This window comes from Cannabis sativa, chromosome 8 (genome assembly GCF_029168945.1).
Source record: "Cannabis sativa cultivar Pink pepper isolate KNU-18-1 chromosome 8, ASM2916894v1, whole genome shotgun sequence".
Classification (NCBI taxonomy): Eukaryota; Viridiplantae; Streptophyta; class Magnoliopsida; order Rosales; family Cannabaceae; genus Cannabis; species Cannabis sativa.
Genome location: NC_083608.1, coordinates 50,878,280 through 51,018,427, shown reverse-complemented (window position 1 = coordinate 51,018,427; position 140,148 = coordinate 50,878,280). Strand labels below are relative to the sequence as shown.

The window sequence follows — 140,148 nt, the reverse complement described above, 5'->3', positions numbered from 1 at the left end:
AAAAGTGATGCACAACGGTCTTGGCTACGCCCCCGTGAAATTTCATGATCTTTGGAGATTTGTAGGTTGAGATTTTAACAGATAACTAACGAGTGTAAGAGTAAGGAAAAAACTTGTTAAAATTTCCCCTGAAAAGAAGAATATTTTCAATTAGGGGGCCATTTCAACAAATTTTAACCCAAAACCATTCTTCATATTCATTTCTTAGTAGTACAAATTGATTGTGACTAGTGGCAAAAAATATTCCGAGATTGGTCCGGGCCACATTTCACAAAGGGGTACCACTATCAGAAATGTGAGATTTTCACTATTTCGATTAAAACGATCGTTAGTGCAAGAAAACTAATTTTTCTCTCAACGTGTCCAAGAGAAAATTGATGCACAACGGTCTTGGCTAGGCCCCCGTGAAAATTCATGATCTTTGGAGATGTGAAGGTTGAGATTTTAACAGATAACTAACGAGTGTAAGAGTAAGGAAAAAACTTGTAAAAATTTCCCCTGAAAAGAAGAATATTTTCAATTAGGGGGCCATTTCAACAAATTTTAACCCAAAACCATTCTTCATATTCATTTCTTAGTAGTAAAAATTGATTGTGACTAGTGGCAAAAAATATTCCGAGATTGGTCCGGGCCACATTTCACAAAGGGGTACCACTATCAGAAATGTGAGATTTTCACTATTTCGATTAAAACGATCGTTAGTGCAAGAAAACTAATTTTTCTCTCAACGTGTCCAAGAGAAAAGTGATGCACAACGGTCTTGGCTACGCCCCCGTGAAATTTCATGATCTTTGGAGATGTGTAGGTTGAGATTTTAACAGATAACTAACGAGTGTAAGAGTAAGGAAAAAACTTGTTAAAATTTCTCCTAAAAAGAAGAATATTTTCAATTAGGGGGCCATTTCAACAAATTTTAACCCAAAACCAATCTTCATATTCATTTCTTAGTAGTACAAATAGATTGTGACTAGTGGCAAAAAATATTCCGAGATTGGTCCGGGCCACATTTCACAAAGGGGTACCACAATCAGAAATGTGAGATTTTCACTATTTCGATTAAAACGATCGTTAGGGCAAGAAAACTAATTTTTCTCTCAAGGTGTCCAAGAGAAAAGTGATGCACAACAGTCTTGGCTAGGCCCCCGTGAAATTTCATGATCTTTGGAGATGTGTAGGTTGAGATTTTAACAGATAACTAAGGAGTGTAAGAGTAAGGAAAAAACTTGTTAAAATTTCCCCTAAAAAGAAGAATTACCACTATCAGAAATGTGAGATTTTCACTATTTCGATTAAAACGATCATTAGTGCAAGAAAACTAATTTTTCTCTCAACGTGTCCAAGAGAAAAGTGATGCACAACGGTCTTGGCTAGGCCCCCGTGAAATTTCATGATCTTTGGAAATGTGTAAGTTGAGATTTTAACAGATAACTAGCGAGTGTAAGAGTAAGGAAAAAACTTGTTAAAATTTCCCCTGAAAAGAAGAATATTTTCAATTAGAGGGCCATTTCAAAAAATTTTAACCCAAAAACCAATCTTTATATTCATTTCTTAGTAGTACAAATTCATTGTGACTAGTGGCAAAAAATATTCCGAGATTGGTTCGGGCCACATTTCACAAAGGGGTACCACTATCAGAAATGTGAGATTTTAACTATTTCGATTAAAATGATCGTTAGTGCAAGAAAACTAATTTTTCTCTCAACGTGTCCAAGAGAAAAGTGATGCACAACGGTCTTGGCTAGGCCCCCGTGGAATTTCATGATCTTTGGATATGTGTAGGTTGAGATTTTAACAGATAACTAACGTGTGTAAGAGTAAGGAAAAAACTTGTTAAAATTTCCCCTGAAAAGAAGAATATTTTCCATTAGGGGGCCATTTCAACAAATTTTAACCCAAAACCAATCTTCATATTCATTTCTTAGAAGTACAAATTGATTGTGACTAGTGGTAAAAAATATTCCAAGATTGGTCCGGGCCACATTTCACAAAGGGGTACCACTATCAGAAATGTGAGATTTTCACTATTTTGATTAAAATGATCGTTAGTGCAAGAAAACTAATTTTTCTCTCAACGTGTCCAAGAGAAAAGTGATGCACAACGGTCTTGGCTAGGCCCCCGTGAAATTTCATGATCTTTGGATATGTGTAGGTTGAGATTTTAACAGATAACTAACGTGTGTAAGAGTAAGGAAAAAACTTGTTAAAATTTCCCCTGAAAAGAAGAATATTTTCAATTAGGGGGCCATTTCAACAAATTTTAACCCAAAACTAATCTTCATATTCATTTCTTAGAAGTACAAATTGATTGTGACTAGTGGTAAAAAATATTCCAAGATTGGTCCGGGCCACACTTCACAAAGGGGTACCACTATCAGAAATGTGAGATTTTCACTATTTCGATTAAAACGATCGTTAGTGTAAGAAAACTAATTTTTCTCTAAACGTGTCCAAGAGAAAAGTGATGCACAACGGTCTTGGCTAGGCCCCCGTGAAATTTCATGATCTTTGGAGATGTGTAGGTCAAGATTTTAACAGATAACTAACGAGTGTAAGAGTAAGGAAAAAACTTGTTAAAATTTTCCCTAAAAAGAAGAATATTTTCAATTAGGGGGCCATTTCAACAAATTTTAACCCAAAATCAATCTTCATATTCATTTCTTAGTATTACAAATTGATTGTGACTAGTGGCAAAAAATATTCCGAGATTGGTCCGGGCCACATTTGACAAAGGGGTACCACTATCAGAAATGTGAGATTTTCACTATTTCGATTAAAACGATCGTTAGTGCAAGAAAACTAATTTTTCTTTTAACGTGTCCAAGAGAAAAGTGATGCACAACGGTCTTGGCTAGGCCCCCGTGAAATTTCATGATCTTTGGAGATGTGTCGGTTGAGATTTTAACAGATAACTAACGAGTGTAATAGTAAGGAAAAAACTTGTTAAAATTTCCCCTAAAAAGAAGAATATTTTCAATTAGGGGGCCATTTCAACAAATTTTAACCCAAAACCAATCTTCATATTCATTTCTTAGTAGTACAAATTAATTGTGACTAGTGGCAAAAAATATTCCGAGATTGGTCCGGGCCAAATTTCAACAAGGGGTACCACTATCAGAAATGTGAGATTTTCACTATTTCGATTAAAACGATTGTTAGGGCAAGAAAACTAATTTTTCTCTCAAGGAGTCCAAGAGAAAAGTGATGCCCAACGGTCTTGGCTAGGCCCCCGTGAAATTTCATGATCTTTGGAGATGTGTAGGTTGAGATTTTAACAGATAACTAAGGAGTGTAAGAGTAAGGAAAAAACTTGTTAAAATTTCCCCTAAAAAGAAGAATATTTTCAATTAGGGGGCCATTTCAACAAATTTTAACCCAAAATAAATCTTCATATTCATTTCTTAGTATTACAAATTGATTGTGACTAGTGGCAAAAAATATTCCGAGATTGGTCCGGGCCACATTTGACAAAGGGGTACCACTATCAGAAATGTGAGATTTTCACTATTTCGATTAAAACGATCGTTAGTGCAAGAAAACTAATTTTTCTCTCAAGGTGTCCAAGAGAAAAGTGATGCACAACGGTCTTGGCTAGGCCCCCGTGAAATTTCATGATCTTTGGAGATGTGTAGGTTGAGATTTTAACAGCTTACTAACGAGTGTAAGAGTAAGGAAAAAACTTGTTAAAATTTCCCCTAAAAAGAAGAATATTTTCAATTAGGGGGCCATTTCAACAAATTTTAACCCAAAATCAATCTTCATATTCATTTCTTAGTATTACAAATTGATTGTGACTAGTGGGAAAAAATATTCCGAGATTGGTCCGGGCCACATTTGACAAAGGGGTACCACTATCAGAAATGTGAGATTTTCACTATTTCGATTAAAACGATCGTTAGTGCAAGAAAACTAATTTTTCTCTCAACGTGTCCAAGAGAAAAGTGATGCACAACGGTCTTGGCTAGGCCCCCGTGAAATTTCATTATCTTTGGAGATGTGTAGGTTGAGATTTTAACAGATAACTAAGGAGTGTAAGAGTAAGGAAAAAACTTGTTAAAATTTCCCCTAAAAAGAAGAATATTTTCAATTAGGGGGGCATTTCAACAAATTTTAACCCAAAATCAATCTTCATATTCATTTCTTAGTAGTACAAATTGATTGTGACTAGTGGCAAAAAATATTCCGAGATTGGTCCGGGCCACATTTCACAAAGGGTATCAGAAATGTGAGATTTTCACAATTTCGATTAAAACGATCGTTAGGGCAAGAAAACTAATTTTTCTCTCAAGGTTTCCAAGAGAAAAGTGATGCCCAATGGTCTTGGCTAGGCCCCCGTGAAATTTCATGATCTTTGGAGATGTGTAGGTTGAGATTTTAACAGATAACTAAGGAGTGTAAGAGTAAGGAAAAAACTTGTTAAAATTTCCCCTAAAAAGAAGAATATTTTCAATTAGGGGGCCATTTCAACAAATTTTAACCCAAAACCAATCTTCATATTCATTTCATAGTAGTAAAAATTCATTGTGACTAGTGGAAAAAAATATTCCGAGATTGGTCCGAGCCACATTTCACAAAGGGGTACCACTATCAGAAATGTGAGATATTCACTATTTCGATTAAAACGATCGTTAGGGCAAGAAAACTAATTTTTCTGTCAATGTGTCCAAGAGAAAAGTGATTCACAACGGTCTTGGCTAGGCCCCCGTGAAATTTCATGATCTTTGGAGATGTGTAGGTTGAGATTTTAACAGATAACTAACGAGTGTAAGAGTAAGGAAAAAACTTGTTAAAATTTCCCCTAAAAAGAAGAATATTTTCAATTAGGGGGCCATTTCAAAAAATTTTAACCCAAAACCAATCTTCATATTCATTTCTTAGTAGTACAAATTGATTGTGACTAGTGGCAAAAAATATTCCAAGATTGGTCCGGGCCACATTTCACAAAGGGGTACCACTATCAGAAATGTGAGATTTTCACTATTTCGATTAAAACAATCGTTAGCGCAAGAAAACTAATTTTTCTCTCAACGTGTCCAAGAGAAAAGTGATGCACAACGGTCTTGGCTAGGCCCCCGTGAAATTTCATGATCTTTGGAGATGTGTAGGTTGAGATTTCAACAGATAACTAACGAGTATAAGAGTAAGGAAAAAACTTGTTAAAATTTCCCCTAAAAAGAAGAATATTTTCAATTAGGGGGCCATTTCAACAAATTTTAACCCAAATAAAATCTTCATATTCATTTCTTAGTAGTACAAATTGATTGTGACTAGTGGCAAAAAATATTCCGAGATTGGTCCGGGCCACATTTCTCAAAGGGGTACCACTATCAGAAATGTGAGATTTTCACTATTTCGATTAAAATGATCGTTAGGGCAAGAAAACTAATTTTTCTCTCAAGGTGTCCAAGAGAAAAGTGATGCACAACGGTCTTGGCTAGGCCCCCGTGAAATTTCATGATCTTTGGAGATGTGTAGGTTGAGATTTTAACAGATAACTAAGGAGTGTAAGAGTAAGGAAAAAACTTGTTAAAATTTCCCCTAAAAAGAAGAATATTTTCAATTAGGGGGCCATTTCAACAAATTTTAACCCAAAACCAATCTTCATATTCATTTCTTAGTATTACAAATTGATTGTGACTAGTGGAAAAAAATATTCCGAGATTGGTCCGGGCCACATTTGACAAAGGGGTACCACTATCAGAAATGTGAGATTTCACTATTTCGATTAAAACGATCGTTAGTGCAAGAAAACTAATTTTTCTGTCAACGTGTCCAAGAGAAAAGTGATGCACAACGGTCTTGGCTAGGCCCCCGTGAAATTTCATGATCTTTGGAAATGTGTCGGTTGAGATTTTAACAGATAACTAACGAGTGTAATAGTAAGGAAAAAACTTGTTAAAATTTCTCCTAAAAAGAAGAATATTTTCAATTAGGGGGCCATTTCAACAAATTTTAACCCAAAACCAATCTTCATATTCATTTCTTAGTAGTACAAATAGATTGTGACTAGTGGCAAAAAATATTCCGAGATTGGTCCGGGCCACATTTCACAAAGGGGTACCACAATCAGAAATGTGAGATTTTCACTATTTCGATTAAAACGATCGTTAGGGCAAGAAAACTAATTTTTCTCTCAAGGTGTCCAAGAGAAAAGTGATGCACAACAGTCTTGGCTAGGCCCCCGTGAAATTTCATGATCTTTGGAGATGTGTAGGTTGAGATTTTAACAGATAACTAAGGAGTGTAAGAGTAAGGAAAAAACTTGTTAAAATTTCCCCTAAAAAGAAGAATTACCACTATCAGAAATGTGAGATTTTCACTATTTCGATTAAAACGATCATTAGTGCAAGAAAACTAATTTTTCTCTCAACGTGTCCAAGAGAAAAGTGATGCACAACGGTCTTGGCTAGGCCCCCGTGAAATTTCATGATCTTTGGAAATGTGTAAGTTGAGATTTTAACAGATAACTAGCGAGTGTAAGAGTAAGGAAAAAACTTGTTAAAATTTCCCCTGAAAAGAAGAATATTTTCAATTAGAGGGCCATTTCAAAAAATTTTAACCCAAAAACCAATCTTTATATTCATTTCTTAGTAGTACAAATTCATTGTGACTAGTGGCAAAAAATATTCCGAGATTGGTTCGGGCCACATTTCACAAAGGGGTACCACTATCAGAAATGTGAGATTTTCACTATTTCGATTAAAATGATCGTTAGTGCAAGAAAACTAATTTTTCTCTCAACGTGTCCAAGAGAAAAGTGATGCACAACGGTCTTGGCTAGGCCCCCGTGGAATTTCATGATCTTTGGATATGTGTAGGTTGAGATTTTAACAGATAACTAACGTGTGTAAGAGTAAGGAAAAAACTTGTTAAATTTTCCCCTGAAAAGAAGAATATTTTCCATTAGGGGGCCATTTCAACAAATTTTAACCCAAAACCAATCTTCATATTCATTTCTTAGAAGTACAAATTGATTGTGACTAGTGGTAAAAAATATTCCAAGATTGGTCTGGGCCACATTTCACAAAGGGGTACCACTATCAGAAATGTGAGATTTTCACTATTTTGATTAAAATGATCGTTAGTGCAAGAAAACTAATTTTTCTCTCAACGTGTCCAAGAGAAAAGTGATGCACAACGGTCTTGGCTAGGCCCCCGTGAAATTTCATGATCTTTGGATATGTGTAGGTTGAGATTTTAACAGATAACTAACGTGTGTAAGAGTAAGGAAAAAACTTGTTAAAATTTCCCCTGAAAAGAAGAATATTTTCAATTAGGGGGCCATTTCAACAAATTTTAACCCAAAACTAATCTTCATATTCATTTCTTAGAAGTACAAATTGATTGTGACTAGTGGTAAAAAATATTCCAAGATTGGTCCGGGCCACATTTCACAAAGGGGTACCACTATCAGAAATGTGAGATTTTCACTATTTCGATTAAAACGATCGTTAGTGTAAGAAAACTAATTTTTCTCTAAACGTGTCCAAGAGAAAAGTGATGCACAACGGTCTTGGCTAGGCCCCCGTGAAATTTCATGATCTTTGGAGATGTGTAGGTCAAGATTTTAACAGATAACTAACGAGTGTAAGAGTAAGGAAAAAACTTGTTAAAATTTTCCCTGAAAAGAAGAATATTTTCAATTAGCGGGCCATTTCAACAAATTTTAACCCAAAACCAATCTTCATATTCATTTCTTAGTAGTACAAATTGATTGTGACTAGTGGTAAAAAATATTCCAAGATTGGTCCGGGCCACATTTCACAAAGGGGTACCACTATCAGAAATGTGAGATTTTCACTATTTTGATTATAACGATTGTTAGTGCAAGAAAACTAATTTTTCTCTTAAGGTGTCCAAGAGAAAAGTGATGCACAACAGTCTTGGCTAAGCCCCCGTGAAATTTCATGATCTTTGGATGAAAAGAAGAATAATTTAAATTTTTGAATTAGAGAATATTTTAACCAAATTTTACGTGAATCCAATCTTCATATTCACTACCTAATCTAATATTTTCTTCCCAATAAATTCTATCAAAGAAATGCTTCTTTTAGAGAAGGAATGAATCATTTTTAAAAAAATTAAAAAAAAAATTGCAAATTTCATGACGTGATTCATGAGATTTTTTAGTTGTAGTCAACTACCAGAATAACATTGTTCTGTCTAGTAGTCTCCTTCAACACGTCTCGAAATTGGACGAATATTTATTATTTAGGTGCTTTCAGAGAATCTTAAGATACAAACATATTTGGTCAAAATGATAAAAAGCAACTCATCATTTAAAAATAATTTGCAGGTAATAACCTTCTTTAATACCCAATTATGTAATAAATCAATTTCAGAAGTCCTAAACCTTATTTTCTTTTTTTAATAAAAGTTAAATTCAAGAACAAACTATCTTCATTCATTGATAGCACAATAGATTATAAACGTACAAACAATCATATCATCTGCAAGCTTTACTAATTTTGTCTTTCCTGTACAATTAAATTAATACTGAAAATCAATCAGCCCAAGAGATTAGAATAGAAAGGGAGAAAAAGGAAAAAAGAGAGAACATTTTACTCAACAAATAATAAAGAGTTAGCTTCATAAGCAACTGGCGACTAAAGCTTATCAGATGCTTAAAAAATGGCACTTGGCCAGCCGGTCTTTCTGTTCTTCGTCAGATTCATTTACGGACTGTGCATGCTTTGTAGGTTGTCAACCATGTCTTTCAAGTGGTCGACCACGTCATAGGAACTACTAAGATGTTGCAAATCCGATCGGTGGAGGACTGTTCCTTGGAGTTTTTTGGATTCGGTCTCGTGTCCGTTTTGTTGCTTTCGTGATGAAAAGCAGTGACGCACACGAACCTGGTGATCTCTTGACTCAGTCGTGTAACTCCCCCTAATCTTAACCACCAATATAACTTCCTTGTCTCTGGCATCTTCACACCAACTGTTCTGATGGACGCCATCCACGAACTCTTCCTGTGTTTGGAAGTCTTCATGGTGAACAGAGACCTCTGCAATATGATCAGGTTTGATAATGCCGGTAGCAGGCATAACCTGAATCCCACGCAAAATAAATAACATATTAGCAAATTTGTGGCAAGCATATTCCTCCAGTAGTGATATACACTACAGCTTCAAATTTAAAACATTTACATTTTATGTATATGTATTATTATGTTCAAGGCATAAACAGAAAGAAAGTTGTAATTTACTATCGGCCATCTTAGTATTGCATTAAAAATTACACAAATCCTCAATCTCTTCCTCTCTAATGTTAGTTAAATTAAAAATTTACCCCTTTCTAAACTTTTTTTACAAATATTTCTCAGCCCCAGTGGTGTGGATGGATTTGAAAGAAATTTCAAATATGGACATTATGTTGACCTCCCAACAAAATAAGATAAGAACCTGTAAAAATATAACCAATGTTCTTTTTTAAAATCAAAACAAGCTATACCTCAAGCCATCGGGGAAAGCCGAAGGAACCTCTAGGACAATGATCTGATGCAAGCCCATCCTCACTAACAGTAGACTGCCCTTCACAAAGTATTACAAATAATGCATCTCTTTCTCCACATTTATTGGTAATACGCAAGATGGATGTGTCCTTGTTTTGAAGAATTATGTTGTTTGTGCTGATGATCGTTTCGGGGATCTTGCACAGTTTATCAAGCATAACTTTGACTTTCTTATTTGCTCCAAGAATCTCTCCAAGTTCCTGTCTCCTAACTGATTCATCGACTCTTGCGATATCAACAGCAAATATGCAGCGGACAGGCTTATGATCACTGTCGGTCACATCCATGCAACCATCATACCTATCAATCAGGCAACGGCAGGTATTTAATTATAAAACCATGGTGTCAGTGTATCATAGACAGGACTAGAAAAGACATACGTGTTAGTCCAGTACACGTGAGATTTTAACAAAATTATTGAGCATTCTTTTTTCTCAACTATATTATTCCCTCCCTTCATATGTGATGTGTAATGATTTAAAGTTTGAAAATCAAAAAGTGAGCAGATTAAATGTGAATTAAACAGCTAGAGACTTAGCCAGAATGAAAACTGATGACCTTTAAGAAAAGTACATGCAACCAATAAATATGTCCTTGACAATGACAATTCTAATAAATACAGAATAAGGAAATGCATCCTCGTAAACCAGAAAAAAAAAATTATATAGGAGGATCTAAGGCGCCCCTGGATGCCCTTAGACCCAAATAAAGAATTATAAGATAACATACCCCTTTCTTTTTTTCCTTTTTTTGGAAAAAAAAAAAAGACAAAAACCATTTGTGTTTAAACTTTATTGTTTGTAATTGAGAAAAAAAAAATCATGTTTCATATTCGAATCACTTACTGCAGTATTGAGGAAACTACAGGGCACTTCAAACTGCATTCTGAGGCAGAGGATGAACGGCTATCACGGTATATTATTCTATCACACCAAGCTGGGATTCGCTTCTTTTCACCTGAATCATACCCTACAAAAATACACAAACAAGTCCATTATTTCAGGAAGCCTTTTATCAGCCTCAGTGAAAAGCTCTACAGCAGGAACCGACCTACCCACTCTTTCGAACAGTTCAATTGGCATTTAATTCGATTCAAACACAATACAACTCACGTAGAAAAAGTTACCTGCTAAACCAACTTGGTGTCTTTCAAACTTGTATGTGGGAGGAAACCTAATAACTGCCTCACGCATTCCTTGAAAGACATTTCCAGCTTCCATTTCTGCTCGAAGTTGATCTCTTTCTCTAAGCCAATCAAAACATCTTTGTGACACAAAATCTCTAGCTTCGTCATAAGATATACCATCTAATCGATAATTAAGATCACCAAGAAATATGACCATGTCTGCCTCAGATAATTCAGGCATCCCTTCAGCAGAGTAGGCAACACCAATCTGAAGACAGCAATGCTTCATCAAATGAACCGAAACTATTTAACTTTGAAAAATAATAATAATAACAACTCAGACCGATTTAGCATACTACAGCGATGATATACATACAGTTGTACTGCGAAGAACCTGAGCAGCCGATGAAGCACTAGCTGCAACAGAAAGGACCAATGGCAATCCAGATCTATAAACAAGCCAAAATAAATACATTGAGAAGGCAAGTGAACAAAACAGGAATAGGTACAGTATTGTACCAGAAGCAGCATTGAAGAGATTCGTTGGTCGACTGAAGGACATTGTCCGGTATACATGATCAAAGTCTGCATTGCGACGATTAACCGCTTCAAGATGTGCAGCAAAGTGACAGTTAACAAAACACATTATTCGGTCATACACTCTAATCCTCAAACCAACAGCTCCCTAAAACAAGAGTCATCAATTTCTATTTAGACAAAAGGTAATTTGAGTGATGAGTGTATGCATCAGCATACATGAACATATATAGATCTATAAGCCAATCAGAAACCATAGATAGAGCAACCTTTTAGGAAACCATCAAGTCTTTAGATGAATAAATGTTATAACAACATATGTATCACAATCATCTCATTCAAATGAACAGACAGATCCTACCTTATTACCGATAGCACGCCCGAAACCACATGGAACTGCTGCTGCATCAACATCTCCAACATAAGCTCTAATATCAATTCTTACCCTAAAAGATGAAATTCAATAATCATTGATGAAAATCTTAACAGGCAAACAGACCATAAAAACATAAAGTAGGCTAAATGCAAAAGCATTGAAAGAGGATAACAAAAAAAAATCTTAAATATAAGGTTTCTATTGGCATTTTTTTTTCTCTTTCTCTCATCTTTTCATTTATCCACACACTTAATTGTTTCACAACTCTAATCAATTTTGCTTCTTTTGTTTTTTCTCTTTTTTTAACCCAAAACAGATTTTAGATCTTTGTCTCATCTTTTCATTTATCCAGTTAAAGAGAAACTAACTAAAACTCACCACAGTTCACTAGACATACAGTAATTAAGAAGTTGAAGATCATTACAGAGTTAATGAGACATGACGCAAAATTAAGTCTGCATCTGAGACATTGAAAAACATAATAACAATAACAATTTACAGAAGATTTTTTGATAGAAAATACCAACCATGCAGCAATAAGCAAGCCTGCCAACTGCCTAGAACCAACACGTTCAAATGTTGATCCTTCATCCAATGTTTTGCCAATCATATCCAGCCACCACTGCCCGACAGAACTCCCCTCAAGACCCACCTACAATCAAGAAACAAGAAAATTGACTATAAAGAGAAACATATATTTGTTCACCAAAAAATACAAAAAAGAATATATAATCATGTTACAATTTCATATTTTTATTCCTTTAATTAATTCTATGAAAAAGAACACGTGATTAGTCGAGCATTCACCTCTCAATTTAATTGCATAAAATCAAAATATATATTCTTTACCCAAGATTCAGGAATCAAATTATTCGTGATTTTTTATATTAAATTATAAGGGCAAGAGGTGCTTGATGGAAGCATTAAAGTAACAAAGTTTCATAACATTTGTTTTTTTACATACAACAACTTACAGTCTCTTTAGCTGCAGACATGGCAAGAAAGCCAGCTCCCATCTCAACTTCTTGCAACCCAACAACAACAATGCTGACATCAGAGGTGACAGAACCTAGCCATGATATGAGTGAGTCACGAGATGCTCTTCCTTGTCCAACATTCCATGTACCGGTCAATATTTTCAAACTTTCAATCCTCGTATATAAAAATTCTTTGTCAGTCAACTCCGAACGCACTATATTGTCAAGGGGTCCAGGTAATGTGACACTCCATCCCCGTATGCCGCCATGATTTGCCAAAGTGAATATATAACCTGCCCCAGCAGTCATATTTATCACAGGACAGCTATGAGCCACCCATCCTCCAAGCAGATTACCCTCAAGGTCCAATACTTGAACAGTGCCACTTAGATAACCCACCCATAATCGCATACCAAAGGTACAAAGGCACTGAACCGGAGAGGAATGGTAAAGAAAATCTTGTAAGCGGTTGCCATTTCCATCCCATTGCACAAGCGAACCACTTGTACATCCTGTCCACACCATACCGTCAACAGCTATCGCCATTGCTTCTGTTCTTCGATTGTCATCTCCAAAGGCACCCTTCGCTGCAACACGACGAACAGCATCTGCTGCGCCCATTATAGCATTGCGGGAGCGCTGAAAGAACCCAAAGGAGTTTTGTGTTTTCTCTTTCTTCGACCCAGAGGCAAAGTCTATAGAAATGTCCTGCACAGATGATATGTCCACTCGATTTTCAAGCTGACCATCTGTATTGTAAACTTTCAGTAACTCCCTAGTACGTGCATCCCTGCAACATAAAAACTAGTATACTATATTAAATTCAGTGTCTAAGTTTGGCTTTTTAATCGTGTTCATCCAAAAATCATCAGGAACATATTCTTTGTGTGTACTATAAAATTCATAGTCCCATAATATAAATCCTGTTTGTCAAGAACTTCCCAGACATTTATTTGATGAAAAAGGAAACTGACATTCATAGAGATGCAGGAATGTAGGCGTACCATAATGCAAAGGATAAATAACCGGCAGTCCAGACTTTGGCTCTGGAATTATCAGACAAGAGGTACTTGACATCGGAATTAAAGACATTGACAAAACCATTTGCAGCAAGTTGGCCCCTTGGGTCAATGAAGGACCTCTCCACGAGTAGTGCTGCCATGGGCCTTTCTTCAACAGTTAAAGACAAAGATCTTTCAATAGCTTCCCAAGGCCATATCTTAATAACACCAGCCTCTGAACCCGACCACAGGTCTCCTGGAATGGAAGGAACACCAAAATCAAGGTCACAATTTTCATATTAAGCAAAGAAACAAAATTAGGGATCCAGATGAATTACCATAAGCTGTGATAACGAGAGAGAGAACGGGGCCTCTATGAGCCTGCCACGACAAGCTTTCCTTGAAATAGGTCTGATGATTCTGGTCCATTCTCCAACACCTAATCTTACCGTCCCTATGGCCGCTCCAGACAACCCGGGACCCCTGATCGGCGACCAAGCATAGAGTGGGAGAAGTACCCACGGACTCCAGAAATGGCAGCGCATCCTCGGGACCACCGGAAGCGTAGAGATTGTTCAATTTCCAAAGGCGAAGGCCGCACTCGGTTGCTGCCCACAGTTGAGAGGGAGTGGCAACAATGGAGCGAAGGAAGCGGCCAATCTGAGTTTCCCGAAGCGGGTGAGGCCTGAGTTCGAGGCTGAAAGGGCGGTTGGGGTGTACTGCGGCGCGAAGAGGAAGGCGGAAGATGCCAGAGGCTCCGCCGTTGGCAACGAACTCAGGGAGCGGAGGAGAGTGGTTTTGAGTTTGAGTTTGAGTTTGATTTTGAGTTGGAGGAGTGGGCGAATCGGAAATAATATTGGAATGATGAGAATGGAGCTTTCGGTCTAGGAATTGGAGCATGTAATTGAGGCGCTTGGAGGCAGACTCGAGGGAATCGGCATGGTTTTCTTCTTCGTCGGATGAGTCGAGGAAGAAGCGGTTGTCGGGGTTGGTGGAAGGAGCGGAGTAAGACCGAAAGTTGGACTGAGGCTGAGAGTCAGCAGAGGCAGAGGCTGAGGCTGAGACTGAGGCGGTGTTGGGGGTGGTGGTGGTGGTGAAGAGACCGAAAACGTCGTCGTTTGGATCGATGTCCATATTTTTCGGGTGAAGGAGAAAATCTAGCCAAATCAATAGAGGCTTTTACTACAGTGCCAGTGCCTCTGGACATATAAATAATTTTTTATTTTTGAGAATAACGTATAATCTTTTTTGCAATAATAAATTTTATAATATTAAGTTTTTTCAAAAATAAATATAAGTTTACATTACAATATTACATCACAAATTTTCCAAAATTAACAAATCAACTTTTATGACTTTACATTTGCTTCGTATATTATTTGTTTTGTAATATATAAAATAATAATATTTGAGCAAAAGAAAACGTAAAGTTGAAGATTAGAAAGGCAACGTGGAGAGTACTAGTGAGTTTGTTTTGTTGGTAATTGGAATAGAAAAGAAAAGAAGAAAGGGTATAGAAGAGAGAGTGTGCCACGTCAACTTGAACTTTTCCTTCTTCTCTTTGGATTTTAGTAAACACCCATACCCTCATATCCATTCCATACCCATACTATACCATATATATATATATATATGATTAATTGGACTAATTAATGGTAGATGAAAGTTAGCTCCCTCCACTAGTCTCCATTTACATTTATCAAATACAAACTTATTTAAATACAATTCATCTTTTGTAGATTTTGTCCATTATTAATTGATGAATAATTTTGATTACATATATAATTATAATCTTCTCTATTATTCATCCATAACATTATTATACTCAAATCTATTTTCCTGATTTGGAGCATTTGTTGATGTTATATGATTATGCACATGGAAATAGATTATATTTTGATCATAACATTCACATCTCAATATAATTAATTCTATAAAAACATTATACCATTAATCAATTAATTATAGAACATTAAAAGATTAAAAAAATGGAGGATATATTGGGGTGGTCTCCTTCACGTTTAGATCTATGACTATATTTTCTAATATTTGTATTGTGGTTTTTTTCTTTTGGCTTGATGTCTTAATTTTCAGAGCACTTCCAAAGTTCCAATAGCACTTTTAAAATAGAGATTCTCCACACAAAGAAGTAAATAATGATATAAACTCTTTCTTTATTTCTTTAAATGTTTCTCGATATGTAAAGATATTTAAATTATATATTCTCTATGAATTATATATTTTAAATATATTATTTAAATGATATATAAGGAGAAGATATAAAAAATAGAGAAAGAAATGGATTGTTGTTTGATGTGAAATAGAGAAAGTATGGAAAAAAGTTATTGGGTGCTCTTACATATCTTACAAAAACAAATTAACTGAATTTAGGATGTGTGTTATTCTATTTTGGTAAATGGTTGGCTTTGTTGTTGTTGTTGTTGTTGTTGTTGTTGTTGTATTAATATTATTCTTGACTTTGAGTTTATTGCTCTATTATATAATATATTATAGTAATAAGTTGGTTGGCTTTTCTTTTATAGTTGTGAGATGCAGGCAGTCAAATAACAAATGAAAAAGTTTTTGTATTATTATTAGTTTAGGTTTAGGTTGTGTCAATTATTTTTGAGAAAATTATTAGAGATCATTATATATTTAGAGTCAAATAAAATAGACTACGTCCGTAACGTATAGGATTAGGGAGAGAGACAGAGACACATGTTGAATGTTTTGTGTTTGATTAGGTGGTTGGGTTGGGTTGGGTTTTGGTGGGTAGATAGTTGAGTTGAGTTGGTTTATACAATAATAATAATAATAATAATAATAATAATAATAATAATAATATAGTAAATAGATAAAGAAAATGAAAACAAAAGATTCGTTGGTATATAGAAAAGAAACAAAGAAAGAGTAAGAAGAAGATTATGATTTAATGGTCATAATGGAGAAGTGAGTGATCAAAGCACCTTACTTTAGGAGGACTTCTTACATATACATATATATAATTAAATATATTGGTTCACGTGATCACAGGACAAACATAAAGTGAAGAGAAAAGAAGAAACAAACAAAAAACGAAAGAAAAGAAAAGACCAAGAAGACAAGTGAAGTGAACCACCCACACCCACACCCACTCTTTAATTAACCTTTTTTCTATTTTTAATGTTACCAAACTCCTTCTTCTTATTGTTCAATGAAACATAACAGAAGAAGAGGAAGAAGCAGAAAGTAATTGATGGTGAAAATGAATGTGATGGTGGTTTTGCTGGTAATGGGATTGGTCATCCAACCTTGTCATTCTCTTGAAAAGGAAAAGGAAAAGGAAAAGGAAAAGGAAATGATGATTAAGTTATGGCCAATGCCTAAGGATGTGAAGTTCAACTCCACATCCACTACAACTCTGTTGGTTGCCTCTCATTTCCACCTCATTACCCAATATAAAGACTCCTCCTCCATTCTCAAGGATGCTTTCCACAACCTCATCAATCTCATCAATCTCCCATCTTCTTCTCTTTCTACTCTTAATTCCCAATATTACCTTCTTCATGGCTTAAACGTCGTCCTCTCATCCACCCATGACAACCTTCAATACGGAGTCGACGAGTCTTACAACCTATCCATTCCTCATCCACACTCCACTTCCATTTCCAACAAACCTCTTTATGCATATCTTAAGGTAATTAATTAACTAATTAACATTAATCTCATTCATATTCATATTCATTTTTCTTTTTCCTTTTTTCTTCTTATTCAGGCAAACACCATCTACGGTGCTTTACACGGACTACAGGTTATGTTATATCTGTTGTATACATACTCATTGATTCATTCATGAGATCACTTAAGACTTGAGAATATGGACTATTATTGCAGAGCAGACCTTCAGCCAACTATGCCGTTTTAATTATATAACCAAAACAGTGGAAGTCAACAGAGTTCCCTGGACCATTATTGATGAACCCAGATTCTCTTATAGAGGCCTCTTGATTGGTAACTCACTCACTCACTCATTCTCACTTTACTCTATAAAGATATGTAAATCTAAAGTTTATTATTCATCAGATACATCTCGACATTATCTGCCTCTGCCGGTGATAAAGAGTGTCATTGATTCCATGGCCTATGCAAAGCTGGTATGTAATATGTAATTTTGATTTGATGTCATTTTGATTTTATTAACTGATTTGATTTGATTTGATTTGATATGGTGAATTAGAATGTGTTGCATTGGCACATTGTGGACACACAGTCTTTTCCTTTGGAGATACCTTCGTATCCCAAACTGTGGAATGGTGCTTATTCTAATGCAGAAAGATATAGCATAGCAGATGCCACACAAATTGTCAGCTATGCTCAAAGACAAGGCATTCACGTAATGGCTGAAATTGATGTTCCAGGACATGCTAAGTCATGGTACAATGTAATTCTAAACTTTACTAAATCAATCAATCAATCAATCTATCTAACCATATAACGTAATGAGAGTTTTCATTTTTTTAGGGGAAATGGGTACCCATCTCTATGGCCATCTAAGGACTGTCAGGAGCCCCTTGATGTTAGCAATGACTTCACCTTCAAGCTAATTGATGGAATTCTTTCAGGTATTTATCATACTCATACTCTCATCTAATATATTCTTGCTGTGTGTGCTAATTCACTTTCACTTGTTCCAGACTTCAAGAAGGTCTTTAAATTTAAATTTGTACACTTGGGAGGTGATGAAGTTAACACAAGTAACTACACTAACTAATAATCTATATATGCTTGTTATTATTTCAGTTTTCTTTTTTCAGAAAAGAATAATAATAACAATAATGTTGTGTTTCAGGTTGCTGGACAACCACTCCTCATATAAGAAAATGGTAATTAACTTTTATCTTAAGAAGAAACATATATCCTTAATTAAGAGATATCCAGTTATTTAATAATCTTGTGTGCAGGTTAAGAAGGCATGGTATGAATGGATATGGAGCTTATCAGTACTTTGTATTGAGAGCACAAAGTATAGCACTATCTCATGGATACGAAATTGTTAACTGGTACAGTATATGCTTGCTTTTATATATCTCCAATCTAATTTAATCTAACTATTATATATGAAATTGTTACTTAAGAATCTCTACATCATCCCCTTGTTTGAAAATTTTTACAGGGAAGAGACATTTAATAACTTTGGCAAAAAATTGAGCCCAAAGACTGTGGTACACAACTGGTATGCAAATTGAATAGACCTTATATTTACATGGGATTTGGTATAGAGTATTTTTGTTGAGAGGGTAATAATGATTATAATATTGTGAGGGTGAGCAGGCTTGGAGGTGGTGTTGCAGAGAAGGCAGTTGCAGCTGGGCTAAGGTGCATTGTGAGCAACCAGGACAAGTGGTACTTGGATCATTTGGATGCTCTATGGCAAGATTTCTATTCAAACGAACCGCTCGCAAATATCAGAGACCCCAACCAACAAAAACTAGTTATGGGTGGTGAGGTATGTATGTGGGGAGAACACATTGATGCCTCGGATATTCAACAAACCATATGGCCCAGAGCTGCTGCTGCTGCAGGTATGTAAGCTTACATTGCAATGCATTAATGAATTTCCATCATTGATTATGATGAGGGGGCATTTTCACTCATGGTTTTTCCTGCTTTGAAATGTCATGTGATGTGATGAAGAGCGGTTATGGACGCCTTATGATAAGCTGGCAAAGGATCCGAGGGAGGTTACTGGAAGGCTTGCACACTTCAGATGTTTGCTGAATGAAAGAGGGATTGCAGCTGCTCCATTAGCTGGACCAGGTAGGGTTGCTCCTGAGGAACCTGGTTCTTGCTACCACCAGTAAAATCATCTTTATATTTATAACATTCACATTCATTTGATGTCATGTTACTAATGTGAGTATAAATATTTTCCCATTAGATGAGTTTTGCTTTGTGGCTGGGACACAACATTATAAAAACCATCTCTTTTTACTTGTGCATAGCAATTAGGAACAGAGAAAGCATCTCTTTTATAATATAACAGTGAATAAATTGAAAGGCCTCTGTTTGCACCAGATAGATAAATGGAATGTAAGTATGATAAGATCCTTGCTGTAGAATAATAAAGCAGTAGCCAAATCAAACAAAAATTGAAAAGCCAATTACAAGCTATTGGAGCTCTCAGGCCCCTTTGATGCAAAGAGTGAACACTCATAGGAGTCAAGTCATGGGTGGATTACACGAACGACCTGCTTGCCAATATTCTTGCCAGAAAATAAGCCAACAAGAGCAGATGGTGCACTTTCCAAGCCTTCACTCATGTCTTCAATGTACACAATCTTTCCTTGCTTATAGTAAGTGGAAACATGTTCAAAGAAACGAGGGAATGAATCCAAGTAATCGCTTTGTAGGAATCCTTGTATCTTGATACGCTTGGGTATGACATTGAACAAGTTGTGCATTGTTTGAGGATCAGAGAGACTGTTGAGGGACACCATTCCACAGGCGGCAACCCTACCGAAAACTCTCATGTTCCCAAGTGCTGCATCAAGCATCTCTTTTCCCACATTGTCAAAGTAGATGTCAATGCCTTCTGGGAAGTACCTGCTCCATCCATAACAATTAAACTAAGCTAACTCTAACATCAACATGTTTTAACTCAAATAATGCTATATCTGTCTCACTATACTAAGGTTGTTCATGAACATGAGTATTGGTCCCCCTTACCTACCTAATTAACCTAATTAACTTTATGGTCACCATCACCAGCTGGACCAACCAATCAGATTATAAGTGGTCAATTTCATGGTACCAAGATTGAAAAAAGATAAATGCTAAAAGGTACAAGTGGCCCCTCTTAATTGTTATATCGTTATTGGTACAATATTGTTAATCAATAGCAACACTTAGGTGTCCAATAGCAATGCTCTTCAAAAAAATAAAGGAGAAAAGGGAAAGAGTGAGTAACCTCTTCAAAGCTGCAACCAAGTTAGGCTCATCCTTGTAGTTAAAAGCATCATCAAAGCCAAGCTTATTCTTCAATAAATCAACCTACATTATTATAGTTAATAAATATGTATGAATGTATGTATGTATGTATGGGTATAGTAGTTGTTGGTTAAAGTAATTACTTTGTGGCTTGAACCAACACTTCCAACAACATAGCAACCATGTAACTTAGCAAGCTGACCAACAAGCTGACCAACAGCACCTGAAGCTGCAGAAACAAAAACAAACTCTCCTTTCTTGGGGCAACACACCTCAAACAATCCTACGTAAGCAGTAAAACCCGGCATTCCAAGAAGTCCCAAATGGTATGAAAGAGGAATTTGATTTTGATGATCATCATCAATTTTCCTAAGTTGTTGGGCTTGCTGGGGTGAAGAGGTTAGTGTGTATTGCTCCCATCCAGTCATCCCACTCACATAATCACCAGCTTTGAAATCTGGGTGATCAGATTTCACAACTTGGGACACACCAAAACCTTCAAGCGGCTGTATATAAATATATTACAATACAATAAGTTATTATTACGTTAAGAAATTAAGGAGAAGGATAATATATAAGATATATATATATATATATATATATATATATACCTGGGCAGGAAGAAATGGGGGTAGATAGGAGTCATGAAAATCTCTCATACGACCTCTCATGTAAGGGTCACAAGAGAGATAGAGATTCTTTAGGAGAAGAATATGTTTATTTGGATTTGGAAGGTAATTGAGGTGAGTTGTGTTGAGTTCCATGTCTGATTCCTTTGGAATTGTGTCTACGTAGCCTTTCAGCAACACTTGTTTGTTCTCTATTGACATTGCCATTTTGAGTAACACAGAAGAGAGAATGGATTTCAATATTGTTTGTGTTTTTCTAGTCTAAGACGTAACTCATATTAAATACCCATTTCTTCTTCCACTTACCTAACAGTTCTACTATTACTAACAGTTATTTAACACTGTTACACACACACTCACACTCAAACACAATGAAACGTGACGTGGCACCATTTTGTTTACAAATCCTACCTACTTAGTTACTTTCCAATTTCCATCCACATTTCTCACATTGCAACATTATTCTACTTAATATTTATATACTATAGCAACACTTTCTGATAAAAATATAGGAGGCAGGAGTCCCGAGCACAATGCTCTTATTATTAAGTGTAGAATTTTGGGGTAAGTTGAAAAATACCATTTTTATTTATCAATTAATTAAATTTACATCTAGTTTTATATTTAATTGAAATATATATACCTCTTTTTATATGTATTGTACCCAAAATACTCTGACATAAGAGAGTCACATGGAGAGTATCTTGAAGTGACAGGGGCAAAATTGGTGCAATATTTAAAAAAAAGAGTTAAAAATGGTATACTTTTTTTTTAAAAAAAAAAAACAATATAAAAAAGGTATAGAGTGTAATTTTCTCTAGAAATTTTAGTGCAACTATTTTGGGCTATTTTCAAAAATATGGGAAAAACTATTAAGGTTATGATAAATATGGCATAAAAAGTAAATGTCACTAAATATAACATTATCTAACCAATCAAACTAAAAATATGGTTTTTTTTACCATATAAAACATTAAAAAGAAATCTGACTTTAAAATTCTTAAAAAATAAAAACTTAATTAAATTACCATAAAAATATTAAAATTCTCTTCATATTTATTTTTTAAAAAAATAAAACAAATAGAAATATAGTGATCGCCGAAGTTGTCACTCGTGCCGGAAAAGTCACCGGAGTTTACTGTTGGCACCGAAAAAGTCGTCGGAGTAGCCACCGGTGCTGGAAAAGTCGTCGGAATTGCTGTCGACACCGAATAAGTTGTCAGAATTAGCATTGTTGCTGGAAAAATCACCAAGAAACTAGTTTCTTGATGAAGAAACAGGTTTCTTGGTGATTTTTCTGGTAATTTTCTGGTGATTTTTCTTGGCCGTCTATGTCAAGTCCGATGACTATTCTGGAGTTTGATATCGGTGCCGGAAAAGTCGCCAGTTGCCGGTGTCGGAAAAATTGCTGGAGTTATTGCCGTCGTCAAAAAAGTTGTTAGATTTGGTATTGTCGCCAGCAAAATCACTAGAAAAATCACCAAGAAAGTAGTTTTTTCATTAAGAAACCGGTTTCTTCACCAAAAAAGTGGTTTCTTCATCAAGGAACTAATTTTATTACACAACAATAATAAAGATTATGAAAACAAAACAAAAATGATATACACTAAAAATAAGTAAAACTAGATTCATCAATCAACCAAATAGAGAAAAAAATACTAAAAAAATTACCAAGAAACTGGTTTCTTCATCAAGAAATTGGTTTCTTGATGAAGAAAAAAAACCAGTTTCTTGGTGATTTTTTTTCGGTTACTAAATCATCTACAATGCCAATTCCGACGAATTTCCCAGAATTTACTGTAGGTACTGAAAAAGTCACCGGAGTAGCTGTCGGTGTATTAGTCGTCAGAGTTGCTAGCAACGCCAGAAAAATCGTCAGAATTGCCATTGTCGTCAGAGAAATCAATGAAAAAATCACCAAAAAACTGGTTTCTTCATCAAGAAACCAGAAACCAGTTTCTTGGTAAATTTTCCGACGACTATGCCAATTCTGATGACTTTTCCAAAGTTTGCTATCGGTGTCGGAAAAGTCGTCGGAGTAGCTGCTAATGTCAGAAAAGTCGTCAAAATTGGCTAAACCCTAAACCCTTAGAAACCGGTTTCTTGGTGATTTTTTCAGTGATTTTTCCGGCGACAATACCATTTCTGACGAATTTTCCGACGCTGGTAGCAACTCTGCGTGACTTTCCCGGCACCGACCGCTACTCTAGCGACTTTTCCGGCACCGACAGCAAACTCTAGTGACTTTCCGGCATCAATGACAAATAAAACTTCCTAAACAAATAAAAACATTAAATATAGGATTTGAAAACCTAATTACATATATATATATATCATATCAAAATACCATAAAAATACCTAAAAACAAAAAAATACTATATAAATTGGTCAAATTTAAATGTGCCATATTTATCATAAAAACTTTTAAAATCCCATATTAAGTATAATATCCTTTTTGTTATATCGGGCTTGTAATCAAACTTCAAACATTTGGGCTTCTAATTAGATCATGAATAAAAAGCCCATCTAGAGCCCATTTCTACCCTATGAGCTATAATACAAGCACTTTCAGTTTCAGATCCGAGTTGGTTATTGTTTTCATATTGGGCTATTTAAAAAAAATATGGAAAAAAAAAGTAAAATTTTGATATGGCATACAATCTTAATTGCACTAAATATGGCGTTTTTAAAAAAACTTAAAAATATAAAATAAATCATCCTAAATAAAAAGAAGTACTATAAAAAAATTTAAATTTTGTACGTAAATTTTACTTCTATATAATCAAAACCAATTTTTAGTTTCTTGAAAAATAAATTAGTTTTTTGAATAAATAAACTAATTTCTTGATGAAAGATCTTTGGTGAGTTGCTCTGACCGATCGTCACCGGATGGGTAAAAAAAATTAAAAACTCGTGTATTAATTTTACTTCTATATAATTAAAACTAGTTTTCTGGTGAAGAAACTAATTTTTTAATGAAAATTATTTTCTGGATGAAGAAATCAATTTATTGATAAAAAAACCAATTTCTTGATAAAAGATCTTTGGTGAGCAATTTATCTAAAAATTAAATTTACATATACATGGCATAACAAATACCATAAAATAGTTTAAAATAAAAAAAAAATGTCATAAACAATGACTAAACTTTAAAACTGTCATATTTAAGTAAGAAAAAAATTAAAAGTCATATTAAGTGCAAATTCTTCTTGTAGATTTCTTTCTCTTCTTTTTTCTTCTGCCACTATATCACACTTTTATAGTTTTTTTCTTTTTAACATTGACATTAGTATATGGAAAGTGATTTTTTCTTTCTTTTTTCTTTCTTTTTTTTAGCAAAGGAAGAAACATTTTATTCAAACAACCACTGACAATACACATGCTTAAGCAGTAACCAAATAACTTAGAAATTGTCGATTACATCTAGAACATATTTTTCTCTTTTCGTAAGCTTTTTACCTTTACAAAACAAAGCTCTAGCTTTCAAACTCTGCTCTTGGTCACTAATCATCTTGATTGAGCTACAAACTTCATCAATGACACGCATATTTCGATTACATCAAATGTGGTACACAAGTGCAGCTACAACAGCATCAAACACAAAGGTAATCAAACCTCTTTGCTGCAAGTTGGACTTGTTATGCCAGTCAAAAAGATTAGAAGGCCAAGCATATTGGTTGAACCACTTAGACACCTCCTAGATCTAATTCTTAGAATAACAGAAGACGAAGAACATATGTAAGTGAGATTTAATCTCAAGATCACAAATCAAACAGATTATAGAACTCACATTGAGAATTTTATCAAGAAGATCTCAAGTTAGAAAATGATTGTTCAAAGCTTGCCACAAAATAAATTTGTGTTTTGAATATCTCTATTAATAAGAGAAAGGTTGAAATGTTTCAGTTTCACCTTAAATCTCCAATGAACTACATGTTGCCAACAAAGCATGTTTATCAATTTTCTCTCTTATTTGGATCAATTTTGAGAAGTACCAACTCCCTACGCATCAGTGTTAGGAACAAAATTCCAAAAAATCTCTGTTCTTCATATAAATTTCATTAACCCAATAATCCCAAAGGTTGTCTTGTTTAGTAGAAATAGTCTAAATATGCTTTCTATAAGAGCTAAATTTCACTTCTTCCCCTCTCTAAAACTAACCTCACCGTAATGTTTGGGTAAGCAAACTTGCTCCTAAGAGGTAAAGTGAAGCTTATGGCGATTACCCGAGCTACTCCACAAAAAATCTTTGCAAAGTTTATCAATAGCAGTAGTAACTTTTTGCGATTGTATAAAAATACTCATCTAGTAGTTACGAATTTCCAATAAGATAGAGTGAGTTAATTGAGCCCTATTTGCAAAGGAAAGAGGACGGTTGGCCCAACCATGCATCTTTTTTTGGATCTTATCTAGAATACCCCCACACTCTAAAGCCTTCCACTTGGTAGGATGAAGATTGACCCCAAAATATTTCAAAGGTAAAGAACTCTCATCCATCTTTGAGATTTATAAAAGGCGTTTTTTATAATCCAAATCAACACCTCCAAAACAAATGAGATATTTTGAGGTGTTAATAGCTAACCCCGTCACCTCACAAAAGTTGGAGAAATCCTCATGTATAATGTTGTAGGCATAAATATTACCTTTGCAAAAAATAACTAAATCATCTACAAAGCAAAGATTTATTAGCGGCAAAAACTTACAGAAAGGATGGTAACCAAAGCCTTTAGAAAGAGATGCATGAGTGAGCACCCTCGTATAATAGAGGAGATATTGGATCTTTTTGTCACAACCCCTTCTCATCTTTGAAAGCACCATAAAGTCTACCATTTAATATAAGAGTGTAAGAGGTACTGCACAAATACTTCAAGATCCAGTTGATCAATTTTGAAGGGAAGCATAACCCTTTGAGAAAATTCGCAATAAATCACTACAACAAAAGAGACTTTTTATTCCACTTTTTACACTTGAAAAAATAAAAAATTAGATAAACACTGTTACATTTGGAGCCTTAAATAAAAATTTAGAACAAGTGTCTTGTTTAGAAAACGGACAAAAAACAATGTTTGAAATGCTATTTTTATGCACTTGCCACTTAGCATTTTAAGTGGGACTTTTTATCCCGATTTTTACAAAATAATCGGGATAAAAGGTCCCTATATATTTGGGCCTTTTAATTGTTGGGCCCATCGGACCCGACCATAAAAATCCAAAAAAAAATTGGTCTTTGTGCGCGGCATCGGACCTTCTTCTTCTCCAGTAGTCTTTGTGTGTCGATGTTGTTTACGGTGTTGTGGACGGTGGTGAGGAGCCGGCGTTTTGGGCGGTGGTGAGAGGCCGGCGCTTTGGGTGGTGGTGAGGGGGATTGGAAGTTGTGATGCGGTCGGTTGTGAGAGAGAGAGAGAGAGAGAGAGAGAGAGAGAGAGAGAGATAGACGAAGAGAGAGATGAGAAAGAGAGAGAGATGGGGTTGAGTTATGAGAGGGGTAGTATTGGGTTTTAGGTAAAATTGTCACATATTTTCAGTTTTCATATGTATTCAATTTGAGAAAAAATTATCCCTCAATTAATGCATAGATATTCAAATTTTCCTCTTAAAATTAAATCACATAGAGTATATGTGACAATACGTCCAATAAAAAACCTCCATTATGCTCTTAGGATGGATTCTATTATATTGGGAGAATTGACTCACGGAAAGTACTTGTTTAGTTATATAATATATATCAATTAATTAATAAGATAGGGAATAAAATAAGGTGTTGTTTTCAAGCACTAGTGGAGACAACTCAGCCTAACCCCATTAGTCAAATTCAAGTCTTTTTTTTATAGGGGTGGCAAAACGTGTCATCGTGTCGTGTTCGTGTCATATTTTATGTGACCCACTTTATATTTCGTGTCAAGCGTGTCGACCCATTTTTTGACTCATGTCTAATTATCTCAACTCTAACCCGACCCGTAAAAAATCGTGTCGTGTTCGTGTCGACCCACTATGACCCGTTTTGATATTATTAAAACTAAAATTATAGAGAAAATTAATAAATTTAAGCTCCATTAAAAAACTTATATACATTTATGTATATATAGTTTGTTATATATATAATAAAAATTAAAAAAAAAATAAAATATTTTTAATTTCATATTAAAGAAAATTAAATTTAAAATTTTTTAACTTAACATTGAATCACTAAATATATATTTTTATATAATTATACTATTATTATTGATTTTTTATTTTATTATATTTAAAAAAATTGTGTCAAACGTGTCACATTCGTGTTAAGCGGGTCGTGTCGACCCATTTTCGACTCGCATCTAATTTTCCCGATCCTAACCCGTAAAATTCGTGTCGTATTCGTGTTCGTGTGCCGTGTCGAAACCCGTTTTGCCATCCCTATTTTTCTATATTAGCCACTACCGTCACAGTTCACACTCACACATGCACCGATCCAAACACAATTTTTACTTAAATTATTGATGACTTAAACAAAAATAAATAAATAAATAAATAATAGTAATATTATTGTAATTAATAATGTTATTCTTTATCTTCAAAAAAAAAAAGTTATTCTTTATTGTTAAATGTATTTGATTGAATCAACTTAATTTTTAGCATATATTAAATTATTTAATACAATTTTTATGGTATCATTAATTAGACAACTATTTAGATAAAGGCTTCTTATGAAGTCTCTCATTTGCAAATGAGGTTTTAGATTCCTCAAATAGGACAAAATATATTATAATGTAGCAGCGTTTACTTTTTGAATATGATACTGCTTACAAGTTACAATTGTGTTTCTACCGGCTACTGTCAAAAAAATTGTTGTTTAATGTGTCCTTTTTTTTTTTCTAAAAACAATATGTTTCTCAAGATATTACTGTAATTTTTTTTTTTTGTTTAGATGCATTTTTAATGAAACAATATGTATTCAGATAGAGAACATATGTATGAGTATGAGTGTATTTGAATTTAAATATCATTGACTTGGCAATGAATAAAGTCCATATGACATGATGATCTTTCCTCCATTATTTCTTTTCTAAATCTTCATTTTAGTTCAAATTTTCGTATCCAGTTTTATTTATAAAAGAAAGTAATTTTGACATCTATTCAATATATTAAATTTGTTCAATTGAGATTGAATGTTAATAGTTTTATTTGTACCTTATAAAATTATAAGTACACTTTAATATAAAAAAATTAGAAAATTACTCTTAAATTTTTTTAAATTTTATCTTAAAATTTAAAATATATTTTATAAGCATATCTTATAGGAATATGAGAATGGATTTTTTTAGGAAACAAAACTACAATAAATAAAAAACATATATTCTATTGTTAACTTAAAAATTCGTTAAGATTAATCAGGACTTGATAATTAATACTTTGAATATAATATTGTTAAACAAATGCATCGAATTTAAATACTTGATAATAAAGAAAAAGACAGAAATTTTTACGTGATTTTCAGTTAATTCTATATACTCTACGAGTATATATTTTTTAGGAGATTATAAACGAGGATACAATTTCGCAAAATTTTTCTAAATTAGAAATTTGGTCGTCCTTTGTACATTGTTTTTTTTTTGACAATAAAATAAGCTGCAAAGAGGATCAATACAAATCAAAGAGAGCAGCAAACAGAGGAGACTAAACCGAATCCTCAATGGCATCCCCTCGCAACCTAATATCCCCCCTCGCAAGAAAGTGAGCAGTTGTGTTGAACTGACGCGGTAAGTGCAGAAGGGAAACATCAGGGAAATTGGAAAAGGAGTGTCTGATCTGATCGACAAGGAGTGAAAGGGTCGAGTTATCCTGCTATTTATAAGAATGTAGCAGTTATGTTTTTTTAGTATATATCAAATTATTTAATACAACTTTTATGATGTCATTAATTAGAGAACTATTTACATAAAAAGTGTTGTTGCCAACAACCTAGCCTTTGTTTTTCTTTTGGTCTTCCATTCAATATTATATAGACTACACTTTGAATTGGTCTGACAACGACAATTATTTAAAAGAAAAAGAAAAACAATAAAATGAGAAAAGAAAAATGCAAAAGAACAATACTTGTGAAAAACTAAGACTGAGCATAAAATTTAAAATACCGAAAAAACTGTTCAAACTAACTTACAGAATATCATTGGAACCGAAATTGACGGAATCGAAAGCCGAAAAAAAGTAATAATACTTTAGTTCATATTTGATTACTTTAATATTTATAATTTACATTTGTCAAATATAATTTAACTTTATAAAATAATAAAAAAAGTAATAATACTTTTAATTAAAATATATTAAAAAATATTAGCAAAAAAATAAAGACCTCTCTATTTATTAATTTTCTGTTATATAGAGTCAGTTTTTATATGGTCGGAGCTCATTTTTTAAGTTTCACTCTTTATTTTAGCTAAAGAGTATGGTTGGAAATACTCTAACTTACTACTTGTTTAGGGTGTTATTAGGCATTAAATGATCATATTAGCATTGGTAAAGATATGTATTAATGATACATAATAGGACATGTACATCCATACCTAACTGATAACAAAGTTCTCATACCAAAAGAAAATGTTTTATTTAGTAGCCCACAAGTTGTAAACGGTAAAGACCCAAATCATGCAACCATATCCTTTTAGGCTAAAAGAAAGAAAATATATATAGGTGCATTTTTAATGAATATTACCCATTAATGAGTAATATTAGAAAAAATTGAGTTTTCATGATTAATTTTTTAATTTAATTAGAAAAATTTCTTATTTTTACTATTATACATGGTGGGGTTGTTTCATCAGCTGAAAACAAATAATAAAAATAAAAAAATATAATAAAAAAATAATAAAAATAGTTGAGTTTGACTTAAATATTTTTCATATAAAAATATTTTTGATATAATATAAAAACAAGTATTTTTTGATATATTTTTTTAAATTAAATAGTTAAATAAAGTATAAAAATTTAAATTTCTTTTTTATTATTGGTTATCGGATTAAAATCTAATGGTTTAATATTTTTAAAACTAATATTTATAGTTATATTTGTTTAGTACCATCAATGAGTAATACACATTGAGAAATATTCCATATATATATATTTTAATTGAGAAATATAATTTTCAAAATAAAATGCTTAATAAGTTAAGCCATATATATTATTAGAATTTGTATGCCTTTGATTCACTAATTATTGTGCCACTTAATTAAATTTAAAAGACTATTAATCATGACGACACACACAAAGAGTAGTAAATAACAGTACTCATAGAGATGAAGGAATGAGGTGAGTAGTGTTGATGAGTGGGGCTTTAGGTTTCAAGAGGGAATCCAACTCAGTGACAAAGGTGTCCATGGCCTGGGCAGGCAAACAAAGAGGGACCACAATCCCTTGCTCACCCCTCACCATGTTCTTGAAAGGAATGTAGAAACTGGCAACCCCTGGAACAGCCCCAACACCACCCTTGGCAGCCCCACCGTACACAGCCTTCCCCCACCCCACGTCCACATCCCCAAACCCTGCATGTGTCAAGTCTGACACAAGGTACGACCTCACCACAGTGAAGTGAGGTCGTCCCTTGCTCACCATCAGATCTGCCACAGACCTCATATACTCATCCGTCACCGCATCCTTCGCCCTCTTCACAAGCTCCAATGCATACCCAATTGGATTCTTGCAAAGCTTCCCCGCTGTAGTCACCGCTACAGGGAACGCAAACCCGTTACCGTAGTACCCCCGAGGTAGAGGAGGGTTAAACCTTGACCGCGCGTTCACTATGCAGATTATGCGCACCTCTTCCTCTGCGTCCATCTTCAAAGCTGCTGTGCGGCATTTCCACAAGCATGCAGTCAGCAACTCGAAGGTGGAAGCCTTGTGGAACTGAGGAGGAACTAACTTCCTTAGCGCCGTCACCTCGGTGGGTCCGAAAAAAAAAGAGCGGTGAGCCATGTCATCCAAGGGTATGATGGTACCCTTGGTGTCAGCTACTTGGTCATACTCGCGGTGTTCGCAAGTGACACGAGGTGGGTTCCTGGCATTCAGGAGCTCCCTCTGCCACACCGGCGGAATAGAAGGGGAGTCAGCGCCCCGCGCTATCTCCCCTAACGCGGTCATGAATTGAACCAAACCTGCAGCGTCGCTCATGGTGTGGTTCAAACGGAGAGCGAATATGAAGCCGCCACAAGCAAGGCGAGTGACTTGGATAAGAATCAAGGGAGAGTTAAGGACACCAGCGGAGCCAGGAACATCGAAAATAAGATCTTCCAAGCAAGGAAAGGGGGGTTGAAGAGCATCCCCAAAGTCCTTCAAGGTGACATCTGCATCGGCTTCGACGAAGAGGACCCCCTCGGCGGTGCAGTCCACTGCAAGCTTACGTTGTGTTCCGGGTAGCTCCCTGAGCCTGCCAGCAAAAGGATAGTAAAAGATGAGGGTTTTAGCGAGTGCTTGTGTGATGACTTTGGCGGGGTCTATTCCCTTCATGGATGGATCGTACTTGTAAAATTGTATAACAGGAATATGAAAGCGAAGACCTTCTTGGTCGTCTATGTCAGAAAGTAGTTTGAGCTCTTTGGGTGTTGGCTTAGCCGGAGCCACCAGTTGGGGTTCTGACCTTCGGACCTTGAACACTAAGGCCATCTATAATTATTTGATATTGGATAGGTAACAAATTCAAATACAACTTAATTAATTAGTACTCTTAAATTATGTATATGTATATATATATATATATAGAAGAAGTGAGAAGAGCAGAGAAGAGAAGAGATTGCATAATAATTATATAATAGTTATAGTGGCAGACATTAACATTATATTATTGGTTTTGCTTTTTGTTAGTGGAAGTGGAAAGAGGAGAGTGATAGCGATATGATTACTGATGAAGTTGAATCAACTTAAAGAAAGTTCCTTTCTGGTAAATTTCTTGGCTATGGTGTGGCTGCTCCAATTTGGATTAGAGCCACAATAAAAAAAAAAATTATTTATATTAAACAACACTGCTCTTACGATGTGACAAGACGTCCAATAAAAATCCTCCATTATGGTCTTAGGATGGATTATATTGTATTAATATATATCCATTGATAAGATCGGGAATAAGGTGTTGTTTCCAAGCACTAGTGGAGACGACTCACACACCCTTTGAGTCAAGTCAACCATTCAAATTCAAGTCTTTTTCTATATTAGCCATAGCCACCACCTTCACACTTTACACTCTCCGAAAATTATCGTGCTCTTATAGAAATATCAAACTAATAAAATTACAATTCAATGACAAATAAGAACAAAATCACAAATTAAATAATGTTACAACACTAAATAATATATACACATAAAATAGAAAATATAGATGAAAAAGAAGGATTACAACTTAACCAATAAACTACACATGAAACACAATATATAAATAGCATAAATATTAAAGAAATATGAGAGCAATCAATACCACATACTAGGGGTGTTCATTGGATCACATCCAATGGATTTGGACCCATCCAATCCAATCCAATTATTTATTGGATATTAGATTTTTTCATCCGATCCAATCCAATTGAATTGAGTCATCCGATCCGATCCGATCCAATGGATGTATTGGATTGGATCGGTTCCATCCATTGGATGCTTTAACTAGTTTTTTATTAGATTGGATTGGATCCATCCAATAGATCCCATGGATGAATCTAATCCATTTTAACCACTATTTAGACTAATTTTATTAAAAATATATATATATATATGAAAAAACATAATTTAGAACCTAATAATCTAACATAGATAATAAAATAATATATAAAATATTAAATAAAATAATTAAATATATAAAATTATAACTATTAAATATGATTGGATGGACATTGGATGATATTGGATTGGATTGGATCAGTTATCCATTGGATCGGATGTCTCATCCAACATCCGATCCGATCCAATTAGATTTTTAAAATTTGCATCTGATTCGATCCAATTATGATTGGATATTCGATTCTATTGGATCGATTGGGATTGGATTGGTCGGTTGGAATTGGATTGGATGACTTTCTGCACACCCCTACCACATACACCACAAGTGTATCATAGGAAAATTACAAAACTTGAACAAGGTCTTACACCTTTGTTCAAAAACTTATTTTCCCATACCACAAGCACTAAGAGAAAAAAAAAAGAATGGAAATAGTTTCCGGAATTTATCAAGCCTAAAGTGTTTCTAGCAATGTGCTCTCTTGATAGAAACTTGTTCACCTCAAAGTAAACTCAAGACCTCTATTTATAGTATTTTGAGGATCACATTTGAAAATCAAATCCTTTCATTATATGTCTGTTACCAACACTTTAATTAGTGTTTAATGGGATAAAAACGTTAGACAAGAAAGCTGGAAACATCCTCAATTAATTTATGTCTGTTTATGAACGTTTTCAAAAACTGATTCCAGGTATTTGTAAAACACCCATAAAACAACATAAAAACAACCATTAAACAACTGTTTCCAGAAAACTCAAAATTTAGTTTTTATAACTCCTCTTCGAATTAAATCTTCCTCCAACGTCTCAATATTCATTAAAATGGTATAATTGAGTATTGTAACAGTTTTTAACAACTAGAAACTTATTTCATTGATTCCATAACTTTTATATAATTATCCTTAAGTTACAATTAATTTTCAGATTTGTAATTCCTTAATTATATGTTACAACTTTTATGTGTATTTATTATACTATATATATATATGATATAATACAACATTCAACAAATCATATATATTAATCTCATATTAATATATGTCAGACTTAAATATTTTAATCTATATTATATTATAACAAATAATATAACACACACTCCCACATGCACCAATCCAAAAACAATTTTTACTTAAATTATTGGTGACTTAAAAAAAATAGTAATATTATTGTAATTAACAATGTTATTCTTTATTGTTAAACTGTGACGGTATGTATTTGATTAAATCAATTTTTATAGCATATATCAAATTATTTAATATAACTTTTATGATATCATTAATTAGAGAACTATTTACTTATAAAAAGTGTTGTTGCCAACAACCTAGCCTTTGTTTTTCTTTTGGTCTTCCATTCAATATTATATATATACAGTTATACACTACACTTTGAATTAGTCTGACAACGACAATTATTTGAAAGAAAAAGAAAAAGAAAAAGAAAAACAATAAAATGAGAAGAAAAATGAAAAAGGACATGTGAAAAACGATAGCTAGTCGTAATTAAAACGTCAAATATTTTTAAAAAACGACAATGGCAGATTCTAAAAAACGACAATAATCAACACTATATATTTGTTGAAGAAAAAGTAAAATAGATCAAAAGGAATTTTAATAGTGGAAGTGTAAGGTAAATGATTAAAGCACAACAACGTGTATGTCATTGGATGTACTACATCAGGATTAAATTCTTGGGGGCCAATTATTAAAAGATAAGTATCGATAAAAAAAAATTAACATTTGTTACAACAATAAAAGTTGATACTTTAGAAAAAAGACATATTCACATAAATAAGAAAGAGTTTTGAAAGCAGTACAATCAACACATAATCAAAATTTTAAGAGAAGAACTAGGAAAATTTAGCGAGTGTTTGTGTGATGACTTTGGCGGGGTCTATTCTCTTCATGGATGGATCATACTTGTAAAATTGTATAACAAGAATATGAAAGCGAAGGCCTTCTTGGTCGTCTATGTCAGAAAGTAATTTGAGCTCTTTGGGTGTGGGTTTAGCCGGAGCCACCAGTTGGGGTTCTAACCTTTAGACATTGAACACTAAGGCCATCTATAATTATTTAATATTGGGTATGTAAAAAGTTCAAATACAACTTAATTAGTATTTTTAAACTATGTATATGTATATATAGAAGAAGTGAGAAGAGCAGAGAAGAGAGAAGATTGCATAATAATTATATAATCGTTATAGTGAAAATACTCACGCGTAATTTCATGAAAATTGATAAAAATTGTAAAAAAAAATGTTATAATTAGCACTCGTAATAGAAGAACAATCACTTAAAGGATTTTAGAAAAGACTGGTGCTCTCTCTATAGATTTTCTCTGGCCATCTTTTCCTCTCTTTTAATTTGTCTCTGTTTTTTCGGGGCTGCTGTTTATCCCTGTCACAACTCAGCCTTTTTTTTCTCATTTTTTTGGTCTTTTAAATCAATTAATGGCTCAAGTAAGCGTCTTCTTCTTCTTTTAATTACTTTTTCTTTTTTAAAATTTCATCATTCAAAAATATTTCAATTGATTTGGGCTTTGGGCCGCTGCACTCCTTTAGGGAAATTTACATGGTATACTAACTTTTACCATTTTTTTACAAAAATACTGTCAGGCGGTATTTTTTACTTTTTTACTGTGTTTTTTTATAAGTTTCATACTACAGTATACTGTGTTAAGTTTTCACTGGTGTTCTACTGGTGTTTTACTGGTGTTCTGCTGTTGTTTTGAGTTGTTCTGCTTTGTGTTTTATTAGTGTTTTATAAAAACACAGTATTTTTGTAAAAATTTCTGTGTGACAGTATTTTTGTAAAAATTAACCCAAATTCCAGTATTTTTGTAAGTTTCCCCTCCTTTATTAGGCCAAAGGCCCACTTGGCGAACCCCACTATGTCTGCACCAAACACCTTTCACATACATGTGAATGTGATTACTTAATGCTAATAATGTGTTTCTAAAATACATAAATTGCAGTAGTAGACTAGTTAATATCTGATTTTAACTTAAGTATTCTTAGTAACCTCTTTGTTTTATATATAATAACCAATTAGAGAAAGAAAGTTGGAAGAAATGAAGGAAAAGAATTCATTGAATTGGGTGAGTGTTTGGTAAGATGCATGTCAGAGATATCATCTGAAAATTATTTGGTAATGAGAGAAATAGTTGATGCAACTTATATATAGTATTTAGTTTTCACATATTATCAATGTGAGGCTCCCTAACTATTATAAAAAAATTATTTTTATGAATAAAATCTAACACAACTCGTATAATAATAGAGTTATTTAATTTCTCTCTTCTTCTCGTGCTCTCTTCTCTCATTGCCCTAAATTTAGTTCGCTGGGACGGTCTTTGTTGACGAAATAACCCAAAACATTTCTTGTGGCAGAGCTTTGATTTTCCCACGGATACTTTGTTACCAGGTATGATGCTAGGATGGGACTTAAGAACCGATGTGAATAGATACATAACCTCGTGGAGGAGCTCGACAGACCCTTCCATCGAAGATTACTCTTTCAATTTGGATTACCAAGGATTCCCAGAAATTTTCTTGCGAAACCAACAGAAGATAGTGTATTGCAGCGGGCCTTGGAATGGAGAAAGATTCAGTGGGGTACCGAAATCCGGCAAACGGTCTTGAATTCGACTTTGTCACGACTCAAAAACAGGTGTACTACTCGTTTTTTACCACAGAAGGAAGCTGAATAATCTCTCGTTTGTCGGTGAACTCAACTGGGTATCTCGAGCGATACACGTGGATCGAAAGTAGTCAAAGTTGGAGTCGGTTCTGGTACGCCCCAAAAGATCATTGCGACAGTTACAAAGAGTGTGGTGTTTACGGAATCTGTGACTTGAACGCCTCCCCTATTTTGTCAGTGCCTGAAGGGTTTTGGTCCCAGGAATCCACAGGCCTGAAATCTAAGAGATGGCTCCAACGGTTGCTTTAGGAGCTTTGGTCGTCGTCTCCGGCAACCGAAACCTCCACATGTCGACTTTGAGCTCGTCCAAGGGCAACTCTGTTGACCCACTTCCTCTAACCACTTCCTCCACATTTCAACTGTGTGAGCCCTCACATCGACAGTGAAACCCGTCATCTCGGACATGGGGGAGACGCTGGAGTTTCTTGTGGGTCAGAATGGTGGTGGACGGATAGATTTAGGGTAATGAGAGAAGATAGCACAGGAAGAAGAGAAATTTAGGGGAATTAGGGTTTTTTTTCTTTTTATTATTCTTTAATTTTATGATTTATATTTTTTTATTTTAGATAAATTTTTATTTTAAATTATTTTTTTTTATTTTTTATTTTTAAAATAATTAATTTTTTATTTTTTTTAAATATTTATTTACGTGGACCAATAATATAATGTCATGTGTACATATTGTCCACGTAGACAATATAATGTGGCACTTAACACCTAAAAATAGATGGAAAGGGCTAAGTGTTAACAGAACGTGAGTTTAGGGGGTTTTACCACCAAAATTTTAGAATTGGGGATTAGTTGCAAAAACCTGACTACTTAAGGAGGTTATGCCGTAAATAACTCATAATAATATGGGCTAACCTAAGTCTGACCCATATTTTTTGTGTCGTCAGAAATAATTTATTTTTTATTTTTGTATTTCTTTCCCAGCAAATCAATAATTTCACTTTGGTTGCAAAGACTTTCTCCTTAAGCGCATATCATAGCAACACAAAACAAATATCTCACAATACAAGCCAACGATATTATGCAGCACTGTGCAACTCCACTTACTCCAAAATAAATAAATAAATAAATAAATGTAAAAATGTAAAAAATTTACTAAATGGGAATTACTCCACTTACTCCAAAAATTTACTAAAAAAATAAATGTAAATTTTTTAAATCATATATATCATGATACTTTATCATGTATTCATGTCATGTTATAATAAATTATTAATTTGTTAATTTATTAATATATTAATTTATTGTAATTTTTTAGGTAAATATTTTAAATACAAGTATATTCCTACATTATTGAAGATATTAATTCATAATTGTTAAATAAATATCTTTATAAGATAAAATTATTAACACAATGGGAATTACATATATCTTTTGGGCTAAATGTTCAGTACAAACTACTTACCAAAAAAAAAAAAAAAAATGTTCAGTACAAACTCTCTACCAAGACTCTTAACAAAAACCAGCTACAATTTAAAACAAGAAAAACAGTTACAACAAACCCAAGAACTAACCAGAAAATTTTGCTCAACCAGAATTTGGACCAAGTTTTCAATCCAAATTGTAGCATAGCACCTAGTACTATAGAAAGACCTACTGCTAAGAGAAGAAGAGTACTTGAAGCCTTATTCATGTGAGAGCCATCGTTGTAGAGAGAAGCTCTCGAATTGTATTCATACACCAAAAGAAAGAGAGAGTTAGTAAGTAAAGAGAGAAAATATAGAAAGAAAACTAAGAGAGAAATCAAGATAGATTATCAATCGTGTTGTGATTTGAAATCTGGTCATGGACGGATCAATCCACATAGAGGCAACTGCCCCCTAAAAAAAATTAAAAAATATATATGTATTTTGATTATTTACAACATATATTTATTATCAAAGGTAATAAATATAAACACAATAATAGTTTTGACATGTTTCTTAAGCTATCTTATATATGTTATAGAGGTTAAGAGTTCAAATCCTGGTAAAAGTATCTTTATTAATTTTAATATTTACCATACAAAAGAAAATATATCCCCTCAACTTTAATTCTAGGGTTTGGATTAATGAAGTTCAAGCACTCTGAGAGACGTAACCCATCTTTCTAGGGTGAACTCTAAGATCAAATGTGGTATTCTTCTTCTTCTGTGCGCTATTTGTTTTCTCTCAAACTCAAACCATATCTTCTATTGTGTTCATGAAGATCAAGCACTCTGAGGTAGCTTGACAGAGACGTAGGCCATCTTTCTAGGGTGAACTATGAGATCAAATTGTTGTATTATTCTTCTTCTGTGCGTTATTTGTTTTCTCTCAGACTCAAACATTATCTTCTATTGTGTTATGTGTATGTTTGTGCTCTTCATACTGTGTGTTGTGATTTCTGTGTTGTGTGTGTTTGATCTAAGAGATTGCAGACGATTTCTGAAATCTTGAAACCCTAGTTTTTCTCTCTTTTGGAAGAGACATAGTCTTGAGGTGTTTCTCGAATCTTTAGACTGAGTGATCAATTTGTTTTTGTTAGGGTTTGCCTGTGTAAGGCTTGGCTTGTTCTGGCTTGGGCCTTTTTGGGCCATTGAGTTTTTAATTTTACTATTTTAGTTGTGGATACATAACTAAATTGAAAAATACCATAGAACCATTTTGTGTGTTAATTTTGTATCCTGAGTGTGTAGGAGCTGCATATTCTAACAATAATTATTTGTGAAAATATTACTGGTAACAATAAAAACTCCCTAAAAACATGAGTGATGAGTGATGAGTGATGAGAGGTAGCTTGGTGTTTGCGGTGCGGGTGATGCAGTTTTTAATTATTTTTTCAAACCAATCTGTACATGCGATTTTTTTAATTTCCCAAATCGCACCCACACCGCGAAAGTAAAAACCGCAAAAATGGCACCACAAAATATAGTGCGGTGCGGTGCAATTTCTGCGGTTTGGACTATCATTAAATAATTAAACTATCACAAATACATTAAAACTTGAGTAACACTTGTCAAAAATACCATAAGGCTTGAAAATAAATATGAAAAAAAAAAGTTTCAAGTTTCAACAATACAATAATTAGTGGGCTTGGATTGGACCTTCACATATTGGACCTAAATAAATATAAAACTTGGTATTTTTATAATATGCGATGTAGTGCGGTTTAAACCGCATATTAACAATTCAAAACTGCAAACTGCAAACCGCACTGTACCGCGCGGTTTTTAGGTTAAATTCAAACTGCGACTGCAACGAAAAAAAATTCAAACCGTATATTTTTTGTGGTGCGGGCGATTTATGCAATTTGAGCAGTTTAATGAACACTCTTAGTAACTAGGCACTATATTTAAATTTTAAAGAAAAGAAAAACAAAGATGGGATTTGGGGGAGGAGGATTGACTATTGAGGAGGGAGACAAAAAGCATTATATATAGTATAATATAGTATTAGTATGTGCTTAAATTATTATTCATTCCCAATCCCAATTGCCAAATTAACGAGAGATGAGTTTGATCATCGAAAACTGTGTCAGTACTACTCCAAACTCCAAGAAGCTAGAAAAAGAAGAAGAAGAAGATAAAAAATAAAGAAAGATATGATTTTTGGTCAAAATGGCCTCCCTCCCTTTCCTGATCATCATCATCATAATACAATTCAGATTCAGATTCAGATTCAGGATTAGTCAAGTCATCAAATCAACTACTTTTTACAAATATATTATTTAATATATAATATTCTCTTTGTCCTAGCTACTTCTACATATTATTCCTCTTCCTTTAATATTTTCAAAATAATAAAAAGAGGAAATAGTAGTATTTGTCATAATAATAACTGATCGATATGGTGTGTGTTGGCACTATCAAATAAATGCAAAATTCAAAACAATTTAAGTTTTCTACTAACCCCACACCCACACCCACACCCCGCACACACACAAATAAAAAAAATACAAAAGATATACATGATATCATCACTTAAAGAAAATCATGTTATTGGTATTAATTTATACAAATATATATATAATCTTTTATTTGAATTCATGATCATTTTGTATTAATTAAGATAGCCGTACTACTAATCATAAATATATAAAGATGATATGGTTTTAATTTGATAAAGGGGTTGTGTTAAAATTAAGGTCATTATAATTCTCAGTATGTATACTTATAGCGGTGGAAATTAATTAATAATGTTATGGATGCAAGTGAAAGTACAAATATATATGGATTAATTGTAATCGTGGATTGTTATTATTAACAATAATTAGTACGTATACAACAATTCAGCTGAAGTACTATGTGAATAGAGAGAGAAGCATATATAGTATAGTTATTACGCAGTACTTTTTATATTTTTATATATAGGTAGTAATTTACGATTGATTAGTGATATTCTTTAAAAATGATAATATTTAGTTACATTAATATTACTATAAAATTGATCAAGGAGTGTATTAGAGCATCTCAGAGTTGTCCATTGGAATTGTCTTACCATATATGTAACATGATCTAATTTTTTAAGACTAATTTTATATAAAATATTGCTCAATAAAAACAATGTTTACATGACATTTTTTACTTAAAAAGTCATTAATTTACTGTGATATGAAATTATGGTGGACAAATTTTAATATTGTCAACCATCTAGTATTTTTCTTAAAAAAAAAAATGTGACAAATCTTAACTGAGAGAGAGAGAGAGAGAAAACAAACAAAGATATATTAAAATAATGTGTGTATTTGAATGAATAATACTTTTATATATTAATAATAATAATAATATGTGGGTAAGAGTAATAAATAAGGAGTAGGAGTAGGGGGAGGGGAGCAGAAGAAGGAGCAGGGAAAGTGATGATTGCGCAAAGTACGTCATGATTGCCCCAAAACCAAACCTATTTATCAAATCAAAATTCAAATACAAATCCCCAAAACTCTTTTTCTATGTCTCCTCTCCTCATGATTTGACTACGTTTTCTTAATTAATTAATTTCATGACTAATAATAAGTACTAATTAAAATGATAGAAGAATAATATATATACAATAAATAAAGGCTATGCATGGGCTTGACATTTCCTCTGCAACGGCCTTTCATGCATGCATGCATGCTAACTTCTGCCACAACACTCATACACATTACTCAAATACTACCTACTCATCTCCATCTAAATATGATCGTATAATTGCCTATACTTAATTAATTTATTATGTTTTTAAATAATTATATTCACCAACATGTACATGATAGTTATATTCAATATAATATTAAAGTTATATAAATATTACTTGTACATATAATATATACCATCATATTCCAATCTCTACTGTAATTAATATCAATGCAAGTACACTTTTGGCAATACATTATATAGTTATATTCTTCTTATCATGCTTATTCTCTTTTATATATTTAATTTATTACTTTTCCTTTTCCTTTACTATTTTATACTTTTGTTTCCGGTTCCATGCATTTTATTAATTTTTGTTATTTTCAAAATAGTAAAGTTCAAATAATCATTTGCAAGTGTGTTAATTTTTTTATTTTTTAACACCCTAAATTATTCTATATATTTTCAAAGAACACTACTACACAAGAAAAAAAAAAGAGCATTAGTGAGGACAAAAGATCGTAACTGAAGTGTACTTTTTTTTGTCACTGATGAGCATATCAATGGCGACATCTCGTCACTATATAATCTTGTCTTCACTGATGTTTCGTAACTAAAAATCACTATCAATAACCATATTTAAAGTCATCACTAAAATAAACATCAGTGCATGCTAGTGTTTCTTAAATACTTTTTAATTAATACGGAAACCATGGTGAGATCATGTAGTATAATTATAATGTATACGTATGCCATTATATATGGTATATTTAATTGAGAGAATTGGAGGCACGGAAATATATATATAATTAATATGCTGTCTGCAGGTATCGTATATAGATATATATCGATAATATTTGGATTTATAACAAAATTGCAATATATATATGTCTATAATAAATTAATTGATAACGGGTATTAGATGATTAAGTAGAATATATATGTTTAATTAAGATTAAATACCAATACGTACTACCTCTCTCTCTTCTCACTATGATATCTCTCTCTCGTGCTGATTCAGAGTCTCTTTTTCCCTGATCAAATAGTGAATGTGCCTGAAACTCTGCAGTAGACAAGTTGAAACAAAGGTCAATAATATCATCTACTATATATATATATATGTACATCCATGTATAATATATGACCCTATATATTTATATATAATACAAGGCAAGGTAGCCATGCACATGCATTAATTTAATAAATTAATTATATACCCGGTCAACACTCTAAATTTTAATTACCTTGAAATTAAATGATTAATTTGTGATTGTGTGTATATATAATTAAGCCCTAAACACTTAAGCTCACAAGGTGGGAACACACGCACACCAGAGCACCGACTTATACATATAATCGATACACCTTTTTTCTTATAAATAATTTTTTTGGTAATTAAGAATTTCTTATATTTATTTATTAATTACTTTCTAAAGAAAAAATTGAAAGCGTATTAATTATGCTTTCCGTAATTTGGTCAGTATTACATACTTTTGGTAATTAATTATATATATATATATATATAACAAATAAATTGATGAATAGTAATAAATTAATTAATTAAAGCAATGAATAAATAATGAGTAATTAGTTAATATATATATAAAAATTATTATATCATTGTGAATATTGAAGATGATGTAGCAAGAGGAGGGAGGTAGTACGTACGTACCTAATAATATGATGATTTAATATTACTAAGATGGATCAATGGTGCGGCGGTCATCCCCGGCGGCAGCCCTAGGTTGCTGAAACGGACTCAGTTGGCCGATTCCGCCGGCGGTGGCGGACACATTCATGGCCAGAAGACTGCTGGCGTCATAGTTGATCATCTGCTGGGCGGCCGACTGGTGGTGGTGGTGGTGATCTCTAGGGAAGAACTGGTGGTGGTAGTGGTCCCGGGCTGCAGCCCCGGATATGAGATTGATGCCTAGATTCTGATGGTGGTGGTGGTGGTGGGGGCTGTGCGCGTGGTGTGCAGCAGCGGCTGCAGCCGCGATGAGGCCGTGTCCGGTGATTCCGAGGTTTTGGTACTTGGAGAGCTCTGATTTGGCGCAGGTGAGATCCATTTGGAGTTGACGGAGCTGGTGTTGGAGGAGAGAGATGACTCCAACGCAGCCGTAGACGGGGTCTCGGAGCCTCATGTCGGCTTCATAAGCAAGTGAATTGACGGCATCCTCTCTCTGGCTGGGGAGGAGCTCATTGAGAAGCTTAGTGACGTTGCTTGCGCCGAACACTTTGTGTACGTTTGCGAATTTCTGAGGTTGGTCCGGCGGAAAGTAGGGTGCGAACACGCACTCCGGTTGGCATTTTCGCCTCAGAAACTTACAGGCCGCGCAAGGCGAATTTGATGATGAAGAAGAAGATGATGATGCCATATAATATATATTATTCTGTTAATTTTTGAATGGATTATTCTTCGATTTCTGCTAGCTAGCTAGGCTCTGCAAGATTAATAAGAAGAAAGAAAAGAGAGAATTTACATATATATATAATATAAGAAATTAAATAATTAATAAAAAGAAAAGAGTGTGACTGATTATGATTGAATGGAGATCCAAAATTGAATGTACATTTTTGTTATATGGAAACTGTTTTGATGATGATATATATATATCTTTGATGTGACACAACCATGAAAATCACGCACGCATCCACCAATATTAATATATTCAGTTTATTATTAATTAAAATACACACAAATATATATGCACAATTTATACCAAATAATTTTGGTTTAAAAGCGTCAACTATATATATATATAATTCACCATTATTTCACAAATATATATTATGCATAGAAGAAGAAGAAGAAAGAAATGAGAATGAGAATTGATGATGGAAGATTCGGCCCATTTTACTATATAAAAGGATAATGTTGCAATCGAAGAATTAAGTATATAAATACCAAATAATGGGGTTGGCAACACAGAATAATTTCTCAAATTATATACTATCCATATACAAATTATTAGGAGACAGATCTGGGAGGATTTGAAGATCTTTTTGTTTGTTTCTTTCTTTCGCCTGTTTAAAAGATCTATATATATATATGTGGTAACACCTATATATATACAATACTACTACAAAAGGAAACAAATTTAAATTATAAGAGTAGGTATATAGTAGTATCACCTCATCAGAGAGATACTTGAGGAGATGTATACCTTAGAAATTAATATGTTAATTGGTAGAGATCATGGAATTAATAAATTAATTAGGTACGTAATTAAATATCCCGATCGATCGAGAACAAGGAGAGCAAGAGAGAAAATTAAGGGGGGCCGGGGTATATATATACCTGTAAATTGATATGTAGTGATTATATTTGCCTAGATAGCTATATAGGTGTGTGTGTACGTAGTGGTAGTAGCAGTAGTAGTACTGGTTTTGAGTTTTGAGTTTTGAGTTTTAGGAGGCTTGGCCTGGTGTGTGTAGTGTGGTGGTAGAGACTAGAGTTTTGGATTGGATCTCGTGTAAAAGAAAAAGAAAAAGAAAAAGAGAACAAGAATATCAAGAAAAAGAAAAAAAGAGATATGACTTTTCACTAACTTATTAACTTCACTCTTTACGATAAAATTATTAATATATAAAATATATAATAAATACCCCTACCTAGTCATCTCACCCTCCCCCTACCTACACATACTTACATTTAATTTAATTTATATATATAAGTATATAATGTGACTTTTCACAACCCCCACACTTTCATCATATTCTCTTAATCCATATTGGGATGAACCATACTACTCTCACTATTGAATCATATATATATATACTAATAACAATATAATTAAGATTTTACTTTTATTTAAAAAATAAAAAAAACATTACTATATTTGAAAAAATCACTAGATCTTGTTATATAATTGATATAATTAAAATATAGATAGATATAGGGTATAGTAGTGTCTGACTCTTACTGTGGAGGATGTAGTATATTGATATAGTGCTGCAATAATATTCATTCTATTCTTCTGGATAAATTATATATTCTCATCCTCATCCTCTGGATCGATCCATACTCCATATCATATATCCCTGCCTTGGAAGTTGATCATAAATATAAATACACATGTATATATATAGAGAGAGAGTGTGTACAATATATATGCATGAAAACTATATGAAATAAGAAAAAAGGAATTTCTATATATTAATTAATAATATAATTAGCAGTACATACAAATAAGTGATCTTGTTTTGAAGCTAGCTATCCGTGCGGGTTGCATCGATTTCATCGGTCAAACTTTCTTTTGCTTTATTATTACATTACGTATTACATTATAACTATTAATATATTAATTTATTACTTTTATACAATATATATATAATAAATAAGTTATTATATTAATTAGTAATTTTTTTTCGATCTTCCAGAAATTGCACTACTGTTTGATCAGTCGATATCTACAACCTTTTCTGATGTTTCAAATTAATTAGTATGCACTTTGTTTGTTGTACACAACTACATATATATATATATAAATACTATATAGTAGTACGTACGATCTCTCTCTCTCTTCTGATATATATATATTGGTCATCTCTACCACTATGTAGGTGCTACAGTAGTAGTACTACTATATGTATACTGTAGATGTACATCTAATTATTCCTTTTGTTTTATTATTAGTTTATATATTATGATATCATCTGAGATGGAATATTATAAATAATATTTATTATATTTATATAGGTACGTATATAAAAAGTGGAAGACTAAATTAAGGGGTCACGCAGAAAAGGTCTTTCTTTGGGAAATAAAAAAGAAAAGAAAAAGGGGGGAAGGGAAAAGTCTCATGATCATGCTCGATGCTCATCACCAATATCATAATCATAAAATGCATGTAAAGAGAGTGATGATCCAATTAACACGCAACGCTAATTAACCCCTCTCCATATATATAATACAAATTAATTAAATTTATTATTAATTAATTTTATATATATAAATTGATGCTAGCAAAGTGATTTAATTAATTAATGTCACGACTGGACTACATACACATGCGATTTAATTATACCATAACTAATATTAACATATATGTACTATTAGAGAGAGAAAGAGAGAGAGAGAGAGAGAGAGAGAGGTCAGGACTCAGGAGTATATATATAATATATATATTATGTAAGGGAGGTTAGAGTGTGAATTGATATAGATAAGACGAGAGAGACAAAGTAGTAGTGAGTAGTGAGTAGTGAGTAGTGAGTAGTATAGTAATAGTAGTCGGCGAACAAGAAGGAGAGAAATTCCCCCAAAAGCAAAGCCTAAGGAGACGCCGATCATATATATATATATAACTCATCATCATCATCATCATCATCATCATATATCATCATTTTCATTTTCACTTATACTACAAGTATTTTGATCTATACTATATTATTATTACTATAATAATGATGAGATGATGAGAATATATATATATATATATTAGAGTTGATAGATCAAATATCCTTATTTGTTTGTGTGTTTGTTTCTCAATACATTATAATTTATTTATTAAGTAATAATAGGTTTTGCATATATATAAATAATAAATATATATTAATTGTTTTATTCTTTATGTATAGTACCCCACCAGAATAAGCAGAAGCAGAAGACACAGTTGAATTGCATGTATGTAGGTCCAGACTCTCAGACATATTTGGCTTTATATAATCATCACTTCTCTTCTCTTCTCTTCTCTCTCATCTCTCATTAATGCTCTCTTCTCTTTCTAATGAAATTACAACTTATTAATTACTTCTATTCTAATTGCTACCTATATATATAGAGAAAAACAACAACAACCACAATATCTAATCTAATACATGTTAGACCGAAATTAAAAGTAATGAAATTGGAACGAATTACCGATAGAATAATCTGGCTGAGTCGCAGATAATGTCGCTTTCTTTAAGACATTTCGCGGCTCTACCCGAAGTGTGCACAACAGTCTAGCAACCACGACGTCCCTAGGATAAAACAGTCTTTGTATACGTATGATATTTTTTGCACCGAACTATATCGCTCTGTTACACCCTAAAGTTTGCTTTGAGAAAAATCGTAAGGAAGAAAGAAAAAAAAAATTAATGTTGAAAAAGATGTGCTCTTCTGTTGTTCTGATACGACTTATATAGAAGTCGATCCAAAAATAAATGGTAAGAAAACGGTAATGTTATCGTTCGTGGAGGAATTGGATCGTTGGAGTAAAAAACGGATCATTGACTGATCACGTTTTACTACTTCTGATCATGTGTTAAAATTAATTAATAAATAAATAAATAATAAATCTTTACTTAATTAAATAATTTTTCTTTAAAAATTAAGTGACACCTCACCCGCGCCAATCCAATTCGGCTTGGGTCGGTGGCGGCGGCGACGCGCGTATGGTGGTCCAGTGTGTGAGTTCTAACCCATGCGCACAAAATTGGATACTCCTCGGAATCCCAACCCATATTTCAAACTTACACTAGTTATACATTTCAAATAAAATATTTCTATGCCATGTAAGATTTCTATACTCACACATTTTACTTTTTTATTATATATAATTTGTACATTTTAATTTGTTTGAATTTGAGTTTGACTTTTACTATTTGATGATAGATATTATTAATTACGATCGGATCGACTACTCATACTTACGATTGATGGATCGAGTATAGTATAGTCCGAACTATAAATAAATAAATAGTGTATACGTACTGATCATAATCAAAAATACAAATTAAATCAAATTAATTGTATAATAATATAAGGGTATCGATATGTTAATAGGGTAGGTAGAGCATTAATTGGAAAGCATCTGATTTTGCTTTAAAGGCAATGAATTTATGGAATGCAATGATTACAATATATTAGATGGGCCGGGGGTTGATTCTGCACTGCATGCATCTCTCTCTCTCTCTCCCCTTTAATTTTCATGAGAATTTTCAAACTTTCTTTCTAATCAATATATATATATATTTTAATTAATTTGTTGGTCAACGTACCCTGGACTCCAAAATGAATGTATATTCACACGTACACACTCTCGTAATTAATAATTAACAACAAACACACACTAAAACTAAGAACATTATTATTGGATATCATTATTGTCCAAAACTTTTTATGAGCGAAGTGCTATAATTATTGGTTGGCCATTAGAACCTTGTTATTAGGCACTAGTAGTGTTTAGTACCTTCTCGACATGTCACGTTGCGATTGGCTAGCGATACTCCCTAAAAGCTATTATATTAAATTATGTGAGACTTGATACTTAGTTGATCAACCAATAACGATATTAACACATATAGGAGGGTGTTAGGCACCACTGGTACTTTTTAGCATTTCTCTTAGCTATATATTACTTGAAAATTATTTTTTAAGTTACATGAGACTCGATACTTAATTATACTAATAACAATATGATACTAAAGAGACTACTAGACTAATAATATCTTTTAGCAATTTTCTAAAACTAATGACTATACGTAGTAGTAGTAGTTGACGTGTCTTAAATACTTAAAAAGTACTACACATCGTGCATCATTTGCTCTCATCATAATTCCATGCGTTCTTCTTATTTCATTTCAACCATGAATCATCATCATCACATATATATATACTAATTCCGAGAGAAATAATTGAATGCATGTTTGTTTAATTGCAGTACTACTACTACTGCATATGCATTCAACACACACGCATGCAAATTATATATATTTATTTTGTACATAAATGTATATAAAAAAAAAAAGCTTTCATTCTTAGTGACTCTCTTTAATTTTATTAAAATAAATTAAATAAATAAAGTTCAATATTAAATTTTACCAATAATAATCCTACATCGCAGAATAGTAATGTGAATACGCTTTAGCTTTTCTCTTTGAAAAAATGAGACCCACTTATGCCTTTCTTTCATTTAGTTCTTAGTTAATATATGCTTATTAATTTTTTTTAAGACATTGCTATTAAACAGCAGTGGTGCCTATAGCACCTTTAAGACATATTATCTTGCGTGGACAATACTTCTTAAAAATTATTATATTAAATTACATGGGACTCGATATTTAATTGGACTAATAACAATATTACCACGTATGAAAGTACTAAGCACTACGGGTGCCTTTTAGTATTGCTCTAATTTTTAATATTAACTATATTAAAGAGCCTAAAACCTAGCTAGGTATTTATCTCATCATCGTCTACATTAATTAATTCATGCACATGTCCTCTTATTCCTCCCCAATTAATTAATTCTTATTATTATTAATTCTCATTTTACCAATTATTATATTTATGGCCTACCTAGAGCTACTTCCTATACATATCCACAAAAATTCAACAGTATTAGTAATAACTTTTCTTTTTCTTTTTGTTATTTTTAATCATATGTAATAAGTTTTTGTTCTGATAATTAATGATTCATCATCAAAATGAATAGCTGAATTTAATGCTAATTTAATAAAGAGAAATGCTAAAGCGCACCAGTAGTTTTTACTGCCTAGCACTCTCCTATATGTTAATATTAGTCCAACTAAGTATCAGTTTCTATATAATTTAATGTAATAGCTTTTAAGTACACTACAAGAAATATCACATTTGCCAGCACATTTTTGTACTGGCAAAAGTTAGTATTGCGCTGGTAAAATAGAATTTACTTGTCATGTGTTGGCAAATCAATGTTAGTATTAGAACTTTTGCCAGCATAAAATGAAAAGCGCTGGCAAAGATGACTTTTTCCAGCACGTAAATCCGCTGGTAAAAGTTAGATTTTAGCCACTACAAATGTACGCTGGTAAAACTTTAACCTCTTTGCCAGCGCAGTTTGCGAAATGCGCTGGTAAAAGTTGCTTTTATCAGCACAGTAGTGAAAAAGTGACATTTTTTGTAGTGGTAGTATCGCTAGCCAATCACAACGCGACATGTCAAGAAAATGCTAGGCACCATTAATACCTAATAGCAATACTCTTTAATAAACACGTCCAACTAACAAACAAAATCAATATTATATATATGAGCTATAATTTATTAATGACTTATCAATATAATTGTACAATAATATTATAGTGATTTTGGCAAAATATCCTCATTCTTAAGGTGTCAAATAAGGTACAATAATATTCATTCTTCTGTATATGCATGGATCCTCATTCTCATTCTCCTTATCATATGATCCTCATCCTATCACACAAGAAATGTTATTTTTACCAGCTTATTTCGCAAACTGCACTGACAAAGAGGTCAAAATTTTATCAGCGTACATTTGCAATGGCTAAAATCTAACTTTTAACAGCACATTTACGCGCTAGGAAAAGTCATTTTTACCAACACTTTTCATTTTATGCTGGTAAAAGTTCTAATACCAACATTGATTTGCCAACTCCCTTTTGCCAACACATCACAAGTAAATTCTATTTTACCAGCCCAATACCAACTTTTGCCAGCACAAAAATATGCTGGCAAAATTGACATTTCTTGTAGTGTATAGATCCATCCATATATATATATATTCGTGTCTTTCAAGTTGATCGATCGTAATATTATATAATATATAATAATACATATATATATATTGAGAAATTTGATATTATATGTTTAAAATTAATTTATCCACTAAACAAATAAAAATCAAACATCCATCTCTCTCTCGAATACTCACACCACACACACACACACACACTCTACCAGTCGAACGATCCATCACCGGAGCTAGTGTTGTTCAGCCGCCTGATGTTGCGAAAATTATTAATTACTACGCAAGTGCACGCAATCAAGTAGTATACTCACGCAAGTGAGGTCGAACCACAGGGAATTGGATTAATTACTACTAAACTATACTTATAATTCTATTTGGCAAATTAAAAGTATTTATGATTGAAAAAGGAAGAAAGAAATTCAAGAAACTTAAAGAAACAAGTGAATATTAATCAAAATGAGAGAATAGGGAGACGAATCCTGTTGTTAAGTTACCAATGTTAATGTCTAATTGATATCCTTCTCTTGAAGTGAATGACAGATTATGAATTAACCTAACTCTTTTCAGATCTTCTAGGTTCTAAATCTCATGCTCTCTAATTAATCTCTTAATTAAACTAACATGAAATCAGCATTAAGCAATAATCTAAATGTCACAAAGGCTATGTAAATACTTTCGTTTCACATCAAAACCTAGACTATCCAATTTTAGCATTCTCAATTCTCACTTTTCAGATTTCGAATTGAGATCATAAAACATGTAAAAGGTGATCAATCTTGCACATGGAAATTAAACACAAATATGAATAGTGTTCAGAATCAAGATGGAGGAATGGCAATTATTCATTAACTAGGAAAAACTTAAACAACATTCATCATTCTCCCTAAATAGGAGTTTAGTTCAAAACATCCATAATCAAATTCATAATTAACATTGAAATAGAAAAGAACATAGAAAAATTAAAGAGAAGAGAAAGAACTAGTTGAAGCAATTGATCCGGGTCACCACAAGCCGCTCTTCTAGCCTCCTCCTTTGTTTCTAGGGTTCTAATTCTGAATAATCTCTAATTTTCACGAACCCTTACTATTTAAACCAATTCTCATCTTTAAAATTCGTGAAATTACGAAACTGCCCAAAAATCCCGTCATAAGGGTCCCCGTCGCGACTGGCAAAGCCCCCGTCGCGACGGGAACAGGCAGCGACGCCAATCTTGGTTTTTCTTCTCGATTCTTTCACCATTTTTCGTCAATTCTTGTACATACTTTCTTTAAATGCCCGAGGACCTGAAACAAAAGAATCAAGCGTAATATAGCCCTAAAACTAGAAACAAAGAGTGAAAACTAACCGAAATATGACCCGAATCTTAGACTAATTTTAGCCTAACACCTGACATTTCAAATTAACTTCTCTCATTTTTTGCGTTTTTTCTTCGGGTTTACCAATTTTTTGTGATATATATTTAGCGATGTATTTGCAATGTTAGAACAAATCTGAAGTCAGAGATGAAGTTTAGTGATGATTCGTGATATTTAGCGATGTTCAGCGATGATATTCACGATTTTGCGATGTTTCGCGACATCGTAAAAAACCAGTAAAAATGTAGAAAACAAGCGTTTTTGTGAATTGGAGAAATCTAGAGATGTTTCATGATTTCACGATGTTTCGCGACATCGTCAAAAACCAGAAAAAAATACAGAAAACAAGCGCTAGATGGGTCAAAAACCAGAAGAAAAAAATGTGGTGGTCGTGGATTGTCTTGTGCTTCTCGTGGGTCGTCGTGGCTCGTTGCGAGTCGTCATGGGTCTTCTCGCACTACAACATTTGACTTCATTAGCTATAGGGTATTAGCGGCGGATTTCGGCCGCTATTGGTTCGCTGCTAATGAGTGGCCGCTACTAATAGTATTAGCGTCCGAAATGGGGTCCGCTGCTATTAATAGCAATATTAGCGGCGGAGCATTAGCGGCGGGACCCCGCCGCTAATGCTCTTTGTCAGTTTCGTGTTTCGAGACAAACAAAGAGCATTAGCGGCGAGGTCCCGCCGCTAATTGCAATAAAAAAAATTTATATTTTACGAATAATTTTAAATATATAAATATATAATAAATAAAATTACAATTAATATAATTTAAATCCAATAAAATTTATTAATAATTTAAAAATGTCTCAAAGTAAATTAGTTTAACATTAATCCTATTACAATATTGTCTCAAAATTAAACTAAATTATTAAAAAACATAAACAAACTATTCCATAACATCTTCATTAAGGTCTCCAATTATAAAGTCTTGATTTAGATTATTATCGTTACGAGTTCCCGAAGCCCGTGGCGGAGAAGGCACATATGCTTGATCTGATGATAAACCCAGTGTTAAATTCCCGAGCTCAGCTTGGTTAAAAATTGGAGTTGAATAAAATTGTTGCTCCTGCAATGAACTCTCAAATAATCCAAAATCGGTAAAATTTGAGCCGAGCGGAGGAGACTCTGATGGTGTTCTATATAAGAACTGATTTTCCAATGGCGGACCAGACTGTTGTTGCTGTTGAGGAAAAGATTGGGGTTGCTGCTGCAAAAAATTTTCGAATTGCTATTGTGACAAATTTTGGAATTGCTGCTACGAAAGAAGGTTGTTGTTGTTGTTGTGGAGGAGCGACATAACTCTGAGAAGATGAACCATCAGACGACTGCGGCTGACTATACTTTTGAATAAAGTTCTCAAATCGTGGGTTATATAAATGAGCACGTTGTTCAGGCGTCAAATTACCCTCCATGTGGCACGCATAGTTGAGAATATTTCTGCCACAATACTCATCATTTCAGTAGTTGGCGGAGGAGGCACCGTCGACTGACTTTGAGTGAATGACTTCTTTCCTTTGCCCTTGAGCCACAAGTATTGCAAGTCTCACCCACAAGCCAAACAATTTTAATTTGTTAGTTTATGGTTTGTTGTGAGTTTTAATGTTTATTTTTTTTAATGAACTCTTTAATATTATGTTTGTTATGTTTCTTTTTTCAATGTTATATTATGTTTGTTATGTTTTTTTTCAATTTTTTTTTATCTTAGAGTCGATAATATATCAACATTCCATCGATATATTTTCGACACGGTTGGTCGACTAAATGTTGACATACTATCGACAACATGTCGATAAATTCTCAAATAACCTATGAATTTTAATTTGCTTTCTAATCGACATGATATCCACAAACTGTCGATAATGGTCATCTCTGACCTTTTTTAGCAGGTATCGACATAGCATCGATATTCTATCGATAAACTGTCGATAACATCTGAAAAACCCAGACTTTGACAGAATACTAGATCTGCAAGATCTCTACCATTTCAGACTAAAAAACACCAATTCTAGCAAATACGACACATATAACGAAAGCAAACTACATAAAGTTTAACAAAATGCTTAAACCACAACTTACCCATTATAATGGTGTAAGATTCTTGAGTGAGATTGGGGTATGCTCCGGTTTTCCACCACCGCCTACCGAGAAACAACCATTCGATAGGGAAGAGAGAGAGAGGGACGAGAGAGGGAAGTTTTTTCAGTTTTTTCTAGAGAGAAAGAGTGGTACACGAGAGGGAAGAGAGAGGAAAGTTTTTTCAATTTTTAACAATTTTATTTTTTTTAAAAAAAAAAGTAAAATAAAAAGTTCATGTAATTAATTACATTAATTTGTACAAATTAGTAGAGGGTTTGAAATTTGATATTTGAGGTTTTATTAAGGACAAACAAAAAATGAAATTTTCGTATATATATCCATACTTATAGTACATTGTTTTTATTATATATAATTCATAATAATAATGATGAGAGATATTGAGTAATGAAATGAAATGAGAATATATGTATAGCTAGAGAGAGAAGAGAGAGAGAGAGAGTACGTTGTTATTTGTAATTGTATTGTTTATAATAAATATATATTCTTTTATTCTTTATGTATAGCATTAGCATGCATGCAGTAGCAGACACTTGTAGGTCCAGACTCTCAGAGATATCATCTATTCTCTTCTGAATTCTACTACACTCTCATCTCTATTATCTCTTTCTCATTAATGCTCACCTCTTTCTCATCTATTTTCACCACCAATTAATTATATTAACCAATACATACATACATATATATTAATTACTACTATTCTAATTTCTACATACCTACCTACTCCCATCACTATATATATATATACAAAGATTGTTATTAAGTGTTTAGCACATTCTAAAAGTAGCATTTTATAAAATTAATTAGTCATATTTTATAAAAATTATGTTTTGAAGTTATATAAGATCTAATATTTAATTATATCAACACTAATATAATATTGAAAAATATGCTAGGCACTAGGGCCGGTCCTAAAACAAAGTGGGCCACAGGCAAAAGAAATTTTTTTTGACCCTTATGTTAGAAAAAAATATGGTATTTTTCAAAATCAGTAAAAAAATTGTATAATTTTAAAAGAGGAAAAAAAATTTTGGGCCCCTGGGCTGGGTGGGCCCTAGGCACAGGCCTAGCCCCTATGCCCAGGGCCAGGCCTGCTAGGCACTAATAATGCATTTTAACATTTCTATATATATAACAAAAATGCTAATTATTATATGCATAAAACTACAAGAAATGTCACTTTTACCAGCACAGTTCACTACTGCGCTGGTAAAAGTTACTTACCAGCACATTTTATAAATTGGCAAAAAAGTCAAAGATTTACCAGCACACATTTGCAGTGGCTAAAATCTAAATTTTACTAGCGCATTTACGCGCTAGGAAAAGTCATTTTTGTCAGCAGTTTTTATTAAGTGCTGACAAAAATTCTAATACCAACGTTGATTTGCTAACCTTTTTTGCCAACACATCAAAAGTAAATTTCATTTTACTAATGCAATACCAAACTTTTGCCAGCACAAAAATATGTTGGCAAAAGTGACATTTGTTATAGTGAAAAAAGATTTAGTAATACTTTTAAAAGCAGTGTAACAATATATTATTTTTAAAGCATTAAATATTATCATAAGGGTACTTATATAAGTGTCATCTTATATACTAACTTTTTAACAACTATATCTAGGAGACAACACTATTGCCTTTTAATTTTCTTTAGTTAAAAAAGTGTTGCTAAAAGTTAATTTTGTAGTAGTTGATGAATAGAGTAATCAAAACCAAAAACGATTAAAGCAATAAATAATAAAATCAACACAAGATATAAACTGGTTCAAGTCTTATAGATCGATGTGATCTATGGTTCTAGTCCAATTTTAGAACAACCATTGAAATTTTCTTTATTGATTGAGTAAGAATAAGATACATTGCACATTAATTATCTGTTGGATTCTCTCAAAGTGTTATCTCTCACACTCTCATTCAATAGTCTTTTTCATTTACAGAAGATATTTCGATATAAAACCCAAATCCAATCTCTCTCTCTCTCTCTCTCTCTCTCTCTCTCTCTCTCTCTCTCTCTCTCTCTCTCTCTCTCTCTCTCTCTTTTCTCTGTACTTCTCTCTCTTTACCTCTCAATCTCTCTTTGATCTCAGTCTTCAACAACAAAGTCACCTCTCAAAACTTGTCTTGAAATCACGTACTTTAAAATGATAAGTGTTGGCGGTATTTATAAATTAAGAATATAAATCCCAAAGTCGGTAGCTGCCAATGCTAAGTTGTTAAATTAGTTACAATTTATAACAAACTTAACAAATTTCTCGTAACAAAAATATCTCCACGTCAGCTCAAGTTAAAGTTCTTCTGGATGAGACGTACGCTCCCTGGAATACAGACTGAAGCGTACGTTGAAAGGACTTCCCGAATAGGAATAGCAACCGCTAAAGTCGACTATTCGGAACTCCCTTCCAGGAATGAACGCTGGCTGGCCATCCAGAACTCCTTTCTGGAGGAAGACTAGCTTTTCCTAGAGACTCCTTCTGAATAGACAAGTTAGACTTCTGCGAGCGCTTCTCCAGATGATATTGAACTTTCTATAAAAAAAAAGTAATAATTTTTGGAGGAACTATATGAAAGTTTAAGTTTTTGTTAATAAGAATATATGATGTTTGATGAGATTGCTATAATTGTGGCGTTCTGTTTTGAATAAATTTATTATTTGTACGTGCCCTAATTAATGGATTATTGGTGGTAATTAATTTGCAAGAGTTTCTGTGTAAGTATAAAGTTTTAAGGTTACATTGTTGTCTCAACTCCTTATCAGATTTCCTCTACACTTTTAGATAATGAATACTTGTTTGTACATGATGTGTTTAATGGGTTTTCACTGATTAATATTGAGGATTAATTAGTGGGCTAGCTTTATCATATAACAACGAATTGGAATGCAGGTGTATCAACATTAATAATGTATCTAATGTAATTAATTAATTGATGATATGGTTTGTGTTATAATATGTAGGTAGGTGTTGTTGATGATGATCTTCTGGCCTTGATTAGCTTATCCACCATGGTGCTACCCCTGAAGAAGGCAGCAGTAGTAGTAGTAGTAGTAGTAGTAGTAGTATTGGATGTGTTGGGTGGTCTGGAGAGTGTTGGGGAGCAGGATTGTGTGGTCATCATCATCATCCTTGCTGCCCTATTTGGGTTATTGGTAGTAGGCGTCGTTGCTCTTGCTCTTGCTCTTGCTCTTTCCTGATGTACTGGTACTGTTGGAGGAGGAGCTTTTTCCTTTGGCCACATCATTGCATTCACATTCACATTCACATTCATGTTCATCCTTGTCTTTGATGTAATTGTAGCTGTAGTAGTAGTATCTCTCATCTGCATATTCATATTCTTGTTCAATTTCATGGGATGATTCGTAGTTCTTGTTCTGGTCTTGTTTCTACTATTAGTATTAATAGTAGTAGTTGTGAGTTGGGGTGTAGTCTTGGACTTATTATTAATATTTGAACTTGAACTTATTGAAGTTGGTGTTGGTTTTTGGACAGATGATGATGATGATAATGATGATGATGTGGCCTTCCCAATAATTGGAATATTATTTGCATCTGCAAACTGCATGGTTTTGGTATTATGTATAGAAATAGAATGATGAGTTTAATTAGTTTGAAATTAGACATTAATTAAGAGATAATAAAAAGATAATATGTTAATAATGTACCCTGGTAGTGGTTGTTGTGGAAAGAGGTATGCGAGTGTGAGGAGAGTGGGTAGCTTCCATTTCTATGGAGGGAAACAGAGGAGTTGCAGGGGGCGTTTTCAACCTACATACATACATAACACTTATTAATACTGTATACTTATATATATATATATAGTCTTTATATATAGTACTAGTGTATATGTTACCAGTCGTAGTCATGTTTGTGGTTGTTTTGGGCAAGAAATTCAATGGTGGGAATACGGTGGTAATGCTTCTTCTGATGATTCATGATGATGATAGAGTGATCAAATTGATCAGACAAAGGCTGCTGCAGCAGATTCATCCTCATCATCTCATCATCTATATCATTCTCTTTCTTCTTCAGCTCCCGGAAGAGTGACAGATCTTCTTCTTCTTCTTCTTGGTAATCTTTGTGTTTGTGTTTAGTAATCTGGTCTTTTCTAACTAACTTATTGGACAACATCATCTTCATTAACATTTAAGATTAATATTGGTCTCACTCTGACTAATCTTGTCTTGCTTTTATTTCCAAATGCCGGCCTAATCCTACCTATTAGTTAAGACATTACCGGCCATGAGTTGACAATGACATCTACTTTTGTTTTGTTTCTTATGGACCTGTCCCTCTCCGTTTCCATTTTGGGGGCCATTTATCATCAAATATGGGCTCACTCAAAGCCCACTTCTCTCATGGACTATTAATTAATGGGCTCACTCAAAGCACACTTTTCTCATCAACAAACTCACCCGGCCATGAGTCTTGTGACCATGAGATGAGATGACACTCTACTCTATCATCTACTTTCTCGTTTTGTTTCTTATGGACCTGTCCCTCCTCCATTTCCATTTTGGGGGCCCATTTATCATCAAATATGGGCTCACTCAAATGGTGGAAAGAGGCCCAATCCAACTCCATAACCTAAGTCTAAGGAGACTCCTACACTCACACTCTTTTCTCTCTCTCTCTGTTAACTGAAACTGAGGTTGGTTCAAGCTCTGCCGTAAAAGGCCGCCGGCGACTCAACTCCTTTCTTCTTCGAGACCAAACATTCCAATTTCCATCTAAGTAACCTTCTCACTCTTTAATTATGCTTTTTTCTTTCTTTCTTTCTTTCTGCTATTACATCATTTCTCTGATTGAATTTGGGGGTAGTAGTACAGCAGTATCAGTAACATAAGCAAAGATTTTAGCTTTTTTGAAACATCTTTCACGATCTATAATAGGGTAAAACACATAGTTCAATATATTACATACACAACTTCAAGCCAAAGAGACTACACATATTAAAATTTCTTTCGCATTAAGATGTTGATAGCTCCAAATTTGTGCAACCTTATTTCTTTTTATTAGGCTGCTCTGTTCTCAAGTGATCATAAATCACCTATAAAGTAATCATATGATTCATTCACCTTTAGGTTGGTTTATCAAAGTATTATGTATGGAATATGGATAGATTATATATTTGCTATTGTATTATTTGTAATTGATTATCTTCCAAATGTAACTTCTAATAATACTATGCTCAACTCAAGCAAAACTGATTATATTTAGATTTTCATTTACTAATTCTGTAATGAAATCAAAATTTGTTTTTATAATATAATCTTTGTTTTAGATTCAGCTCTGCCAATCAACTGCTCAAGCTCAAGATCAATCAATCACTGGAGGGAGGGAGGGAGCAGGAGGATGACAATGGGCTCATCCTTCCGTACAATAGCTAGACTCAGGCTCTGCTCAATTTCCTCTTCTTCCTTTCTCCTCAATTTCACTGCTACCAATTCTAAATCTAGATATCATCTCCTTCTCCCAATCCCTATCTCAACATCCACAATTCACGCTAATCCCAACTCCTCCACACCACTTTTTGCCAAACACAACAATGCTGCCCACAACTCGGTGGTCACTCATCGCCGGTTTCAGTCCACATTGGCAGTGGCCACAAATGCAGACTTGGAGACGGATGCTTATTCTGCAATAGAAGTGGCGTTGGATTCTGTGGTCAAGATATTCACTGTTTCCAGTGGCCCCAACTACTTCCTCCCATGGCAGAACAAGTCTCAGCGCGAATCGATGGGCTCTGGTATGCTGTTCTCTCCCTCTCTCGTTGTTGATTTCACCGTCCAATTCAGTTCAGTCAGTTCAATTCAATTCATCCTGTTTATATTTGGAATAATGTTTAGGCTTTGTAATCCATGGGAAAAGGATTCTCACCAATGCCCACGTAGTGGCTGATCACACTTTTGTACTTGTAAGAAAGCATGGCTCTCCTACCAAATACAGAGCCCAAGTGCAAGCTGTTGGCCATGAGTGTGACTTGGCCATTCTGGCCGTTGAAAATGAAGAATTTTGGGAGGGTGTCAACCCCCTCGAGCTAGGAGAGATTCCTTTTCTTCAAGAAGCTGTTGCTGTTGTTGGATATCCTCAAGGTAACACACTCATGACACTTTCCTATAACTTATCAACTTTTACTTATATGTAAAGACAAACAAACAGGCCTTTCAATTCTGTGCCTTGTTTTTGGCAGGCGGGGACAACATTTCTGTCACTAAAGGGGTTGTTTCCAGAGTTGAACCTACACAATATGTACATGGTGCCACCCAGCTGATGGCTATACAAATTGATGCAGCCATCAACCCGGGCAATAGTGGCGGCCCAGCAATCATGGCCAAAAAGGTTGTTGGCGTTGCTTTCCAAAATCTCTCAGGTGCAGAGAATATTGGGTGAGTACCATGGCATAAATGATTTTATTTAGCACAATAAGCGATGCCCCACTCCTTAATTTTTCTCTTCTGTGATTGCAGTTATATAATTCCAGTACCAGTAATTAAGCATTTTATTACTGGTGTAGAAGAAAGTGGAAAATATGTCGGATTCTGCTCTCTGGGTTTGTCATGCCAGCCAACTGAAAACGTTCAACTGAGAAACTATTTTCAGATGCGGAAAGATATGACTGGTGTATTAGTGAGCAAAATTAACCCTCTTTCAGATGCACATAAAATTTTGAAGAAAGATGATATTATTATTGCATTTGATGGAGTGCCAATAGCTAACGACGGAACAGGTAAGTACTTACAATTCATTGGTTCCTTTTGTTTAGTTTTCTTATTTGTTGTGACTTAGTTGAAAATATTGTGCCATGCTCGTTTGATAGGACGAATAAAAATGCTTTCACCATTTTGTATTATGCTCTCTTCTGTTTCTTTATAGTCGACATATTGCCAATGTGAATTCCTATGGTAACTTGTTGCGACACACATTCTAAATATTTAAACTAATAAAAAAGTGGAAGATACTGTGAATATTCTGTGTATCCTTCCAACAACATTTCTGTGCATGTAGTTGAAAATGTTTTTAAGATATTGAGTTTGTTACTTCCATAATTGGGTTTTAGAAATCAGGAGACGAGTTATTGATATTTTATCTGAGCATATCTAATAGGCATGAACAGAATTATGTTTGGGTTTAATTCAATAATATACCTTTGCATAGTAGTTGCATCCCTAGCCTTTTAACTTTTGAATGATATTTTCTATTCTAGGGATGTGCTATACATATCTGTAGGTGGGCAAAGTGACTGGACCAATCAACCAAACTTACTTGGGTTGGCTTGGTAAAGGTAGGGATATTAGTTAAGTTGGTTTTCTTGTAGTCATCAAAGGCACCATGAATCATCACCACTGGCACCAAGCCATATGACATTGATTTTTCACTGCATTAGTCATGTTAAAACATGTCATATACTGTATATAAATATACATGAGTGGATTCGATAGTCTCTCTTATTAATTGTCTACAGAGTTTTTTTTAGGAAAGAAAAAAAAAGGCATCCAAAATAAGTAATTACAAATCAATAATTTGTACAGTCAAATAACTAATTACAAGATAAGATGGGAAAGTAACAAAAATGGGAAGTATAAATAAGAAATTTTGACAGAATCTTGTGTATACCAGTCTATGAATGTGTAACTCTTAAGTTATGCAAGATTATAATAGTTTTAACAAATAGAAAGGAAGAAATAATAGTTTTGTTAACCATTTTTTTTGCTCTTGTTGTGACTCCATACTTTTCTTTTACCCAAGAATTAACAATTTCATCTTCACCTAGATATAGCTTTGAGCATATTATATAAGCTTTTTATGCATGTTGTTCAAGATTGAGCAATGTTTTGATGCTTAAAAAGGAAAATGTTTGTAACGTGTATGATGATTTCTGCACTACAGTGTCTTTTCGAAATAGAGAGCGTATCACCTTTGATCATTTAGTTTCTATGAAGAAACCCAATGAAACAGCTCTAATTAGAGTTCTGAGAAGTGGTGAAGAACAAGAATTTAGTATCATCCTTCGACCTGTAAGTTTTTATATTGGATATGTAACCAACCTTGTTTTTGGCTAAACAATGAAGTTATTGGATTTGGGTTGGGTAATGAATGCAATTATGTATCACTTTGTGAATGATGCAGTTGGACCCACTAGTTCCAGTTCACCAGTTTGATAAACTTCCAAGTTATTATATTTTTGCTGGATTGGTTTTTATTCCACTCACACAACCATATCTTCACGAGTATGGAGAAGACTGGTATAATACTTGCCCACGTCGCTTGTGCGAACGTGCACTTAGGGAATTGCCTAAAAAGGCTGGGGAACAGCTTGTCATCCTTTCTCAGGTATGCATGCCTTTTCTTGTTCGAATATGGACTAAGCAGATTATAGGGATCTAATTTCATTTTGGTACATGCATCCATGAATTCTTCAGGTGCTGATGGATGATATCAATGCTGGTTACGAGCGCCTTGCAGAAATGCAGGTACCGTCTTGATCATCCACTTGTTTATAACTATGCACATAATATGAAAAATGGTTTAAGAAAAAATTGATTGGTAATTGAATGAACAGGTTAAGAAGATTAATGGGGTAGAGATAGAAAATCTGAAACATTTATGCCAACTTGTGGAGAAGAACAAAGAAGAGAATGTCCGTTTTGATTTGGATGATGAAAGGGTTGTCATATTGAACTATGAGGTTGCAAAGATTGCTACTTCAAAAATTTTGAAGCGGCACCGGATACCATCTGCCATGTCCAGTGATCTAGTTGATGAAAGGCAACTAAATTCTTAGTGAACTTATTCTATGTGTACATTCTTAACTTTTAATTCATGGCTCATGTTGGGTTTTGCTAGGATTTTATTCATATTGTATTGTTTGTGCTCAACAGTCCACAATACATACCAAGGAATTTATTATAGGGAGGAATTTGTAGGCCATCAAATCAAAAAACAATAATTTAAAACTACGAAATGCAGTGCCTTCTTCTTCTCCATACATTACAATACAATACATATCAAGGAATCCAATAAAGAAATTCAAAAATAGGACCTGAAAGTAGAAAAGAATACCCCTTAAACAGAGCTGAAAGAAAGAAGAAATATACATCATTCTCTTCAACAAATGGACAAGTAGAGCCACGCACGTCTATATCTTTGATTACTAAAGTGTATATACATACAAGCCAGCCACCGGCCAAACTAATCGATTCAAAATTCCATTCCCACATGACTCTTCAAACAAAACACCATTTCTTTTTTTAAGATGGGATTTCTCTCCATTCCCAACAACACTGGCAATTTATTATTTTGTAAGCTTTTCTCATCCCTGCCATAAAAAATCATACCCTTTGGGTGGGTGGGTGGGAATTTAGTGCCCTGCTGGATGAACTTTGACAGTTACCGCCCAGTGAAACAGAAGACATCATTCTTGGATGTAGCAGGTGGAAAGTATAATGCTTTTCTTATTCAAGGATTCCAAGGCCAATCATGAGTCTGATTTTGATGCGGTGAATGATGAAAGTAGACCTGCAGCTTGAGCAGGTAGAATGTCGCCAAATGTTGACATTGCAGCGGTTGATCTATCTTTGAATATCCCCACTTGCCCGTCTTTAAGTATGGACCCCAATTTCAGTGTGCTTCCAACCTGTCCAATACAAGGAAAAGCATGTTGTTCACTACCCTCTACATCCAAACATTCAGGAGATTTCAAAATCTATTAATGCTGACATCTTTTTCTCCATAACCACTAAAAAGTTCCAAACATGAAGACTGGCAACAATCATATACTATTACTGAAACATTCTTCCACAACAGCGACAAAAAGATGCCAAGCTAATTTGGCAAACTTGCTAAGGTACCTTTTGTCAAACATTCATTTGCCTCTATGAAATTACTCTACTGTAATACAAATGATTATTAAGTCCCCCAAAAAATTGCTACCATCACCTTAGATTTACAGGGCAAACACCAGCAGTTTTATAAGTTCGAGAACATGTTTCAACTTTTGAAAATACTTACCTGCATGAAAGATTTTAAGAATGGTGTTGCAACCCCGAAACTTGAGTCATCATCCATATCAATCTTGTCGGGAAGCTCTCCGTTAGTAAAAGCTTTCCAGGAACTTCTTGACGAGATATCTTCTGAAGATGTTGTTATAGAAGCCTTAGTTGCCCCTCTTGTTGACAATGCTGGGGCACTGGATAGCCAAAACAAAAGTTAATACATTGTACAATTGAGAGGTTGAACTTTGGAAATGGTTAAAGGGAGCTTTAAAAAGAAAAAAAAAACACCATTCTAATAGTAACCGGAAAAGTTAATCATCCCTATCAGTTAAGTAAGGAAACTACACTCTCGATTCAGGTTAATATAGGAAGGCAAATCAAATTAGATAAGAGACACTTGTTGCCAGCATGCAAAACCAAGTTACTCAAAACTCAAAAAGGATATAATTAGACACACGCAAGCTAACCTGATAGGAAGGTATTTGAAGCGAGGAACTGAAGAGCATCTCATGATATTGGACTCTGAATTAGTAGGTAGTTTCTGAACAGTATCTGTATACATACGATTGAGTTGGACAAAGAAACCAAAAAGAACTGCATTCCGTTGGTATGACTGCCTCTCATTTTCCCAGAGATACGGCTCATACCTAAAGAATAAAAGAAGTCAGGAATAATATCAAAAGAACCAACACAATACTCAAATTGTCAACCTTTAAGAGAGGAAGAGGGAGAGGGGAAAAAAAGAAGCAGAAACGACAAAATAATTGAACTGTTAGTCAATGATCTACTGATCTTTAGATTAGCTAATGTCAAATAAAAATTCAAGTGATACAACAACAAATAACTTTAGGCAGTAACGTAAGTTTCACATTCAAAATAATGGTATGAACTCAAAATTTGAACGTTGAATATATATCAACTTACGTGAGCCAGTCTATGGGGTCCAGTCTTTGAGAAAGACGAGCCATCAACCGGTCAACATGCTCTCTAGTAACTGATTTTGTTTGGGTTTGATCCTGCTTCCGTCTAAAAGCAGTTCTTGCTTTCGGGACTCTATATGATTCCTCAATCAAAACAGAATCACCTCCCGACAGAACATCAGCAACAAATCTCAAGTCCAACAAGACCTGCAGAACTCCTTTCTCTGAGACTTGAGATCCACTCTCTTCTCTGGTAGAAAGAAAATCCTGATAAATCCCAATCACCTACACAAAAATTTGTGGTCAAATAAATTGAAATTGCAACATAAAAGCACATAATTATTTTCATTTTTTAATTAAACATGTATAACTCTCTAATGAAAAATAAAATCTGTTATAGGTTGATATTATCTAATATGTACTTAATATCCCTTCTACTTTAAAACAACCTGGCTCTTGTAAGTTCCAGAGCATGTATATTTTTTTTCTTTTTCACCTCTACTATGGCAACAGAAGAAAGGAAATAATGATGATATGTTGCTGAATAAAATAAAAAGGGGCAGTAAAAAAGGATGCCTAGGAAAATTACTTACTTTTTCCAACAGGCTTAAAGCAAATTTTTGCAGAATGGTTCTGTCAAGTACATGACCGCCAATTCGATGAATTTCTTCACACGCACGAAAGAGAAATGACACAATATAGAGAGAAGGCATAGAAGGAAGCAATATTTTCATATCCGATTGGCTATCATCAGACTGCTCTTGCTTGACTACTGTCTCTTCCCAACCCTGCACAATTATTAGGAAAATGACTAGATTATTAAACACAACAAAAACAAAATCACCGATTGATACAGAAAATGAAACACACCCAACCCATTCCAAACTAAAACCATTGTCCCAATGTTTCTATAGCTGAATACTTTACTTTTTCCTCAAACCTAAACTGAGCACCATTATTAATCAAACAGCCACAAATGGGCTTTGAAAAGAAAAAAAGATGACAAATGTCAGCAACTACCCTACCCTCATTGCCTGTCCTGACAAAATCCTACAGCTACAAAATCCATCTCTACATGATTGTTCGGGATACTCACAAACGATAAATTCAAGTTACAGAATCCCCCATAGTACCATTTTGAAGTTGTAAGGGCATTGCAAGCAAATAGTTTTTGAAACCTATCCCATTTTCTTGTCAGCAACTATCCTACCCTCATTATCTATCCCTTTTGCCTACGGGGAATTTCTTGTCCTGAAAAATCCTAAAGCTACTAATCAGTTTCTACATGATAATCACCTCAGACATTTTTCACATTTTTGGTTGATGGTCTACAATTTTTTTTTTTTTGGTAACATTTTACTAAACAGATTTTAAAAACACCAACATTTTCACTTGATTACCATCCAAAAACTTTTATATTACGAATGATAATGCTGTCTAGTTAGTTTTCAACTGGTCAACTTATTGTAAAGTAGAACTATTCGATTTACATTCAATTAAGACCAATACATAACATACTAAGCTTACATCCTATATCCATTTGATGCTTTTTTTTTACTTCATTTATTCTGGTAGGAGAACAACCTAATAATAAATGTCAGAAAACACAAGCTGAAGTGAATTTTTCTTACCCTCAATGGAGTTGTGGATGACAAAGCATCATCATGTCCAAGCTCACGCGCCAGAATAATAGAAAGCTCGTTAGACAACCATGATATCCACAAGCTGTGAGCTCTGATACAAAGATCTCGTAAAGTGGAAGTAAGTTCTTCAAGTTTGGGGCTTGCACTATCAGCAGCTCCAAGCAATGCAGCAGTGGCTGATGAGGTCTGTTTCTTAGAACCAGTTCGGGTTTGCTTTCCAGACCCATCAACTGTACGAGAACCAGATTGCCTTAACAAGGAGGGCAACCTATCAAAAACGGCAGACATGGTGTCACTAACCCAAAACCTCGGAGGACCAAGTAGGACAGGAACATGTTTTGAATGATTGAGGAATGCAAACAATAGTCTTCCAATGAAAAGGGCTCTTTCGACTGTTATAGCAGCAGAAATGGGTCGATCCTCCTTGTCTTTTCCATTTTCCATGGCAGCATCCAAAGACTGAAGCTCCTCTTTAAGTTGCTGCAATATAGTCGAAAGACAATCGTAGCACTTGGATTGGAGATAAGGTGCAAGACTCTTCAACCTTAGAGATGCCTTTGGAGATTCCAAGAAACCCAGAAGGTCCTCTAGAAGACTCTGGCAGCAGTTATCCACAGCATCTCTGATCTCACTGATCTGTGGACCAAGATAGCCATTAAGACAACTCCTAAACTCATACTCTTCAGGAGGAATTAGCTTTAACCCAGACATTGGCTTCCTAGAATTGGAGTCTATGAACCAAACACCGCCACCATTAAAGGGCCGGTTTAAGTAACCTTTGAAATCAATCCCATCACCACTGGCAGCAGAGCTAACAGCCTCTGCAACTTTCACCGTACTAGCCAGCTCCCCAAACCTAGAGCTGACTATCACTTTCATCCTACCAACAAAAGCCTCTTCAAAAATGTCATCCCACAAATCCGAATCTTCTCCCAAAACGAGCTCCCGCATTCTACTCCAAGGCAGCTCGATGTCAGATCCGAAAACGTTCTTGAGCCACTCCAGACTCCCTTCCAACACCTCCTTGCTTTCCATTGTCTCCCTTATCAATTTCTCAGCCAAGGCAAGTTCCCGGCCACTGCCCACGGCATCAATCAGAAATCTGCCATTGATCTTATCAACCATTTCTCTCCCGCAGTCCCTCAACCACAAAGAACAAGCATTGGCAATGTAGTCCCTGTCGAGAATCGCCATGACTGACTCCAACTTTTCTCTGAAGGAATTCCACAACTTGACTTCCTCCTCTGGGTTGGGAATTCCACCGAACAGTTGAGATGCAGGAGGGGAACCCAGCACAACCTTGTAAAACAATGGCATATCACTCAAAACTCGTAGAAAAAGCTCTCCCACCTGGCCAACGGTTACCTGAATTGTCCTCAAAACCTCACAGAAGACTGACACAACAGCAGAGCAATCGGCATCGGGAGAGCAAGCAGCTAAGGTTTGAGAAACCCACGACTTTCTGGAATCGAGAAAGAGAGCAAGAGCGTGATCGGGAAGGAGATCATCAATGGCGGCGACAGCGGCCAATGCATCAGCATAAGATCCAACCGGAAGGTGGCGATCGAAGAGGCGGTCACGGGCACGCTGGGAGATCTGTGCCTTAAAGCTGTCAACGATCTGCCACTGGTGCTGAAGGAGAGGGAAATGAGAGAGGAAGCGGCGGTGGTCGGAATCAGCGGAATCGAGGAGGAGATGAACGTGAAGTGCGCGCACGTAGCGCGTGGCAGCTTCGAGGAACATAGACTCATCAAGACAGCCCCAAATGTTCTCAGGCGTATCGACAAGATACTTGACGCGGCAAGCAATGGCGTAGATCCGGTGGTGGAGGGAAAGAGATGAGGTTTTGGAATGATCAAGGGGATGGTGGTGATCGGACAAGGAGAGAATGGATTGGTGGACGGAGGAGAGATTGGAAGAGATGGCTTGAGAGGAGCGCTTCATGAGAAGAATGGAGTCGGCGGAGTCGATAAGATCGCGGTATCGAGTGCCGACGAGGAGACGGAGCTCCTCTTGCTTGTGATGGATGTGGGAGCGCGTGGTGGACTCGGCATTGCGAATTTCGGAGATTGGTTTGGAACGGAAGAGGGCTTCGGCGTCTCTGAAACCTCCGCCGCTGAGGGTGGCCTTGCGGCCATCATCGTCCGCCGGAGGAACTCTCATTACTTCTTCTTTCTAATAATCTCTGATTCTTTCTCTTACACTAACCGAAAACGACACGACATATATATATATATTTATACAATTGCAGATTCTACTCTTACGACATGTCGTTTCACTATATACACTTATTTGTATGTGGTTAATTAATGTTATAAAAGATTGATGGGTAAATTAATAAATAGTGATGGGGAAATTGCCATATGATTATGAATATATTATATGAATGATGAAGTTAGTCACCACTTTTCACTCTTATCCAACAAATTTTCTGGTCAGATTCGTCTGCAACTCGGTCGGATCATGACATTTAGTGTGTGTGGCCAACAATCTCTTGACCTTCTTTCCAAAGCAGCAGAGGGAATCTTGTTTGAGAGTAATCTTGTTGCCAATTAAGGTAGCTGCAATGCAATATTGTTTGAGAATTCAATTTGGAATATAAAATGAAGTTGAGTGATCTCATCTCATGAATGCTAGTAGTAGTGGAAGAATGTTGTTGATGGTCAGTTCCTCAAACACCGCAACTTAGTTCCCATGTTGGGATTTTGTATGGCAGAAATAGAAATGCACCATAGCAAATTATATGATCGGAACACATGAGCCTCAAAATCCGAATTTGGAGCAATGAAAGGATTGGCATGGCTTCATCATCCATCAAAATATCAGTTGCGTAATGCTTATTAGATAACATTGTCTCATATATAATTTTTACTCATCACCAATTAATTTTGAAATGAAAATAAGGATTTTGAGCCAATGCTATGTGACTTTGGGGTTGCAAGGCTCATTTGAGTAGTTTTGTGAATGGTGAGTTTGGTGGCCACTCCAAAAGGGGATGTGGTACAACTTTGGAGGGGTTCTACTTGAGTTAATGTGAGAAGGCAATTGAGGTAGTGAAGAAAAGTGATAATTGCTTCTTCAAGGGTTGTTTGGTAGAGTGGATTAGCCAAGTTTCAATTTCAAGTGATTAAGTGTCATTGACAAACACAGTGTTTGAGAGAGAGACCAACCATGTTTGAAGATGATGATGATGAGATGTTGTTGGTGATAATTAATATCATCATCATTGTTGTCACCAACCCACTTTATTTTATTTATTTTCATTATAACTTTTATTTTCATATTCTTTAAAATATACTTAATTTTATGAATGATGTCTCCATTATACCTTTTAGATTAATGTAAAGGGATTATTTCACAAAAACATAAAAACAATAAAAAAAAATTACAAAAATACGGTTTCACGGAATTTTAAATATTTTTACATTTTTTTTGATTTTATTTACAGAAAATACGGTCTTTTTATGTTGTAATCTTGTTGATTTTTTGTTATCTGTATGTTATTTTTTGTTGTTATTTTGATGTTATTTTCATGTAGTTTTCTTGTTGATTTTATGTTATTTTTGTATTATTTTTTGGAAAATCGTAAAAATATAAAAAAAAATATTCTTTGAACATAAAAATATAAATATTTTACAAAAAATTGTACCTTATGTAATCATTCCTAATATAAATTATGTGATACACTTAAGTGAAGGGTAAAAATATATTGGGGTAAGTTGAAAAATGCCCCTTTTATTAATCAATTAATCAAATTTACCTCTAATTTTATATTTATTTGAAACATACCTCTTTTTATATGTATTGTACTTCAAATACCATGACATAAGAGAGTCACATGGAGAGTATCTTGAAGTGACAAGGGTAAAATTGGTACAATGTTTAAAAAAAGAGGTAAAAATGATAGACTTTAAAAAAGAAAGTAAAAATAAAATAGGACAATATAAAAAGGATATGGAGTGTAATTCCTTAACTTATCCATCATCTTTTGTTTTGTTTCTTATGGACCTGTCTCTCTCCATTTCCATTTTGGGGGCCCATTTATCATCAAATATGGGCTCACTCAAATGGTGGAAAGAGGCCCAATCCAACTCCATAACCTAAAGGAGACTCATACACTCACACTCCTCTCTCTCTCTCTCCGTTAGGTTGGCTCAGGCTCTGCCGTAGAAGGCCGCCGGCGACTCCACTCCTTTCTTCTTCGCCACCAACCATTCCAATTTCCTAATAAGTAACCTTATCCAATCCATTGCTAATCCTCTTTAATAATTTCTGCTATTACATCATGTTACTTGTAGTTTCCTGTATATGCATGTTACTTGTAGAGGATTGGGTTTCCTTTGTATAAACATGATAATTTAGTTCTTTTGAGTTATTCGATTTGTGTCAAGAACTTATGAATTGTATCACAAATTTTGCTTCAGGGTGCAGTTTGTTTTTCATTCTGATTAGTTATGGGGAGCAGTCCAGCACCATTTTCGGATATTGGGAAAAGAGCAAGAGGTAACTCCTATGTCTAAAGTTTATTATAAACTTATTTTACTATCCTTATAAGTTGAAATTCAATCTTACCAGTTGCTTTAAATGATGTTTTTGTTTGCTGTATGTAGTATTCGGATTGATGATTTGAGAACCTATATGTTTGATGTTTTCTTTTGTAGTACAGTGTTTTAGAATGTTCAAGTTGAATGATCGTTGATAGTTTGTTATTTGAACATATGAGAACCAAAATAGAATCTAATTTAGAAGAGGTGAAACTGTTGGGCATTCTATGTTGTCAATCTCAATAATGCAAAGAGAAATTTTAAGAAAACTTAGTAAATTGAGGCATTTAATCTGTAGTCTGTTTTTCTGAAGGCCATATTGATACTTAGAAATCTCTACTTGTTGCAACACTTGTGTAATGCAGAGGCCTCCTCCTAAGTTGTAAGCGGTCTTGCAGGTTTTCACTTTTAAATTTTGATTGCTTGGTTTTTAACCGTGTGCAGACCTGTTGACCAAGGATTACAACTTTGATCAGAAGTTCTCTTTGTCAGTGATTGGATCATCAGGACTGGTATTATCTACTTTTTCTTCTTGAGCTATGTTCTTGGGACAACTATTAGTTTTCAGAGTTATCACAAATGCATTGTTTGCAAACTCTTTTAGGGCACGTGCTAAACTTGGTTTAGAGTTTAGAATAGTGAGATTGAACATATCGAAGAAAACAGTGTCGTCTGACTATTTTAAATGTCATTTCAAAGTTCAAAACTTTAAATAATTTATCTGTTGCCCTTCAAAAACAATGCCAACTCTATCATTTAAATATTTGCGGGGCTCTTTTGGTATGCAGAGATTTATCTTTTCAAAAAAAACAAAAAAAGCTGTAATATTAGATTCAAAACAAATACAATATCAATTAATTTCAATACAAGAGCAGGAAAACAGTTGGTGAGTATTGGGCCACAGATGTAAATAATTTTTCTATAAATCCGAAGTAAAAGAATTTCTAATGTTTTTCTGTATAGTTTCTCTCTCCCTATTGCTGTTCCTTCATGCATAGTTATGTTCTTAATTGTGAATCTTTCATTGTAGGGACTTACAGCTACAGGTTTGAAAAGGGACCAAATTTTCATCGGTGATCTAAACACCTTGTACAAGAGCGGAAACACTACTGTGGATGTGAAGATCGATACCTACTCTAATGTAAGAACACAAAATCTTTGGACAACTCTGGAATTACTACTGTGGATGTGAAAATTGATATCTTCTTTAATGTAAGAATAAAAAATTTATCTTTGGACAACTCTTGCCTTTTCAAATGTCCTTTAACTATATAACATTGTGTTCTCATACTCCATATTATTTGTAGTTTTCATTTACAAAGCAAAAATCTTCACCTTATGCTTGGTACCTTTGATGTTGATATATAGTTGGTTATTGTATTCATTTTCCCAAGTTGACTCTTTTTTGTAGGTGATCACAAAAGTGACAGTGAGTGATGTCTTGCCGAATACCAAAACAGCAATCAGCTTTAAAATACCAGACAACAAATCCGGCAAGGTTAGTTGTTGAAACTTACTGATCTACTTAAGGTTACTTTTAAAATCATGTATTAATTTTGCAATAAGAATTCATACACCCATTTTGTCCGAACACTTTAAGACACTTCAAATCAAATAATATTTACTGTGTTAGTCACTTTAAGTGAAACATCTATTGTTGAAGGGGATGTGTGGATCACAGAATTGTTGCACCAAAGTTCACACATCAATCGTATGTCACCAAACATCTACCTCATGTTTGTATTAAGCATTGTAGTAGTACTTTCCTTTGAGATGAGTGTATATGATATTATGTATTTACATATATTGACTTTCATTCTGTGTACAACTGTAGCTAGATGTTCACTACCTACATCCTCATGCTGCCATTGATTCCAGTATTGGTCTTAATCCAAATCCTCTCTTGGAGATATCAACTGCTATTGGATCGAAAGAGCTGAGTTTGGGTGGTGAAGTTGGATTTGACACCGCTTCTGCTTCATTCACCAAGTACAATGCTGGGATCAGTTTGAACCAGCCTGATTTTACTGCTGCTATTTTATTGTAAGTATTGATGATACTGCATTTCTTATTTTGAAGAAACTAATCACTATAGACCACAAAACAAAGCCAAGATTTAGCAATGACATGCAAATAATTATCTATGAAAACCAGTATAACAAGTAAATTAACCAGGAAAGTTGTAACAACTTGTCATTGTTAGTTTTTCAAGTTTGAAAACTACAATTTTTGTATTTTGGTTACTAAGTTCTAGAGTGTGAGTTCAAACCCTTCTCAATGTTGAAATTAGTATTGAAAGACCATTGTGGAAGTATATCCTTGAATCCTATTCCATAGAAATCATAAGATGTTTTTCCAGGGATGGTGAAGTTCATTCAATTCTTTATGCTTATTTTATAGTCTAATCCTATGTACTTGAAATAAAATCGATAATGAGCATATTTCATAGCTTTATTTGTTTTTGTTAGAATTCGAATGGTTTTTAGTGTATGATTGAGTTTACCCGGATGCAGGACGGACAAAGGACAGGCACTGAAAGCATCATACATTCATTATGTCAATTCCACCAGCGGAACAACAATTGCTGCTGAGTTGATCCATAGGTTTTCCAGCTATCAGAACAATTTCACCATAGGAAGCTCTCACGCACTTGATCCTTTCACCGTGGTAAAAGCGCGATTCTCGGACAATGGGAAAGCTGCCATGGTATGTCAACATGAATGGAGACCACGATCGATAATTACTGTCTCAGCTGAGTTTGATTCGAAGGCTAATAACTCATCCCCGAAGCTAGGTCTTGCTCTTGCTTTAAAGCCTTGATTTGGGAAAAACTTTTTTTTTGGTCACATTTTGCAACATAGCCATTATTTTTTTTTTTCATCCATAATTTTAAGCTTCACTTTGATTGATAAAATGGGAAGCTGAGAAGTTGGTTATTGATTAAATGTTGTATTTGGTGGGGTAATTGGACCCATTTTTGAAAAAATTCATTGAAAATGAAAATAGGACATTTTTTTTGTTGCCAAACATTGATGATTATCATTTGGTATTTTATATTATTATTTAATAGACAGTTTTTAACTGAGGTTGATTAGTTTCTTTTAAGTCTCAAATATAAAGAGAATAAAAGTCATACAAGGAAATATAGACATTATTATGATACGTTTTACATGACAATTTATTTTTATTTACTTAAAAGAAAGAAAGAAAAAAGTTCTAAACAAGTTAAAGTAAAAAATGAGGTATTCATTGTATTTTTTGCAAAAGTTATTAATTGAATTTTTTTGTTCTATTAAATGACATAATAGATTTTATATTTTTTAAAATAGAAAAAATATGTTCTTGAACTCAATTTTCAATAATATTTTTTTTAATATAACAAACTTGAAAATAATTTTTAACATAGATAAATGCAGAAAATATAATCATATTTGTCATAACACTTATAAATCAAATTATTATTAAATTTTATTTTGACAAAAATTCAACTCACAGTCTAAATTAACATTCACACTGACACATCTGTATGAATTATTAGTGCAATAACATGTATAAATGTATAACTGATGGTACCAGAATACTAGATAGTTATATTTTCACATTTAAATATATATATATATATATATAAATTATGTAGGTAGGTATGAATCTGATTTTGAATATTGGTTATATTGTATTTGAGAATTGAGTTTTATGGTTTTTTTTTTCTATTTTTTAATGTGAGAATATGAGATTGTTTATTTTTTATTTAGTTTGTTTATTGTTTTGAATATGATAATAATGAATCTGATTATTATTTTAAGTTTTGTTTGATCATTAATTTTTTCTGATACAAAATGGCATTGGGCATTTTTGAATTTGATAATCCATATGCAGATGAGATTTATCAATGGTTGTTGTCTTCAATCTTCATCAATAAATTGTCTTCATTGTTTGATTATATGAATGTTATCTATCCAACTCCTGAATCTCTAACCCTAAACCTTAAAATATCAGGACCAGGAAAAAATACCTCTTCATTTCACTCTTTGAGCTCCGGCAATGGCGGAGAAACTCCAAGTCTTTGTTACCACGCTAGGGGGAAAGGGATCGTCTCTGTCCTCATCATCTGTCTATGCCATTGCCAATGGCCTTGCACAAGTACGAATCGATTCCTCGGCATTTAGCAGGCTTGCCACCTTCGATAACCGTACTCCGACCATCAAGGACTACCAATTCAACTTCTCCAATCACTTAACCACGGAAGAGTCCAGGGCCTTTGTCGCAGTACTCCTCAACAAGCTTCTCATCATCTCCGGCTCGGCTTGCATCCGTACAGTTCTCCCAGTTCGAATTGCTGAAGCATTGAACACGAAGAACTCGCAGAGCCTGGAGATTGAATCGCTAGATTTGACCGAAGAGGAGGCTGCTACGCTGGAAACATTGGGGCTGACCTCTTCTATGTACGGAGTTTTCGCTCTTTTGGACCACCAAACGGCGGCGCTTTCGACAATTGCAGATGCAGTGGCGGCATTATCATGTGATGCTTTGAAAGCTGATGTTACAGCGTTTAATTTGATGGATTCTGGGGATGGCTATACTGCGAAGGATGAGATTGGTGTTTGTGGTGATATGAAGGTACTTCTGAATGGGTCTAAGTTGACGGGGAAGGTTGAGATTAATGCGGTTTCGAAAATCCCCAAAATTCACGGCTGTTTGAGGGAACAAGCCAAATTGGTTCATTCCAAGACTCGGGTCGAGTTGAATTCTGCCGTTAAAGCTGGCAAAGGAGGGCCTGGGAGCGTCGCTGGAGCAGCCGGGATGGTCCGGACTGCGTTACTGCCATTGGCTGCAGCGCTGTGGGACTTGGGTACTTGTAGCTTTGACCGTTCTAAATCAAATTTATATTCAATGGGTAGCGATGATTTGCGGTCGAGTTTGGGAGGTTTGTTTGAGAAGAAATGCCCGAGTAATGATTCCCTGAAAAATGAGTTTAAGCTGTTCTCGGAACTGGTTTTCGAAGGGGAAGAGAATTATGGCAAATTAGCGCATCAAGTGAATGTTTTGCTGGGCCTTGTGTGGAAAGTTGTGGCTTGGGAGGCAATAATTGCATACGTTTCCCTTGAAGGTGCTGAATTGAATGAAAGTAAAAGCACAGAGGTCAATGGAGAAGAGAAAGCGAAAGTTGATAAGAAGAGTGAGAAGAAAAGGAAGGTGGTTATGGGGAAAGGGACCAGTGTTATGATCCAGTTGATTAAGAATAGATTGAGTAAGTTAGATGCTTGTGGAAGTTCAGGGTTACTGGAGAAATGGGTTGAAGATCTTTTATCCTTTATGGATCCAAAGGACATTGAGTTTGATAGCTTGTTGATCAAAGTGAAGGAGATTGTGGAAAGCAATGAAACTAGAAGACTTCCTAAGCTTCCAAAGGTAAATAACCTACTTGAAATTTTAATCATTTACACCATTATTTATAGGTGTTCTTAGTCTATATATTGTACATTTTTAGTTAACAGAAGGGGAAAAAATTACATTTCTGACTTGGATATCTGTTGCATTTCAGGGTACTCGTGATTTTGCGAAAGAACAAATGGCTATAAGAAAGAAAGCCTTTTCAATTATAGAAGATGTTTTTGAGAGGCATGGTGCTACGGCCCTGGATACTCCAGTATTTGAACTAAGAGAGACTCTTATGGGAAAATATGGGGAAGACTCGAAGTTGATATTTGATCTTGCTGACCAGGTTAGCGCACTGATTTTCTAAATTTTTATTCCCGTGAAGTCTTTTGCCTCTGCATTTATTACACACTATATGAATCAATCGCTTCTAATTTGCAACAAACTAAGGTTTTGTGATGGTCTAATTCGTTGACAGGGTGGGGAGCTCTGTTCTTTGCGGTATGACTTAACTGTTCCTTTTGCTAGATTTGTGGCTATGAATGGCATAACATCCTTCAAAAGGTATCAAATAGCAAAGGTTTACAGAAGAGACAACCCATCTAAAGGAAGATATCGTGAATTTTATCAATGTGATTTTGATATTGCTGGTCAATATGAAAGAATGGGGCCAGATTTTGAAATTATTAAGATTTTGACTGAATTACTGGATGAACTGGAAATTGGGAAGTATGAGGTAACTTCTCTTTCCTATCTTCCTTTTCTTCTTTCCACTTTGATTAGTACGTGCTATCAACAATCTTGTTTTCTCTATGGATTGCACTATTTGATATTTAAACGCATGAATTTTGCTATATTACTCAAGGTCTTGTCCCAAGGTTTGAACCATAAATGATGGTTCTGTTTAGCGTAGTTTATCAAAAAAGTGCTTTTTTTGATATTCAGCATAAAAAAAATCCTTACCCAAACATGTCAAGGTAGGTTTTATAGTAGATGTTACCATAATATGCTGTTAGTGATGTAATATCATTACTATTCTTTAGTCATGACAGTAATGTGAGCATTAACTTCATTTCTACATATTTGTTAATTCTGATGTAATGCAAATGGAATATTAGTGCCAATCAATTGTATTCATTCATCTCCTTATCTCGGTTAAAGTATCAATGTTAACTGTTGTACTTGTGCATTTCTATTAAATATTCTTCTCTGACTTGTTACATGGAATTTTTAAATTTTATTTTTACTTAGAATGTTTGTTGTTGCTTTCTTAATGATCACAGATAAAATTGAATCATCGGAAGTTACTAGATGGAATGTTAGAAATTTGTGGAGTTCCCCCCGAGAAGTTTAGAACTATTTGTTCAAGCATTGACAAGTTAGACAAGCAACCTTTTGACCAGATTAAGACAGAAATGGTAAGAACTTCTGCACATATTTTTGTGTTTTTAATCTCTCTTTCCTCCACCGACACACGCATATATATTTGGTGTGACCTGAACAATTTCCCGTTCCCTTTGTTTGGGGTGTATATTTGTGTGATGTATCTTGAAAGGTTGATTTGTGTTAATATGTGTTGTATTAATAACTACTCTTCATTTGAAAGAGTAAGTTACTAATCCCAAGAGGGTTGGTCCCAGTGGTAAGGAAGGAGATGCTGGAAAGTGCTGATAGGTAATTTTCCAAGGTTTGAATCCCCCTAGACTCAAAAACTTGGGGCCACTGCCAGGGCCACACAATAAAAAAATAAATAGAAGGAATAAGTATAATTAGGCAGATCTACTGATATGTTTATGATCATGGAGTCCTACATAGTTAAACTAAAGTAATATCTGTCTTGTACCCCATAACATTAACATTGTTGGGAAAAATGCTTATTGATAAGAGAAGCTATCTATGCTCCTGATGTTGTTGATGTAATTTAATCTGGTGGATCTTTTATAATTTTTTGATAGGTTGAAGAGAAGGGCTTGACTATAGAGGCAGCAGATAAAATTGGTGATTTTGTAAAAGAGAGGGGATCTCCTCTTGAATTGTTAAGTAAACTTAAAAGTGAGGGGAGTGAATTCTTGGATAATAATGCGTCGGTTGATGCTTTGAATGATCTGGAGATCTTATTCAAGGCTTTGGATAAATCAAAGTGTATCGACAAGGTGACTTTTGACTTGAGTCTTGCCAGAGGTCTTGATTATTATACTGGAGTGATTTATGAAGCTGTTTTCAAAGGAGGTGCACAGGTGAGCTTGTTTATGTTTACACAAGCAATTCGGCTTCTTCTTTTTCATGTTAAAACTAATGTTGATTGTCCTTAGGTTGGTTCAATTGCTGCTGGAGGACGTTATGACAACTTAATAGGCATGTTTGGTACAAAGCAAGTTCCAGCAGTTGGTGTAAGTCTTGGAATCGAGCGAGTATTTAATATTATGGAGCAGATTCAGAAGGATCAGAATCAGGTGATGAATAGTTGTTTTTTCTCACTGAAGAAATGATATTTTATCAGATAAATGTTTTGATGGAATTTTGTTCATCTCCATCGATTGATCGTTTCTTACTTATTTTATCCAATCTTGTGGGATTTTTGTGTTATTTGAAGCAGACAACTAGAGCTACAAAGACAGAAGTGTTGGTGAGCATACTAGGAGACGATCTAATTCAAGCTGCAGAACTGGCGAGCGAGCTATGGGATGCAAAAATAAAAGCGGAATACTTGGTGGCCAAAAGACCGGATAAGCACTTTCGTCATGCGGAAGAGTCTAAGATCCCATGGATGTTGATGGTGGGAGAACGTCAAGTTAAGGAGGGAACAGTGAGACTGAAAGACGTCGAATCCAAAGCCGAAGATGTTATCCAAAGAGGGAGTGTTGTCGAGGAACTCAGAAGACGGCTGAGCCCTTGATTAGATAGATGATTACAATTTACACATCTAACTGATGTGCTTTTTGTTTGATACAGTGAGTGTATTCATTCTAAAATTTACATCGATGACATTAAAATATTTTGAAATTTAAGAAGATAAAAGAAAATGGTATTGAGGCCCATCTTTCTCTTGTTTTAATTGCTGTTAAATGATTAGCAAATGCTATTGATGTGGTTAGAACATCCAATCTCAATGGTAATATCAACAATATCACCATTCTTATTAGGCCTTCATAGTATTCTTGCAAAACTGCAAGTTTATATTGTTATTATTATTATTATTATCTTTGGCATTGAGAAATTAAAACCAAAATCCATCATAATAATACAACAATAGAGATAGATAATTACAGACTACATCAAAATACAACAACTCACTCGACAAAAAGAAAGCTAACAAGAATCTGCTGCTGATCACTGATCACTGATCACAATGGAAGAGGATATCCCCGCAGATATTCAGAATCAACGCCCGACTCTCGTACCAGTGCCACCCTTCCGGTTCTTGCAACCTTTTCCAAGAAACAAAGACAGAAATTGAAGTAAAACTGGAAAACTACAACTTAATAGGTTTCTAATTACCTTAAATTTGTTTGTCCAAATAAAGCCTCTCTTACCTCACCTCATATAGAACTATTTGTTTACTTGAGCTATGAATTCTATGCATACTAGGCTGATAGTAAAGTCCAAATAAAAACTCTTGGATATATGCAATGTTATTGTTAATCTGGACACAAAGAAAGACTAACCTCACAAATACCATAAGGCTCTAATAACTTCTGCAGTGCCACCATCTTGTTCAAATCACCAGTAAGCTATATAAATATATATATATATATAGCATTACAAACAAATCCAAAATGAATAAAAACATTAAGAATAATAATAATAAGAAAAGACACACTTCAGGTAGACCTGGTAATAAATGTGAAAGGTATGCTAAATGTGTGAGACAGTTGATGCTAATTGGAAGACAAGAGAAGGTAGACCAGACCTCAAGGGTGATCGTGTGATCAGACACATCAACTGCTTTCGCACGGAAAATGTTGGCTATATCAAGAACATCTCTCCTAGCAGCAGGGTTCACAGAAACCTTTATCAACATTAGCTCTCGCTCCGCAAAAGGTAGGTGACTGATATCCCGAACCTGAACAAACAACAACCATTTTATTTCAGCTTTTCTGTGCAGATAACAAGTTCCAATAGGGATCAAGAGATTCATGGGATATTATAGTACTAATATTAACATGAATGAATGATTAGACTAACTCACGGCCCTTCTTCGGATTCGAGATAAAATCCAAAGAAGGGTTTGGTGCCTACGGGTTCAGGCCGATCAAGCTCAAACTGTTAAATTCATTTCGTAGAACTAAAACATGGCAGCTTTTGGCTTGAATTCGGCTGTATATGTTTATCATCCAACTTAGCAAATCACGTGCCAATGAAGAACCTCACCTCATGAAGACCTATTAACTTGGAAAGCTGCTGAACCAACTTGGCAATAGAGTCATCAGTACCGGGAACAACAGTAGTTATACGAGAACGCCCCTCCAATTCGGCAGGCCCCACAGCAAGGCTCTACAATGGCAAAGTGTAAGAAAATTATAGCACAAGTAAAACAATGAGCACTGCACCTAAAAATGCCTGTATGAATAGAGAGATCAACTGACCTGGATGTTATACCCTCTTCGAGATATTACACCTGTAATTAAGTTCAGTACTCCAGGGTGATCATTGACAATCATACACAAAGTGTGTGACCGAACACCAGTTGACTGAAATATTAATTAGAATGTCAGAATGGCCTCAGTACTAGTTTTACAATGCTATTACTTTTGCTGGACACAATTAAAATTAAGTTCTCTTGGAGCATTTATACTGGTATGGCTTTTGCTTTGAATAGATTCTAATGGAATTTACTTAGAGCATGCGAACACATGATTTGATCACGCACATTGAACTTTCATTAGGCCTTAAAGAGATTTATTTGTCACATCGGAACTTTTATTTGGTACAATGACCATGACATACATAACCAAGTGGTGGATTTTATAAAGCATGTCGAAAACTTACATCTTCATCATAGAGAACACCCCAATGAGCATCAAGAACTTGATTCAGCATATAGTCTTCGTAAGGCTCAACAGGATAAACATCACCCTTCAATGATGAAATGAAAACAAAATAAATAACCAGCACTATTCAGTATATGATGGTTATATTGTAATGATATCGATTATTATAAGTAATGTATGTGCCCTACCATCAGTTCATCTTCATGGATTATAGATTACCAATAAAATTATTGAAAACCTTGTTGGTGAGAAAAGAGAAGAGAACCATAAGTCCATAATAATTATCTCCAACTAATTGTATAATTTCAATTCATCTATATCCTTATAACACATCAAATAGGACTAGAAATCAACCATTCTACAATGGAAGAAATGGCTAACAAGTTTTTCAGTTAAATTTGATTGATGCAGAATTTACAACTCTTCATTTCTAAACAATCACATTGGGTATCTGGTGTAAAAAACATATTTTGCATGTTAGTGTGGGGAAGTCAGCTTCATCAAGCTTTATTTATGACAAACAAAAATAAACATGCATTTACATTATGATAGTAGCCAGGTAAAATTGGCTTTGTCAAGCAGAACTACTTACACTTGATGATATACTGTCAATATCAGGTGAATGACTTTTTTTTTCTACAGCACCATTAACAGTAACTGCACTTTCAAGATCTGGATAAGAAGCGGCAGAAAATCTCCAAAATGGAGCTGTCTCACCCATCTTCTCTCGTCTTAAAGCAATCTATAAGCGAAATAAAATTTAAATCATCATTAGAAACGACATTTGCATTATTTTGTATAGAAAATTATAACAGGCGACATGAGTTTCTAAACAATCTTTATGGTTACCCTTACATGGTCAGAACTGACCAGCAGAATTTAATTACATTCTCAACACTTGCATAATCGAGGAGCACATGTTATCTAAGATAAAACTCCTTGAACTTCCATACAAGTAATCACTAGCCCAATCACCAATCACCAGCCACTAACTGAAGCAGGAGTACTTTGAGTAATGTGCTAAACCTTTCACTTGAAACCGTGACACATTAATCCATTCCTGCAGAGGTTCATGCTAGTATCTAATCTATCTACCACTATCAAAAAGGCCCCACATTTAGAGTTTTATATCTTCATGCTAACAGTTACATCCTAATAGCAGTTGATGTTAAGAAATTGAGGATGTCATTCATTTATTTCAGATTATGACATCTAGTAGAAATAACCTTAGTATATGATCCCCAAGGCCCACTACATATTATAATAATCGATTTCTGAAGCAGTGCAGTTGTATACTAAACACTAATGTTCAATTAGAATTGTGAGCATCTAACCTTTCCAGTTCTTGCAATTTCTTTGAATCCAAACTTCGCCAAGTTTCTTAGGACAGCAACCATTTTCCCAGGATCTCCGGTGACCTGACATTCATACACTTTCATCATTAGGAGTCACTAAGCCCTAGTCCTACTAAAAATATAGACTTTATTGAGATGATTTTCAGGAATAATTCGCAATTTCTGAAACAGGATGTCTTGCAATGTCTGGGAGTTAGTTGCAGCACTTAAGCAATTTCTTATATGATTATAATAGCTGCTGAATCTATGTTTCCAAACCCAAATACAGTTCTATATTTACGGCCATAACTAGGATGTAGATACACACAACCATTAAAAAGTACAAGGCTTTGTCAAAAATCACCTCAATCGTCAACGAATGTTCAGCAATATCCACAATTTTTGCCCTGAAGATGTCCACCAACCACATAATCTGAAAGAGAAGTTAAAGAAAAACACAAGAGATGTCACAAAACTAAAAGAAATTTTGTATCTAATTCAACGCTCATATTCATGAAGAAGTAATATTTAGTGAAAAGGAACAGTATAGATATGATTATGGATTAGAGTCCAGTTGCAGAAAGAGAAGTACAAAAAGGTATCCTATCTTAAAGATGGTAGATTTCAGCAACAGGGACCTAAAATAAGAAACATGAGATTCCTAAAACATGATGGCCATTAGACATTTAGCTGAATATATATACATATATATATTTAAAGAACTACCTCAGCACGGGTAGTTGGACCTGCATTAAGTTTGATAAGCATCAGTTCTCGTTCCACTTGTGGCTCCCTAGATATATCTTCCACCTAAAGAAAAAGAGGCATCACGTAACCGAGTATAGCATAGGAGCTACTGCAAACATATTAACAGATGCACAGTTTGAGTTCCAAGGAATGAAGAAGTTTGAGTCTAATACCACAATTTTGTCTCATATTAACTTTAACAAACAAATATTCTAAAGTTCAGCACAAACCGGTAGTTCACTTTGAACTATCATACTAAAGCTTCAACCTTCAAAATAGTAACACCTCAAAGATGAAAACCTCATTTTCAGATCAAATTTGTGTTAAAAGCAACCAAAACTAGATTTTCAGAAAGAAAACTTTCAGAAATGAATAAAAAAAGGAATTAAAGAAGTTACCTTGATGACATTGACAAGCTTATTGAGCTGTTCTACAACTTGGCGCAATACATTCTCAGTTCCAGACACAACAATGGTAAAGAGGGCCTTATCCTTGTTCAGCCCAACAGCAAGGGATTCAATGTTGTAACCCCTCCGAGCAAAAACTCCGGCAATTCTGTTTATTATTCCACTCTCATCCCCAACAAACACAGAGATCGTATGCCGTTTCACCCTGGTGAATTGACAACACACATATATGTAAACAATTAAATATAAACACAAATATGTATATTTAGTTTGTTGAGTAGCTAGTTGCAGGATTGTAAAAAAAACATGAACATTGTGATAGTGAATCAAAGATAAAGAAATTTAAAGGTACTGACTTAGAGATAGTAGGTGGTGGTAGTGGTTGTGAGAGTGAGGTAGTGATAGAGACAGCATTGTTGCTATTTGTGGCGGAGAGAAGTAGGTTATTGTTGAGTTGAGAGGTCCTAGTGCGAATGGGTGGTCTGAAATGGCCGAAAAAATCAAAACTTGAGGAGAACCCAATAGGGAAATCCAGTGTGGGAGTGAGTTTTGGGGTGGCCATGGAAGGAGGTGTGACGGCTGCCATGGTGAACTGGACACAAAGACTGCCTTTGGGGTCTATTTTTTTGTTACTTTTAGAAAATGAGAAAGAAAAACTAGTAAAAAGAGGTGAGATGTGGTGAGTAGAGTGAGTGAGTGGAGTCATAATAAATTCCATATTTGTGAATGTGAGTTGATGTGGGGACTCACTTCATGACATCTACACATACACACAACCCAACACATCACAATTCACAACAAGTCTTTCTTTTTTTATTAACTTAAATTTGCCAAAGCAATGATAAAGTTCAGTTCAGAGAAAATAAAATATCATGATTTTGTTTTCCGCTAAATAACAAAACCAAAAGAAACAAAGCAAAACCTCCCTTTTTTAATTAAAATGATGTGTTTTACGTTGTTGATTATGCATTAATATCTCCAACACAAATTTAGGATGTACTTATCTAGTAAATAACTTTTAATAAGTACATTTGTTACATGTGTATCAAATTAGATATGTGTGTACACATAACTCCAATTATTGAACTTGAACTTTCAAGTTTCAACCATTACCATAACCATAAAGATGACATAGCAAGAGTTGTCTCCCACTAACAAAACAAAACATGACATAATAATAGTTACCTGATTATAACAACAACCATTATTATTTGATTGGGTAGCCCATGAAAACCCATATCAGCCCAAACAGAAAATACTGTATCCCATAAAAGCCCAAGTCGGCCCAAAATGATTTTTGACTCACAGTCACTCCTTTATCCGTGACCAAATTTTATCATCTTCGTCTTCTTCCTCTTTCTTCTTCTTCTCATTTTCTCCAGTAAAACTCTGGTCCGATTATGATTTTCTGAGAATCGCTATTGTTCTTGGAAGAGGAAGACAAACTTAGTTTGGTACAATTCTTCTCCTTCTCTCTCACAATTTTTTATTTATTTATTTATAATAAATTATTATAATTATTATTGAACTGCTGTTTTCCAAACCCTGCGCAATGAGAGCATACATGTAGAAAAAAGAAGAATTTTCTATTAAGAAAGAGAAAGAACTGTGTTTGAAATTTGAAATTTGAATGAATGAATCCATATTCCTTATTCAAACATTATCATCATCACAACTATAATAATACTAATAATAGTATTATTATTTTAATTTAATTTTTGTTTAATTAATCATTGACTCTGTTGTTGTCAGTTGTGTGATTAAACAAATCAAATCAAATCAAGAGAAAGAAAAAAAATGGGTTCAAAATATTCAAACCTTATCATCTTCATCGTCATCTGTGGAATTGGAATTGGTAATTGTTCATCAGAAACAGAATCAGAGATCCTCCCAACCCCAACTCCATGGCCGCATCAATTCCACTCGATCCTAATGATGAACTACACAGGAACACTCCAAATCATAGACCTATGGTACGATTGGAGCAACGGAAGAAACTACAACATAATCCAACACCAGCTAGGGAACGTTCTTTACGATCTGGAGTGGAACATGTTAGAGTTTATAAAACACTTAAGAAATACATAAATCACAGATCTAAACATATTCCCAAAGTGCTTTAATATAGAAAACCCTAAATCATTAAATCTATAAAACCTTTGCTAAATTAAAGAAGAAGATGATAATAAAATATGAGCGGAAGCACTAACCTGAAGCCATTGTTGGAGATTGCAGAGAAGGTTTTGATCTTCCAAGAATACACTATTTTCTAGAGTATTTTCTCTGATGGGGAAGGAGAGAATACAGAAACCCTTAGTGTTTCTTGGGGACCACTACCTATTTATAGAGTCATTTTAGAATAACTCTTGGGTATTTATAATTTGGCCCCTCAACAAATTATAAATTAACTTATGGTATCTACACATTATTTCCATGACAATTTAATACCCTTTTGATACCCATAACATAATTGGTCACTTAATTTTGTATCACACTTTATAATAGCATATACATTATACATATGTGCCCACATAGGATTTTTAATCCAACAATACAACGGCACCTCCTTCTTCTTCTACGACGACCAGCAGGAGAAGTGCAGGTCAACTCAGCTGGAGGTGGGAATTCTCCGCCCTAATTGGCTTGATGGAGCTAATTACTTAGGGCAAAGACATGTGGATGGGTTCTTGTGCAATGTGTGGGAGAAAGTTGAGTTCATATGGTACTATGAAGACGTTGTGAGTAAGAGACCTGTGCATTGGGAATTCTACACTGGGAGAAATGCTCATGTTATGACATTTGAAGTTGGTGCTGTTCTTGAAGATTCTAAATGGCAAGCTCCTCCTGATTGTTTCCAATCTGAATCTCATCATCAGAATCCATTGACATTGCCACAGTTTTCCATATCTTCTCATATGATTCATCATCATCGTCATGACTCTTCTTCTTCTTCTTCTTCTTAGTCTTGTGTGAAATTCATGTAATTGATAATACAAACTTTTCTTCATCTCATTCTTCTCATGTGTAAAATCATGTTGTTGTATTGCGGTGCTTAATAATGGTAATGTATCATTGAGAAGGGGATTTTCTTTGCAAAACTAACATCATGTCAAGTTTTTGAGAAATGTTAAAACAAACTTTTAATTGTTAACTTTTATAAAATACAAATCCAAAGACAAATTAGTATCAACCCGATTAAGAATGACAATAAGATTAGAATAAGACAAATTACAGCACAGGCAGAAGCAGTATAATAATAATGTGCTCAAAAATAACTCCTTTCCTTCATTATCATTCAGTTATAACAGATTGCAAATATGAAGTCATTTGCTGCTTGCTGCTGAGAAACGACGTTATATATTCAAAATTACGACATCACTAAAATAACAATGATTTATTCATATTATGTAATGATTTTTTTACAAAAAAAAAAAACGACAATGATGTTAGGAAAAACTGACAATTCCCAAACGACATTTACGATTTACTAAAAATAAAAAAACGACAAAAAGTGAGGTGGCTTCAAATCAAACATCTCACCCATGTCCAACTCTCTTCTTCTCCACTTTTGCTCTCTGACTCTGTCACCACAACTATATTCTTGTTTTGATTCGAATCCTCTTTCTGTTTCTACCCAAAATTGATCCCAATCCCAATTACTGCCACTCCCACCAACGTATAAAGGGTACGTCTCTCTCTCTCTCTCTCTGTATGTATCAGATCAAATGTTTTTTCTTTGTCAAATTCTACTTAAGAATATTTTTGGTTTCTGGGTCACTCAAAAATATCACTAATAGATCATGGGTTGCCTTCATTTTCTTTGGTTCCTTTTCCTAAACGAACCAATGGACCAACTTTGTATGAACAAAGCTTCTATCTTTTCAGCTGTGATAAATACCATCAATTCTAATAACAAATTTGTTTATTATATATGAATTATGCTAATATAGGTAGGTGCTTAAATGCTTATGCTTGGAATTATGTGCATTGCCCAACAGCAAAGATGCTCATGTTATTATAGTTGATAAGTGATGATTGGTATTTGATTCAGAAATTTAGATTCTGTCATTCCCAAATAATGGGGTATATGATTATAGGAGAAATGTTGTGTTTTCAATACATACATACAAAACAAATAATGGTCAATCAGATTGGTTGTCTTTAACTTTTGTTAACTTTCTCTCTCTCTCTCTCTCTCTCTCTCTCTCTCTCTCTCTCTCTCTCTCTCTCTCTCTCTCTCTCTCTCTCTCTCTCTCTCTCTCTCTCTCATGAAGTATTCTTTTCTTACTGACTTAAATAATGATACAGATTGTTAGAAGATAAGGATTAGAGTTTGTAAGATGTGATTAAGCTAAGTCAAGTGGGCACATGAGATCTGCTTCTGCTGTGGTCTTGCCCCAACATACACAATGGCTTCGCGAGCAATCTTGCTAAGGAAGCGCTACTACCCTTTCAATTCCTTGAATCAGCTTACATTCTTGATTCGAGGTTCCTCTAGTGTTGAGCGCGAAGAATTATCCCATTCTAATGACTTTCGATTGTTTTCGAGTCAAGTGTTGGTAACTACTGATCATAGAGATGATGAGGTTGAAACTTCATTTCTTAAGAATGTACCTTCTACTCTTAGAGAAGTTGGATTTTTCAGGCATAACTTCTTTTTGAGCAATGGAATTGGAAGGGAACACTTTGGTTCCTCAATGGGAGTTATGCAGACTTTGCAGTCTATACGATATTATTCCACAGGGATGGCTGGTCAACCAGAATTCGAGAATGGTAGGCATGGAAATGAACAGCAGGTTTCTGGACAGAAAAAGGAAGCTTCACCGGAGGAGTGTGATGAAGCTGTTGAAGGTTTGAGCACGGTGAAAGCCAAAGCCAAGGCTAAGCAGATACAGGACTCTCCAAAGAGTGATAAAACTGTTATGATGAGAATGTGGACTGTGCTTTTGGGGATTGGACCAGCTCTGAAAGCTGTGGCTTCCATGAGCAGGTTTATGACTTTTCGATTTTTGTAAGGTTGTGCTTGGTTTAGTTTGATGCATCTAGTAATTATCTCATTTTTTAGGGAGGATTGGGCGAAGAAATTAATTCATTGGAAGGATGAATTTAAGTCAACTATGCAACACTATTGGTTAGGTACAAAACTCCTCTGGGCTGATGTTAGAATTAGCTCAAGGCTGTTGTTGAAGCTTGCTAGTGGAAAGAGCCTTTCTCGAAGGGAGAGGCAACAACTCACACGTACCACTGCTGACATTTTCAGACTAGTTCCTTTTGCTGTTTTCATTATAGTTCCATTCATGGAATTCTTGCTGCCAGTATTCCTTAAATTGTTCCCTAACATGTTACCATCAACCTTCAAGGACAAGATGAAAGAACAGGTAAACATTCTCAACAAAATCTTTTCGGTTTATCATTGCTGCACTGCATCCCTTTGTGATATCTGTTTTTGCTTTCCAAGTTTTATTTGTCTAAGAAGGTTTGTGTCAAAATTCAAAATGTAGGAGGAATTGAAAAGAAAGCTAAATGCAAGAATAGAATATGCAAAGTTTCTTCAAGACACAGTAAAAGAAATGGCAAAGGAAATAAAAACCTCGCGAAGTGGAGAAGTTAAGCAGACAGCAGAAGATCTTGATGAATTTATGAACAAGGTAGGGATTTAACTCTTGATCTTTTATCTCTCCTTTATAAGAAAAGAAAGCTTTTATGCTGTTTTTGGCTTTACTGTTTTGCATTTGGTTGTATTGTACCATCCAACAGGTTAGAACAGGCGAGCGTGTTGCTAATGACGAGATTTTAGGCTTTGCCAAGTTGTTCAATGATGAACTCACATTAGACAACATTAGCAGGTTGAATTATTTTTAATAAGATTAACTTATTTGGGAATTTGTTTGCTCATTTATAGGTCAAGATTATCTTATGTGATGTTATTGATTTGATAATTTACAATTTGGATGCTTTATACAGACCTCGTTTAGTAAATATGTGCAAATATATGGGTATTAGCCCCTTTGGAACCGATGCATACTTGCGTTATATGCTTCGAAAAAGACTACAGCAGTAAGATAATTTTATCATTATCCATTCATAGGTATATGTTTAGTTTCTAAATTTTTATGTAATGCATATATTCATCATAATTGGACAGGATCAAGGAAGATGATAAGATGATTCAAGCTGAGGGGGTCGAGTCCCTTTCAGAAAGAGAACTTATTTTAGCCTGTAGAGAACGAGGCATACTTGGAACACGTTCGGTAGAGGAAATGAGAGAAGAGGTTTGAGCTTAACTAATTTCACCTCATTTGTTACTGTCAGTGATGTCAACAAGCCATTTTAAGCTTTGACTCGCTGCAATCTCTTCTAAACAGTCACAGTTATATCGTCAGCTTGAAGTACACTATAGTGAACAAAATACATCGTAACATATTATATATGCCGATAGCCTGATATGGATCTATTTTAGTATTTGAAACTCTTCTTCATTTTCCATTTCCCTCTTTTCTGATAGGAATTCCCTATCAATTTAATTTTAGTAACTGGTATATTGATTAATAGAACGTAAGAGTACAAGGTTGCTGAGAGGCTCAGTTCTCTCCGAAGTGTTGTTGCTCACTTAACTAATTCATTGTCTGTCCCAAAACCCTTCACTACTCACTCATATGTATAGCATAAACTTCTCCTTTTACAATTACCCTCCTTATTTATCCTAAGGCCTATCATTTTCATCTAAGATTGAACAGGTTTTTGCATAAAATCAGAAGAAAATAATAATAGTAAAAGCTTGTTCATCAGGCATGTAACTTTCTGTCTTTGCAGTTGCACGACTGGTTGGATTTGTCTCTGAATTACTCGGTACCATCTTCCCTCTTGATACTTTCAAGGTACTTACAAAGCATGTTTGTTTTAAACTATTTCAAGGCGAAACTGTGTGCAACTTTTTCTCCTTTTGGCTGGTAAACTATGCAGAGCTTTCTCGGTGCATGGTAAAGTCAAGCCAGAGGAAGCTGTTCAAGCTACGCTCTCCTCTCTTCCTGATGAGGTTGTGGATACGGTTGGGGTGACTACTTTGCCTTCTGAAGACTCTGTTTCAGAAAGGAGAAGAAAGTTGGAGTACTTAGAAATGCAGGAAGAATTGATCAAGGTTGGTTGATTCATTATGCTATAACTTTTGATATTTGTTGCTCTATAACTGTGTTATGCTACAGTTGCGTTTACTTCGGTTAGTGGGTCTAATTTGATTGTTTGTGAAGGAGGAGGAAGAGAAAGAGGAAGAAGAACAAGCCAAACTAAAGGAATCCGCTAGTAAACAAACAGATGTGGCTCTAGAAGAGATGACTATTCCAACAGCTAGAGAAGCACAGGAACAAGCAAAAGCAAAAGCTTTAGAGAAACAAGGGCAACTTTGTGAGCTCAGTCGTGCATTGGCTGTTTTGGCTTCGGCATCTGTAAGAACTATAAGTAATTTTACTTGTTGTGAGTTGACCAAGTGATTTTCTTTTGTTAAGTAACAAAATTCACATTGACTTTAAAATTTTCTTTGTCTACCACTCTCAGTCAGTCAGGCTGGAGCGCGAAAAGTTTTTGAAACTTGTGAAAAAGGAGGTATGCCTAATAATTGATTTGTGAGAAAAATCTGCTCTTTGGAAAATTCATCAAAATGACATTGTTATATTTGTATGGCAATTTTCCAGGTTGATCTTTATAATCATATGGTAGAGAAGGAAGGAACTGATGGGGAAGAAGAAGCAAAGAAGGCATACAAAGCAGCCAGGAAGGACAGTAATCTTGCTGCCGAGACGGCTCTCGGTGACAAGGCTTCTTCAGCACTTATAGACAGGGTAAATAGAACTATCCAAAACAATCTTAAGCTTTCTTTTAACATAAATTACAACTAAACTCGTCAGCTATATGGTGTTGTGCTATGAGTAATTAGCTTATGTTCATATGAACAAACAGGTTGATGCTATGCTTCAAAAGCTTGAAAAGGAAATTGATGATGTTGATGCGAAAATCGGGGATCGCTGGCAGTTGCTTGACAGGTTTCTCTTGTTGCATTTTCTTGATGCCAAAATAATAATGATGAAAGAGTTTCTTATCTACTTTTTTGTTTGTGCAGAGATTATGATGGAAAAGTAACTCCTGAGGAGGTTGCTTCTGCTGCTATGTACCTTAAAGACACTTTGGGCAAAGAGGGCATACAAGAACTTATTAGCAACCTATCCAAGGATCAAGGTTAGTATATAAATCTGAATAGAAACATCTAACAGATGCAAGAGTCGAGAGTCGAGCTTCGTTTTCTCTTTTTAATCGTTATACATTGTTCGAACAGAGGGAAAAATACTAGTCGAAGACATTATCAGATTAGGCGGTTTAACGGAAGACACTGACACAATTGAGGAAAAGAAAGCATAGGAGATGAGATGAAATCAAATCTCAATTGTGGCTCTGCTGCTGATCATGTCTTGCATTTTACTATATGCTTATATGATGAAGCATTGATTAGTTTCTTGAAGGAAGCATTTTTCACAGACCAATAATGGGAAGGAGATTCATTGGTAAAACATCTTGATCTTGCGAACATACCATGTAATCTAGATGTAGTGTAATGTCAAATGTGTTATCATTCTAATTTAATATTTGAAGTGATACTTTACAATGGATTATCAAGACAAACGAAACAAGATTCACCAAAGAACTTGAGTGAGTAATAATGCACGAGTATAGAAGAATTAGAAAACGATTATTGTTAATCATGATAATAAAGAATAGTTACTTATTATGATCAAATATTAATAGTACATTTTGGTGGATTGAATAAATAATTTTTTGTTAATTGAGAATTATTATTAAAGTTTAGGGAAAAAAATGAATCCGAATTCCAAATTCAATAATGTTTTTTAATTACAATTTCACACACGTGCGTTTGAAAATAACTGTGTAATTACTAGGTAGGGTAATTACGCAATGTAGTAATTACACTATATTTTAAAATGCAAGGTATGTTTGGATATGAGGTGGTAATTACATATAAATTTCTAATATCTTGTTTAGTAAAATAGTTAGTAATTACATGGGAAAATAATATTTTTTAGTAGCTAATGTTTAATATGGAAAAATTTTAGTAATTACACAGTGTAATTACATCAATTCTCATGGGGGGCATGAGAATTGGAGAGTGTAATTGGAACCCCTCAATTACTTCCATTTACACAGTTATAGTGTAATTACATGGTCAGACAAACATGACAAATTGTGTAATTACCTCCAATTACACAGAAATTCAATTACATTGTGGCTTTCCAAATGCACCCTTATTGTAGAAAGAATAATATGAATATTGTTATTTTTCAAAACACAAATTCCAAATTCGGTAATACTTTATTATTACATTGGAAAAGAAAAATTACACACATAAATCTAAATACGATGTCAATTTCCTATTTTAATATCTTTTTCGATTGGAAAATTTGATTAATAATACATAAAAAAATCCTCACTATCAAAATTTATAACTTTCGATAAGAGGAAATTAGATTCTATACCTTTTTTATATTGTCCTCTTTTATTTTTACTCTTTTTTTTTAAAGTCTATCATTTTTACCTCTCTCTTAAAACAAAAATTAGGATTCCAAATTTATCAGATTAAATAGAAATTCTCATTATGTTGTATTACGGGCTTCATGTTTAATTTATTTATTTCTCTCATTTTTGTTCAATGTATATATGTGTAAAAATAAATATGACTTGTTGGACATTTTTTTGTTGCATGTTTCTTTGATTTGATCAACTAAAACCCAACAGCTTGACTCCTGTTATTTTAGGGAATAGTTTTGCTTAATTAACTATAGTCCCTCCATTAGTGAGGTACATTGCAATTAACATTTTTTGGGTTAATCCGATCTAACACACAAACCAATAAATAAAATTATATTTTATTGTAAAAGGATATGAATTTTTTGTTCTTAAGCTAAAATAATTTGAAAAATCTTAATTAATAGCATTGATTCAATTACCAAATCTTATTATGGGATCGAAAATCTCAACTGTTGTAACATAAGCTAAACTCTAATATATTGACTCGTAGACTAAAGTTAAACTGAGCTGATTTTACTAAATAAACATTTACCTAAAAATAATTATATTAACTTGGCATTTAATTTAACACAATTATTTTCTAATAAATAAAAAGTATAAATAAATGGAAGTTGAATTCAATTAGAATTAAGTTTGAGAATTGATTAAAATAGTAATAAATGGTACTAATCACTCCAAGCCTAAAGTAAAACAAAAGAAATAAATGGTACTAGTACTACTCACTTATTTTGTATTTATCTTTTCTAAATTAGGATTTGAGCGCCAAACACAACTTTTCACAACCCCCAAAAATAACATACCAAACCAAACAAACACACAAGAGGGAATGTGAAAATTTTCGATGACGTCACCTTCACCAGCCAGCGCACCAAATAAATTAAAAAATTAAAAACGACGAGTCCAAACACACAGCTCTCCAAGAAGACGAATTTACCCCTCTCCTTACACTCCTTTCACTTGTCGTTGCAGGGTTACTTTTGTAAATTCACTCACTAAAACTTCCCAAAGAAAGACCACCTCGCTACTCTCTTTCTTTCACCACTCGCTTCTCTCCCAACTCAGATTTCTCTCTTTTGACTCTCCCAACTCAACTCGCTCCCTCCTCTGATCTCCGACTCGGCTTCGCCTGACTCAGTTCCCGCCGACTCATACTCCGTCACCGCCTTCCCCCCCTCTCTCTCCCTCTATACAATTTTCACTTCTTATTTCAATCGAACGATCGATACTACCACCTTTCCTAGGGTTTTCTCCAACCAACCACCTGTTTTGCTTCAGCTGATCGTTTCGACGCCAACTGTGGTGTTTCTTCTGCTGAATTCTTCCTCTCGACGAATTTCTTTTGAGATCTGAATTTGATTTGAGCTTCGGTGAGCAAATTTAGCAAGTAACGAATGGTGTATCGATTCCTTTTTGGGAAACTAGGGTTACTCTGGTGTATCACGTAAGATTTTGTTGATTTGGAAGCTTCTGAGCTCGATTTTGTTGGATTGGGATACGAAGAAGATGGCGTAAAGGCTGAATGTTCTTTATTTATTCGGGATAATTTGTATGCAGGTGTAATTTGGCGGTGGAAGTCGAGAATTGTAGAATTTTCTTTTTAAATTAAACAAGTTTAGTTGTATGAAATTAAGGGTTTTACTGGTGGAATAAGGTGGGGAGGAATTTAGGAAAATGTTTTACTCTCAGTTTATATTGGCCAAGAAAGGTCCTCTTGGGACGATATGGATTGCGGCTCATTTGGAGAGGAAGCTCCGCAAGAATCAGGTTGCAGATACCGATATCGGAGTTTCAGTGGGTTAGTTACTCTTTTCCTTTTATATTCTGTTTCAATTCTCTTATTAACTTGAGAAAATTAGAGGGAATCTATTATTTTGATTATCTTAAATTTGCGTAAGAATAGGTCAGATTACTATTGGAGAAAATTAGTTGACTTTAAAAATTGGGTGTTACTGATATATGATGATGATATGTGTGCATAGTGATGGGATTTATACAAAATATAATTGCCCAATTGAATTTTATGTCCAGTGAAGGTTTTGTTTTGTTGAATCTACTCTTAAATGCGATTTCTGGGTTTCTTTGCATTGGTGTTGCACGCTTTATTTTTGTCGTCTTTTATAATATTCAATTCGGCAATTATATTTTGTTACAGTACTTTTCACTGGACATAAAATTTCTGTTTGGAATGTATTGGTCCAACTTCTGAGAACATTTGTATTGTAGTATCTTTTATGGGATTTTGTTTACATTGTGTTATCATAGTTCTTTTGGATCGTTATAAGGAAATTCAAGTTTAATACGAGGGGTTTTATGGAAGGAAAAAAAATAGGAGTGCTTAAATTTAAAAAAATGAATTGTGAGCTGAGCCCCCATTACCAAAAATGACTTTTTTACGTTTTGTTTATCTAATATTTAGATCCATTGTCCTTACAAAATATTTGGATCCATTGTCCTTATATTTAGATCCATTGCATATTAATGTAATTTTCCATGAAATGAGGGAAGAGGTGGGTCATTTTGGGGAAATTAACATTAAAGATAAATGGGTGGGCTTTTAATCATGGAAAAATAAAAATTAAGAACCAATAATTATTTAATTAATATAAATGTGGAAAAAACCAAAGCTTCTTATCCACACTTATGTGAACTGAACTTGAGCGAATTGTGACCGACTGCCGAATATATATATATAAAGAAACAAATCTTGTATTAATTATGAACTAATGCAAGAGGCTTAAACAAGGTAATTCAAATATGATACTCTTTACATTTATATTTATATAATATCTTCATCCATTTGATTTAGTGCGAGGCTTATCATTTTCTTGTTTTATTTTATTGTCAGTGTTTGTTTTCCCTGGAAATGTTCTTCAATATTGATAATACCATAATTATTCTCCATATCATTACCATCTTCATGCTTTCTAAGATACCATGTCGCTGTATGGGCTTACAGTTTTAAAGACTTTAGACTTTAGAGGTGTAATGTTCTCTGATTTGGGTAGGGACTGGGATTGCCTGCTGTAAAATTCTAGCCTTTTTGCCTCTGTTTACGTGATTTTTTCACCACTTTTGCCCCCCCTGCTTATTCTCAAGTTCTGTTTCAATTAAAATATATATGCTAATTCATTTGCTTTATTTTCATTGGACAGATTCAATTCTGTCAACTGATGTTCCTATAGCACTCCGGTTGTCTAGCCATCTTTTACTTGGAGTTGTTAGGATATATTCAAGAAAGGTGAATTACCTTTTCGATGATTGCAGTGAGGCTTTGCTTAAGATAAAGCAAGCTTTTCGTTCCACTGCTGTTGATTTGCCTCCAGAAGAATCCACTGCACCATATCATTCCATCACCTTGCCAGAGACTTTTGATCTTGATGATTTTGAGCTCCCAGATAATGAATTTCAGGGGTCAGTTCTTTCTTATCTGAAATTAATAATAAAGTGCCAGTTTAGATCATTACACTCATGCGAAACAACCTAAATTACTGACAAGTGACTTTCTTGCAGTAACTACGTTGATCATCACGTTAGTGCAAGAGATCAGATTACACTTCAAGATACCATGGAAGGTGTTGTTTACTCAACATCTCAGTTCGGATTGGATGGTTAGTATTTTGTTTTTAATTGCATGATGATTGTTGTAATTGAAAATGGGGTATCATGATATAAGTTCCTAGACTTATTTGAGCTTATGGGGTATAGTTTGAGTTTATTTTTGGATAGTTTCTGTGACAGTTGTTAATTAGTTGAGTATAGTTGGTAGTTTTATTTCTCTTGCAGATATCTTGTTGGAATTTCTTTTCATTTTCCCCAGTGGAGAGGGTTTACATAAAAAAGTTAATTTCTTTTTTTTTGTTTGATATCTATTACTTTTTATAGAAAGAGATGTCTGTCAGGGAATAAATGGCTGCTTTAAGAAATAAAATAAAACAACCAATTATTGATAGCTATGAGTTATAAATTTAAACTGAAATCTCTAACATCTCGTGGTGTGTTATTAGAGCGATTTGGCGACGGTGATACTTCTCAAATTGGTTTTGACCTAGATGAGGTAACTTTTTATTGTAATTTTTTTTTAATTAAATTTTGTTGGTTACTCAAGATACCATCGAAGGTGTTGTTTATTCACCATATTCTTGTTTTTTTTTTTCAAAAAATAAAAATAAAAAATAAAATACACTGATACATGTATAGTAGTCTAACAATATGATTGTTTCTAAATAAAACCCTTAAGAAATACCAAACCTTCCATAATACATGAATTGAAATAGTTTTTTCTTACAAAAATAGTGCACACCTAAAATCATTACTGATAAAATTATTTCTTTTCTTTGACATGGATGTGTTTCAACTTGGTCTGGAGAAAATATAAAGGTTGTGTTTCTTATAAAAATATATAAAATTGGTTGTGGTTTACAATATCAATGGGCTGGTTTTACGCTTAATAAGTTAAGGCTGCTATAATACTTAAAAAAAAGTTATTGAACTAAGATTTGAAATGCTGATCAGACTTCAGAGTGAAGGACAGTTGTGAAATAAGAAGTAAATACAAAAGAAGATGTTTATACATTATAAACACGCCTTAGGAGTGTGTGAAAAATCAGAAGTTAGGCAAGAAACTTATCACGGACTGTTTAATTGCTTGAATATAGCCAACTTGTAGTTGTTTTCTTTTTTTAAACAGCGAATAGGATGCTTTTTCTTTGTATAAAAAAATTGAGATGATGTGTAGATATGGATGTTTTGTCCCTGATTTGTTGAATGTTATAATAGTGTGCTCTCTCCGTTGCATTGATATCATTTTTTTTTTGTTTTTTGGATCTGTTTTGTACATTAAGATTTCTAGCTTTATTTAGTTTGAGTGCTTTCTATTTTTCATTTGTAAAGTGCCAAACTAAATTCCTTTGAATTGCCTCAAACAGGACATTTTCCTCGACAAGGTTGCTGCCCAAACGAATGACGGAATTCCAGAGTAAGCTTTTTAATATATAACTCTGTACTTTCTGTATTTAGTATTTTTAATTTTTCTGTCACCTCAACTCTCTCTCTAGTGTTAAGTCTGTTACTTGTCGGGCTGGATGGTGTTGGCTGATTATAGCAATCTTGTTCCTTTTATCAGTGATGATCTGCAGGTGTCAGCTCCTCCAATGACACCTGAAGAAAAAGAGGAAATGCGTGAGGACATTGAGGGGTTGCCTGGAACTACAGAAATAATGGATTTGGATGGCGCTGGGGACCAGGTTGACCAACTATGCCCAAAATTTATACTGCTTTCTCTTTTCTCATGTTGTATGCCTATTTCTTTTTCTGTGTTAGTGGTGGTGGGCGGGTGGGGAAATATTGCTAGATTTGTATATATATATGTACTTTAATTTTAAATGGCGTGGAATGTGGTGATCATTGCTATTTGTTGGTCTTTGGGGGATTGAATGAAATAGTGGAGTTTTTGAAGATTTAGAAGGAAACTTGAGTCTTTATGGGATAGAGTAAGTGCTGGATGGTTCATTTGCTAGTTTATTCATTCTTACGATTTTAGAGACTTTTTTTCTTAAAAAAAAATTAACATATAAAATATATTTTATATATATCAGGATCTCTTTCTGTTCCTTTGTAAAAAAAATTTTTCGATAAGAAAAAGATTTGAGGATGTACATTCACACACATAAATTTTATTTATCACATCGCATTTTTACTGATTTTTTTGTGGATAAATATATTGCTTGTGGGTTAGATTGAAGTTCCAGATGCAAATATAGAAGCTTTCGACCATGCTGCTGAGGATCCATCTACTCCTGGATTCATGGAACATCCAAGCCCGTCTAAGGCTGAGGAGCCTATGAACTTTGATGGTCACATGGAATCAAAAGATCTGAACTTTGATGGTCACATGGAATCAAAAGATCTGAACTTTGATGGTCACATGGCATCAAAAGATCTGAACTTTGAGGGTCACTTGGAATCAAAAGATCATGATTTTACAACATTTGAAGGCCCAGAAGATACAGAAAATGCTGTTAGTAAGTGTGATGCCCATGAAACTATTGCTCCTTTGGAGAATGGCTGCCTTTCAAGTGATGTGGAGATGCAACAGGCAAATTTGCAGCTTCATTTAGCATCTATTCCAGTTACTACAGAGAACAGTCATTTAGCATCTATTCCAGTTACTACAGAGAACAGTCATTTATCATCTATTCCAGTTACTACAGAGAACATCTCTGCAGATAATGGGGTTTCAGCACCATCGGCTGTTGTTGAGCATGATAAACCTATTCCTCTAGCTCCAGAGTGCTCAAATGGAAACAATAGTGCAGTGGGCGGTCCAATCAGGGTGGAAGAAATACACAATGGTGTTGTTATAGATGAAAGAACTAGACACACCGGAACAAATGTACAATTCCCTCAATCTCCTGGAGCTAGATTGGATGAAACTGTTGCATCTCCTAGTTGCTCCCAGGTGACCACAGAACTGGAGGATCCTGGTCGTCAGACTTTGTCAATTGATGTTGAAACTCACAACATGGGAGAATCATGCTCTCTTAACAATGCATTGTTAACAAATGTTGTTTGTCCACCCGAGTCACCCGGGAGACCAGAGGTTGTGAATGTTGAAGGTCAGACCTCTCAAGAGCCAAAAGAAACAAATACTTTGAGTCATTTTACTCATGATTTCATGGCATCTAATAATTATCCTGGACTCCATGCCTGCACTCAGAAAGGTCCTGATATGTCATCTTTTGGAGGTAAAATTCAGCCTTTCTTCCCAATTACCATCTGTGATTGTTTGTGAACTGTAGGAACATATAAAGGAGAAAGGAGGAGTTTGCAATTTATATGACTTAATTCTGTTTTGCAGGTAACGAGAGCCATTCAATTGATCTTATGAGACAGGAGACTGGAAATAATTTTACTTTGAGTCATTTTACTCATGATTTCATGGCATCGAATAATTTTCCTGGACTTCGTGGCTGCACTCAGAAAGAACCTGATATGTCATATTTTGGAGGTAAAATTCAGCCTTTCCACCCAATTACCATCTGTGATTGTTTGTAAACTGTGGGAACATATAAAGGAGAAAGGAGTGTTTGCAATCCATATTTTGGGATTGTCTATTTAGGTGCAGTTTATATGACTTATTCTTTCTTGCAGGTGACCAGAGCCATTCAATTGATCATATGGGACGGGACACAGTAAATAAACATCTTCCTGAACCTGCATTATGTGAAGAGACTCCAGTTGACCGCAGACAGTTGAATTTAGAAATGCATAACGTGGCATCTCGTGATATTCAGCTAGAGAATTTTAACAGATCTGCAGCTTCAGACTTACCTGCCCCTGAAAGGCTGCTGTTTGTGTCTGAAGGGCTTTTTAGTAAACCAAATGATTTGTTCATGGAGTCCACACCTAGGGTTGATGAGTTTGGTGGTGGATTTAGAAATGCACCAGTTGACCGCAGGCAGTTGGATTTAGAAATGCATAATGTAGCATCTCGTGATATTCAGCTAGAGAATTTTAACAGATCTGCAGCTTCAGACTTACCTGCCCCTGAAAGGTTGCTCTTTGTGTCTGAAGGGCATTTTAGTAAACCAAATGATTTGTTCATGGAGTCCACACCTAGGGTTGATGAGATTGGTGGTGGGATCAAACTTACGGCAGGACAGAAACGTAGCTTCACGGAGAGTACTTTGACTGTACATAGTTTAAACTCGAGTGACTCATTTAATATGACCAAGTTCATGAGAACTGCAGAATCCGTTCCGGATGATAATGATTTGCTGTCTTCTATCCTAGGTATTGAAGTGGACTTGTTTATTGTCTTATTTTGTTTGACTTGTCAGATGAGTTGATTAATATTTCGTATTATTTTGGCAAATTCATGCTGATGTACTTAATAGAAGTTCTGACTAAATTGTATTTCTTGTTGCATCAGTTGGAAGAAAATCTTCAGTTTTGAAGATGAAGCCCACTCCACCTGTACCTGAAAAAAAATCGAAACGCCCTCGGTCCACTCCCCGTGCTAGTGCCAAGAAGAGAAAAGTGCTTATGGATGATATGATGGTTCTACATGGCGAGTATGTTTTAGTTTGCACGCTTGTGACCTATTTCATTTGCTAAGCTTCACTTTTAAATCTGTCATGTTGGTTCTAAGGTGGCATTTGGTTGGAGGTAATGAAACGGAATGGAATGGAAAGGAAACAATTTTCATTCCATTCATTTGTTCGGTTGCATTTTAAAGTATTGGAATGTCCTTTCCACTATTTTGGTAGAATGACTATTCCATTTTGAATTGGAAAGAAAGACCATTTCTAGGTGGCATTCTCCCAACCAAATGCCACCTAAGAATTTGAGTTAAATACCAAGTTGTGCAGTCTCTACTTGACTGTACAGGGAAAGAGTTTGTACTTGACTACAGTGGGGGCCAGTCTAACACGAGTGGCCCCTTTCTCGTTTTCTTAAAAAAAGTGCAGGCTCTTTCCCTGCAAAAAAGAAGTGCAAACCTCTTTCGAGTACAAACCCTTTTGGACATGGAAACCATTGTTTGCTCTAACTGGGAAAATGAAACAACCTTGTGTATGAGTGTGTTTGGGTAATTAGTTGGGGGGAGAGTTAACGAATCATACTTGACATAACTTTGTAAGAGAGCTTTAGAAACATGGGTCAACTGACTGACAATGCTGTCCAGAAAAAGTGGTTGATAGTTGATTTAATCATATATCCTGTAGTCTATGTCTAACTAATTTACCATGAAATTTAGCGTATATTTTCTTGTAGTAAGTTATATACTACCATAAATCAACTATTTTGACTCAAACATCTCACTTTTCTTCTTCCTTTTTCTGTTTTTTGAAGTATAATACGACAACAATTGACAAGTACAGAAGACATACGTCGCCTGCGTAAGAAAGCTCCCTGTACTAGCCAAGAAATTTCATTGATTCAAAGACAATTCTTAGAGGAAGAAATTTTTAATCAACCCAGTTTTACTGGTGAGTTATTAGTGTTTGAATTGATATTTTAGGTTACTTTACTTTATTATGTTCGTTTGCATCTGGTTCATTAAACATAAAAAAGATCTATAATGACTGTCTTTTCATGGAATATTTTGCTCTTTCTCATTCAACTTACTTATTGCACCATAAGTCCCTTCTGTTATTGACATTGGTCTTTCTACTACATGAGCCCTTTAACCTTTTATCCAATTTTTGCATTGCATATAAACTTTGGGTAGAGTTTTTCATAATATCCTCCAAGTTTGTTGAGTTGGTTTTTACTCGTGTTTCAGGTATGTCCACAGCACTGATATTTTTGCACCATGAGAAATTTGATTTGACTGGGTTAAGGGTGTATGAAAATGATCCATACAATGGTCCTGTTGAACCAGCAAAGGATGTAGTAGAGCCTTCTGTTTTGGTCCAAAGAAATTTGGAAACACAAACTGTTAACATTCCTATTCAAAGTGAGATTCAGCATACTGCTGTTTTGGTCCAAAGTGATTTCGAAACACAAACTGTTAACATTCCTATTCAAAGCGAGATTCAGCATACTGGAAACAGTGACTTCAGATCTCAACATGAAAAAATGGGACTTGGTGTACAAAATAGTGAAGTTGTTGCTGATGCAGCAAATCATTCTATTAACCGGATAGAGTCATCAATTCAAATCAAACTTAATTCTATTGATATTGCCAACAACATGACAGAAAACACTGTTCAAGCAGATCTTGTGGATAAGAGTAACGATGTAGATGCTTCTGTACTGATGGAGGCATCATGCATGTACCCACAGAGGTTTGAAACTGAGCCTATTGAGGAAACATCACTAGCGGACACAAGTAACGGGAGACTTGATGCTATTGAATGTAGTGTAGATCCTGAGAAAGATAATGGCAATTTACATGCCTCCCTTGATGTGGCATCTGTGGAATCTGAGGGGTATGATATTAATATGCTTCCTGGGTCTGGAGATCAAGCTGTGGAAGTACATGAAAACATTGATTTAAGTGTTATGAATCCAGATGAGGTCCAGGCACCAGAAGAAGGATGTGAAGGCAAGGATTTGGCTTCTAGCTGTATGCAAGCTGATGGAGCAAACTTAGATTTAACTCTACCCTTAGAGCCAAATGTGGATGAAGAGAATGCAAGCTGTATGCAAGCTGATGGAGCGAACTTAGATTTAACTCTACCCTTAGAGCCAAATGTGGATGTAGAAAATGCAAGCTGTATGCAAGCTGATGGAGCGAACTTAGATTCAACTCTACCCTTAGAACCAATTGTGGATGTAGAAAATGCTCCTTTGAATGAAGAAGAGAATACAGACGTGAAGGAAAGTGATCTACCGAGTGCCTTAAATGAAGAAGCAACAACTGCTGAGGATTCTGCAGTGGAGCTTCGTGATGTATGTTATTCTTCATGATTTCTCTGTCTCGTTAATTCTTTGTTTCCTCCTGAGATGCTTACTCATCTATTTCTCTTTATGTTTCCGAGTTGCTTACTCAGTTATGGCCTATATTTTGCAGGATTATGAAGAAGATGTCTTATACGATAATGACACAGGTTTAATTCTCTTTCTTCTTGATTTTTTCTTGGGAGAAATTTTTTAATCTGTCCCAGTTGGTCATTTCATGTTTAGAACCTGCATTGATTAATCATATTCCCAAGTAGCCCTTGAAGAATTGTGTGTTAATTTGTTTTCATTTGGAAGAGAGATGCTGTCACGGTCTGGTGATATGGTGCTACTGTATAAATCTTTGATAAAATTTGCCTGCTCTTCTGTTGATGCTATTTCTTGCTGCAATACCAATATAGTCGAGTCACATTTTGTCTGGTGCATTGTTTTCTAATTTCTTAGGTTTTTGTGATCATAATTTATTTATTTTTTCTTCCCCTCAGAATTTTTGAATGTAGACGATGATGACGTAGAAGAAGACTACGATGATGATAATTTGCCAGGTGCTGAAGATCCTCGTCTTCTTGAAAACAGTGGATGGTCTTCTCGAACGCGGTAATATTCCTTGATCATATTTAGTAATGTGAAACAATATGTCATCTCCTGTTTGTTGGTCTACTTCCTAAATCTAATGCTAAGTTCTAGAAACATCTCTTTTTTTTTTTGTATGAATTATCATCATCATCATCATCGGTGGAGGGAAACTATCTTTAACAAACTCTTTCTCTGGTGCTTTCGTGTATAGGGCCGTTGCTAAGTATCTCCAAACCTTATTTGATAAGGAATCTGTGCCTGGAAAGAGAGTTCTCCCAATGGACAATCTATTAATGGGGAAGACTCGCAAGGAAGCATCAAGGATGTTTTTCGAGACACTGGTAAGTAGTAATCAAGGACTAAATATGCTGCAGTGCATATGTTAAATTTCTCTTTATGTCATATTGATTCATATGTTAATAATAATAATAATAATAATAATAATAATAATTGCAGGTTCTAAAGACAAAGGATTACATCGATGTAGAGCAAGCAATGCCGTTTGACAACATCAATGTAAAGCCTAGAATAAAGCTAATGAAATCCGACTTCTGAGAATCTTACAATAGGAAAAAGGCAAGAAGATACAGTTTGATACGTAGTTTGGCTCATGATATATTATGATGATGATGATGATGATGAGGGTCCTTTATTATCAATTTTTTTTTTGGGGGGGTTTCATTAGATTTTTTTTTTCTTTTCTTTCATCAAAGGGTGGTTCTCTTTTTTTTTGTTCTTGTCTTATAAATTATTTTTATTTTTTCGTTTCGATGGGAAGGGAAGGGAAGGAAGAAAGAATTATGTCATATTTAGTTTGATGTAATTGGTAGTTTAACAAGTCAAAAGGTCTAAATCTAATGGCACCTGTATCTTTGTAGTAGTGACAACAATGCTGTAACAAGGATCTTATGTATATGTATATATTTGTAAAATATTATTATTATCATTGCAATTGATTACCCTAAATTATTATATACCTTCTTATAAAATTGGGTTTGGAATAAGTGTTACATATTTGAGGGTAGCCTTTTCCTCTTATTTTCTTTTCAGTCCTTGAAATATTACTAAGTATATATGAAGACTGTAATGTAATAATAAAAGAAACATTAAATATTATTTTGAATTTTGTATTTTGTCAAAGTTAATAATAATTTGATTTAAAAGTGTTATAATAAATTGGTTACCTTCTTGTATTTATTTCTACTAGATTTTATCTTGAAGTTAGTTATATATAAAAAGAAAACGTTGAAAATTGAGTTGAGTTTTATTTATATTATTTTAGAAAATATAAAATTTATTTTGCCTATGGAAAAAAAAACAATATTTGATTTGATTAAATTGCTAATGCAACTCTTCCCAACCCAACTTCCTCTTTTTGTTTGGAACAGCAATAGAATTGGGGATATTTAACCATATTGAAGACTGCTAACTAATTGCAAAACTAGGTATTTTAATCACATTGAGCAATGTATTAATTCTTAATTATGTTGAGGTATGCTTCATTCATATTTTCTTTCCAAGAAAAATACACATCAGTTGAAAAATTTAATCGTTTATGAACATATAATGGTTGAAAACAAAAGTGGATTATATAATGCATCATATTATTCTGTGTAAACTAGCATTACATTTTTCTTTTTCCTTTTTCTTCCACCAAATTCTGTGTATTTTTTTTTTCTTTTGAATAAGTGAATGCAATACAATGGTGTAAAGAAAAGGAAAAGGAAAGAGAGTAACTGAAAATGCAAAGCACCACAAGGGTTGTTGACAGTTGAGCTACTACTAATACTACTAGACTTAGACTAGTATTAGCCTAGATAGTACTACTCTTCTTTGCCTTTCTTATCTTCATCGCCTTTAAGAAACCGCAAGAACCAATAGGCAGAGGACTTAGGATGACGGGTAAGACGGTTGTCATTGTAGTCAACATACACTATCCCAAAGCGTTTTGTATAGCCTTGAGCCCACTCGAAGTTGTCCAACAACGACCATGCGAAGTATCCCCTCACATCTGCTCCATCCCTGCTTCATCAACAAATATTCAGGATCAAAAAAGTAAAACAATTGCGACGTTGGTGCCTAGAAGAGACTCAAACATTAGATTTTGTTGGAGCATTACCATATATCTGACCATTTGAACTACCTACAATCTATTGTTATGTAGTGAATTGTGATGCATAAGACTTAAGAGGGGTGTGTGTGTGTTTGTAAATCAAGTTCAACCAATATTTACAATATTTTGTATATGAACATAGTATCCAATGCAATGCAAGCATTATGCATATGCTTTATAATACTTGTTAAGCTACTTACTTGATTGCCTGAGCAACTCCAGCAAGATATCCCTTGAAGTAAGTAACTCTCAACTTATCATCTAACATTTCATGAAGATGGGCAGCCTTATTCTCTTCATCATCCATACCTACATTGCAATGGCATCGATATCATATAACTTTTATACTATAATGCTATATTTAGCTGGAAAATTGATAGGCCTTAGTTATTAAATAAAGGGGTATAAGGGTAGTAGTAATTCGGTAATAGTACTATATATATATATATATATATATATATGAGTGAATAGGTAAGCAAAAGGGGGGAATGAAATTGTAATAGAGCTACTGCTCTTGGCTTGGGAGAGCACCTGGTCTCTCGAATACCAAGTACCTTGTTCACTTCAATTTTCACTATTCCATTTTACTACTGTTTTTCAACCGAAATGATAGGAAATTCCTATCAAGAATCTACTACTGTAATACTGCTTACCATTCTCAGTAATGAAAATCGTTGGATTGTTGTATGTTTTGACTACGTAATTAATAACCTTCCGGATTCCCCAAGGAACAACATAAAGCCACTCTGATGCTGCCTGTAACAGGGATTAATGAAACTATAATAAGATTGTGTTAATGCATTATATATGGACCTAAAAAACCACAAGAGAATTATGAAAGAGAAAGGTGATTCATTACCTTCTCACCAATTGTCTCACCTCCTTCCCATTCAACTGACAATGAAAAAAGTAAACAATGTAAATTGAGATAAAGCTATTTGGAAAAATAAAAAGAGAGAGAGAAAACAAGAGGTGGTTAATGGCGATTACGAAGTCTCTTCATCTCTTGTGCTCTATAGTAATCACTTTCTGCATTGCTATCTTTTGCATATGAAATTAATCTTGTTGTATAATGATTCAGACCAATATAGTCCACAGAATTCCTAAGCAGATTCTTTTCTTCCTCGGTGAATTCGGGAAGTTTATCTCCGATTTTTTCACGCATAGATTCAGGATAATCTCCATAATAGATTGGGTGCAGGTACCTGTGCAGTGCAGGCATTAGATTCTCAAGTATATACATATTGATATAAAAAGGTAACCAAATGAGATTGTGTTATACATAACACTTCTTTAAGTTATCTATTATTGTTAATATTGACCTTACAAAGACTTAACTGTTTATGTTTATGCTAATTGACTCAATTGCACACATGCTAAGGATATTAAAATCTCTATGTTAGGATTTCTTTGTAGATTATAAAGCAATGAATTAACAATAATTGCTAAACAAATAATGTTGTGATTTTGGGAAAGTACCATCCAATCTGGAAATCAAGGCGCCTTGCTGCAGCTGTTTGATCTTCAATCTTATCTGAATTAGGTTCTGACCATTCACAATCTACCACCAAACCCACTTTCCCTCCTTGTTTCTCCTGAAAACAAGATTAAACAGCTATTAAAAATATCTACTTTTCAAGTTTCCATTCCCTGCTGGTCTGCTATAGCATTCATATTCGAATATTCAACAAAGCTAAGCTAATATTGCCAAGGGAGTCAACTCAAGAGACTAAAAGTGGCTTGTTGAGCATACTTTGAACTTGCTTTGGTATACAGAATAAGCAGCAGCATGGGCCAAGAGTTGATGATGTGAAGCCAAGTAAGGTTCTGTGGTTGCATTTTCAGATCTTCCTGGAGCAAATATTCCGAGACAATGACCGTTTACAGCAGTTTGAAGGGGTTCATTGAGTGTAAACCAATTCTTGACTCTATCACCAAAATTTTTAAAGCAAGTCTCTGCATATATGGCAAAGTATTTTCTGCAGTGTTTCCAAGCCCAAACATTGGAAAAGAATAACATAGCTAAATTAATCAAGCACTTGGCAGACAAGAATAATGATAGATTAGTTAGTTAGTTAGTTAGTACTAACGCTATATCCTTGTTGAGCCACCCAGACATTGTCTCTTGAAGATGCAAGGGAAGATCCCAATGATACAAAGTTACATAAGGCTGGATTCCTATATTTATTATAACCAACAAACAAAAATGTATTAACAACTATAAAGAATGGAACAGAATACAATCCAAGTTATGAAGAGAGAATCATACCTTTGTCAAGAAGAGCATTAATGAGATTGTTGTAATAAGCAATTCCCTCTTCATTGACCTTAGTCCCCAAACCATCTGGGAAAATTCGAGACCACGAAATTGAAAATCGATAAGCTTGAAATCCCAGCTGGGAAATCAGCTCAACATCTTCCTGTATATATACAATCAATCATACAAGTGAGTGAGTGAAGAAAATCATGGATGAGTAATTGAGAGTGTGGTGAATGGAGTGACCTTGTACTTATGATATTGGTCAACTGCAATGTCCCCATTACTTCCATCAAGAATTTTACCTAATCAAATTTATACAATACACAACAACAATAATCAAAAAGAAGAAATTGACTTAATTTGAGTAATGAAATTAATTAGTAATCAAAAATACCTGGAGTGTGTGAAAATGCATCCCAGATACTTGGACCTCTACCACCTTCATTGCTGGCACCTTCAACCTATTTGTATATATATATATATATATATATATATTAGTTTCCAGATCCATTAACCATATGAATGAATAACAACAGATCATGCTGAGAATGAGAATCTTGAGAATGAGATATACCTGATAAGCAGAAGTGGCTACCCCAAAGACGAAGTTGGGAGGGAAGTCAGTTCTGGCTATGGCTACTTGTTCTTCTCTCATCTCGTTCTCCTTCAAAAGATGCTCCTTTTTCACCATTGTTGTTGTTCTTGTTTCTGGTTTCCTTTGTTTATTTCAATGATTTAAGTTAATGATCTTGCTAACAAAAGACTTAAGCATATATATATATATAAAAGACAACAAATAGGAAGATGACACGTGGATAAAGACAACATAATAGAAGATACGTATAGTCATTCATTCACATGTTCACCTAACTCCCATTCTAATTAATTCTAAGAAATGATAAAAGCACTACTAGTGCTTTTCTTTTTTTTTTTAAAAAAAAAAAATATACAAATTCTATTAATTTGACAAAAAACTCAATAGGAATATCACTTTTATTTAATACTCAATTTGGAAAAGAATCTTGTAAAATTACGAGCAATCATGTTAACATATCGTTTAATAAAAAAATAAAAAAAATATTATTTAAAGATATAAGAAGTTTACAACAATTTTCTATAATAATTCCAAAAGAAAAAAAATATAAGTAATGAATTTCGAATAGTTTGGACTGCTACCAATTAATCTGACTCCAGCTCAATTTTCTGCTATAGTTGAGTTTTAATCCAACTTAGCATTTCCTTTATACTATTTGCTTTAGCCAAATTCGGATCGCCCATACCAGCAAATTTGCCCGACTTACTCATCACTAACTCTACTTGAGAGATATGAGACTTGATAGTTAATTACACCAATAACAATATGATACCGAACGGGTGTTAGACACTAATAATACCTTTTAGCAATTCTATTAAATTAATGATCAAAGACAAGTATATAAAAGAGAACAATTAGGAAGATGACACTTGGACAAATACAACATAATAGAAAATAGGTATGTCATTCATTCACATGTTCACCTAACTCCATCGCAAGACATCTCAATCGGAATTTGAGTAAAATTTATAATTGTCAAAAATACACATATCATCTTAAAATATTATTTTTTTTTATTTTCTCTTTTATACACATAAAATTTGACATCTTTCACTACAAAAAAAAAAAAAAAAAAAAAGTTGACACCTCTAAATGTTGCCCACAATTTCACATTAAATTAATGACATTTTGGGTGAAAAAAGTAATTTTTTGTCAAAAAAAATAAAGAAAGAAAATATCATTTAGCCATGGACCATATTAAGTAAATTGATCTTGAAAATTAGACCACTATAATAGAGAAGGTCCATTGAGAAATTGATGGTTGCGTATAAGGGCGTGAAGGTGGTGCTGAGATTGGAAGTAAGTAAGTGATGCATGCATGGTGATATTTTCTTCGATGATTGTTAAAGGTTGATTGCTTTGCTGCCATCAACTCCTCCTCCTCCTCTCCTCATTGGAATATCACTTTTGTCTTTTCTAAGTTTATGGAGCTTTTTAGATTCTTCAATCATTCGGCGATGGGCCTAGATAACTACTTCTGTATGAATTTTTTTAATTTCTTGAAAGTGAATCCCCATATGCTCATCGTCATCCTTTCTTTCGCTGAGTAAAATATTTTTTTGGTTTCTTAGCAAATCTGCCATCGATAGAAAGTAAGTGTTCCCTAACAACCAATCATTCAAGTAGATGAGAATATTATAGCTAGGGAAGTGCTTTGAAAAGAAAAGAACTTTCTTATGGAGAATTATATTGCCTCATATATGCATCTTCTCTTGGAAATTAACTCTCTATACTTTTGCTTGCTAGATCAATACTCTCCAACTTGCTATTTTCTAATAAGATCGAATGTCAAAATTGTCAAATTCTTATTCTCTAAAAAGAATATTATTGGAATTACCATCCTAACTTTTTGTTGTTTTCATTGTTCTCACCATCTAATTAATTAAACAAGTGCTTGCTTGTCATGAATTGCATATTGGAGGGAGTGAGAAAATAGTTCAAGTCTGTGTAGTAGGGTATATTGAAGATCATCATCTTTAATTACAATTTTTCACTCACATCCATTAGTCTCTGTCTATATCATTAATTCTATTTCTATTTTTAATGTTCACTGAGATTTTTATCAGTGAGACTGTTGGTTATACTTATAGAGGTCGTAAATTAATTATGAAGTAAAAAATGCTTTAATAACCGAAGAGAAAGTGTCCAGTCCAGTCCAGGGGAACCCCCAACCCCAAGGTCACTAGCGAGAAGAACAGGCCATGGCATAATGCATGCTGGAAACGACAGACAAGCTTACACTGTTACACAGGTACGTACTGCCCTGCCATAAAATGGACTCTCATTTGTTAAGTGATGGTTGATCGATGTTGAAGAGAACCATTTGGCCACCATTCTCCTTGGATGGTGTCAGTAGTATTCATATTTGATCATGTCATGTGTGTCCTTTAATTTGCATGCGCTCTTGTACGTCTCATTCCACTAAGTTTAAGTGTTTTTTGACTACTTCTTGTTACATTAATTTCTTCCTTGTTTCTTCAACTTGAGGTCAACATTCACTAATGGATGCTACTTACTTAGTGGTCTTTCTTTGGTTTCTTCTTTTCTCGCTCCTTAATTGGTCAAACTCTTCCTTTTTAATTTGGACGTTTTTCAGGTGTGTTATTGTCGACTTTTATATCTAATTCAAAAACGTTAACCATCCTACTATTTTTTTTTTTTTTTTCTGTAAATTCTCAATCGAAATCTCCATGTCGTAGCATGAAAATGAAAATAATGTTGTTTTCTATCTAAAAATCAAATTTCCGTAAAAATATATAAAAAATATTCATAGATATAAGAAAAGTATGATTTTAAGTATTTTGTGTAAATTTCGTTTTTTTATATGTAAAAACAATTTGTGGTATTTATGAAAATTTGATGGGCCTAATGATAGATCGAGGCGGAAGGCCCAAGAAAAGCCCAAATGAAGAAAATGGGGGAAAGAGGATTGTCTGTGCTTGTGATGACAGTGAAGTCGACTGAGGCTGAGCTGAGCTCAGAGCGGTGGTTGGCAATGGCGGAGGACTTGGTCAGAGCATGGAGGACGGCCTTTCTCAGTCTTCGGGACGAAATCCTAACCACTCCGCCGCCTACTCCTCATCTTCTCCACCAACTCCTTTTCTCACATTCTCAAACTCTAATCTCCGCTGCTCCCGACCTTCCTCTTCACGAGCTCATCTCCGATTTGCTCTTTCTAATGGAGCTTCTTTCTACTTCTCACAATCACTCTGCCTTCCCTCAATTCTCACGCCTTGTAAGTCTCTTCTTCTTCTGATACTCGTACTATTTCATATTTTTACTGATAATATTGATGATGATTATGCTATTTGCTTCATAGATCCACGACATATGCCATCGCGTTCCTCTCCAGCTCAACTCATCGTCCTGGACTCAGTTTCTTCAATCTCTCCAAATCTTAATCCACTTTTTCATCACCACTCCACCTGAGTCTGCTACTGAGTCTCTTCTCCAATGCTTCGCCACGTTAAGGTACCATTCATTCATCTTTTTGTATCTAATCTGTGTGTATATATATATATATATATGTAATTTGTTAATTTTTTCAATTGTAAGGTGTCTCTTGAAAGGATACCGGAGAAAAATGTCATCTTCAGATGATATTCAATTGGTAAAATTCTTGGTTGGCATAATTGCAGTCTCTCATTCAGAGTTGACAGCTAAGAGGATGATCATCAACCAGTCTGAGACATCCTTGTGGGAAGTTCAGACCTTTGCCTTCACCATGCTTGAGGAAGCCATCTCCAGACTTGGATCATCATTTTCTGCTCATCTATGGATATCAACCATTGAGGTACACATACCAATATTTTTTTGTTTACCTATACTATATATAATGCACAATTATACAGTCTGTTGTTGCTTAGGCTAGTTCTCATGAACAAATCAGGTGTTTAGGAAAATGATGGATGTTTTGGCATCTAAGACCACGCTTTTGGAAGATAGTGTCAAGTCCAGGTACCACCAAATTTGCATTAGCAAAAACTGTAAATATAAGAGAGAGAGAGAGAGCTTTTATACTAATCAATAGACTGCTCTTGTCTTTGCAGGTATTATGCAGCTCTTTTGCATTGCCTGCATTTGGTTCTTATGGATCCTAAGGGTTCCCTTTCTGACCATGTAAGTGTACCTTTACCCGTGTACAATATAAGTGTGTTGTAGGCTTGACATCAATCAACAGCGTGTAGGCATATCTATATTAGCATCAGTCAACGTCTGTTTTGTATAACCTATATGTATTCAGGTGTCGAGTTTTGTGGCTGCATTGCGAATGTTCTTTACTTATGGGCTCAATGGTAAACCCCAATTTACAATTCCAGTTGATGGTCACAAGGAGAAGGAACTTAGCATAACAGAATTCAAGTCACCGTTGGAAGAACCTAAAAGAACAGATCGTGCTCCATATAGGCCTCCACACTTGCGTAAAAAGGACATTTCAGCTTGGAGTTCTCCTAGTTTCTCAGATCATGAATCTTCTAGACAAGACTTTACATCTGATGATTCAGACTTCAGCGATAGCGATGCATCAGTTAAAGACGCTGACAGTGCTCTGAAACTAAGGGTTAGAATAGCAGCATTGGATTGCATCAAGGTAATTTTTTGGGTTCTTATCCCAACCCCTCTATTATTTTTTGGTTTGGAATGAACCTCTGAAAGCTCACGAATTTGTCTTGGGAATTTGATGGGAAGGATCTTTGTCAAGCTGATTCTAAATCCTTTACTACTCAATGGACATTGCTCTTGCCAACCTGTGATGTATTGCAACCAAGGTGAAGATTTATTCTTCCAAACTATCAATGTTCTTTTTAGCATTTTCAAAATGTTTAATTATTTTTCAATATCGTTTTATTTTATTCAACTTTCAGGAAGTTTGAGGCGAGTTTGATGACATGCTTGCTATTTGACCCTTATTTGAAGGTATTGCTGCTCTTGGGACCTAAACATGAACTATTATGATTTTTCTTTTTTAAGTGTATCCTTGCTGACTCTTGAATCTATGCTCTCTAGGCACGGATTGCATCTGCCTCTACTCTGGCAGTCATGTTGGACGGACCTTCTTCAGTCTTTTTGCAGGTAGCAGAATTCAAGGAACCTTCAAAATCTGGATCTTTCACAGCACTTTCAATTTCCTTAGGGCATATCTTGATGCAGCTGCATACAGGTTTGAAAGAAAGTGCTCGTGGCCATACACCTTTTTGTAAAGTTTTTTTTTATTGGTCCAATGAACATCATCTTCAGATTCTTTAAGTTGGGTTTTCCACATATATCTGGTGTAGGTATTCTTTACTTGATTCCACGGGAAAACCATGGTAGATTGCTGGTGTCCTTGTTCAAAATTCTCATGCTTTTGATATCATCCACACCGTATGATTCTCTTACTATTCACATTGTTTAGTTTAAATACATGTCTTTTTTCAGTTAATCTCTAATGACAGGTTTACTATTATGTATTGGCTATTTAGCTCTGTAAATAAAATGTGTCATGTGGCCTGGGTACCTGGCTATTATTACTGTCATGTAGGACATGCATTATACTATTATAAAAAGTGGGATTTCACAACACGGTCAACTTTTAAATTTAATTAGACACCACTGAATAGTTTTAGAATGACTTACTGCTATTTTGTGCTACAGATATTCAAGAATGTCTGCGGAGCTGTTGCCAACAGTTATAACATCTATACAGAAAAGGATTGAAGTTGGTTTCCCTTTCAGAAATGATCAGACAGGTCTACTGGTATGGTTCCCTCCCTGATTGTAACTATTTCATAATTTTATTAACTTCATTGCATCTGTCAGTGATACTTTGCTTTTTCAACAGACTGCTTCTTTTAGTTGTTTGACAGCAGCTTTCACTATCTCACCGTCCTCAAAGCAAGTTAAAGAAGTGCTTCTTAAAGAAATGAATGAAGGTGAGAATTATTTTCATGCCATGTATGGTCGAGTGTTGTTATTTCATTTTGTCAGATTCCTTATCCTGCTGAGTATAGTACTGTGACAGTACGACATTGAAATTGCTAGATCCTTGTCAATTTCTTCATTTAATATTATAAATTCATTATTGGCTTTCTTGCAGGTTTCATTGAGGCTGAAAAGAAGCCAGGTGTTCTTTTTACTTTGTTTTATTACTTGGAAAAAGTAAACAATCACACAGTATGCTTAGAGGCTCTCCAGGTAACCTATTAGTTTGTTTGGAAGTACCATGCTTTATGTTTGTCAGAAATTATTCGCTTGTCAAGAATCTAGGCATTGCTTGAAGTAATATTTGGAATCTTCAATCTTGGATTTACTATTGTTTGCCTATCTGGACGTTTCATGTTTTCATTGTTGGAATTAGCCATTTTTGCTGTAGATATTACATAAGAGTTGTAGTTATCATCTCATGTTGTGAGGCCATGAGCGAGTATTAGGGCATGTGTTTTTGTTAGTTAGCTTTAATTAGTGGGAATCGAATCCCTCCCCCCTCCCATATACACTCAAAACACATCCACCTGAGCTAGCCCCAAGTGGCTGTTAGTTAGCTTTAATTGAGAAAGTGGATGTCTTCCATTGTTATTTGATCCAGTTATTCAATTCATGAAAGATAAATAGAAGCAAATAGAGGATTTGGGTGGTATCAGCTTAAGCTTTTATTTATCAAACTAAAGTTTTATGTACTATAGGAAGGCTTATGCTTATATTATTTTTGGTTGCAGACTCTTAGGGCTGTTTCACACAATTATCCAGTCATTATGTTTTCCCGTTGGGAGCAAGTTTCCACTATGGTTTATGGATTTTTGAGGGCTGCAACACCTGAAGCTAACACAAGACCATGGAAGGCACACGTTGGCAATACTATGGGACCTTTTGGTGAAAAGATTATTATAGCAGCTATAAAGGTATGCTTTCATTTCACATTTGGTTTTGTATTCCCGTGGAGTTGTTTATACGAATATGTCTGTTATACTACATTCAAATTTGAGGTGAGGTAATAAAACATCTTTTTTGTCATATCCTCCTGAAGACAAGATTTATATTTTGCCACCTATTATATTGTTTGTGTGGTGAGGACGAACATGTAGTGTTGGATGTATATCAAATTTTGATCAATCTTAGTACTACGGCAAATCTTTTTTTTTTTGGTCTAACCATGAGAGATAATCTAATGGTTTTATGCTTGCACTTTATCCGTGTAAGTCGTTAGACTACTGATTTTGTATGTGAAATTACAGGTTCTGGATGAATGTCTTCGTGCAATATCAGGGTTTAAAGGAACTGAGGATCTTTTAGAAGATAAATTACTGGAAACCCCCTTTACTTCTGACAACATAAGGATGAAGAAAGTTTCATCAGCTCCATTGTATGAACAAGAGATCTCAGAAGGTAGTAATGAATATAATGCTGGTCAGTCAGGAATTCTGCTATGGTGCGAGGCACTCGAGAAGCATTTTCCTTTAATTCTGCGACATGCTTCTGCAATGGTTGGTTAACATTGACCTGATATCATTAAAGTAACTAAGAATAACCTTGAACGATGCTGAAAAGATAATTCATTATCATTCCTTTTTCTTTCTCTGCAAGGTGTTAATCTGTTTAACAACCCTTATTGTATCAGTTGTCAAGAATCGGTTGAGTATGAAATGATCTAACAAAAATGTTTGGACTTTTGAGAGTCTGTAGTTATTTCTGAACCACCTCTTTGTGTTCTTGCAAGGTGAGAGCCGCATCAGTCACATGTTTTGCGGGCATAACTTCCTCTGTATTCTTCTCTCTTACGAAGGAGAAACAGGATTTCATTCTTTCTGCTGCGGTAAGCTTTATTTTTTATTTGTTTCGCTTGGGAAATAATTATTTGCCGACAAGTTTATGCATTATAACTAAGAAACTTTGCAGATTTATGCAGCCAAACAAGACGAGGTGCCTTCGGTTAGATCAGCTTCTTGTCGAGCCATTGGTGTCATTTCATGTATTCCTCAAGTTTTCCAGAGGTGATTTTAAAGTTTTGTCATGCTTTTAAGTTCTTTGAGCTCGAAATGCAGACAGAAGAATTACTAGAAACTTAAATGGTATAGTGCAGAGATCCTAAACAAGTTGATCCACGCAGTGGAGATTAATACCCGTGACCCCTCAATCTCGGTATTTCTCTTTTACTTGCTGTTTTTACTTAATAATGCTGCTCTTTAATTTGGTCATAAGGGAGTGATACTTTTCTGTACATTTGTTGTTGCAGGTGCGAATTACTGCTTCCTGGGCTTTGGCGAACATATGTGATTCTATCCGGCACTGTATCGATACTCTTGCTTTGGAAGGCTCCACCGGTACGTTATATGTTACAGAAGCTTTTTATCATTTTCAAGTAACATATATTTGAAAAAGTTATTGATGTACTATACTTTTTCCTTAGATTATACTGCAGTTTCTGAATCAGTGGCATTACTAACTGATTGTGCTTTACGACTATCAAATGATGGAGACAAGGTAACTATTTATGTTAGCTGTTTTTCATTTAGAATATCTGTAGTTTCTTTCTTGTCCAAAGTTGCATTCTCTTTGACTTTTGCTCAGTTCATAGAACTCTTTAATGTAAGCGGGGACATACTTCCCTTGTTTGCTTTTACTTCTTAAATTAATGTATACTATCAGGTTTCAAAGCACTGATATGATTTCAGTATGATAATTTACTTTTGGTGCCTAAAGTAAATATATGTTTTGAAATACCTTTCATCTAAATAAAAAAGTTTTGAAATACCTTCCATTTCTTAACATCAGATAAAATCAAATGCCGTGAGGGCTCTGGGAAATCTTTCAAGATTTATCAGATGTAGAAGTCAACATGGTTTTCATGGAAAAATAACAGATAAAACCACCTTATCTCCGAAGACCAGGGGCTCTATGGATTTACCGTCAACTAGTGATTGTAGAGATAGTAATCAAGGTGCATCAATTTCATACCATCCAGCTTCTTTTGGTGATTCACGCTGGTTTGAGAGAACAGTGCAGGCATTTATTTCTTGCGTTACAACTGGGAATGTTAAGGTACTTCATTATCTTTATGTAACTTGAGTATATCTCAGAACAGGTTCCCTCTTTGTTATATTTGTTTTGTTTTTCAGTACTTAAGTTGAAAAGTTGTTCTACAGGTTCAGTGGAATGTTTGTCATGCGTTGAGCAATCTATTTCTAAACGAGACATTAAGATTGCAAGAAATGGATTGGTATGTTTCATTTTAATTTATGTGTTTGCATGATTATTTTGATAGTTTGTATATTTTATGATTCCAAGTCCTATACGTCTTGACTTATTCTTTCTTCATCTCTCCCTCTTTCCTAGAGTTCTGCCTAATCACACATTTGTTTTTGTAGGGCTTCATCAGTCTTCAGTATTCTTCTACTATTATTACGTGATTCTTCTAATTTTAAGATCAAGATACAAGCGGCTGTGGCATTGGCTGTGCCGTCATCTGTACTTGGTGAGTATTATACTCTTGTTTATATGTTAGGGTCAGACTCATAGCTATGAGTTACCTTCATCATTCACTGTCACATTATGGTCGTCCAAAGATAATTCTTTGACACTATTTTATGAGGTTTCATTGATTAGGATGTTGCTGCATCTCAACCCTTGTTTCATTATATTGGACCGATTGTAATAGTAGCTAAGTTAATTCTCTGTCTTTGTTTCGTTTCAGCTTATGGAAATTCCTTCTCCGATATTGTTAAGGGCCTGGTTCATTTAATGGAAAATCTAGGTTCAAACCAGATTTCAGCACCATCGAGTTTCAAGTATCGGGTTGCACTTGAAAACCAGGTTAAGAATCCGAATTTGTTTGTTTGCTTTTTATAGGCATCTTCTTGGGTGTCGTGGTCAAATAATGGCTCTCGTCTCATTTGTGTTGTTTGTTTTTCATTATTCAGTTGACCTCAACTTTGTTGCATATTCTTAGCCTTGCTTCGAGAAGTGAGCACGAGCCTTTGAAAGATTTTCTTGTAAAAGTAAGTTGTTTAGTTGGTAATATTATTGTTTGAGATTTGAATCCTTATTGATTGATTGTATAATTATTAATGAAAAATATCGGTTTGGTTTGATGAATAGAAAGCTTCATTTGTTGAGGAGTGGTTAAAGGGTGTTTGTACATCATCATCATCGACGTCGTCATCAAGTAGTGAAGCTTCTTTGGTTGGAAACCAGAAGAAAGAGATGATATGCAAAGCAATTGGGTCATTAATTGAGTTGTTCCAAGGTATAAACCAGTATGCAATTGCCCACAAATTTCAAAACTTATTGGACAACAACATCCTAATCCAATAATTTTTTCTAAATCCTAATTAATTATTTCTTTGGGGATTTTTGTGTATAATATACAGTACAGATTATTATTAGGTCAAAAAGTTTTGTTTTCTTTTGTTGTCATATTTTGTTTATTATTGTAACACAGTAATACAGTAGTAGTAAAGAAATTTTTATCTTTTTTTTTTTTAATGTGTATGAATAAAAATGTATAATTGAATGAGTTAAAATGATTAAGAATGTGTCAATAGAATCAAATTATGAGAATGGTGATTAATTTGTGGTGTTTGTGGACAAGATTTGATTTGGATGGATTTAAAAGTTGTTAATTACTTCAATTACATGTAATTTTATTCTTAAATTACTTAAGCAATATACTACAGATCACTTCAAAAGCGACACTAAAATTCAAGTTTAATTATAAGATCATAATCAGAAAGCATAGAAAGAAGGATTGAAGCGAGGTGTTGCATGAGCAAACAATGGCGTAGCAATTAACAGAGTGTTTTCCTCTTCTTCTATCCTCAAATCCATCTTCTTAACCCCTTTTGGAATCTTCCACGCGAAACATTGCAACAGTCTTCCCAAAAGCATAATGGTCATGTTCGTCCCCAACTCCATTCCGATGCACCCTCTCCTCCCTGTTGAGAAGCTAATGAACCGTAGATCGGTCTCCACCAAGTCACGTCGGTTCTCGGGAAGATGACGGTCAGGGTTGAATCGCAAAGGTTGATCCCAGGCAGTAGGGCTGCGACCGAGCGACTGATGAGGATGTGACTGCCTTTGGGAATGAAGTAGCCAGCGACAGTGCAGTCTGCGATAGAGAGATGTGGGAGGTTGAAGGTGGAAACAGGGTGGAGCCGAAGAGCTTCTCTCGCACAAGCGATAAGGTAAGTGAGTTGAGGGACATGAGACTCTTGGAGGAGCTCTGCTTCATTGCCAATCACTCTATCAATTTCTTGTGTTGCCTTTTCAAGCATTTCTGGATGCTTCAACATTTCTGAGAGTGCCGACTCTGCTATGGTATGTGGATTGTTCACTACTGCTATAAACAATTCCTGCTTATGTAATTATATATCAACTTTAAGTATATCATTTTTATGTAATTATAATCATAACTATAACTAAGAATGCATGCAGTACTCACCGTGAGTTGTGCTTGGATTTCATCCTCACACAAAAGTGGGTTCCCATCAGAATCTTTGAGGGAGATAAGAACATCAAGTAAGTCTTCTACTTTCTTATTATCTCTCCATTCTCTAATCCTCTCCTTCACTAAGGAGCCTTGGTACTTGTTAATCACTTCCATGGCTTTACGAACACTTCTTTGATGACCATCTAAGTCAAACCAACGTAGCCATGTAAGAATGTCCGATACAGAATAAGAATAAGAATGTGACAACACACTAAACAAAGCCTCCACATGCTCTTCCTCTTCCTTCCCAGGCCCACCATCCTCTCTTCCCTTCCCAAAATATCTTCTACCAAAAATCATTCTCCTCAACACTCCCACCGAGTATTGTTGCGCCGCAACTCTCACATTCACCACTCCACCGCCAATCTGATTCGCTTGGTTATAAACAAAGCGAACCAGATTGTCAGCTTCTTGAGTTCTCTTATCGAGAAGCCAAGCAAGCTTAGAGTGATTGATAACATTAGACACAAGAGCTCTCTTCATCTTCCTCCATTGGTCGTCGCAGGGCGACACTACAGTGGCCTTGTAGCCTTGGCTGAGTAGTGACGTGGCCAGCGTTAGGGGTCTGGAAGCAAAGATTGCGTCGTGTTTCTTCAACAACTCTCTGGCTATCTCGGGAGAGGTGACAGTGATGAGATGAGTAGTGGTGCCGAGGCGAATACAGGCAATGTCTGTGTTGAAATCGTTCATCAAATCATGAAGCCATCGATACGTTGGTCTGTTAAACAACAACTCGGGTATGCTTCCGAAGATCGGCCACGGAGTGGGACCCGGAGGAAGCGACTGCTTATGATTATTATTAGGAATTAGTTGTTTAAATTTGATGAAAAATATTGTTAGTAGTAATATAATAATTAATAGTGGTGCTATGGCAAATATGACACTAGATAGGAAAGTAGTAGTAGTAGAATAACAATTATTGGAAGACATATTATTTTAGATTTGTAATTCTGATGAGGCAGCCCCGGTGATATTTATATGTAAATGGCCTTATAAATATGTAAATTTAAATTTAATTTTCATGGTCTAAGATAAATACTTAAAGTTTATTTTTAATGGTAATAATGTCTAAATTATATATTTACAACATTATATAAGTAACTAGCCGTTAATTGTCATGTCAATATTGGTCAACATGACAATTTTTGATTGGTTCAGGTCATTAATTTTTTATTTTTTATTTAAAAATTTATTTAAATATACCAATAAAAAATAATGCGTGGATAATAAGTTGACATTTAATAGTCAAGTATTTACAGAAGTTCTGAAAATATATCTTAAGTTTTATTACCGTAAAAAAATTAAACGTATGTATATTTATTTGTAATCGAAAATTAAATTTAAGTATTAGACGGCAAATTATTTTAAACGAAATTATAACATAATTTGGTGTATTCAACATCCTCTTAATTACCAAAATCTTTGAGTCAAGTGTCGGCAACAATTCATGTTGTACTTAAATTTGACTAATATGATATGTAATCAAATAATTAAATTTTATTTTAGCTCATATAATTTCAAACATAATTTTACAATATTTATAAAATTTTAAAATATATCTGGAATTTTAAAATATAAGATACCATTAAACATTATTATATAAATAATATATATGTGATGTCATGCTCCCATCTTAAAATATCTTAGGGGCTGGCAAATTTATAATACAGTAGAATCTCTATTCAAGAATACATTTGGGACCAAGTAAATTATATTTTAATTGAAAGGTTATAACTAAATAAAGTTACAAAAAAAATTAAAAAACTAAAAAATATCAATGTAACAATAATAACAATAAATAATCATTAATACTATATCATAATAGAAATATTTTAGAGTAAACATAATTTCATACATGTATTATAATTTAAAATAAAATTATTAATTTTACATAAACAAATTTATAAAATACATGTATATATTTTATTTATTCTTATATAGAGGTATATTTTGTTAATACGAGACTTGGAAAATGTATAACTAATTACAATTTCGAAGTTATTCTTATTTATAATTGGCCCAAATCGAGACTTGATTTTCTTATAATAAATTAGAGGTTATTCTTGAATAGAGTATTCTTAAATAGAGGTTCTACTGTATATCCTAAAAAAGATGTTATATGCTATACTTCTTATCTGGTTTGACATTTGGAGAACTATTTAGTTTTTTTTCCTTCATAATTATGTATTATTCATGATTTTAATGAATATTTGTGAGTAAATTTTTGTATTGTCTTAAAGTTAGAACAATTAATGTGGTAGCTCATTCACTAGCTAAATAAGCTCTTATGGCTCATCTAGTACTATTTGGTAGCCTAGTTAGCCTTTGTGTATCCATAACTCTATTTTAACTGATTCCATTTAAGTAATGATATATCATTTTCCTCGCCACCTCTCTCTTTAGCGTTATGCTTGGAGGTGGTATTTTCTGAGGTTTTACTCTAAAAAAAAAATACAACATAGTATATATGTACTGTTGGCATCTTAAAATACACTTTTAAAAAGATCGTTATAGTATATTTCTTATCTATTTCGACATTCATGAGAATTATTTAGTCAATTTTTTTTTCATAAGTGTATGTTGTAATTATTTAGAACCACTTGTAAATTTTTTAAAAATTATGAATATATAGTTTATAATGATGCCAAAAATTAAGGTTCAAACAATTGTTTACCATGCATATAAAAAAAATTATGTGCAACAAAGCATTTGAATTTCATTTTCAATACTGTAAACTATTTAAAATTTTCTAAAAATTTAAAGGTGGTTCTAAATAACTACAACGCATACGATCATAAAAAATATTAGACTAAAAAATATTCTTAAAAACTGAAACAAATGCACTATAAAATTTTCCTACATTTTATTTATTATTAATCATAATGATAAGTTATTATGTTTCATATATTCTTATTCATACGTAGTAAATTTTTAAAGAGATTTTTTTTTTTTTTTTGAGAAAAAGACTGTAATCATAAATTAAAGAGTGTCATTTACAACAATAGAAAAAATGGCCAAGGGAATTTCCCCAAACCACATACAATCATTTTTCAACGCTAATGCTTGTTTAGTCAAACCGTGAGCGGCTTGGTTCGCATCTCTCCTAACATGAGACACACAAGCAGAAGAAAAATAGGACAAATGATTCTTAATATCCATCATTAAGTCTTGAAAAGGAGAGAGTTGATGAAAGACTATTAATAGAATTAGCCAATATAAGAGAGTTTGTCTCGATGAGGTCCACTTGACTATTGTGCTGAAGAGCCCAAACTAAACCAACAGACAAAGCTTTAGCTTCCATTTCCTGAGGTTTATATTTTCCAATAAGAGGTTTAGAAAGTGCAGCAACAACATAACCCAAAGAGTTTCGAATGATGACTCCCACACTAATTTTATGTTTGGAGGCATCACAAGCAGCATCAATATTCATTTTTAGTTTGGATGTTGGGGAGGCTGCCAAGGCACATGTGACGCCACACCAAAAGAGGAAGCAACCGATTCCCTCTGGTTTGAAATCTGCTGGTAGAAATTGCATACATATGCATGAGACTTTGCCCAAATTTGAGAAGGAGATTGGATTTGTTTCCCATGAATAAAATTATTCCTATCATTCCAAATAAACCACATTGTGCAAAAAAAACTTCTCCAAGTCAGCCTTAGAAACGATGGTGGATAAATGCATGATGAAGTCATCGCTCTTCATTCTAAAGGCTGCTGCAAAATCAAAGAAAAAACCAGCAGAACGCCAAAAATTTTTGGCATATTTGCAACAGAATAAAGCATGCCCAACCGACTCTCAAGCGTTAGTGCAAAGGCTACAAGCGGCTGAATCAATGATCTTTCTAGAGAAAAAGATGCAGCAGTAGGGATGGCATTATGGAACATTTTCCAAGCGAAAATCTTGATCTTCGAAGGGAGATTCATGCTCCAAAAATATTTTTACCAAGCAGCCTGGTTTGTGGAATTAGAAGACATATCGGTTTCCTCCATGGAATCAGCAAGGTGATATCTAGACTTGATTGAGTATTCCCCAATATTGTCGTGATGCCAGATCTACCTATCTTCAGCATTAGAAATAGATAGAGGGATTGATAATATATACTCAATGTCAATAGATGAAAAATGTTGGTGCAGTAAAGGGAGATTCTATTCCCGGTTTTGAGTAATGTATGTCAAAATTGGTGTGTATGGTAATCATGTGTGTCAAAGTGGAGTAAAAGTGTTATTCCTTGGGATCCAAGGGTCTGAGTCACAAGAAATATGAGAGCCATCGCCCACCTTTAATCTCAATCCTTTTTCCAACAGTTCACGCCCCTAAAAAATACCTTGCCATGTTAAGGAAGAAGATCGGCCAAGAGAAGCATGCATAAAATCACAATTCAAGAAATATCTACCCTTTAACACTTAGGCTTAGTAGAGATTCAGGGTATTGGAGAAGGCGGCACGCTTGTTTCACAAGAAGAGCTTGATTAAAGTGAGCAAAAGATCGAAATCCCATACCGCCATCCAATTTTGTTATGCATAAAAGTTTATATTTCTTCCAATGAATCTTCTTCTTATCAGTATCTGAACCCTACCAATATTGTGCCATCATTTGTTCAAGTTGACGACTAAAAGTAGCGGGAAGTTTGAAGCAACTCATCACATAGGTTGGTATTGATTGAACTACCGCCTTCAAAAGAACCTCCTTACCACCAATTGAAAAGAGTTTATCATTCCAGGAATGCAAAAGTTTCCAAATACGCTCTTTGATATCTCCAAACAATTGCTTTTTATCACGTTCAGAATAAGCAGGCAAACCAAGATATCTCTCATGACATTCACTAACTGGGATACTAAGGATATTTCAAAAGGATTGCTTGTCTCTGTTCGGTGTATTAGGAGAGAACGACATAACAGATTTCTCCAAATTTAGATCTTGTCCAGAAGCTCGGTGGTAGATATCCAATGCTCGTTTAATGGCCCCACATGATCTATCATTAGCCTGGAAAAAAAGAAGGCTGTCATCGGCAAAAAAATAAATGTGTGATTGAAGGAGCTCGACGGGAAACAGCAAGACCCTTTAGCCGACCAATATGTTCTTCAAATTGTAACAATGGATATAGGCCTTCAGATAGGGGTGACAATTCATGCTCGTGGGTCGTGTTCGTGTCGTGTCGAGACCCATGTATAACAGGTACATGCTCGACCCGAACACGACTCGTTTAATAATCGTGTCAAATAAATAAAACCCGAACACGACCCGTTTATAAACGGGTTGACACGACACGACACGACCCGTGTAACCCGTTTATATGTATATTTTGTTTAAACATGTCAATCAATAACACGTTTATGAAGTATTCAACACGTTTGTAACTCATTTATGACACGTTAAAGTACTAAAATAACTTTAAATAGGTCATTAACGGGTCAATTTCGTGTAAGTCGTGTCAACCCGAACACGACCCGTTTATTAAACGGGTTAGACGAGTCAACCCGAATATGACCTGAACCCATTTAAGGCAAACCCAAACCCGCTAACTCTCGTGCAGGTTTCGAGTCGTGTCATCGTGTCTGACCCGTTTTGCCGGCCCTACCTTGAGAGCAAATTAAAAATAGATATGAGCAAATTAAGAATTTAATACATCATTATATAGGAGAGATGGGAAAATATTCATCCAAAATTAATTCGTTATATCGTTTTTGATGTAATAAAATATAAGAAATTTGCACATTTTATGAGGTTTTATACAATTTATACAAAAATGTGTTTATATGTATAGTTGTTTTATGGGAAAAAAATCTAAAAATAATATGAGAAAAGCAATATAAAGTAACCGATTACCCCATTAATTACTTTAAACAATTTTCCCTATATTTTTCAAATTTTTGTAATTTTACCCAAAAAAAACCCCATAAAAATAAAAACTTTCCATTAAATATTTAGATCTCAAATATTTTAAATTTAATAATTATTACTGAAAATTGTTAACTATTTGCATACTAATTAAGGTAACAATCTTACATGCACATTTTGATTTAATACGTGTATGGTATTTATTATGTATGGTCCATGGTCTACACGTTAATCATAAATCATATATATTAATTTAGGGGTGTTTATTGGATCACATCCAATATTTTTAAGCATATCCACATCCGATCCAATCATATATTGGATGTTAGATTTTACCATCCGATCCGATCCAATTAATTTCGTTATCCAATCGATCTAACATCCAATGGATGTTGGATTGGATCGGTTCTATTCATTGGATGTATTTCATATATATTTATTTGTTTAATTTGGTTTTATCTAATATTTTAGACCTAGTATTTTTTGGATCAGATCGGATCCATCTAATATTTTAGATCCAGTATGTATTGAATTGGACTGGATCCATCCAATCCAAGAAAAAAAAAAGTAAAACTTTAATATTAATTTTCATATATACATATAGATTTGACGTATAACAATATAAAATCTAATTACTCATCCAAATTAAATGAAAATACTAATTAGTTCGATTGGATGTTGGATGTATTGGATTTTAGACACTCCATCCACCATCCGATCCGATCCAATTGGGTATTTAAAAATAACATCCAATTCGATCAGATCACAATTGGATATCCAATATTTGGCTGTCGGTTGTAATTAGATGAGTCGGTTCTCATTAGATTGGATCGATATGCACATCCCTATATATTATGCATGCACAATATGTATAATTGATATAAGTTAAGCAAGTATACGTATATGCAATAATTGATATGACAATGCATATATCTATATTCTATAAGATAATTAAGCAGGCAGGCCCCCATCTTTGCCCTAAAAGTTATTCAGAAAAATTGTTCAATTTATTTTCTAAAATTATTATATATTTTATATTCAATATATAGGCTTGGACAAGCTTACAAATCATGATCGAGATGCAAACAAAATATTTGTACTATTACTATCATATTATATATCAAGGAAAATCACCTTTTTTTCATACAAATCTTGATTTTCCTATATATTTATATACAATAATGTTCTCATGTTTTGTAATGTATGAGGTCATAGTCTCACCTTTTAAACTTTAAATATTTTTTTTAAAAAAAAAATAAAAATTAATAAATAAGTTTTTTAATTTATAAAATTTTAAAAATATACATAATAAAATAAAAATTAAAAAATATAACTAACGTAACAATAATAATTTAATAGGGTGTTCATAAAAACTGATAAAGTGAAACCGACTATCAAACCGACCAGACCATAACCGAATTTTCAGTTCCACGTCATCACTGAATTTGGCGGTCGGTTTCGGTTTTTTTGACATGGCGGTCAGTTTTGGTTTTTAAAATAAAAAAAAAATGGTTAAACTAAAAAACTGCTAAAACTGACAAAAACCGCAATAAACCGTCCAAAACCGCTAAAAACCGTCAAAGACCGTATGGTCGGTTATATACAGTTATAATTTCTAACAGTAGGTTACCGGTCGGTTATAAAATTGTAAAAACCGACCGGTCGGTTATAAAATTATAAAAACCGACCATAACCGACTGATTTACACTCCTCTAATCTAGTATATAATAATCTACGTAGGGGTCCAAATTACTTCTTTTAAGTTTTAAGTTCGTACGTAATAGACTATAAATTTATAATTGAATTGCTGGTAGGGGCATATGAGCAATGCTACATATCTTAATAAAGTATATCATAAATTACTATGAATGATATTGTAGCAACACTTATATTTAAAATATATCTATCTAAAAGATTAAAACATAAATTAATAATTATAATTGTAACTTGATTTGTCTTTGTCGTATGATCATACCTTTACACACAATCTAAATAAAAAAAAAAAAATTTAAACTTTCCCTAAAACTAATATTTACGTGTCTCGCACGTAACTCCTACCTAGTATATATATATGGCCCCCCAATCCCTCTATATATAAATATATATCAACAAAATGGTAATTTTTTTTTTGTCTTGCTTTAACTTCTCCTTAATTTGTAGGTGAAAGTCAACATAATATATGCCATCTTAATAATTGTATGGTAGCAGTGGCTGAGACGCTTTTGTACAATATGATTAGTTGAGCCGTATACGTGTGGTGCTCTTTATTTGGAAGTATACGTGTGTTTCGGTAGGTAATATTATTTTAGATTCTGTGTTTTGGTAAAAATTGTTAATTAAATTTTTTATTTTTTTAAATGACAAAATAAATCTTGTATTTTTTAAAATAGTACAAATAAAATTTTGAGTTATTTTTTTTATCAAAATAAAATTTAATTATAATATGATATAAAAGTGTTATGTCAAAACTATTTATATTTTTTTGTATCTATTCGATCGTATTAGGAATTGTCTTCAAGTTAGTTATATTAAAAAAAGCTGTCCAAAATTAAGCTTAGGGTTATATTTTTACCATTTTGAAAAATACATCCATTTTGTCATTTAAAAATACAGAAAGTCCAATCGGTATCTTTTACAAAACACATAGTTTAAAATAATATTTACCCTACTTTATATATATATATATTATAGATTTTATTACAATAAAATAATGTAAAAAAAATTGATTAAATATATAATATATATCATAAAATTTACTATAACATAATAATTTTTATATATTTTCTATCGTAAACATTTAATATATTTAATTATTTTTACTATTATAATAAATAGTTACTTAAACATATAATTCTAATATAAAGTAAAATTATAAATATAGTATCTTATTTCATATTATTATTAATAATGTTACTTATTAAAAGCTAGAATTTTATTAATTATTATTTAGAATTATTTATTAATAAATTTAAAATTTATTATATGTAGTATATTTAAATTGCTTTGTTAAAAGAAATTATTTTTATAAAAATAAATAAATAGAGTGGTATATAAAAAATTACGGTGTTCCTCATAATGCATCTTTTTCGTATCTCGATCATTCAAAATTATTGTTATTATTGTATCTCGCTTGTTGTTTCATTGTGTATCTCACTTATTTTTATCATTGTATCTCACTCATTGTCATCACTGTATCTCATCCCTTATCATTATCGTAGTTCATTTGTAGTTATCACTATTGTATTCCCAAATCTATATCTTAATCTTAGATTTCATCGAATTTTAAATATTTTTTAAACATTTTTTAAACATTGGAAAAAAATTATTTGTTTGTTCTATTATTATTAATTAATATGTTTTAAAAATTAATTATTATTTTTTAAATATCTTAATTAAAAAAAAATATTAAAAAATATGATATTTTAGTTATGAGAAATGCTAAAAGGCAATCCTCCTTGATAATTAAGCAGCTAGCAGGTCTTATATAACTTAAAAAAAAGATTTAGGGAATATTGTTAACCAATCGTAGGTTACCACGAGCACCACTGGTGTCAAATAACAATGCTCTTTAATTATAATTATGTGATACTTGACATTAAAGTTATCATTTAAAAAAACGTAAAGTATGCTTTTGTTAAAAATTAATTAATATTTTTAATAAAAAATTTAAACGTGGTAGAAAGCAATTAAAATATTATTTCAAGTATGACGTACAATTGATTTTTATTATTATTATTATTATTATTATTAATAATATTATATCTTATTTTTTTAAAAGAAAAAGCATACACATTATCATTTTTATGTTATTATTATTATATTTTTTTTTTGAAAAAAAGCCAAAAACGTATTAAGATCTATATATTGATTGATATTTTATGTATGTATATAAACGAAATTTATGATTAATTATATTTGATTTAAGTTTTAATAATAATAATAATAATAATAATAATAATAATAAAAGGGTAAATACTATTTTGGACCCTGTGTTTTGCAAAAGTTACAGATTGGACCCTGTGTTTTGTTAAATGACAAAATGGACCCTGTATTTTCTAAAATAGTAAAAATAAGACCATGAGCTTAATTTTTGACAACTTTTTTTTAATACAACCAACTTGAAGACAATGCTTAATACGAACAGATACAAAAAATGTAAACAGTTTTGTTATAGCACTTTTAGATTGGATTATAATTAAATTTTATTTTGACAAAAAATCAATTCAGAGTCCTATTTGTACTATTTTAGAAAATACAGGGTCCATTTTGTCATTTAACAAAACACATGGTCCAATTAGTAACTTTTGCAAAATAGAGGGTTCAAAATGGTATTTACCCATAATAAAAACATGTGATAATATGTAGTGTGTTTTTTATAAAAAATTATTAAAATAATGGAAAATTATTAATTTATAGATTTATATTGTAATAGAATATTAAAAAAGAGTAAATTAAAGAGAAAAGAAAAAAATAATTTATTAAAATAATAATAAAATATTAATTTATAGATTTATGCAAGAATAAAGGAAAGAAAAAAAAAAATTAGAGAGATTTTAGAGTGTGTGACATGACACTTTAAATAAATTTAATTTTTGTTTTGGGCCGTATGTATAATTTATTTTTGTCTGCATATGAATTCATATAGTAAAGTATAATAATGATCATATTTTTTTTTTTTGAGATAAGTAATAATGATCATATTGTATCATTATATATATATATATATATTTTTGTGTGACACTTTAAATAAATATAAGAGAAGCTTAACACCACACGATGCAACCCCATATGCCATTATTAATTAATTATATCTTTCCCTATATATAAAAGTCATGAATATTGTTTCTAAATTATTATAGGAGAAGATATATATATAGCTTACGTACATACAGTAAATTACTATTATTTTTCAAGGCATTCAATTCAATTGGCTTGGGCCTACCCTAAAGATAAGATGATTAACATGCATGATCCAGAATATCATGAGCAACTCAAGATTTTTATTTTCTTAAAGTTAATTTATGGTAATAAAAAAAATTGACCAACATTGATCAACTACTTAAAATAATATCATTGTACGTACGTGTTTCATTTTGCAAACACATACTATAATTATATATATATATATATATATATATATTGTGTTTTATTTTTCAAACACAGTATTATGACATCAAGGAAAGTATTATGTGCCATCCATATTACAAATTATTATTATTTTTTTTTGAATAAAAATTTTGATTTTTAAGGAACTGCGCAGTATTATGACCTCGGCCGCTATTGTTCCGCCGCTATTAACAGTATTAGCGGCAGAACCAATTTTTGGCCGCTAATACTATTAGTAGCGGCCAAGCAATAGCGGCGGACCAATAGCGGCCGAGGTCCGCCGCTATTGCCCTTTAGCGGCCACATTGTGGAGCAATAGCGGCCGAGGGGCCCGCCGCTATTGCTCCTGAATGTTGTAGTGGCTAACTCAAGTGTCGGCAAAAATAATTATTATGAACTGTATGTATACGTGCTAACCAAGTCTATTAATTACTATTTTCAAATTCAATCCAACAAAACTTTCTAGGAGAATTTTTTTCTCTAATAATTTTGTGTTTATATGAAAATAAACATAGTATTAATTTATATTAGACGTTGTAAGTATAGTGAAGTGGTGAAGTAATTTTAAAATACTAGTTTAAGAAAAAACATTGAGGCTCCATTGCTACTACATGTTAATTACTTACCACATATATACTTTTAGCTAGTAATATATAATGTATTGTTATTATTTGGGGCACCAAGACAACTTAACACTCTTATTATTTGTCTTACTTCAGAGTCGGGCCTAGCTATGACAATTGATACATGCATGTTTCCTTGGTGAATTAAATTACTCGGTAAAAAGAAAATTAAATTTCTAAAATTGTAGACCAATAAAATCTTATCGTGTATACTGTCTTCATATAAATAATTCAACATAACACTTAGTACATCCAAAATAAATGAAAATGTTAAATTATTAACAAAACACGTTTTGTGCCACCAGTACCATCACCATCACCATCACCAAAAGTTACATAATTGTTTATGTACAATATATATATCTAAATATGGCATAGCAACATGATTGGTGAGTGTTGACAACTAATGGTTCCTTATCTCTTTCTCAATTTTTCAGATTTAATGTCTTATATATATTAATTATTAAATTAATTGTGAGACTTGATATCAAAATGCATTAATAATAATATATATATTATCTTTTATGGTGTTTAATTAGCACCTTAAAATGTATTTTTCATATAATCATCAAATGAATAGTATCATCAAATTAATGTAAAATTTTTATTATTGAATAATACATTTTATAAAAGTTATCAATCACACTCTCTTTGTTAAATGATAATTTTTAGGTTTAATATTTTTAAAATAATATACTGAATTTGATTTTCGTCAAAATAAAATATAACAATAACATGACCTAAAGTTATTATAACTAAGCAATTGGGTACATTATTTACATCTCAGCATGCTAGGAATCGGCTTTACATTATTTATATACTAAAAAAAAATTAAGTTCATATTGGAGAACATTGTCCCACATGGATTAAATGTAAAAGTATTGAGCCATATATAAGAACATGGACTACTCCACTCATCGCCAATTGGTTTTGAGTTGGAACCCCATGATTCTCAACATGGTATCAAAGCCATATCCCTAGCGGGCTTTCGATCTACACCTATCCAGATGGTTAGCCAGCCGCACGAGATCTAGATGGTGCAAAGACGCCTGAGATCCGAACAAAAATAAGCGAGCAAATGGCATGGCTTGTGATAAGGTGAGCAAAAATAGCCACCATCTTAAGGGGGGATATTGGAGAACATTGTCCCACATGGATTAAATGTAAAAGTATTGAGCCATATATAAGAACATGGACTACTCCACTCATTGCCAATTGGTTTTGAGTTGGAACCCCATGATTCTCAACAGTTCAAATTATTATTTTGTAGTATTTTAAAAAGTACAAGAACTTATTTATTATTTAACAAAACAAATGAATAGCTAACTTTTATTCTTACTAAATTAAAGTAAAGCAATGACATTATTAAATCTAAATTAATTTATAATTAAGATAGATTTATTTATTGTGAATAAATTTAATTAATTAATTATAATGAGGTAGATATAGAAATTAAGAAGGAAGATTAAAGCGAGGTATTGCATGGGCAAACAATGGTTTTGCCTTAAACAAAGAATTGTGATCCTTTTCAGTACTCAAATCTATGTTGTCCATTCCTTGTGGAATCTTCCAATTGAAACATTGCAGCAATCTACCTAAGAGCATGATGGTGATGTTGGTCCCCAGCTCCGCTCCGATGCACCCTCTCCTCCCAGTTGTGAAGCTAACAAACCGTAGATCTGTTTCCACCAAGTCACGTCGATTCTCAGGAAGATGGCGGTCAGGGTTGAACACCAAAGGCTGATCATCCCAAACAGTAGGGTTACGGCCGAGGCCGAGGCGACTGAGGAGGATGTGGCTGCCTTTGGGAATGAAGTAGCCAGCCACGGTGCAATCGGCCATAGAGAGATGTGGGAGGTTGAAGGCCGACACTGGGTGGAGCCGGAGAGCTTCTCTCGCACAGGCCACAAGGTAAGGGAGTTGAGGAATGTGACACTCTTGAAGGAGTTGTACTACTGTAGAAGTACCATTACTACTACTCATCACTACTCTGTCTATTTCTTGTGTTGCTTTTTCAAGCATTTCTGGCTGGTTCAACATTTCTGAGAGTGCCCATTCTACTATACTGTACGGATTGTCCACCACTGCTATAAATAATTCCTGCTTATATATATAAATATTTTCATCCATCCATATATATATTTAAAAGTTATGCGCGAACAATTAATATATATCAACTATTTATTTATATATTAAGATAACAAAGACAACAATCATGCATATTTATATAACGAGAAATGCTAATATGAGATCATATATATGAGATCATGTATACAGTACTCACTGTGATTTGTGCTTGGATTTCATCCTCAGACAAAAGTGGGTTTCCATCAGAGTCTTTAAGGGAGATAAGAATATCAAGCAAGTCTTCTGCTTTCTTATTATTATTACTATCTCTCCATTCTTGAATCCTCTCCTTCACTAAGGAGCCTTGGTACTTGTTGACCACTTCCATGGCTTTACGAACACTTGTTTGATGACCATCTAAGTCAAACCAACGTAGCCATGGAAGAATGTCCGATACAGAATAAGCATAAGCATGTGACAATATACTAAGCAAAGCCTCCACATGCTCTTCCTCTTCTTTACCAGGCCCACCGTCCTCTCTTCCCCTCCCAAAATATCTTCTACCCAAAATCATTCTCCTCAACACTCCCACCGAGTATTGTTGTGCCGCAACTCTCACATTCACCACTCCACCCCCAATCTGGTTCGCTTGGTTATAAACAAAACGAACCAGATTGTCAGCTTCTTGGGTTCTCTTCTCGAGAAGCCAAGTGAGTTTGGAGTGGCTGAGAACATCACACACAACTCTCCTCATTTTCTTCCATTGTTTGTCGTACGGTGACACTACAATGGCCTTGTAATTGTTGCTGAGGAGAGTTGTGACCATTGTGTGGGGTCTCGAAGCAAACACTGCGTCGTGTTTCTTCAAAAACTCTCTGGCTATCTTCGGAGAGGTGACAGTGATGAGATGAGTAGCTTTTCCGAGGCGAATACATGCAATGTCTGTGTTTAGCTCCTTCATGAGATGGTGGAGCCACCGGTACGACGGCCTATTTTGCAAGAATTCCGGTATGTTTCCGAGGATAGGCCATGGGGTGGGACCCGGAGGAAGCATTTGCTTATTATTATTATTAAATAGTAGTTTAAATTTGATGATGAACAATAATAATATTATTACTAATAATGCTATGGAAAATATGACACTAATGAGGAAAGAGGTAGTAGAATGATGGGAACCCATAATTTTGTGTACATATACGTAATATTACTAATGAAAAAGGATTACTGTGATTTGTTCATGTAATGATATATGAAGCAATAATATATCATTATTATATATATTATTATTATTAATTTTACGTACTGTAGCTCGTACGTATACAACTTCAATATTCCTAATGCTAGCTCTCTCTTTCTCTCTCTCTCTCTCTCACTCTCTATATATATATATATTTATCAAAGAAAGAGATTAATTATAAGCGCTACGTACGTAAACAATTAAACAAAGTACGAGACATGCATATATATATATATATATATAATATTATATAAACAAATTAGGAAACCTGCGCAGAAAATCAACCAGTATGCATGTATCATTTGATATATATAATAATAATAATATATATTAGAAATTATAATGAGAGAAGTGTTGTGTGGTTGTGGGTATATTTATAGATTGTAGAAATTAGTATATATTTCAAGCAAAACAAAAATTAGTAAATATATTATTGGAGGAGCCAGCCATCAATTAATATCATGCATTGATAAAAAAAAAATGTATTATTTTATTAGAAAAGAAAATGTAAATTTTATTAAAAAAAATAGATATAGAGAATAAATATATGAAGATAAAGATGAAAAATATAAATTTATAAAGTCAAAATTATAATATGTGATGACAAAATTGAAAAAAAAAAATCAAATTTATGGCACAAAAATGTAAATATATTAAAAAAAAATTATAATTAAAAGGCTGAGTGTGGTCATGTCTCCATATATGATCATCTCATTTCATCTACCACTGTATTATTATTATTGTTGTTATTATGAGCATTGTTATTTTTTTTTTACTTTGGGCAGGCATTGAATTTGGGATTTCTTCAGAGTAAAACTATTAGATTATATGTACTTATGACCACTTATGAGTATTATTATTTGAATTTGAGATCTCTTCTTTGGAAGAAGAAGTGTAGAACTATACTAGGCTATGTTTATGACCAGTACTTATGAGCATTATTATTTATCGCACTACAAAAAATTGTTACTTTTTAGTGATAATTTTTTAGTCACAGTATAATTTTTTTGTGACTAAATGTGACTTTTAGTCACAACAAAATGTTACTGGTGACTAAAACATAGTATTTAGTTTTAGTTACAACAAATGTTGTGATTAAAAATATATTTAGTCACAACAAATTGTAATTTTGGTTTAGCCACGGACTTTTTAATCACAACATAGGAATCATGATTTATAATTAATCACAATTTTTGTTGTGACTAAAAGTAAGATTCTTTATAATGGATACCTCTAATACTATATGCATCCGATATCTTATAATTAGTTAATGGTTTCTAATATGATTCATTAAATTAAAATATATAAAATTTGATATTGAAATTATATTAATACACATGACACACTATCATTTTTTGGAGACACATAGTTAGTTAGTGTGGCTCCATATAAAAGACATTACTCACCATATATATATATATATATATATATATAAATGGACAGTCAAGAAAAGGTTCCTCAATTAGAGGCTGGGGGACCAGTCAGTCAGTAGCTTTTATAGATATATAATTAAAGAGAGTGATATTACCAAAAGAATAAAAGGACTAAGTGTCCACATATATATATAATATTATTGTTACGCAAAACATTAAAACGAGTACTGTTAGAATAACCAGAGACAATTAATGTATATAAATAGAAGAGGATTAATATATTTATAAGGTGCTAATAATTGTTTCTTAATTAACATCACCCCTCAACCCAAAGAGGGAAAGCTGTTACTCCGACCTTGTCAATCTGCTAGCTAAGCTACTTAATGAAGTAAATATATATATCTAATTTAATATGTTGGTTTGTGGCATGATGAATAGGATATTTGAGGTTGAAGAGCACTACCACTCATATTATTACACCAGATATATATATATATTAATAGGAAAACTTTAAAGCAAAATTATTTTAATTGAAGCTTGAGCTATATTCTGACTCGGTCTTTGATCTTAACTACATAGAGGACCAAGACACAAATGTTTCACCAAATAAATATACACATAATAACCATGCACTCAAAGACTACTTTCTATCATTTGGGCAACCTGCCTAATAATCAACATCAAAATATATATCGATCCAAAGTTCAATTTCTCATTGTCTACGTTTTTATGTGTCTTCAATTAAAAAGTATAAAACTATTTAAATAACTATTACCAATACATACCAAAACCAAAATTATTTTTTCAAATAATAAGTAGATAATATTTATGTCCAAAGGAAAATAACAAACAAAAAAGTCTTCCACTTGTTGATAAAAACAAAATGTCTTTAAGGAGGTTTGAATTAATGCATCTAACTAACTATAACACCTTCTACAGTAGAATTCCTATTTAAAAATTGACTTCAGACCAAACAAATTATATTTTAATTAAAAAGTTATAATTAAATAGGATTACATTATATAAAATAATATTAAAATACCAAAAATATCAAAATAACAATAAATAATCCTTAATTAATATTATATCATAATAAAATTATTTTTGAGTAAATATAATATTTATACATATATTACACTTTGGAATAAAATTATTAATTTTACATAAATAAATTTATAAACTATATATATTTTATTAAGATAAATTATTCTTATATGGAGATATATTTTTTTAATACATGACTTAGAAAATATATAATTATTACAATTTAAAAGTTATTCTTATTTATAAATGACTTAAATTGGAACTTAACTTTTTTATAATATTATTAAATATAGTATTCTTAGATAGAAATTCTACTGTATAACTAATGATATGTGTACGTAAATATGACCCGGACCGACACGACACTCATGTATTTACAGCTATAGATTCGAGTATATTATCTTAAAAATTTTACATAATAGACCAAAAATTTGAAAATACTTCAACACGAACAGTTTTTTATTTATAAAAATACCTCTTCAGTACAGCAATAAACCATTTTTTTACAGTTTATTTATAGTTGTAGTATGGTTGTCTTGAGGTTATTTTATAGTTTATTTATAGTTATCGTGATGTTAATTTCTCGTTATTTTTTAGTAGTTTTCTTACTTTTTGCCGAGAAACGTGTATTTTTTACAATTTTAAAACTTTAAAAATATATTTTTATAAATAAAAAATTTAGGTCATAAAATTATAAATAAAACATATAACAAGGGTATTTTTGAAAACGCCCCTTATCTTTTCAAAACCCATACTGCCAGCTTATTAACCCAACTTTGAGAAATTACTCAAGAAAATTACACTCTATACCCACATTTTTATTTTTTTATTTTAATTTTTACTTTTATTTTACTATTCTTTAATTTATACCCAATTTTATAGGTCATATCCCTATTATGTGCATTGATAACTCTAATTTTGATAAGTTATATGAGGTTATATTTAGTACTTTGATTATAAAAGAGAGTATTTATCAATTAAAATTATTTTGAAGTTATATTTAGCTAATGTGTAATAAAAATAGGTAGTTTTCAATTTATCCCAAATTACTCACTAACTATATAGGGATTATAGGTTATTATTTCACAAATACACAAAAACAACAAAAATACGGTTCTGCGGAATTTTAATATTTTTTATATTTTTTTAATTTTATTTAAAGAAAATATGATTTTTTATGTTGTACTCTTGTTAATTTGTTGTTAATTTTTTATTGTTTATATGTTATTTTTTTATATTATTTTGATGTTATTTAGATGTTATTTTTATATAGTTTTAGAAATGTATTTTTTTTACAAAGATATAGTATCCCAACTATACATCCAAAAGGCCCATAGCTAGAATTGGTCTTTATTAATAGAGGAAAAATAGAG

At 33.7% G+C, this 140,148-nt stretch overlaps 18 protein-coding genes and 1 long non-coding RNA gene across 31 annotated transcripts; 8 read left to right on the top strand and 11 right to left on the bottom strand.

Moving 5' to 3' along the window:
- Nucleotides 1–8,379: 8,379 nt before the first annotated feature.
- On the bottom strand, nt 8,380–14,786 carry LOC115700441 (type II inositol polyphosphate 5-phosphatase 15). Of its 3 annotated transcripts, none has more exons than XM_061103094.1 (11): nt 13,867–14,786; nt 13,532–13,784; nt 12,525–13,317; nt 12,078–12,202; nt 11,536–11,620; nt 11,157–11,322; nt 11,014–11,054; nt 10,638–10,905; nt 10,357–10,480; nt 9,451–9,811; nt 8,380–9,047 (listed from the first exon to the last, which is right to left on the bottom strand). In XM_061103094.1, the coding sequence occupies exons 1-11, from the start codon at nt 14,660–14,662 to the stop codon at nt 8,673–8,675; spliced, it is 3,387 nt and encodes a 1,128-aa protein (XP_060959077.1). In that variant the 5' UTR covers nt 14,663–14,786; the 3' UTR covers nt 8,380–8,672. The 3 variants fall into 3 exon arrangements, with proteins under 3 accessions (XP_060959077.1, XP_060959078.1, XP_060959076.1); XM_061103095.1 differs by having other exon boundaries at nt 13,532–13,781; nt 13,867–14,784; XM_061103093.1 differs by having other exon boundaries at nt 11,014–11,322.
- A 1,646-nt stretch (nt 14,787–16,432) lies between these two features.
- On the top strand, nt 16,433–19,585 carry LOC115699114 (beta-hexosaminidase 3). The gene is made up of 12 exons (XM_030626354.2): nt 16,433–17,204; nt 17,283–17,318; nt 17,407–17,518; nt 17,591–17,661; nt 17,745–17,941; nt 18,029–18,129; nt 18,202–18,261; nt 18,357–18,390; nt 18,469–18,567; nt 18,681–18,740; nt 18,839–19,089; nt 19,202–19,585. Exons 1-12 carry the CDS (start codon nt 16,764–16,766, stop codon nt 19,366–19,368), a joined length of 1,629 nt encoding a protein of 542 aa, XP_030482214.1. The 5' UTR covers nt 16,433–16,763; the 3' UTR covers nt 19,369–19,585.
- On the bottom strand, nt 19,513–21,571 carry LOC115699115 (2-alkenal reductase (NADP(+)-dependent)). Its single transcript, XM_030626356.2, has 4 exons — nt 21,106–21,571; nt 20,638–21,000; nt 20,475–20,557; nt 19,513–20,110 (listed from the first exon to the last, which is right to left on the bottom strand). Exons 1-4 carry the CDS (start codon nt 21,328–21,330, stop codon nt 19,732–19,734), a joined length of 1,050 nt encoding a protein of 349 aa, XP_030482216.1. The 5' UTR covers nt 21,331–21,571; the 3' UTR covers nt 19,513–19,731.
- Nucleotides 21,572–24,503: 2,932 nt separating this feature from the next.
- Nucleotides 24,504–27,234, bottom strand: LOC115699024 (uncharacterized). Of its 2 annotated transcripts, none has more exons than XR_004008282.2 (2): nt 25,827–27,234; nt 24,504–24,832 (listed from the first exon to the last, which is right to left on the bottom strand). It is a non-coding gene; the product is annotated as an uncharacterized LOC115699024 (long non-coding RNA). The 2 variants fall into 2 exon arrangements; XR_004008281.2 differs by having other exon boundaries at nt 24,504–24,826.
- Nucleotides 27,235–30,238: 3,004 nt separating this feature from the next.
- Nucleotides 30,239–32,152, bottom strand: LOC115700764 (benzyl alcohol O-benzoyltransferase). The gene has a single exon (XM_030628404.2). The coding sequence runs from the start codon at nt 31,753–31,755 to the stop codon at nt 30,385–30,387; it is 1,371 nt and encodes a 456-aa protein (XP_030484264.2). The 5' UTR covers nt 31,756–32,152; the 3' UTR covers nt 30,239–30,384.
- A 10,264-nt stretch (nt 32,153–42,416) lies between these two features.
- LOC115700807 (protein ASYMMETRIC LEAVES 2) lies at nt 42,417–45,885 on the bottom strand. Of its 3 annotated transcripts, none has more exons than XM_061103080.1 (3): nt 45,555–45,885; nt 43,301–44,072; nt 42,417–42,691 (listed from the first exon to the last, which is right to left on the bottom strand). In XM_061103080.1, the coding sequence occupies exon 2, from the start codon at nt 44,004–44,006 to the stop codon at nt 43,326–43,328; it is 681 nt and encodes a 226-aa protein (XP_060959063.1). In that variant the 5' UTR covers nt 44,007–44,072; nt 45,555–45,885; the 3' UTR covers nt 42,417–42,691; nt 43,301–43,325. The 3 variants fall into 3 exon arrangements, with proteins under 3 accessions (XP_060959063.1, XP_030484321.1, XP_060959064.1); XM_030628461.2 differs by having other exon boundaries at nt 44,930–45,653; XM_061103081.1 differs by having other exon boundaries at nt 43,301–45,653.
- Nucleotides 45,886–56,313: 10,428 nt separating this feature from the next.
- On the bottom strand, nt 56,314–58,951 carry LOC115700933 (cell wall protein DAN4-like). The gene is made up of 3 exons (XM_030628612.2): nt 58,383–58,951; nt 58,195–58,297; nt 56,314–58,088 (listed from the first exon to the last, which is right to left on the bottom strand). Exons 1-3 carry the CDS (start codon nt 58,673–58,675, stop codon nt 57,477–57,479), a joined length of 1,008 nt encoding a protein of 335 aa, XP_030484472.2. The 5' UTR covers nt 58,676–58,951; the 3' UTR covers nt 56,314–57,476.
- A 173-nt stretch (nt 58,952–59,124) lies between these two features.
- On the top strand, nt 59,125–63,516 carry LOC115699668 (protease Do-like 10, mitochondrial). 2 transcript variants are annotated; one of them, XM_030627186.2, is made up of 9 exons: nt 59,125–59,263; nt 59,814–60,278; nt 60,379–60,624; nt 60,723–60,918; nt 61,000–61,259; nt 62,420–62,547; nt 62,660–62,863; nt 62,953–63,003; nt 63,093–63,516. In XM_030627186.2, exons 2-9 carry the CDS (start codon nt 59,885–59,887, stop codon nt 63,312–63,314), a joined length of 1,701 nt encoding a protein of 566 aa, XP_030483046.2. In that variant the 5' UTR covers nt 59,125–59,263; nt 59,814–59,884; the 3' UTR covers nt 63,315–63,516. The 2 variants fall into 2 exon arrangements, with proteins under 2 accessions (XP_030483046.2, XP_030483047.2); XM_030627187.2 differs by having other exon boundaries at nt 59,158–59,263; nt 59,820–60,278.
- On the bottom strand, nt 63,480–70,307 carry LOC115699667 (conserved oligomeric Golgi complex subunit 1). The gene is made up of 6 exons (XM_030627185.2): nt 67,076–70,307; nt 66,038–66,232; nt 65,449–65,729; nt 64,992–65,171; nt 64,541–64,718; nt 63,480–64,166 (listed from the first exon to the last, which is right to left on the bottom strand). The coding sequence occupies exons 1-6, from the start codon at nt 69,248–69,250 to the stop codon at nt 64,008–64,010; spliced, it is 3,168 nt and encodes a 1,055-aa protein (XP_030483045.2). The 5' UTR covers nt 69,251–70,307; the 3' UTR covers nt 63,480–64,007.
- Nucleotides 70,308–71,169: 862 nt separating this feature from the next.
- LOC115700959 (mitochondrial outer membrane protein porin 4) lies at nt 71,170–74,716 on the top strand. The gene is made up of 7 exons (XM_030628640.2): nt 71,170–71,318; nt 71,512–71,590; nt 72,076–72,143; nt 72,662–72,772; nt 73,043–73,129; nt 73,466–73,674; nt 74,145–74,716. The coding sequence occupies exons 2-7, from the start codon at nt 71,542–71,544 to the stop codon at nt 74,449–74,451; spliced, it is 831 nt and encodes a 276-aa protein (XP_030484500.1). The 5' UTR covers nt 71,170–71,318; nt 71,512–71,541; the 3' UTR covers nt 74,452–74,716.
- Nucleotides 74,717–75,172: 456 nt separating this feature from the next.
- Nucleotides 75,173–80,045, top strand: LOC115698939 (histidine--tRNA ligase, cytoplasmic). Of its 4 annotated transcripts, none has more exons than XM_061103090.1 (8): nt 75,173–75,268; nt 75,628–77,040; nt 77,174–77,353; nt 77,486–77,743; nt 78,291–78,425; nt 78,963–79,244; nt 79,320–79,460; nt 79,604–80,045. In XM_061103090.1, exons 2-8 carry the CDS (start codon nt 75,673–75,675, stop codon nt 79,901–79,903), a joined length of 2,664 nt encoding a protein of 887 aa, XP_060959073.1. In that variant the 5' UTR covers nt 75,173–75,268; nt 75,628–75,672; the 3' UTR covers nt 79,904–80,045. The 4 variants fall into 4 exon arrangements, with proteins under 4 accessions (XP_060959073.1, XP_060959075.1, XP_060959072.1 ...); XM_061103092.1 differs by having other exon boundaries at nt 75,219–75,272; XM_061103089.1 differs by lacking the exon at nt 75,173–75,268 and adding an exon at nt 75,277–75,350.
- Nucleotides 80,046–80,123: 78 nt separating this feature from the next.
- Nucleotides 80,124–86,444, bottom strand: LOC115698941 (acetolactate synthase small subunit 1, chloroplastic). Of its 3 annotated transcripts, none has more exons than XM_030626146.2 (12): nt 86,305–86,444; nt 84,478–84,691; nt 84,059–84,142; nt 83,697–83,765; nt 83,333–83,416; nt 82,591–82,740; nt 81,997–82,083; nt 81,594–81,698; nt 81,379–81,501; nt 80,918–81,070; nt 80,673–80,738; nt 80,124–80,435 (listed from the first exon to the last, which is right to left on the bottom strand). In XM_030626146.2, the coding sequence occupies exons 1-12, from the start codon at nt 86,322–86,324 to the stop codon at nt 80,352–80,354; spliced, it is 1,239 nt and encodes a 412-aa protein (XP_030482006.2). In that variant the 5' UTR covers nt 86,325–86,444; the 3' UTR covers nt 80,124–80,351. The 3 variants fall into 3 exon arrangements, with proteins under 3 accessions (XP_030482006.2, XP_030482005.2, XP_030482004.2); XM_030626145.2 differs by lacking the exon at nt 86,305–86,444 and adding an exon at nt 85,672–85,811; XM_030626144.2 differs by lacking the exon at nt 86,305–86,444 and adding an exon at nt 84,843–85,457.
- On the top strand, nt 85,800–87,585 carry LOC115698942 (uncharacterized protein At4g14100-like). The gene is made up of 3 exons (XM_030626147.2): nt 85,800–85,940; nt 86,239–86,539; nt 87,043–87,585. Exons 2-3 carry the CDS (start codon nt 86,284–86,286, stop codon nt 87,447–87,449), a joined length of 663 nt encoding a protein of 220 aa, XP_030482007.1. The 5' UTR covers nt 85,800–85,940; nt 86,239–86,283; the 3' UTR covers nt 87,450–87,585.
- Nucleotides 87,586–87,955: 370 nt separating this feature from the next.
- Nucleotides 87,956–93,316, top strand: LOC115698940 (uncharacterized). Its single transcript, XM_030626142.2, has 15 exons — nt 87,956–88,171; nt 88,795–89,476; nt 89,552–89,864; nt 89,988–90,134; nt 90,244–90,332; nt 90,451–90,543; nt 90,632–90,758; nt 91,300–91,364; nt 91,450–91,624; nt 91,734–91,928; nt 92,038–92,085; nt 92,175–92,321; nt 92,440–92,522; nt 92,600–92,715; nt 92,813–93,316. Exons 2-15 carry the CDS (start codon nt 88,896–88,898, stop codon nt 92,893–92,895), a joined length of 2,262 nt encoding a protein of 753 aa, XP_030482002.1. The 5' UTR covers nt 87,956–88,171; nt 88,795–88,895; the 3' UTR covers nt 92,896–93,316.
- A 1,783-nt stretch (nt 93,317–95,099) lies between these two features.
- LOC115698600 (sister chromatid cohesion 1 protein 4) lies at nt 95,100–106,031 on the top strand. The gene is made up of 16 exons (XM_030625714.2): nt 95,100–95,872; nt 97,230–97,488; nt 97,588–97,685; nt 98,082–98,131; nt 99,003–99,052; nt 99,200–99,320; nt 99,812–100,820; nt 100,934–101,083; nt 101,227–101,868; nt 102,008–102,149; nt 102,928–103,064; nt 103,361–104,472; nt 104,594–104,630; nt 104,967–105,078; nt 105,269–105,398; nt 105,514–106,031. Exons 1-16 carry the CDS (start codon nt 95,749–95,751, stop codon nt 105,610–105,612), a joined length of 4,272 nt encoding a protein of 1,423 aa, XP_030481574.2. The 5' UTR covers nt 95,100–95,748; the 3' UTR covers nt 105,613–106,031.
- Nucleotides 106,032–106,624: 593 nt separating this feature from the next.
- On the bottom strand, nt 106,625–110,293 carry LOC115698602 (beta-glucosidase 42). Its single transcript, XM_030625718.2, has 12 exons — nt 110,005–110,293; nt 109,825–109,891; nt 109,674–109,732; nt 109,440–109,590; nt 109,261–109,348; nt 108,924–109,149; nt 108,650–108,765; nt 108,161–108,375; nt 108,030–108,064; nt 107,824–107,926; nt 107,371–107,479; nt 106,625–107,079 (listed from the first exon to the last, which is right to left on the bottom strand). Exons 1-12 carry the CDS (start codon nt 110,119–110,121, stop codon nt 106,881–106,883), a joined length of 1,485 nt encoding a protein of 494 aa, XP_030481578.1. The 5' UTR covers nt 110,122–110,293; the 3' UTR covers nt 106,625–106,880.
- A 2,615-nt stretch (nt 110,294–112,908) lies between these two features.
- Nucleotides 112,909–120,549, top strand: LOC115698603 (uncharacterized). 2 transcript variants are annotated; one of them, XM_061103087.1, is made up of 26 exons: nt 112,909–113,260; nt 113,345–113,496; nt 113,581–113,818; nt 113,915–113,982; nt 114,075–114,144; nt 114,269–114,616; nt 114,715–114,794; nt 114,891–114,942; nt 115,033–115,186; nt 115,302–115,389; nt 115,660–115,762; nt 115,847–115,937; nt 116,102–116,199; nt 116,721–116,903; nt 117,237–117,485; nt 117,719–117,814; nt 117,898–117,992; nt 118,077–118,140; nt 118,235–118,322; nt 118,409–118,482; nt 118,774–119,040; nt 119,145–119,218; nt 119,367–119,473; nt 119,693–119,811; nt 119,919–119,996; nt 120,097–120,549. In XM_061103087.1, exons 1-26 carry the CDS (start codon nt 112,931–112,933, stop codon nt 120,310–120,312), a joined length of 3,582 nt encoding a protein of 1,193 aa, XP_060959070.1. In that variant the 5' UTR covers nt 112,909–112,930; the 3' UTR covers nt 120,313–120,549. The 2 variants fall into 2 exon arrangements, with proteins under 2 accessions (XP_060959070.1, XP_060959071.1); XM_061103088.1 differs by lacking the exon at nt 112,909–113,260 and having other exon boundaries at nt 113,357–113,496; nt 113,664–113,818.
- A 46-nt stretch (nt 120,550–120,595) lies between these two features.
- Nucleotides 120,596–122,451, bottom strand: LOC115698601 (tryptophan N-monooxygenase CYP79A68). The gene is given in 3 exon segments (XM_030625716.2): nt 120,596–121,049; nt 121,052–121,349; nt 121,439–122,451. Coding segments are annotated over 3 exon segments (1,602 nt in total). The 5' UTR covers nt 122,417–122,451; the 3' UTR covers nt 120,596–120,723.
- An 11,897-nt stretch (nt 122,452–134,348) lies between these two features.
- Nucleotides 134,349–136,670, bottom strand: LOC115698629 (tryptophan N-monooxygenase CYP79A68). The gene is made up of 2 exons (XM_030625753.2): nt 135,339–136,670; nt 134,349–135,154 (listed from the first exon to the last, which is right to left on the bottom strand). The coding sequence occupies exons 1-2, from the start codon at nt 136,299–136,301 to the stop codon at nt 134,507–134,509; spliced, it is 1,611 nt and encodes a 536-aa protein (XP_030481613.1). The 5' UTR covers nt 136,302–136,670; the 3' UTR covers nt 134,349–134,506.
- Nucleotides 136,671–140,148: the final 3,478 nt, after the last annotated feature.

Excerpts from the sequence above, each read along its gene's own strand:
- LOC115698941 (XM_030626144.2), bottom strand. The coding sequence starts at position 85,204 with ATGGAATTTATTATGACTCCACTCACTCACTCTACTCACCACATCTCA. Across the intron at positions 82,084-82,590 it reads TTGACAGTATATCATCAAGT|GGTGATGTTTATCCTGTTGA; the intron begins GTAAGTAGTTCT and ends TCATCATTGAAG. Across the intron at positions 81,699-81,996 it reads GTGTTCTCTATGATGAAGAT|TCAACTGGTGTTCGGTCACA; the intron begins GTAAGTTTTCGA and ends TTAATATTTCAG.
- LOC115698939 (XM_061103090.1), top strand. The coding sequence starts at position 75,673 with ATGGCGGAGAAACTCCAAGTCTTTGTTACCACGCTAGGGGGAAAGGGA. Across the intron at positions 77,354-77,485 it reads TATTTGATCTTGCTGACCAG|GGTGGGGAGCTCTGTTCTTT; the intron begins GTTAGCGCACTG and ends ATTCGTTGACAG. Across the intron at positions 79,245-79,319 it reads TTTTCAAAGGAGGTGCACAG|GTTGGTTCAATTGCTGCTGG; the intron begins GTGAGCTTGTTT and ends GATTGTCCTTAG.
- LOC115700959 (XM_030628640.2), top strand. The coding sequence starts at position 71,542 with ATGGGGAGCAGTCCAGCACCATTTTCGGATATTGGGAAAAGAGCAAGA. Across the intron at positions 72,773-73,042 it reads AGATCGATACCTACTCTAAT|GTGATCACAAAAGTGACAGT; the intron begins GTAAGAACACAA and ends TCTTTTTTGTAG. Across the intron at positions 73,130-73,465 it reads CAGACAACAAATCCGGCAAG|CTAGATGTTCACTACCTACA; the intron begins GTTAGTTGTTGA and ends GTACAACTGTAG.
- LOC115699667 (XM_030627185.2), bottom strand. The coding sequence starts at position 69,250 with ATGAGAGTTCCTCCGGCGGACGATGATGGCCGCAAGGCCACCCTCAGC. Across the intron at positions 65,730-66,037 it reads CTTTAAGCCTGTTGGAAAAA|GTGATTGGGATTTATCAGGA; the intron begins GTAAGTAATTTT and ends ATTTTTGTGTAG. Across the intron at positions 64,167-64,540 it reads TCTTAAAATCTTTCATGCAG|GTTGGAAGCACACTGAAATT; the intron begins GTAAGTATTTTC and ends TGTATTGGACAG.
- LOC115698603 (XM_061103087.1), top strand. The coding sequence starts at position 112,931 with ATGAAGAAAATGGGGGAAAGAGGATTGTCTGTGCTTGTGATGACAGTG. Across the intron at positions 114,943-115,032 it reads TATTTGACCCTTATTTGAAG|GCACGGATTGCATCTGCCTC; the intron begins GTATTGCTGCTC and ends TATGCTCTCTAG. Across the intron at positions 118,323-118,408 it reads TGCTTTGGAAGGCTCCACCG|ATTATACTGCAGTTTCTGAA; the intron begins GTACGTTATATG and ends CTTTTTCCTTAG.
- LOC115699114 (XM_030626354.2), top strand. The coding sequence starts at position 16,764 with ATGGTGAAAATGAATGTGATGGTGGTTTTGCTGGTAATGGGATTGGTC. Across the intron at positions 18,130-18,201 it reads AATTGATGGAATTCTTTCAG|ACTTCAAGAAGGTCTTTAAA; the intron begins GTATTTATCATA and ends CACTTGTTCCAG. Across the intron at positions 19,090-19,201 it reads CAGAGCTGCTGCTGCTGCAG|AGCGGTTATGGACGCCTTAT; the intron begins GTATGTAAGCTT and ends GATGTGATGAAG.
- LOC115698942 (XM_030626147.2), top strand. The coding sequence starts at position 86,284 with ATGGGTTCAAAATATTCAAACCTTATCATCTTCATCGTCATCTGTGGA. Across the intron at positions 86,540-87,042 it reads TTACGATCTGGAGTGGAACA|ACGGCACCTCCTTCTTCTTC; the intron begins TGTTAGAGTTTA and ends TCCAACAATACA.
- LOC115700441 (XM_061103093.1), bottom strand. The coding sequence starts at position 14,662 with ATGGACATCGATCCAAACGACGACGTTTTCGGTCTCTTCACCACCACC. Across the intron at positions 13,785-13,866 it reads TCTCGTTATCACAGCTTATG|GAGACCTGTGGTCGGGTTCA; the intron begins GTAATTCATCTG and ends CTTCCATTCCAG. Across the intron at positions 9,048-9,450 it reads GCTTTCCCCGATGGCTTGAG|GTTATGCCTGCTACCGGCAT; the intron begins GTATAGCTTGTT and ends CGTGGGATTCAG.
- LOC115698602 (XM_030625718.2), bottom strand. The coding sequence starts at position 110,121 with ATGGTGAAAAAGGAGCATCTTTTGAAGGAGAACGAGATGAGAGAAGAA. Across the intron at positions 109,349-109,439 it reads TAATGCTCTTCTTGACAAAG|GAATCCAGCCTTATGTAACT; the intron begins GTATGATTCTCT and ends TAATAAATATAG. Across the intron at positions 109,150-109,260 it reads TGGCTCAACAAGGATATAGC|AAAATACTTTGCCATATATG; the intron begins GTTAGTACTAAC and ends GAAACACTGCAG.
- LOC115698629 (XM_030625753.2), bottom strand. The coding sequence starts at position 136,301 with ATGGGTTCCCATCATTCTACTACCTCTTTCCTCATTAGTGTCATATTT. Across the intron at positions 135,155-135,338 it reads AAATCCAAGCACAAATCACA|GAATTATTTATAGCAGTGGT; the intron begins GTGAGTACTGTA and ends ATATATAAGCAG.
- LOC115699668 (XM_030627186.2), top strand. The coding sequence starts at position 59,885 with ATGACAATGGGCTCATCCTTCCGTACAATAGCTAGACTCAGGCTCTGC. Across the intron at positions 60,625-60,722 it reads TGTTGTTGGATATCCTCAAG|GCGGGGACAACATTTCTGTC; the intron begins GTAACACACTCA and ends TGTTTTTGGCAG. Across the intron at positions 61,260-62,419 it reads AATAGCTAACGACGGAACAG|TGTCTTTTCGAAATAGAGAG; the intron begins GTAAGTACTTAC and ends TCTGCACTACAG.
- LOC115698600 (XM_030625714.2), top strand. The coding sequence starts at position 95,749 with ATGTTTTACTCTCAGTTTATATTGGCCAAGAAAGGTCCTCTTGGGACG. Across the intron at positions 99,053-99,199 it reads ACGAATGACGGAATTCCAGA|TGATGATCTGCAGGTGTCAG; the intron begins GTAAGCTTTTTA and ends TCCTTTTATCAG. Across the intron at positions 99,321-99,811 it reads TGGATGGCGCTGGGGACCAG|ATTGAAGTTCCAGATGCAAA; the intron begins GTTGACCAACTA and ends CTTGTGGGTTAG.
- LOC115698940 (XM_030626142.2), top strand. The coding sequence starts at position 88,896 with ATGGCTTCGCGAGCAATCTTGCTAAGGAAGCGCTACTACCCTTTCAAT. Across the intron at positions 89,477-89,551 it reads GCTGTGGCTTCCATGAGCAG|GGAGGATTGGGCGAAGAAAT; the intron begins GTTTATGACTTT and ends CTCATTTTTTAG. Across the intron at positions 92,322-92,439 it reads CTTCAGCACTTATAGACAGG|GTTGATGCTATGCTTCAAAA; the intron begins GTAAATAGAACT and ends ATGAACAAACAG.
- LOC115700764 (XM_030628404.2), bottom strand. The coding sequence starts at position 31,755 with ATGGCCTTAGTGTTCAAGGTCCGAAGGTCAGAACCCCAACTGGTGGCT.
- LOC115700807 (XM_061103080.1), bottom strand. The coding sequence starts at position 44,006 with ATGGCATCATCATCTTCTTCTTCATCATCAAATTCGCCTTGCGCGGCC.
- LOC115699115 (XM_030626356.2), bottom strand. The coding sequence starts at position 21,330 with ATGGCAATGTCAATAGAGAACAAACAAGTGTTGCTGAAAGGCTACGTA. Across the intron at positions 20,558-20,637 it reads GTGTTGGTTCAAGCCACAAA|GTTGATTTATTGAAGAATAA; the intron begins GTAATTACTTTA and ends ATAATAATGTAG. Across the intron at positions 20,111-20,474 it reads TTGGTTGCAGCTTTGAAGAG|GTACTTCCCAGAAGGCATTG; the intron begins GTTACTCACTCT and ends TGGATGGAGCAG.
- LOC115700933 (XM_030628612.2), bottom strand. The coding sequence starts at position 58,675 with ATGTTAATGAAGATGATGTTGTCCAATAAGTTAGTTAGAAAAGACCAG. Across the intron at positions 58,298-58,382 it reads CACAAACATGACTACGACTG|GTTGAAAACGCCCCCTGCAA; the intron begins GTAACATATACA and ends GTATGTATGTAG. Across the intron at positions 58,089-58,194 it reads CCACAACAACCACTACCAGG|TTTGCAGATGCAAATAATAT; the intron begins GTACATTATTAA and ends AAAACCATGCAG.